Source organism: Nelumbo nucifera, chromosome 1 (assembly GCF_055504915.1).
Source record: "Nelumbo nucifera cultivar China Antique chromosome 1, China Antique-T2T, whole genome shotgun sequence".
Lineage (NCBI taxonomy): Eukaryota > Viridiplantae > Streptophyta > Magnoliopsida > Proteales > Nelumbonaceae > Nelumbo > Nelumbo nucifera.
In genome coordinates, this window is record NC_142649.1 from 107,335,685 (window position 1) to 107,479,863 (window position 144,179).

Consider the following 144,179-nt stretch of genomic DNA (forward strand, 5'->3'; position numbering starts at 1 on the left):
CATTTTTCCAAACGAAACCAACTAAAATAACAAGAATCATTCCACCAACTTACAAAAACAAGTTTCTTTAAATTCTTATTTCATTTCACTAACGTGTATGCCTCTCTTCACTTTAAAATCTAAAAATTATCCACTCCTTTCTACAATAAATCAAGAAATTATGAAAACCAAACAAAACCTTAAATTTATATCTATCATAAAGGAATCTCTACCATTTCATTTATTAGAGCAACTCAAAAGACTTCAATTTTATATTTAGAAAACTAATTGAACATAAATGGTTCAAATAAACAAGAAAAAGAGTAATTTGGGAATTGGCAAAATCTTAAATTACAAATGAGAATTTTTTTGAAGTTAATTGACAAAACTATAATGAAGAGGGGTGTTTTGTCGCTATGATTGTCAATGGGTCGGGTGTAGATAGAACCGATTCCAAACTGATTATTAGTCAAGACAAAATCACAAACCCAAAACCATCTCAATTAATAGTCGGGTCTATCAGGTCTAGAACCGATTATACTGAAAACTATATTTGTTTATTTATAATATCATAAAATATAAATTTTGATAATATAATCTTAATAAAAATTATAGAAAATGCTAAATTATTTATATATTAATAAATTAACCATTTTAATTAATATTATCCTCGTTACTATCTATCAAATTTATCATTTCAAACACAAAATATGATAAAAATTATAAGAAAATAAAAAATGATATATTTAATAAAATAATCAGTTCTAGATTTGAATCAACTTGGAAAAGGCAAGAATTAGAAATGACCCAATCCATTGATCTATTTGTCACAAAGTGAAAGTTTAGGGGGTTAATTGTTATTGACCCCATAGCATAGGAGGTCTTTGTAATTTGCTCTTAAAAATCATAATTTTGAAAATAATATTCATTGAAAAAATCCACAAATAAAAGATGGGGCATATGGTTGATATAAATTGTGTTTGAACATGTTGCCAATCCAATGAATTCTTTATTTGATGGACAGTTTCAAATGACACTAGATCCCCCATGTGGTACAAATACGTGCATTTGTTTATGGAAGTTCCTTGATCAAATTAATGAGAAAACTTTCTCTATATATGTATAATTATAATAGGATAAATTGCAGATTAGTTCCCTATACTTTGGGGCAAGTCTCACTTTAGTACCTAAACTTCAAAATGTGCCATTGTAGTACCTAAACTCCCAAAATCTACTAGTTTAGTACCTATCGTTAACAGTCTATCCATTATATGATGCATGTGACGTCAGATGCATTTTGAAACATTTCAAAATTTCAAAATCACCCTTTATAAAAGAAACTATTCATTGTCTTCTTCCTTGAGACTAAACCAGAGTAGTGGTGAACAATCTCAAATCTAACATTGGTTACAAGTTTACAACTATTATGTGAAAACTATTTCCTCCATGGATTTTAATATATATATTTTAGCTCTTTCCATTCTCAAATAAATAAATTTATTAAAAAACAAAAAAAAAACTGAATTTATTCATTAATCACAAGGGTTGATTACAAGTATGAACTTGGGTTTAGGTTAGGGTGGTTTGGTTGGGTTAGCCCGAACCCGACTTGAAAAATTAGGGTGGTTGGGTTAGGTTTGAAAAGTATGAACTTATTGGGTTAGGGTTCAAGCCTTGACTAATCCAAACCCAACTTAACTAGGAATGGCAATGGGGCGGGCTCAGGGCGTGGATCATATTCCTCATCCCTGCCCCCAATTCTGAAATTAACCCCCATCCCCGTCCCTGATCCTTGTTGGGATACAATTTGTCCTCCATCCCTGATCCCTAACGAGGATGGGTTCCCTGTGGGGACCCGAATCCCCAAAATTTTTTTAGATAATAGAATGTTTTTTGAAAAATAAATTTACTTAAAATAGATAAAAATTTAAGTTATAAATAATATTTTTAATATGTTTTGATATATATAATATAAATAACACACACACACACACACACACACACACACACACACACACACACACACACACACACACACACACACATATATATATATATAATCAAGGTTGGGCAGGGTAGGGACCTTAATCCCCTCCCTAACCCTGACCCCGATCGGGGATTCTTATTAATCCTTGTCCCCGTCCCCGCCCCATGAAAACAATCCCCATCCCCGACCCCATCGGGTCGGGGAAGTTGAGTCCCCGCCGGGGATGGGGAAAATTGCCATCCCTAAACTTAACTTCATATTTGCATGTAGAAATGTTATATAAATATGTATTTATGCATGTGCATAGTACCTACTTGTGTTTATACAGAAAAATACTAAATATAGAAATTTTATTAAAAAGATAGGCAAATCTATAATATTTTATATTCATTCATATTACCAAATTAAAATGTATGATAAATAAGAGTTATTTTTATACATAAAGAAATGTAAAAATTTTGTGAAAATTTTTGACACATTATAACTATTATCATCATCATCATTAGCAGTGCAAGTTGTGACGGGTTAGGTCAGATTGAGGTTAACCCTAACCCAACCCTAAGTTGTTAAAACCCTATCCCCTACCCAAAAAGTTTGTGTTGGGTTTAGTTCAGGTTCAAGTTGGGTTCGACTTCTCTACTTTTTGCCAAATGTACTTATTTCTTAGATTCTAAGGGTTCATGTTAATTAAATATATATTAGCATTATTATGTGTAAAACAACATAGTTAATGTTTATAAAACATCACTTTAAATTAAAAATTCATGATATGCAATATACATGCATACATGTATAGATAGATAAATATGTATACATAAATACTTGTAGCAAAATATACAAAAATACATGGATATATACATCTATGGATGCATAGTTGTATATGCGTACATACATTAGACATCAAGTGTTAATAAATTTGAGACTAAAGGTTGACTTGTTGACTATTGGGTCAGTTTAAATTTTGTGTTTCATTTTCATTATCAATAAAAACTTGAGTCTTCTTTAATATGATTAATAGAAAATATTAGAGATGTGCCAAAATTTTGGATATTTTTTATTTATTTAATTTTACACTTATTTCCTTTTAATTAGTTTTATATTATTAAAAGTAATGAATTTAGATCTAATTTATAGAATTTATTGGTGAGTAAAATAGGAATTAATACCTTAGACATAGGACTTAATGAGAGAAAAAGAGAAAAACGAATGAGGTGAAAAGTACTAATTCAAGTGCTTCCAAAATTAGATAAGGACCAAATTCAAAATCAGGGATGTATTTGAATATTAAATTTTGGGGTTCAACCATGATATGGAAAAGATATGATATCTTAAAAATTTCTGACTAGTCAACTGAAGTTGTAAACATAGTAGCCAATCAGGTGTAATTTATCAAAATTCATGGGTGGACTCTGATTAGTCAAAACTTTTTCCATACTATATCTTTTCTGCATCATAAATTTTCCTTAAATTTTGACAGTCTTATTTTGAAGATTTAAAAAACTGAGTAAAGCTGAGATCTAAGGACATTGGACATGTTTGTGGGTTTTATAGGGTTAGGGGCCACATAACCTGCAAGCTATTCCATGTTTGAGCATTAATGGGACCCAATATCAGATTAATTCTACCAAAAAGTTAGCTATTGGCACAAAAATCAGCTTGTATACAAGGTTCTAGCCTTCTAATATTACTATACTACCTACATTAAATGGGTGATAAAAGGATTAAAGGCTCTTACAACCCTTGTATTATAGGAAAAAGGCATTTTTACCCTTGAACAATCAAAATGGTCAATTTAGACCTTAGACTTCAAAGAAAAGGCCAATGGTAAGCAAATAACACACGTGTTGGTGACATTGATTATAATCCATTAGATAATAAATTAAATAATAGGAAATACTGACGTAACATTAATAAACTCGAAAAACTGAAAAATTGTGAGTCCCATTGAATAAAATAAAAATAATTTAAATTATAAATTAATAAATGTTGAAAATAATATATGGTGAATCCCATTTAAAATTTCCTCTTTTAAGATAAAGTAATAGTTAGGCCCCACTTAAATTTTTTTGGGATTTGTAGATTTCACTCCACCTTAGAACTCTGATTTGAATTTCAGATCTACAATAATTCAAATTTAAACTGTATGATGGAACTAAGATTTCAGAGGTAGACTGAACAGAAAAGACCCAATTTTTTTTTTCTTTAATAGGTGGGTCCTTCTCTCTACCAAATCTAGCTCCCCCATCTTCTCCCTCCTTTCCACCCACTACTGCCATTGCAACTCTCAATAGCGGCGGATGATTCTCCATCCTTTCCATCCTCTACATCCGCTGCAACTCTTTCTTTGCTTCTGCAACTTTTGCATCATGGGAAGAAATATTCTCCCAGTCCTCTTCATTGCGTTCCTATTTCTCCTTCCCACACTGGTTACGTTACCGTGGCAGTCAACGATGTATTACACTTCTTCTCTGTCCCAACCCGATCCCTCTTGATTCGGCTTCTTCCTCCTCTGGAGAAGACCCTCCGCCCTCATTCAAGTCCTCATAGAAGTCGAGCAAAACCCTAATTCTGCGTCCTTGACAGTCATTACACCATTTCCCTCTTCACATTCATAGTCCTCTTAACAGCCCAACGCACCTCCATCAACAATTCGTACCCCGTCATCGACCCCAATGAATACACTCTCTTCTTCGCTAATTGCGCACCACAGAGTCAGGTCACCATGGCAATTCGTACTGAGATCAACAACATTGACAACGACGTCAAAGACTACCTCCCCGCAGGCCAGACCCAGCTCCCTATGCTCTCTTTCTTCTTTCTCCCTGTCCTACTTAGCCTTCTTAGTGTTTTGGATCTTACACGAACAAGCTCTCAGTCCACCGGATTCATCTCTGGATGGCTGATTTTCTCCTTATTAAGGCCTTGAATTTGATCTGCGCTGCTGCGGACAAGACTATGCCAAGGTCATTGGTACCCCCTACGGTTGGGATGTTCTGTTCTACTTGTTCCAGTTTCTCAGGGTTGTGTTGCTTTTCACTGTCATCATCTTGATTGGCACGGGATGGTCGTTCTTGAAGCCGTTCTTACAAGAAAGGGAGAAGAAGGTTTTGATGATTGTGATCACACTTCAGGTTCCTGCAAATTTGGCTTCTGTCGTGATTGGGGAGATGGGCCCATTCATCAAGTATTGGGTAACTTGGATTAAGGTGTTCTTGTTAGTTGAGGGAGACATCCAAGACTGATGGCAAGGCTGCGAGGAATTTGGCTAAGTTTACGAGAATTGTGGTGTTTGCTCTCAGAACGATTGCTACTAACAAGTATCAGTGGGTGAGCAATGCGGATGAAAGACTGCAAGTCTTGTTTTCTACTTGGTAGTTATATGTTTTGACCGGTTGAGAGAAATGATTTCTTTGTTCTCGATGAGTATCATCCGCCGCTGTTGAGAGTTGCAAAATGGCGGTGGCAGGTGGAAAGGAGGGAGAAGACTGGGGAGGGAAATTCGGTAGAGTGAGTGAGAGAGTCATTAATTAAAGAGAAAATTTTAAGTGGAGCACACCTATAATTTTCTTCAAGCGAATCGGACAACGAATTGGTCACGGGTTCGGTTTTCAAGTCAAACTGATGGCCCGTCCAAACAAAAATATTAAAATAGTTCAAACGGTTCAATCACACGGGTCAATGATTTACTGACCAAATCAATATTTTTTTGTAAAATTCCAGTTTTGAGAAAAAATGGAATCGGTCACCTGATCAATTCTTCGTTTTGAAAATCATAACTTTCTCTTAAAAGAGAAAATTTTAAATGAAACCCACTTATATATTATTCTCAATATTTATTAATTTATAATTTAAATGATTTTTATTTTATTTAGTGGGATCCACTTGCAAACAAAGTCACTAGTACCGTGCATTAGTTAACGGGTTATAAATCAGTAATACCGTGCATTATCTGCTTACAACTGACTTTTTTTTTGAAGTCTAGGATCTAAATTGACCTTTTCGATTATTCAAAGCAAAAGTGCCAGCATAATACAAGGGTTATGAGAACCGTTAATCCAAATATAAAAGTCATTCTATCAAATTGGTTTATGGCATATCCATATTTTTAAAACTGGGATACGAGGTCTTTTAGCCAACACTCTCATAATAAATATACTCTTATGTCCACCAAGTTTTTTAATCTCTTTTCTTTTTTCTATTAAAATTATTTTTATTTAAATACATATATAAATAAATATAATATTATTGGCTAATTATAGAGTGCTTTAAATTTACTCATGAAAAGATCATTTCGGTGATTCTTTATGAAATTGTTAGCTGTGCTTTTATTGTGATTGACGTTATAATTAAAATAATAAAAGGATTCCCACCAACTGTCATCCGATATTCTTATCATTCTGATCCTGCATCCCTCACTTAATTTTATTCAGGGATACCATAAAATAAATTGTCCTCAGTCCTTCACTACAATGAATCAATATTAAGCAAAAATGTTTTCCTTAATTTCAACTGTGAATAAAGAGATTCACTAGGAAAAGCAAATTTGATTTTCTTAAAAGTCAATCTAAAACATATCTACTTACAATTTGGTATGTTTAGCTATAAAATGAAAATCTTCTTAACTTGTAATTATAATAGTCTCTAATAACTAATAAAAAATTCTTATTTCCATGATTAATTATAGTCTGTGCGCGTGTGGCCGCACACATACACAAGTGGGTGTAAGCATACACGCATGAAGTGAACGCATCTTCAATTCCTAGCTACTTTAAGCAACTGAAACCCATAACCCCACTTTCACCCAAAACAAAAAGACTGTAAATGTTTTTACCATATACGAATGGAGCAGGAATATATAAAAAGAAAAGTTTAAAAGACGTAAATCAAAACAAAATTCAAACAGAAATCAAACACTTGTCAAACTGGGCTAGAGACCTTTGATATACGGAATACTAGAAAGTATATATAGATTCATATTCTAACGACGTCAAGACAAATTTTAACCAGAGACCCTTTGTCTTTGTTATTATATATATTCTATTAAAGGGCAGAGGCTGACTCTGTATGGTACTCGACACTTGAAAGTACAAGACTACAAGTAACGCATAGGAATTGGTGGAGGGTTGATGTTGGGGAGGAGAGGGTGGGTGGGTTAAGAGTTATAGAAGTGACGTAGTGAAGTTCCCATAATAAACTTATGGAAATTAAAGGGTTTCAGTTTCACGTTCACCCAAAAAGATATATGGGTCAATATACATTTGGGTGTCACAAGAATCTAATTGTGTGATCTCGCCTTCACCTTAGAGTGAACACACGTCAGGGTCACGTAAAGCTGTAACAAATCCATAATAGAAACATCTCTACAAATCAGAATAAGAACTACTAGCTAAAAGAGTAAAACCTAATTAAAAGTTAATGCACTACTTTTTCCTTCTTTTACATTAGATTAGATAATAGGATAATGAGCAATCCTTACAGAAAACCCCATTTCTTGTCTATTTACATCATCAGAATTTACTCTCTCTTTCCCTCTGAGTTTATAGTTTCTAGTATTATTCTTTGGGTCTTTGCTTTTTCTCTTCTTACAGGAGAAAAGTGGGTTGAGGCCGGAGAATAGAGCCTATATAGATAGATGAGCCAAATAACGGTTAAAGACAAGACTACGAGTAGCTAGGTGGTACTAAGTTGGCATCTTAATAAAAGAGGCAGTAGGCCTGATTTAATCCTTACAGCACAAAAGCCTAAAGCCTGGCTTGAGTAGGTTGGGAGGACTTTGGTCCGGAGGGTGCATGAATTTGCAGTTGGGGCATGCAGGAGACGACTTGCATAGCATGACCAACATATGACATCGCTTGCACACGGCCGCTACCATTTCCTGTTCATCTGATTCCGATGACACCCACGAAGGAGGAGTAATCGGTGCCATCCTGCCGTAGCAGCTGCCGGAATTCTTGGATGGTGGAATTATACTATTGTTTGAATTGTTGTGTGGGAGGTCACCATCACCGGTCTCACTCTTTGTCGAATTGTCATCCCTCTGGCTCTGGCTCCGGCTCCTAAGGGACTCGCAAGTGAGGTTGAGCTCCAGGTCCAAGCTGATGTTGCTGCTGGGACTCGAACGCTCTGGGCTTTGCCTTGGATCCTTAGAGGTTCTTTTCTGGGTCCTGGTGTTAAAGAAGTGTATCTGTCCAGACTGCATCCATCGATAAAACACAAGAAAACATTATTAGTTCGTTTATCTTTCTACCCTGGATAGGATCAGGCGATCAGCTAGCTGCATTTCTATTACTGTAATTGAAAGGATAGATGATGATGATAAGCGTATATAGGCAATCTTTTTGACATACGCTATATACCTTGATATCGAGGCATCGTTGCCACTCCACAGGTAAGGGCCTTTCGAGTTGGAGCTCAATATCAACCACGGCCTTTGATAACTTTGATTGCTTCTCGAAATCCTCTTTGACATCTATTTCTTCCCATCTCCTCTTCTTTGACGAAATCTCCAACTCTAACATGGTGTTCTCCTTTGATTTAGAGAGGTGATATCTTTGAAGGAAAATCAGGGCACTCACTTCTTCTTCTTCTTCTTCTTCTTCTTCTTCTCTCAGCTGACTCCTCCTCTGTGTGATCAAATGCTGAATTCTAAGCGGGTTTATATAGACTGATTTCGAGCCATATTTGTAAGAAGAAAGGACTGAAAGCCAGAATCTAATAGAGCAGCTTTAAAAGGACATTTAAAAGGTCCCACCTCGTTCATTGAATTTAGCTCCGAACGATTGTTAAAGCCAATTAAGGTAGCCTATGCGCTCTCCTAGTGTATTTACAACGAGACCTCAAAATTAAGTTGGTTTTCATGGAAGAAAACAACACCAACCAACCTGGGTTCTTACGTGACTTGATGTCATGTACAAAGAATGCCTGTTACGCTTCCAGATCATCCTCGACTTCGAGGCTAACTGCTGAAGCTAAAGCCAATAAGCCGAGAGCTAGCTTGGCTTGAAGAGTTAATGGCAATAAGCTGTGGCATTCAGAGAGAGAGAGAGAGAGAGAGAGAAATTACAATCATACATAGGAGGAGAGCAAGCCAGCAAGGGATGGAAAGATCATTTAATGGTGGAGTCTGTGTACAGTTGAAGAAGGTTTGAATGCTTATCGCTCTTCAATAAATCCAACTTCCGCACTTGGGTTGCCCAAACAACTGACTTTAAAGCCTCTCAACACCCTTAAATCAGGAGCTATTAAAACAACCACAACCTATGAGGCATGAATTAAATAACCCCTCTCTCTCTTTCTCTCTCTCTCTCTCTTCAGAATGCCAATATTTCTTCCCATCACTACTCTTCCTGAATAGTTTTATTTCTTCGCCATTTAATTTTTCTCTTCCTCGTCTTCTTTGACCACCAAACCCCCCTAGCTCTCATATTAACTTCTACTCATGTTATTTTTGTGAACATTTTTATTTATTCTTGTGCTAAAACATATTACAATTACCTTTTTACCCTTTATAGAATTAAACTACCCTTCTTTTATTTTCTTCTCTATCATCATCAGTTATTAAAAAGCAAGCACCAAATTTGTCCAGTAGACTGCATTTATTGGTGTTAGGTTAATGAGATGGCCTAAACTCTAAACTCTAAAGTACTTTTGAAGCACCAATCTTTGGGGGTCAAATCATTGATATATTTGATCATCAGAATAATTAAGTTAAAGAAGTATGCTAGTTAGCACTAACAGGAAGGAACAATCAACAAAACAGCCAACTCAATTGGGATATTTGACAGATTTTCCATTCTCAAATAATTAAAGCCAGAAAAGGCAAATTAATTGATTAAGACTTAAATTTGATGTGGGTTTTGGTAAATTTTGAATGGGATTGATATATCTAGCTAGCAGGGGAGAGGGGGGATGAGTTACAATATTCAAGTGACCCTAACCATACCTCACCTACAAAATAATAAGATAAGGGGCCGCAGGTGACAGGCCTACTACCTAATAAACACGATATATATTACTTCAAAGTTCAAACCACTACCACAATTACAAAGAGAAATACACGGTTAATATTTACTTGTTTCCAAACTAAGGGTAATTGTGTAAGTTAGCCCCTGAGAAGTTAAAAGAAAAAAAAAAAAACAATTGGGAATATTGGGAGACAAGAAGGGAAGCCAAGAAAAACGGCCAAACCCATTAAAGGCTTCAGTAGAAGCTGGTCATTGGGCACAGGGTTGAACTCCACCTGCCTTCATTAACTCAACTTGAATTCTAATAAATGCAAAATTCAAGGATGAGCATTTACACAGCTCTCCTTCTACAATACCTTTCTTCATCACTCCCCACCACCGGTTTCTGTTAAATGCTCCCAACCCACCTCCCCTCCTACTTCATTAAGCCTTCCCTTTCCAATTGTGGAAACTCATTCAACCTATTCCCACTTATGAGAATAAATGTCAGAAGTTACTCTTGTTTCTTAGATATATTTATGGGAGTGCCCCTTGAAAATTTCACCCATATAGTTGTTGTTCCAATTATATATTCAATACCTTCTTCATTCAATTTCAAGGTGGCCAATATACGCATTAAAATTATTAAAATGGAATAAGACCGACTCATTGTATATATATATATATATACTACTATTCTGGCCCCATGCACTAGATGATCTCCTAATCACTGATCTATCTAACCAGTCACTCCATGTCCTCTAATCGAGTGGTTCTGATCATCCCACCAGATGTTGTTTCAACATGGGATCTTGGGTACCATCTGTTTGGGTTGGGTCCATCAGAGCAGGACCCTCTTTGTAGAACAAGTATCAGTAAGGTACTCGGCCCTGAAATTATTTACTGTGGACGGCGTTAAATTGATCTTGCCGTACCTCTAAGAAACTGGCCTACCCACAAAATACAGCTTTAATGTCTTAATGAATAATGGTATGGTAACCCTGCAAAATCATAAGTGTGTGCTTATTGGGTGAGTTGGTGCACCAATAAATGGTACTCCTTAAAATCTTATAAATTGATTGGATGATACTAATTAACTCCTAGCTAGCCGTGTTCGATCCATGGATTAGTTGATCATCCACCTGTCACATCCAACGGTTATTCTCATCTATTTTCTTTGACTTACTGGCCTAGACAGTTGTGTTCGTATATAGATAGCTCTTTTGTGTTTATAGAAGTTTCATTCTAGGCTTCTTTTGGGGTCCCCGATCCATGTTGGAATAAAAACTGAGTGAGCCAAACGATGGGTCTGTGTTTTACTCATTTTTCTGATCCGGATGGTTGTGCAATAGCTGCTGAAGCTGAATTGATGTCCTTTTCTGTAGAGATTATTGGATTCCTCTAAATCTAATCATCAAAGAAATTAATAAATACTATTTTGATTGTTGAAAGAAAATCCAATCTTATATATAGCCGGTTATTAGATTAACTCATTTGGATTGATTTTTGGCATTGAATTAATCAAGACGTACGGAACTACAAATTGAACGTTTCAGGACTAAAGTCACACATTGAGAGGAACAGCTTCAAGTATCTAAAACTAATGCATTCCTCTTATTCTTGCTCATATTTCTATATATATTTTCTTACTTTGTGAATGGCTACCAGTCTCTTGTATTTTATCATTGCATGCAAAAATGGGACCGATCCGGCCTTCCGTTGCAGAGAAGCTTCAATGAAACTTCACTATCAGGTCCACCCTTCCAAAGGCCAAAACCCAACTCTATTGGCCGAAATTGCAAAGAAGCTTCTTTAATTTTTTTGGTAGTAAAAATAAAATTTTGTTAAAAAGCAAAAAGAGAGAGAGAAGATACAAGAGAGTTTTGGCCCATCAGTCAGGCAAGGACCGAAAAAGGTCGACCCATACAAACATGTACAAGAGGACAGATAAAAAAATCGGCCAATAGAAATTGGCCATAACAAACAAAAGTATCATTTGGTTACCTTCATTGAAGGTGGCCAATACACTAGCAGATCGATCCTCTCTTCATTGACCTTACTCTACATCATAAAGATCCTTCACTAGCAGAGATTGCAGAGAAGCTTCTTGTTTGGGCCATTAGCTAGCAGATCCACTCTTCATTGAAGTAGCAGAGATTGCAAAATATGCTTAATTATCATTTGGTGACTAAGAACACTTTTGTGCATCAGGATTAGTGAGTGGTTATCCCTTATCCGGCCAATCTTGTTAATGTTAGGCTGCATTTGGCATTCCTAATTTTAACTTTTTGCAGTGAAAATGCCCTATGAACAGCAAAAAGAAGACAAGTCCTTAAAGTAAGGAATGCCAATTAATCGATGAAATAGGTTATCGATCGGGATTCGGGAGCACAAAGATATGGATGTGTACGTGAGAATTGTAGGTAGGTCAGTTTTGAAGTTGTAGAAGTACAAAAGAAAATGGATGTACGATATTAAGTAGGGTAGGGTAGGCTGAGGGGTCCACACAGGAAATGTGAAGCAGTACCTATAGGCTATAGTATAACACCGATAGGTTAGGTTAGGTGAGTTGAGCAAGGTCCACCCAGTTGCCACCTGGCCATTAGACGCATACATGCATGCATCGATCGATCTATATATATATATTTGCGTTGCTGAGTTTTCCATTGGCAGATCGATCCAAGTATGGAAGAAATAAGCCTGTTTATAGGTCGATCTTAATTAATTATTGGTTCTAATGCAAAGTTGCAAACCTCTCAGGAAATTGAGGGGGATTGCACAGGTGAAGAGAGAGAGCTTGTTGTGCCACACCATTAATTTATAAGAGTTGGGTCGACAGCTCAGTGGAAGTAATCACCAAGTGATATGAGATACTTGCGGGAAAATGCAGTGTTTGGTAATAAGTTGCAACCCGTCTGGTTCATCCATTCTTTTGCTGGAGAAGAAGCGTTGAATCTGAACATTAGGAAGCTAAAATTTATGACAAGGTAGCTATAGGGTTGCATTGATTATTAATGCATGGTAAGGATGTGCTTGGCCATAGGAGCCACTTACTAGTTATTAATTAATTGCACGAGATCTCTCTCTTCTGAAACTTTGTAATTCAACCCAAGAGGTCAGTCATCCTTGAGCTAAGAGCTAGCTAGCATGCATCCCTGCACGCACCCATTACCCATTACAGCTTTTAAGGTGATCGATCGTGCATGGATAAAAACCAAAAAGTGGGTCCGAGTAGCCAAATCAATCCCAACTCTGCTAATGGCTGAAATTTTGCACCTAAGATAGATCTTTCTTCATTCCAACAAAGAAAATGCAAACAAGTAAACAAAGAATCAATACTCAGGGAAACTAAGACGATGTAATATTTGATCAGCATTTACTCGGATCCCCAAGTTTTTTTTTTTCTGCTAATTTCAATTGTATTCAAGTAGCCAAGCACAACTCACGTGGGCAGGACTGACCAGACTGGTGTATATTTTCTCAGTGATGGTACATAGTCGTTAAAAATCACGGGAAGAGTTCTTGGACATCTGGTACCTGAAAATAAGTTACCAGGGACAGTTCGTAGGTGTGGAGACTTTAATGAAGAAATTCCTTTATTTGCTTTCTTACTCAGTGTTGTGTTAGGTGAATCTTCATATCACACCTGATAGTAGCCTTTAACTCCTGCTAGCTCATGCATCAACCTTGGACATTGCCTCAAAGGTGCAAACTGATCCCAAATGTTTGGGACTTGTTGTTGAGTTGAGTTTATTTCTCAAGGTGTGTGTATAGCATATAACTCATCCTCATCCACATACAGAAGGGAAAGGGACTGACTCTTCTCGTACTTCTGTGTAACTGATCAAAAGAAAATTGTAGACCCATTACCCATTTGAGAAGAGAAATATGGGTAACTTGACCTCAACCCTAACCCAAGCAACACATCTGGTTGGACCAGCAGAACCGAACATAGAGGGAAAGTGCATGTGGCTGAATTGAATGACTTATTGGGTTGTCGCTTTGGTCAATAAGATATTAATGAGCTTCTTAATGGCTGAACCACATCTGGGTTGATTAGTGATCGATCACAACACCCATGACCATGAGATTTTCTTAGATTCCAGTAAAAGACAAAGTAATAAATAATTGAGTTCAGCCGTTATCAAACAAACGGTCCCAGGCTCCCAGCTGGCCAGGCCCAACATTGCCATTGGGTAATGGCCCCAGCTTTGACTTAGAGGTCCAGTCTTATGGGCCAACTACTGGGCCAAGATCGTGTACGATGATGTCACCTGTAAATTATTATTTTGACTGATGTATAGTAGTAGGGAGATCACTCATCAGTAAGAGTTTTGACCTTCTTGTACTCAATATTATATTATTATATGCTTTGCTCATCTATATATTTAATTGTATGCTATTACAATGGTAAAAAAAGTGGATTTTCTTTTGATTATTTTAGAGGATCAAGAGGTTGGATGGGTATGTACGTCATTTCAACGAAGGCAATCGGAATTCAAAAAAAATAATAAAAAATAAAAATCAACTTTGAGTCTAAAGGCTGTCTTCCTTTGCACTGCAAAACTGAACTGGATACAAATTTTGCACTCCATTCAGTTTCTTTGCTTGTTACTATGAATTAACATTTTGCATTTTCTGTCTCATTTGCACCCATTGGCAGTGCAAAGTTTAATCATGATTCTGCCTCATATAAAGTGGTTACTACATCATTTTGTTTCTTCCCTGTTCCTCCCAAACAAATAACCTTCCTCCCGACTCCTTTCTCTTACATATAAAGGAGGGACCACATCATGTTATATGCTGACAATGAATCTGAAGCAAAATTAAACCAAAATTTACACTAGGCCCATTTGCATGCATTCCTTACATTTACATTGGTCATTAGTGCAAATGAATGGTACAAATTTGCACCACTTTCTCCTATCTTGATTCTCTCTCATATAAAGTCGGGACCCCATCATTTTTCTTACTGCCCTTGTTCCTCTCAGTCCCAAACAATTAACCTTCCTCCTAACTAATTTCTCTTGCACATAAAGGAGGGACCACATCATGATGTTATTTCCTACTTATAATACAACGTTGAATTTGAAGCAAAACTAAACCAAAATTTACACTCATCCCATTTCCACTCCTTTGCATTTACACTAGTTTTATTTGCACCGTAGGCGTAAACAGAGCCTAAGAGGAGCATGCATGGTTTGTTTTGCTAGCAATAACGAATTTAAGTTACTAGAAAAGTGAAAAGACAGGATAATAAAAGGGATTTTGATGTTGCAGCCGTTACATCAAACGTGCAAAATGGAATTAGTTTAGGTATCTGTCATCTTTGCAATTACTCTGCCTAATTAAATAGGGCGTTGCACATCACAGCATAAAAGGTGATATGAATCACTACTTTTTTGATTAATCAGAATTCAGAACATGCTCCATCATTTTGCGACAGATGTGTAAATAAAATACCCACGAGTTCATTATGCCGTGCAAAGTTACGTTTCACTCAAAACTAAGTGCATATTAAACTCTTGGCCGGAGGCCATGCCACCTCGTTAGCTAATCTTGAGCCAGTAAAGTTACTACCATAAGCAGTTAGAAATTAAGGGTCCGTTTGATTTACAGTTGGAATCGGAATTAAAATTTTTCAAAATTGGAATTGAAATGGTCCATTCCCATAATATGTTTGGTTCAGATAGGAATGAAAATGGGAATTAAAATCAGTAAGAATAAGATTTCATTCCCACGAGAGAGGCAGAGAATGGCCATTCCTTCAAATGGGGGAATGCCATTCTAGCAAAAATGGGAACGAGATTCCAATTCCGTCCAACCAAACAATTAAAATCGAAATAGCCCATTCCGATTTCAATTTCAGATCCCTATTCCCACAAACCAAACGGGGCCTAAATTTGCCTTCTGCCTGCATAAAAACAAAACATAAGCCTCCATATATACCTCCATCTGAGAAAAGAATGGCAGAAATATCATGAGATATATATTTATGAATATTAAAAGGAATTGAATGTTGCTCAGCTTGGGGGCGAGAAGGGTGATGGGTAGCACTGCCAAGACAAGCATTGAATTTAGTATTTACTTGCTGTAGTATACCCAATCCGGATGGATGGTATGATCATTGAAGAGATTTTTAATCCAGCTGGCAAACCAAATGCAATAGAACAAAATTTATAGCTAACTAACAACCTCCATAAAATTGTGGATTTATCCTGGTTGTAGTTTGAAAGATTAGAGATGACAATAACTGAAATAAGTTAACTTGTATTAACATTAGCGTATACGTGCAATCTAATATATACTTATATTCAACTACTCTAACTACAAATGAAAAAAAAAATAATATTTAAAATTAGTATTTTATAAATAGATGGAATAAATAATTTATCAAACCCACATATATATCAAAAAATGATTTTAATTTCAAAAAAAAATTATGCGAATAAAAATATTAATAATAAAATAATTATTTTAATACTTAAAATTTATAAATTTGCACATGATATTATCTTAAAAGTTTTATAAATTATTAAATAATATTTTCATTTTCATTAAATAACATTGTATTTATTATTTACAAAGATAAAAAGATTGTTTATAAAATATTTGAGAATATAATATAAATTGAGCATATCAAATCCACTATTCTACATTAATATAAAAATTAATATTTTAACTTAAAATTTTATAAAAATAAAATATTAATAATAGAATAATTATTTTAATAATTAAAGATTATGAATTTTCATATGATATGCATCTTCAAAAATTTAATAGTTTTGATATATTTTAAGTTAGCATTATTTATTTTTATAAATTATTAATTGGTATTTTAATTTACATTTTATAATGACATATTTATTGTTTACAAAAATGAAAATATTGTTTACCTAACATTTGAGAATTATTTTTTAGTTGCTTTTTTGTTAATGTTACAAATTTAAAATAATAAAATAGAAAAAATTAATATAATAATTGCATACATTTTGTGCCTTGGACTTTAATAAAAAATAAAATAATAATGGCTTTGTACATGTACTAATTTGTAAAAATCCATATAATATGTGTCTTGGACTCTTGATTGATGCATTATCAATAAAATTGTATATTATCTATGCATCCTGCTATATTAATTCGATAAGGAAATAAATTATATTCTAGTCTAAAAGATATGTAGTTCTCCACAAGTTTGCCCATAAACTTGTTTTTAGTAAGGAAAGCGCCAAGCTAATTTCTTCAGTAAGGTTGTGTTTGGAATCAGTGTAAAAACGTCATCAGTGTATTTCTTTTTTGAAAATAGCGATGGGTGGAAGAGTGTAAAGTTTTACATTGATAAAATCGAAGTAGTTTTTACGTAGATTATCGATGTAAAACTTTAGAGCTGATGAGGTTTTACATCTATTATTGACATAAAACTACACTCCATCGAAACACATACAAAACTGAACTGGAGTGTAGTTTTACGTTGATAATAATTACACCCTCTTTCCAAACGCATACAAAACCGAACCGATGTAAAATTTACATCATTCTTGATTTACATCACATCCAAATGCAGCCTAAGGAACAAATACAATGAGTTGGATCCAACTTGTAATGATTATGAATTAGTTATTTTCTTGGATAAATTACAAAGACCCCATGTGCTATAGATGGGGTTAGGGTTAGTGACAAACACCCCATGTATCACATATCCTCTAAACTTTTATGTTGTGACAATGGCCTCCTTCCATTAATGGTCCATCAGTTAACTTCGGAAAAGATGTTTATTTGGTTGAAATTAAAGATTTTTTTTTTTTTATTTTGTATCTGGTGGTGGTGTATTGGGCAGATTTTTGCCGATGAGATAGAAAAAACAACTTCTGACTAAGAGCAAAGTAGGAGAAAATAAGAAATTGGGCAAGGAATAGGCAAAAAGAGAAACGACTTTGCCCATTTTTGTCATTTTGAAATTTTCATTTCATGGCTCTTGAGTTATAGAGGGTATTTTGGTAATTTAATACCATTTGTCAGATGACTTTTGTTACAACGTAAAAGTTCAAAGGGGTCTTTGTCACAAATGAAAATATAAGGAGTTATTTGTCACTGACCCTAGGGTCTTTGTAATTTACCCTAATTTTCTTTTTTGACCAAGGGGTTTTACTTTAATCAAGTGATTATCGAAATAATAATTAGAGAGTGGTTATTTCCACTCTTAGAAAAAAAAAAGTGAAAGTAGTTAACTCCAATCTCAAGAAAAATACTCATTTTAGACGTGTGACTACCTAAAAAAATACACACATCAAGTGATGTAAAGTCCATACTAACTTTTCTCATTCAAATAAATGACTTACCATAAAAATTTTAAGTGACATGAGTCCCACTATGGTGCATTTCTAAATTATCACATAAATTGTACATCAAAATTTCAATCAAATCACATGGTTTACTTTTACTGTTTCATATTTCACAAAGTATATTTATCGTTAAAAACTTTGACAGCATTAAAAGAGGGCACAAGAGGTTTTGCCAAATAATAAACATGTAAGTTGGTTGTCATTTTGCTGAATTTAACTCTTGAAATGAATTCATTTTCTATTAAATATAACAATAATTCACTTGTAGTAAATCTGTTTTAGATGATTATTAACTTCATTTTTTCAAATTCTTAAGAAAACAAAAGAGAAATTGTTCACATCCATGAGGCTTCCACTTTTCCAACTCTCCATAAATGCATTTTAATAGTTTGTGTTTTAGTCGATAAAAAAAAAAAGTGATTTTTTGGGCTCTTCATTGGCTTTCATATAAATAATTAAAAAAAAAAAGAACTGTACTTGCAACTTGAGGAAAGAATGGCAGTACAAGTGATAAAAGGTGCATTAACGACCTATTGGGACATGTTCCACTTGTAGGGCCTAATCCAACATCACTCCCGACCTACAAATATTAATTATTTAATGCTGTCAAAGCGATCATACTAGAAATTTTCATATTACCCTTTAATCAAGTCATTGATTATTTAATGCTGTCAAAGCGATCATACTAGTAATTAAGTCATTGAATAACTTGCCGACCCGGGACAACGCTTTGTTCAGTTTGATTTCATTCACTGAAACTTGATAGAAATATCGAAGTGAGGTTGGTTTAATTAATGATTAATTAATTTGGAAACGTTTAATAGCTTGCCCATTGGAGGAAACGTAATGACCATTGAATTTGAGTAGACAAACGGTCTATCACCTCTTAATTACTGTCGACAGAATAGAATTTGATGGAGCTATCATCTTAATTTGAAGTCCGATCTTTGAATCTGAATTCGATATGGTAAGAGTTGGATTTGGATATTTCTCTTGATTCTAATAAATTGGATTGAACCGGAAAAGTTAATCTGTTTAATTAACGGATCAAAGTTGAATATACCCCAATTAATCTGATCACATATGTTAATTTTGATATATTATATATAAATTATATTATTATATTACATATATAAATAATATAATATATCATAAAGTTTTTTATTACAATTTAAATCAAATCAGATTCAAATCAGATGCCCAATAAAATATTCAAGTTCAGATTATAAATTTGTAAATCCGATGAATTAGTATCAGATTCAAATTAATTCAATTTCTTATCGGATCAGATATATCTTTTACAGAGTTCCCTCCAATCCGTTTGCAGCCCTATTTATGAGCATTAATATGACTTCAGTCCTTCACATGCGTATTGTAACAATTGAAGCTTACTACAATAATCCTCTTGTGACTTATGAGTGTTGTATAATGCCTAATGCCTAGCTTGAACCATCCCTGTCGGTGCTACCATGTATAGTCACATACGAAATGGAAATCAATTATTTATTTAGGTCATGTTTAGTTTAATTCTTATTCTTTTTCATTCTTACTAAGATGAAATTTTAAAATGGATAAAAATGGATAAAAATAAGCAGAGTGAGAAAATATTACTATAAATTAAACACTTTTTTCCTAAAAATGCATTTTTTTCACAGTTTTTTTGTAAAAATACTTTTGTAAAAGTGTTTTCATAAAAATGCTTTGATAAAAGTACTTTTGTAAAAATGCTTTCATAAAAGTGCTTTTTGAAAAGTACTTTCGTAAAAATGCTTTTATAAAAGTACTTTCATAAAAGTACTTTTGCAAAAGTGTTTTTATAAAAGTACCATCGTAAAAGTGATTTTAAAAAATATTTTTATAAAATTACTTTTGTAAAACTGCTTTCGTAAAAGTACTTTTATAAAAGTGCTTTCGTAAAGTTCTTTCATAAAAATACTTTTGTAAAAGTACTTCCACAGTAGTGCGCTAGTAAATATCTATGGCAGCAGTTTTGTAGGCATATTTTCCTCAAAGAATGAAAATGAGCAAGATGGGGCATGATTATTTTTCATGTTGCAGGTAGACCTGTTCATGGGTCGGGCTCGGGTCGGGCTTTCACTCTGTATTAACAGATTTTTCTAAGACCCGAGCCCGAGCCCGGTCCGACCATCGGGCCTACAACTTGGGCCCGAGCCCGAAATTTACCCATGTTGTTACTAGTACTGAAGCGGCTGAATAGAGAGAGATAGAGTGTGTGAGAGAGAAATTATAAAGAAAAAAATAAAAAATGTAAATATTAAATTATAAATATATATATTTCAATAAATATTATATTATTTATATATTTATATTTTATATAATATATAAAATACATAAATATAATGCTGAGTCGGGCCGGGCTTTTTTGACAAATCCCGAGCCCGGCCCGTAACACAGTCGGGCTTACTGTGTTAGGCCCGAGGTCAGGCCCGCAGGCCTAATTACATGACCAAGCCTGACCAGGGTGTGAGCCAGGTCGGGCCATCGGGCTACCCGGCCCATGAATAGGTCTAGCTGCAAGCTACCTCAATTTTTGTGCTATGGGCTGATTTTTCATTCTAAAAAGAATGTAGCCTATGGCAATAATTTTGTAACCAAACACTCTAATAGTATTCATTCTTGCTCATTCTTACCTAGAATGAGCAAAAATTAAAAGAATGAGGCCTAGAGCAGTGAACCAAACATGATGACCTAACTGCCTAGAAAGAAAACAAAAGATAAAATAAAATCATTCACTTATGTTCCCTTGGTTGCTATTCATCGACTGAACGATTATACCAAGGATTAAAGTATCAGCATCGGGTATTGTATCAAACAATTTGGATACGGATATCGATACAGGTACACTTGGGAAATACATGGATACGGACAAAAAATATGAAAAATGTTTGGATACGCTAAGGAAATGTATATAAATTCAATAATTATATTAATAACTTCAAGTTTAATGTCAAAATAACTATAAATAATGTATAAGTACATAGAAATTGTACATTTTAATGATATATCTGAAGAAATATATTATTATTGATATAATGGGATGCATAGATATTATACAATTTTATTGATAATGCATCAATTTTTAATTTTATTAAAGTCCAAGGCACAAAAAATATACAACTATTATATTTGAATTATTATATCAATTATTTTCATTTTGCTATTTTCAATTTGGGAAAATTCCCGATTAGTACCCTGTACTTTGAGCCTAGTGCCATTTTGGCCTCCAAACATTAAAATGCGACAATCCAGTACCCGAACTTTAAAAACGTGCCAATTTAGTACCTACCCTTAGTAGCCTATTGGTTATCCCTATCATGTGATGACATGTGTGATTTTTAACTTTTAAAATGTCAAAACTATCCTTCTAAAAACACTGTTCATTGTCTTCTACCTTGAGACTAAAACAGTGCTAAATGACCTAAATCAGATCTTGAAGAGAGAGACTACTATAGAGAGACAAGACGGGAGGAAGAGAGAGAGAGAGAGAGAGAGATGGCTTGCAGAGCTTATCGATTCCGTTCTTGATGTCTTGAGGAAGGAGGCTGAGAACTGCGACTGTCTTCAGGATTTCAAGTTTGTCACTCTCTAGGTGGAGGAACTGGTTTTGGTATGGGTACTTTGCTCATTTCAAAGATAAGGGAAGAGTACCCTGACCGGATGATGCTCGCATTTTCTTTCTTCCCCTCCCAAAGGTTTTCGAATACGGTGGTTACAATTAATGCAACCCTTTCTGTTTATTAACTTGTAGAAAACACAAATGAGTGTATGGTTGTTGATTATGAAGCTTTGTATGATATTTGCTTCAGGACTCTCAAGCTTACTACTACTACTGGCTTTTGCGATCTGAACCATTTGATCTCTTCAACCATGAGTGGTGTCACCCGTTGTCTCATGTTCCTTGGGCAGCTGAACTCTGATTCGAGGAAGCTTGTCGCGAAATTAATTCCATTCCCCCGTCTCCACTTCTTTATGATTGGATTCGCCCCCATGGTGGGATGCCAAGAACATGATGTGTGCTGATGACCCTCGCCATGACCGCTATCTTCCTACCTCAGCTATGTTCAAAGGTAAGATGAGCACTAATTGGATGAACAGTTGATCAATTTGCAAAACAAGAACTCGTCATACTTTTGTGGAGTGGAATCCAGAAACTTGTACCTATGTTTCATCTTCTTGAGGAAGAAGATAATGAACAGTGTACCTACTTTTGTGGATAATTGATGATGGTGCACAATCCGGTTACTCCTAGCTAGCACTTGCGTGGCTCCTGAAAGGTACCTGAGATGGAGAAGATGAAGAATCCCCGGGGGCTTGTCCGACGGGAACACTCCAACTTTTAAGTTAGAATTCTGTGAAAGATGTAAAGAGAGGATGAAGGCTAAGAGTGCAGATGGCACGAGTAATAGAAGTTACCTCTGTTCTTTGAGAGTAGGCTCCTTATAACAGAAGTCCGTTGCATCAGGCCCACTGGCATCTGACAGGGCAGGTATAACTGCCACTGTCAACCTACTGCAACCGTTATAGGCAGGGCTGAGGTGGCACGCATGGGGCCGTCATTGTAGGGTACGTGCCTGTCAGGTGTAAGGCACCCTCTAAAGGTGACAGGCACAACACTGTTTGACGAGGGACGTGGTTGCTGTCCCTAGATTTGTTGGGTACGGTGGTCGGGCAGGAGATCTTCCTGCGATATGCCAAACTGCTCTTTCGCAAGTTACCCTGTGCCAGGCTATCCCACAAGCGGCGAGCTGCCTGTGGCAAGCTATGCTGGGCTGTCTGGCCTGAGGTGTCTTCACCTCGGGGTACCTAGAGGCGGATCGGGGTGTACCTGTCTGGGAGTGGCCTGAGATTCATTGGAAGGAGCTCGGGTATTAGGAAAGGTCAGGGGGCCCCGAGCTCGGAGGCAGCTTGGGGTGCCTTAGCCTCGGGGAGGAGGTGCAGGCTAGGCGGCTCCCGGCGAGTAGCCTATCCCGCTGAGTTGCTGGGCTGAACTCGGTGGGACCTTCCCTCCGAGTTGCGCCTACGCTTGCTGTGCTGTCACGCTGATGAGACTGAAAAGAACCCTATTTTTGTCTCCTAATTTTCATCTTTTTACATTACTTTAGCATTTAAATGAACTCATTACTCTTGTATTTCGATTTAGGGCAATAAAAAAGGCAATTGGAAGAAAACAAGGCAAATCGGGTGATTATGCACAGTTTCAGTGACAGTCAGTAATCTGGGCCTAACTCTCAACTCCAGACTCCGAATTGAACAATTCAAGAAGCATTAGAAAGATGAAAGGAAGGCCCACAAATTTTATGTTTTGGGTTTTGACAGATTCGGCCTACATCGAGTACGAAAATGAGCCCAAAGTCGGATTAAGTTCGTAGCCAGGCCCATTTCACAACTTAAGCCCAACTCGCAGAAGTACCTTGAAGCAGCCCAACTCGAATTCAAGAGTCAAGAGTCCAAATCTCGAATGTAATCTCCAAGGAGAGAGTCTTATCAGATCTAAAGTCTTGAATGTAATCCTAGAGAGATAAGAAGATTGAGATTAGATCATTCGATAAGAGATAGGATAGGATTAGTTCAAAGAAGATCAAGACTCCCTAATGATAAGATGATCTCCTAGAAGGAGTTGGAAAGGAGCCCTCTCCTTTGGCTATATAAAGAGGGGGGCACACCAGCTCTAGCATCACTCACTCCAAGATCCAAGAGATCATCAAGAAGACCAAGAAAGCTCAAGAAAGCAGTTCGGCCATGGAGAAGCAAAGCATGGAGATTGCGCAGATCATGAACAGCTAAGCTTCTTTTTCTGGTTCAAGGGAGCATGTTCTATTGTGTCATTGTGAGGTTCTGTAGTTAATTTATTTTTCTTGCTTTTTAATTCAAGTATTCATTGATTCTTGAGCATATTTTTAGTGGATGTTAATATTAATTAGTCTAACAAACTGAATTAATGTTGATGTCCCTACTACTATCCATGATTTCGGTGATCCATAATTGTCACGAAAAGAATTGATGGAACAAGATTCAGTAATTGCAGCTATCTCAATTATTGTTATTTTGGTTTAACTGTTTTCACAAATCTTAATGCTATCACTGTTTAATATGGACGCTATCGTACCTAGTTGAGTGGTGATGAGTGTTGATCGAATGTTGGGTTTGGTCAACTGAATTAGGAAAACACAAGGTTTATTATGGTTATCCTAATAAATCTAAGGTTAAATGCTTGAATGGCAAGAATGCTGAAATTTACCTAGGATCGATGGCCAATCAGTTCAACCCGAACCCTTGAACCAGAATTCGATAAGACTGATTTTCTCTTGTTTGTTTAAGTGCTTTATTATTCTTTTAATTTTAGTTTTCCCCACTCAATTATAGTATCCATTCGGCTAAGAGATTACTGATTTGCTCCCTGCGGGATTCGACCTAGCACCACTTTTACTGCAAATATCTTATTATGGGACTACTACTAATTTTGAGGGCTTCGACAACCCGTCACACGCTGAGTCATCGCTTGAGCAAGGTCACGCCCACGTGTACCTGTGCTACGAGGTCGGGCCAAATCATCCTCCATCAATTGCCCCCACTCCCTGTGCTGGTGGTGTTGACCCAACGCAGGGAGTTCATGTTACATCGGGTGGATTTGGCTTCAGTACCCATGCCGCTTCGTCACGCGTTTCACTCAGCTGAACCGGTCTTGTTCCCAGCTCAGTCAAAGGGAACTTGGGACGTGTTCAGTTTACGCGTAGACGTCACGCGATTTGGACTTCGGAGACGCCAAAAAACGCGCTAAACTGATTTCACCTCGAGGAACCCGTAGCCAGTTTTTTTGAGAGCCGTTGGATCGTCTCCATCTTGACCATTAACGCCCGAGGGCAGCGATTATAAATAGTGGGGGACCCTTGGTCATTTCTTCGCCACAAAGTCCCCAGCGTCAATGTTGAGCTCACGTCTGAGGTCCCCAATTCGCGTTACTTGTGATGAGTCTCCGAGCTTCTTTTTCTTTTTCGAATATTCTTTCCTTTTTGCCTTGTAATGTTGTCTAGCGTAGATAGCCTCATCGACGAGCCCGAGGTGGGTACCTCGGCTCAGGGTGGCTCTTCTGCCGCCCAGCCGTCCGATGTACGGGCGGCTTCGGGTCATCTGGCCTCCACCTCCCATCGAGGTCGGGCGCCAGATCAATTCGGCCCTTCCATCATAACTTTGGAGAGACTCCAAGACCTCATACAAAGGTTCAAACTTCCCGGGGAGTACTCTTACAGTCTTCCTACCGGCAGCTTTCCATGGGAGCACGGTCCCGACGAGATCATGGTCTTCAGGGAGCAACTGGTTACCGGGCTCCGACTTCCTCTTCATTCCCTGATTGTTGAGGTGTTGGTGCACTTTAACATCACTTTGGACCAACTTCACCCGAATTCCATACGGAATGTGGTTGGGACCATTTCTCTTTGCTTCGACCGTTCTCTCCCTATTGACCTAGATATCCTCAGCACCATCCTGGCCATAAAGAAGATTGCTTCGGGCACTCTCCCCGGGCACAGATGGGCTTATTACCTGTCTCCCCGCCCGGGTTTTAAACTCATGTACAAGCTCCCGAGTAAAGTCCCGGCCTCGAAGCGGGACTACTTTGTAGTTCGGAGAAGCACGGGGTGGCCCTTCCCTACTGACTGGAGGGTTTCCGTTCAAGACCCCGGTGTCATGCTCGATTGGAAGACCAAGAAGTCACTCCAGTCGTGGACTCATCTCGGGTTAAATTACAAGGACTTCACAGCCGAGGAGAAGCTCATCCAGGCCGGCTTGAGCCCAGGTAGGTTTTTCTTCACTTCGGCTCTTTTGTCCATATATTTACTTTGGGATTACTAACGTCGAGCTTCACTGCAGGTCCCATGGAGGCGGAGAAGATTGGCGGTCAGAGGCTCTTCCGCCAAATGAGGAGAAAGAAGCGTGTAGCCAAGAAGGCATGTGTTGAGTCTCCGCAGGCCTCCGCCGAGGCTCAGCCTCCACAGGCTTCAGCTCTGGAGCCCGAGCTCCCCTGTACTCAACCCGTCATCGACCTGAAGGGGGACACGGTGCCTCAGGGTCCTGAGATAGCGGCAGAGCCCACCACTGAGCCTGCCGAGACTATTGTTGGGGGTGATACAGGAACCACCCCTGAGGCACGCCCTGTAGAGGCTACAGCCGGGGCTTGCCCTGCTGATATCGCCGCCGAGGCTTCCGAGGAGTCCGCCCATGCGGCGGAGGTGACCGTGTCTAGCTCGGAGAGCCAGGGGGTGAAAGTATTCTGAACCCCCAGTGCAGTCTTCAGAAGAGCAAGGAGGCCGCGTACGCGGAGGAGGTCACAGAATGGGCTGATCTCACTCCTGGTCAGCTCGGTGCCCGGGCTGCTTCTCATACCATGGTGGTGAGTTCCCTGTGAAAGACTCCCCCCCCCCTTTTTTTTGACTATTCTCCGTCTTGTAGGTGAACTCAGCCGTGCGTGCTCTGACCTTTCAATCTGACCAGCATCTGAAACGGGCTTTGGAAGCTGAGAAGTCATCACACGCAACCCATACCAAGCTGAGGGCAGCTCGCGGTCAGATCCACCGCCTGCAGAACGATGCCTCATCTCAGAAGAGCTTTATTGAAGTGTTGTTGGCGGAGAAGAGCGAGCTGGCCCGAGACAAGGACAGACTGAGGGCCGAAGTGAACGGGTTTAAGGTCGGCCAAGAAGCCTTGAGGCTTGAGGTTGACAGTCTCAAGGCGGACCGGGACAGTTTCAAGGCAGACCGGGACGGTCTCAAGGCAGATCGGGACTCCCTGAAGCTCGAGGTGCAGGGCCTCAAGAAAGCAAAAGGGAAGCTGGAGCGCGAGGTGGAGTACCTCCAAGCCGACCTCAAAGAGAAGATCGAGATCTTCGAGGATTACCTCAAGGAGACTAAGGTTCAAGCAGTTATTGACTATGTCCAGTCTTCAGGATTTGATGATGTGATGACCGAGGCCTACCGTAAGGGCTTCAAGCTTAGCCGGTGGTTGATTAAACACCTTTACCCTGGTTTGGACACAAGCGCCATCACCACTTCCCGGATCACCAATGACATAGTGCGTCAGTCGGCGGATGATCCAGACTCTGAGTATGAAGGCGCCGACGATGAAGCAGAGGCTGCTGGCCCGGTTACTGCCCCTAAGGAGGTCCCTGGCAAAGACAACGAGCCTCCAAAATAGCTCAGTCCTTGTATTTGCAAGCTTAATCTTCTCTTTTTCTTTTTCTTGTAACAAAACCTTTTGTAATGAAATTTTCATAATAAAAAATTCACTTCGCTAAACGCTTGTGCAATTTTCTTTACTTTCTGAAGTGATCATTTTATCCCGAACTGTTAGGCTATCAGGCTAATTACCCGAAGTGAGGGTTTCTCAACTGTCGTGACCCCGAACCGTATTCCAATACTTAGTAGGGGTAGCCTTATGTACACCGAGGTGAGTAACATAGTAGGGTATGTGCCCGACCTGTCTGCGTCCGGTTTGAGTTGGCATCGGTTGTCCTTAGCGGGTTCAACCTATTGCATGCCGGGGTGGGCTATGCACCACAAGGTTCATCCCCGAGCTGCCTGCGCCTTAAGCATTGCAAATACTTAGCCTATGCCGATGAGGTGGTTAGGTCTTATGTGGTGCTGGGGTCTTTCATTAGCTCGACGTTTTAGCCCTTAGGCTGGAGGAGCGGCTTATAGTCCGTTCTCCTAGAGTTCACCTGTGCCGAAGAGGCGATAGGGTCTTATAGTGCCGAGACCATGTTAGCCCGGCATCTTGGCCCTTAGGCTTTGGGAGTGGCTCGTAGCCTACTCAGTTGTTACATGTAATACTGTCTTAAGTTGACAATATTTCATGCCCGAGGTACCTGTCTTCCTTCGAGGGTTTTGAGCTCGTATGTTCCTTCCCTGAGCACTCGTTTCACTCGGTAAGGTCCTTCCCAGTTGGACCCGAGATTTCCAGCGCCGGGCTCAGGTACCATAACTTTACGCAGGACCAGGTCACCGACGCAGAGGTTTCGCTTCTTGACCCTGGCGTTATAGTACCGAGCTACTCTCTGCTGGTAAGCTGCAGTCCTGATGTACGTGAGGTCCCTTACTTCGTCGAGGAGATCGAGGTTGGTACGTAGCTCGTCCTCATTCGTCTTATCATTGTATGCTTCCATTCGCAGCGTAGGTACTTTGATTTCTGTCGGGATAACTGCTTCGGTGCCATAGGTGAGGTTGAAGGGAGTCTCTCCTGTGGCGGTTTTCTCCGTGGTTCGGTAAGCCCATAGAACACTGGGTAGCTCATCTGCCCACAATCCTTTAGCTCGGTCCAAACGTGCCTTCAGTCTGCGGAGGATGGTTCTGTTTGTGACTTCTGCTTGACTGTTTGCTTGAGGGTGTGCGACTGAAGTGAAATTCTGTCGGATTCCCATGTCTTGGCACCAGTTCTGGAATTTGATGTCCTCGAACTGTTTGTCGTTGTTAGAAATCAACACCCGAGGTAACCCGAAGCGACACACAATGTTCTTCCAAAAGAAGTTTTGGACATTGCGGGTTGTGATTGTTACAAGAGGTTCAGCTTCTACCCACTTGATGAAGTAATCCACTGCTACTACTAACAGGCCTGCCGCTGGCGGGAACGGTCCAAGTATGTTGATGCCCCATTGTGCGAAAGGCTACGGACTGGTGAGATACTTGAGGTCGGCAGTAGATTGGTGGTGGATATTGGCATGCTTCTGGCATTTGTCACATTTTCTGACGAGCTTGACGGTATCTGCCTTCATTGTTGGCCAATAATACCCTATCGTAGTGATTTTTGGGCGAGGGCCCTACCCCCCAAGTGTTCGCCGCACAGACCCTCATGAGTGTCGCGGAGTACGAGCTCGGCTTCGGTAGGTCGCAGGCATCGTAGGTAGGGGAGCGTGTAGGATCTCTGGTACAGCCGTTCATCTATTATGACGTATTTGGCTGCCTGGCGCTCTACCCTTCTAGCCGCATTGCGATCTGCAGGGAGGGTCCCATGTAGCAAGAAGCTCAAGAGCGGGTCAATCTAGCTCGACTCTGCTTGAACGACAGGAGCGACCTCCTCTGCCCCCCCAAGAATGCTAGGCCGAGGCATGTCCTCTATGTACACGATTCTCATGGTGATACCGCTGGTGCTGTTTAACCTGGACATGTGATGATATAATACCCGGTTCTCATGGTAATGCAAATTAAAATATTAATAAATAATTTATAAAATAATTATTATAATTTATCAAGTCTACATAAATAATTCTAAGTATTAAAATAATTACTCTATTAATAATATTTTTATTTGTATAAATTTATTGAAATTAAAAATCATTTATATATATGTGGATGTGATAAATTATTTATTTTATTGGTTTATAAAATAATAATTTTGAATGTTATTCTTGTTAGTTTGTACTTGGAGTTATTGAATATACTATTTGTTCAGATTAAATGTAAAAATTTATTTTAATAAAAGATAATTTATTTCATTTATTATCATGATAATTTATACGTCCTAGGTTTAAAGGATAGAATTACGTTAAAACCCTTTTTCTAGTAAAACACTTTTCTGTGTGATACGCACCTGATATAGTGGCGTATTGGACCGATACGCACGAGGTGGCATGTCTCGTATTTTCCCATATGATAAGCCTTGTATCAAGCATATTGTGTCGATATTTTAATCATTGGATCAAACTAATAAGAATTGGCTCAACTATTTAAGTGGACATGACACCAGTAATGAATATAATAACCTCCTGCACCTTAGCACCGAGTGGCCACACCACCTTGTACTTTCACGCTTGCCTGTCCTAGGTTTTTACCATCACACCAGACAATGGTCCTTAAATATGATGGGCGGGTAAGGTGTCAACCAGCTAGTTGGTAAGGCCTCCTGCTGGTCACAGCAGAGACTTATGATCAAATCCTGCTGGGTTGGGGGATGGGCTACCCTATTGTGTAGCCCTTCATAATATATCAAAATAAATAAATAAATATGATGAAAACAAGGCCATATATTATTAGAGTCTGACTTCCATCAAGGCAAAACCTATTCAACCTACCTTTATAGTCATTGGGAATATCTTCCTACTTATATGTTTTATTTCATAGGTAAATATTCTCAATCCAAGGTTATAAGAGACTGTTGGAACGGTGTAAACACGGACTTGCCCTGACCAAAATCGAACTCATATTATCAATACCCACTGCACTTTCTATGTAGTTCAGTGTACAAAAGTACATGATTAGCGTTCTATGTTCCTATGTTCGTCATCCTGTCAACCCATAACATCTACAACCACCTGCAAAACATGAGAGAACGAAAGATATGAGAGAAAACCAAAGCATTAGGATTTGGGTTAGGATTTGCAGAAGCTTAATTACTTTACATAAGCTTGAAGAAAGCTCTTAGCAGAGAGAGAATCAGAAGGAAAAAGGAGGGGTAGAGCTCGACGATTTGATTCACTATTCGAGAGAGGGAGAGAGAAAGCATTACCGAAGACAAAGCTTCTCCAAGAAACCAACAAACACACATACACGAAATGCTTGCACATAAAATCGTCAATCTATTCGCACCAATAGATTTCATTTTCTGCACGATCAGCATACCCATTTGGTAATAATATATATATACCCATTTGCGATTGGCATTCCTACGATTCATCTCCTTTTTGCGATTAAAATGTCCCTCTAAACACTGATTTTTTAGCTGTAGAAAGGAGATAAATCCTTACAATTAAATAAACCTGATTGCTGGACTAGCTGGTGAACTTTATCGCTCTTGCCCTGTTGTTTTATTCAATGTCCATCATCTGACTTTAGCAAACATGGTTAATGAAAAGAGTTTCTGGGCCCAATTTCATTTCCTGGGTGTCTACTAAAAAAATCAATGGTCTCTGGTCTCTCGTTAAGTGTGTAATCAAGTATAACAAATTAACAAGTATCATAGTATAGTGATTGCTATGTCAGAGCTTATGTGACTGCGCTCTCTCTTCTCTGAATTTCATCTCTTTCCGATCCTATGACAATCCCTCTTACACACTCATTGGTGCCATCTATCTTTTTGCCAATTCAGTATTTCATATATACATGAATCATATTGAAATTAACTTCCACAAATTGAAAATTGGGTTCTCACATTCAACTTGAAGGAGGCTAAAGGTGTAGTTGAGGTGGCTCAAAAAGGTGAGTCCTATGCCTCAAAAAATTAAGACAAAAATTAATTAAAATTTATAAATGATAAAAATGACATATGTTATAGGGAAAATATTCATAAAATATAAGTTTATAAACAATAAATTCTAGCCTTTAAACATTAAACAAAATAATATGTATATGTAGCGAATCAATTAACAATTATAAACATCTTACATATCAAGTTTCAAAATCCAAAACTCCGAAATTATTCAAATGACCAATCATAATGTTTAGGATTATCAAAAATTTTTCATCATCAAAATTGTTTTCACAAATGGGATCCTATGGTGAATTATCCATATAGTTGATATTAGATTTATAATCACCCAGCAATTAATTTAGAAGAAATGAAACAACTTAATTGGTTAGATCTATGCAAAAAAAAAACAATAAATAGAAAATAAATACATTACGAGGAGAAATGATAAAAAATAACAAATTTGGGATGCTAGATTTAGAATAATAAGAAAAAATTCTCACTTGACCAAGAGAAACTAAATTTTGATTAGGCCTATTGGATTTTCATTCTTTTTATTTTTCATTTGGCATATAATTACTAAAGTGCTCTTATTATATATTTTTATATTTTTATAAAAAATACACAAAATATATTTTTATAAAAAATACACAAAATATATTTTTATTTTAAATCACTAAATATTTGTTGATTCTTGAGACTTGCACCCTTTTATACTTCAAGGCTCAAGCTATACCTCACACCTTATTAAGGCTTGAGGCACACATATCTCTCTAACAAGGTCTTAAGGCGCCGTTTGATTGCACTTTTTAGGTCTGAATCTGAAAATGCTACTTTTCATACCTCACCCCTTGTTTGGTTGTACCTCTTAAATTGGATCTGAAACTAATTTTCAGATCTGAAAATCACAGACATTGGGCTGGCTCTTAATGCGTTCAGACGTGTTTCAGAGCTGGCCCAATGTCCAAAATATCCTTACAATTTTTTGTAATTGACCCGAATTACCCTTGATACCCCAAACCTAGAAAACCAAAACATTCAACTTCTCTCTCTCTCTCTCTCTCCCTCCCTCTCTCTCGGTCTCTCTCTCTGCCTTGTCTTCCTGCCACTGTTGCAACGGCAACTCTCTCTCCCCCTGTATTCTCTCTCTCTCTCTCTCTCTCTCTCTCTCTCTCTCTCTCTCTCTCTCTCTCTCTCTCGCTCGCTCGCTCGCTCTCGCTCTTTGCCCCGTATTCCTGCCACCGTCGTTGCAACTTGCAGTGTCGACTCTCTCCCCCTATCTTCTCTCTCTCTCTCTCTTTGCCCCCTGTATTCCCGCCACCACCGTTGCAAGTTGCAGTGGCAGCTCTCTCCCCTCCCGTCTTCTCTCTTTCTCCCTCCCTCTCTCTCTCTCTCTCTCTCCTGTATTCCCACCACTACCACCGCCATTGTCTTCTCTCTCTCCCCCCAGCAGCGGCTCTCTCTCTCTCCCCCTATCTTCTCTCTCTCGCTCTCGCTCTCTCCCCCTGTCTTCTCTCTCTCTCCCTCTCTCCCTTTCTCTCTCTCTCCCTCCCCTGTCTTCCCACCACCGCCACCGCCACTACAACAAGCAGCAGTGGTGGTTTGGTACTTCGGTGAATAACAATAATGGTTTTATTAATTATTAATTATAAAATATTTTTATTAATTATTTTAATATTTTTTATTAAATTTACTTGTGTTATTTGTTAATTATTAATTATTTTTATTAATTAATAATTTTTAATTATTTCATTTATTAATTAGTAATTATTAATTTTTTATTTTTTATTTATATTGTTTCAATATTATTTTGAGGTTGAAAATTATTTTTATGAGATAATGTAAATTGAATTCAACATTTTCAAATTGTATATTTTAGGGGTAAAATAGTAAAATCAATAAATTTCATACGGTAAAAGGTTGATCCAACACAAACAAACTCATGGATTTAGATCTTATAAAAAATAAAAAAGCAACTATACCTCTTTTCAGATTTCAGACACATTTAATATCTTTTTAACTTTTCAGATCTGAATTTTTAGATTTATCAAACGCCACCTAAGCCTCACATCAATATTGTGAAGTTTAAACCTTAAAGCAAAATCTATGTGCCTTATCTCAAAGTGTATGCGTCTTTTAAAACAACGGTGTTTTAGGGGTGTTAGAGTAAATAGTTACTACACCTTACCACTAGTTATACCAATTGAATGTTTGAGATCAACTCAAGAGATCTTGTTTGTTGTTGTATTTATCTTTTTTTTTTCTTTTATTCTCTCATTGTATTTATCATCATACATGGCTAATCATCACATAATACAGATCAATACGAGTTGCATTCAATCAACCTCTTTTGGATACAATAATGAGAAAGCCTAGTCACACCCATTTGAGTAAGCTTAACACTGCTCTTTCTATAGGGTCAAACATATTGTTGGGAAATGGGGTATCTGAAAATTGGAGGAGAAACTCTGAGGTGTGTCTGAAGACACTATCTTTAGAACGTTATTTGCTCCCACTCAGGTGGCGTTTGATTGCACTTTTCAGATGTCTAAATCTGAAAATGTTGCTTTTCAGATGCCAACTTTGTTTGGTGTTGCATCTGAAATAGGGTCTGAAAACTTTGTTTAGATCTGAAATTTTTAGACAAAGGCCAGTCACTTGGCACATCCAGATGCGTTTCAAACGAGGCCAAAAGTCAAAACTACCCCTCCCCATTCGACCTCTCTTTCTCGTTTTCATACATCTCTCTCTTCGCCCCGTCTTCCGCCACCACTACTGCAACTTGCAACGACGGTTCTCTCTCTCTCTCTCTCTCTCTCTCCGCCCTGTCTTCCCGCCATAGCTGCTGCAAGTTGCACCAATGGCTCTCTCTTTCCCTTGTCTTTCCGGTTCTCTCTCTCTCTCTCCACCTTGTCTTCTCGCCACCGCCGCTGCAACTTGCAGCGACGGCTCTCTCTCTCTCTCCCCTGTCTTCCTGGTTCTCCCTCTCCCTCTCGCTCTCACTCTCACTCACTCTCTCTCTCTTGTCTTCCCACCACCACCACCGCCGCTAAAACATGCAACAACGGTGGTTCGATGAGTAATAACAATATTTTTATTAATTATTAATTATTTTAATAATTTTTATTAAAAATTAATTATTTTTTACTAAATTTACTTTTTTTATTTATTATTTATTAATTATTTTTATTAACTAGTAATTTTTAATTATTTCATTAGTTTTTAAAAATTATTTTAATTTTTATTTGTGTAAATTATTAATTATTTTAATATTTTTATACATTAATTTTTTTTAATTTTAGTTGTTTCATTTATTAATAAGTAATTATTAATTTTTTATTTTTTATTTGTATTATTTCAATATTATTTTGAGGTTGAAAATTATTTTTTATAAGATAATGTAAATTGAACTCAACATTTCCAAATAGTATATTCTAGGGTTAAAATAGTAAAATCAATAAATTTCAGATGGTAAAGGGTTAATCCAACACAAACAAACTTATGGATTCAAATCTCTAAAAAGTAGAAAAGCATTTATGCCTCTTTTAAGATTTCAAACGCTTTTAATATCATTTTAACTTTTCAGATTTCAATTCTCAAATTTATCAAACACCACCTCAGTTTCATCGAGTTTGTTGTTGGGTTACAAGTAAATCCGTTCCCAGGATACAACAGAGCCTTGGGCGAGAATCTGCAACTAGCAAAGTTAAAGAATCTTCGAAGAAACCTTCTGTGAGAGTAACAAACCGGATTGAGAGAGTGAGAGAGAGAAAGTGATTTTCGAATTGTGTGTGAAATGCTTGATTCACGCTCCTTAAATAGTTTTTGAAGAGTTATGAAGAAGAGAAAGGTGTTGATTCAAAGAAATGAACCTTGAACAATCACAATTGTGATTGTTTAAAAGGTAGTTAACAGACTTTTAACTTTGAATTGTGCCTCTTGATCACACCCGATCGAATCGTGGCCGTTGATCACATCAACGGTCAACATCACACCAAAAAGCCAAATCCACTCTTCACAAGTAAAGTGCACCTCTAAAGTGCCTCATCGCACTGCACACACACGCACACACACGTGTGGACACATTGCGTGGTAGAAAGCCTCCATACTCTCATCTTCTATTTCTAAAGAGTGTAAATCAGCTCCTATTAAAAAACCCAAAACAAAACTTATAATTTTCTAATGTGGGACAAGTTAAAAAACTGTTTTTAGTAAGAAAAGAAGTTATTTTTCAAAACATGTATGCAGATGTATTTTGTGATGTAATTAATCAATCAAACTCCATTGGATTTAATCTCTAATGACATTAAAGTTGGCCAAATGGTGGAAATGGAGATCGTCAAGCCTGCAACTGCAATCTGAAGAACGTGGCCCATGAGTAATGTTGGTATAATTGAGTACCGATCGGGTTTAGACTTTCAAATCAAATTTGTTCAGGCTGTGGCCTTCTTGGTTCAAACCAAAACCATGTTGACGAACTCCATTAATATATAGGTCTGTCATTACTCATTATGTATTTGAGGTGAGCCAAGCTTCTATTAGATGGCTTTTTGAGGCGAACCTACGTTCATCCCTACTTGGATCGCCATTTAATTAGGTCGAAGACTGATAAACTATAAAAACCAGCGAATCAAGAAGCCTGTATGTTTCAATATCTAAACATCACCAGCCACAACATTGAGGTCCATTTGGTTTGTAGTCAAAATCAGAATCAAAATGGTCCATTTTTATAGTCTATTTAGTTCAGACAGAAATGGGAATGAGAATTAGAATCAGCAGTTATGGGATGTCATTCTCAAGGGAAGGGCAGGGAATGGTCATTCCCTCAAATGGGGAAATGCCTTTTCAGCAGGAATGAGAATAGGATTTTGATTTTGTCCAACCAAACGGTTGGAATCGGAATAGCCCATTCCAATTCCGATTCCAATTCCAGACCCCTACTCCTGTGATGGAGACAAGGTTTTTAAAATCAAACCGGACAATGAACTGGTTAGGTAACCGTTCAAACCGAGCGGATGACCCGTTCTAACTAAAAAATACAAAAAATTAAAAGAACAGACAAAACCACTGAACGATTCAAACGGTTCAACCACCCGGGTCAGCGGTTTGTTGACCAAACCAATGTTTTTGGCCAAATTAATGGTTTTGGGGTAAAACGGAACCGATCACCTAACCAGTTCCTGGTTTTTCTAGTCCGACTGTCCGGTCTGGTCCGGTTTTGAAAACCATGGATGGAGACGTAGGATCAATTGCATTTTGGTGCCCCTTTAATTTTCTAGTGTTATGTGTTTATAGGATCAAGACCATACGTTGGAGAGTTCCACTTTGTCAACTGTTTACACCAAAATCAATATGGCCTGGTTATTTTTGGCCACCTGATTCAGGCATTATTTATTGACTCCAACCATATTGTGCTTACTAATATTTATTGTATGTTAATTCAGGGCTCATTTGGCACGTCTTTTTGGAAAAATCTTCTAGTAGCTCTGACAGTCAAAAGACATATTGAGCTTTTGCATAAAGATTTGAGCAGCCCCAAGCTAGTTTGGCAGTATCACATCTTTCCGTGCATCTTTCCATGTCTTTCTACGTAAAAATAAAATGCGAAAGACGAGAAAAACTTCATTTGGAGCTTTCCGAAATCAGCCTAAAATGGGTTTTTCACGTCTTTTCAGTGCTTCGTCTTTTGATGGCTAGATCTTCCGCGAACCAAACGGGAATAGACCAAAAATCGGTCTGCCCAGTTTGTAAACAACCGAAATACTGCACGGAAAGATGAGCCAAACGGGCCCCTAATCAATCACATTAAAGAGATCATATTATTTACTTATTTTTTATTAGTGTATGTTTTAAAAGATTAGTGTATATGTGTTTTGTACATAGTAATTTTTAATGATGATGATGATGATGGAAAATAATATATTTCTAAAATGTTTTATAATTTTTTTATATTTACATCATGGTTTTCAAAACCGGACCGGACCGAACGATCGGACCAAAAAAACTGGGAACCGGTTAGGTGACCAGTTTAGCGGTTAACCGTTCGAACAATTTTGACCATTTTTTATTTTTTTATTTTTTTGTCAGAACGGATTCGAACGATCGGACCGTTCGACCCAGTAACCAGACCCCTGACCGGTTCAATCTCCAAATCGTTTTCAAAATCCATGATTTATATGTCTATAAAAATTCTTCTTATTTATCATACTTATTTTCACTATAAAAAATGCACCATAAATTTTGCCTTATTATTTTGTGCCTTGAAGAGTTGCAACTACTATTACATTAGAGGATGGTTTCTCCCTGGATGTCTTCATCATGAAACCCATAAGATGATTGGTCCTGAACTCCTGATCCTCAAAACAAATGAATAACTAGCAAGTTATGTGAACCCCAGACTAGTAATGGATATTGTGTCCCAAATCGATCTTGCCATTGAGAAACATGAACCAAGGCCATAGTTGTTTTGTTGGATGATCACAAGTATGGTCTTGCTTTAGTTCACTTTATAATATATCCCTCTTTTTCCCATGCAACACGTGATAAATAGGGCGCACCAATGGTGGAGCCTTTGTATTAAGGATTCTCAGACCCACAAACTCATTGGCATTACTCATTCTTCAATCATATATCCTTTCGGTTATTTGGAAGGAGAGATGTGAACGTGTTTTTGAAGGTAAGGATTCTTCTGCTAGCTACTGTGTAAATCCGAGAAATTAAAAATTGGTTACTAGATTTGAGAAATACAAGTAGTGCTCCATCTGTCCAAGACCATGATTTTTCTATTCTACATCTCTTAAACATACATGTGAAACCGTGCATCGAAGAAAAATTTAGGTGGGTTTCATGGAAATTTCCAAATCAATATCACATTAAGTTAACTGTGAATAGTGTGTGCTTCTCATGGCAATCCAAAAATATTGGTGGTGGAGGTCTTATAAGAGACTCAAGTGACTCATTACTTTTTGCTTTCTTTAATTCTTGTGGTATTAATACTTCTATCCAGGCGGAATTTCTAACTTTATATGATGGTTTGAAATTGTGTTTGGAGAAGGGAATTTTGGAAGTGGAGATTGAAAGTGATAATAAAGTCTTGGTGGAGAATCGTGATGGGCAAGAATGATCAACCATGGTCAACTATTTACATCTTAAGGAAAGTTAATCTATATTGACTCTAACATGTGAATTATATTTTGTCAGTCATAGAGAAGGCAATAGATGTGAAGACTATCTTGCCAATATGGGGATTAATGAAAGCAGGTTTGGCATGTTTGAAGGTTGTCCTGGTCCTCTGAGAATGTTCTCTAGGTTGCTTATGGAGGATTACACGAGCTACATCCTCCCTTGTATCTAATTTCTTTTCTTTTGGTAATGGTTAATAAAATTTTAAGTGGCTACCTGTGTATACCTGAAGTAAAGTTTGGGCTACAAAATGTAAAGGCGATTAGTTAAAAGATGCTAGAGGTTGGAATTTTAACCCTGTGACTAACATGTCACAAATGGGAGTCTGGATGTAGTAGGCACGTTAGATAAGTACAATGAGTGAGCACGTAAGAGCTGTGTAACACATGTCCCAATTGTGCCTTTCATCCAAAAGTTTTTGTTCCATTAGACAGAAATTATCCATTATTTTATTATCTTTATCAAAATAATTAAAAATAAAAAACAATAAAAAAAGAAAACCTAAGTGAATCCCAACTCCCAATATGTTTAGGTTTTCTTTTTTCATTGTTTTTATTTTTAATTATTTTGACAAAAATAATAAAATAATGGATAGTTTCTGTCTAATGGAGCAAAAATGTTTGGATGAAAGACACATTAACCGGGGCATGTGTCACACAGCTATTACATGCTCACTCATTGTGCTTACTTAATGTGCCTACTACATCCGGGTGTGGGTGCAAAGGAGCTGACTCTTCAGACATACATTTCTTCAATTCATATGTTTCTTCATTCACGTTAGGTTTATTGCCTTCAGGAGACAACTCTTCAAGCATCTTGGACTAACACCAACAATAAGGGTGCATTTGGTTTGCGCATAGGACTAGAATCGGAATTGGAATCAAAATACCAGAAACCAGAATCGGAATCACTTATTCCTGACGCCTATTTGGTTTAATCAAGAACCGGAATCGGATTCCAATTGTTGTTGTTTGGTTCATTAGGAGTTGGAATCAAAATCAACTGAAATTTTTCAATTTTGTATTATTAATCTATTAATATTTTATGAATATATAATTATTATTTTATTAGTATTTAATAATTAATATCTTTGTGTTTATCATTAATTTATGAATAGTTTATTAATATATTATTATTTTTATTAGTTAATTAATGTATGTTATTTTTGTTTATTATTTTAAAATTAATTTTTTATTATTATTGAGTAATTAATATGTTAATATTGTATTATTACTTTAGTTATATTATATTAACAATTTATTTCTACTTTATTATTATTATTATTATCTTTGTTTGTTATTATTAATGTATTAATATTTTATTATTTTCTAATTATTAATTTAATAATATTTTATTATTTTATGAATACTAGGATTTGGGGGCTTTTGTCACGAGTTCTTTACTTCTTAATAGACTTTGGAATTGGAATCCCAATCCTGCTAAACAAATAGTCAGAATCGGAATTTTAAGCACCTATTCCTGAAATAATTTGTGATAAAGACCCCGTAAACTTTAGCCGTTAGACAACAACCCTCTGTTAACGTTTCTTCGATTATCTTCAAAAAAGATTCTCATTCAGCTATTTAAAATTTTTTAAATCCCCAAACTACACTTTTCTTATTTATTTGATCGGTGATAAGGCATCTCCGACCAAATCACCATGCATACGGGTGACCATAGTGACGATTGATTCATGCTAGAGGACTTCTCTCTCTGTAAATGCAAGCTTCAGGCTGGATCGCCACTTTTTCGTTTTTGTTTTACTACCTGTAATCCTAGAATAGGCATTTGGAATTCGACTTGTTTGCTTGGCTTTGCAGATGAATTACAGCTGGTCGTAAAACATTCAGCACTTGAAAATTTTAATCAATGGTTGAATTGATGGAAGTTTATCCAAAAATTCAACACTTCAGGCTTCATACCTTGTAATAATTTCAAATTGATTAAAGTAATCCTTCAGATTTCTTTTGTTTGCTACCTCTCTCATTTATTTTGCGGTTCCTTGAGATAGGCTACTTTCAAGGTAATTTTTCCTGGGGAAGGGAATATCAAGATTACAGACCCCTTTGGTGCATTTTTTCATAAATTGTCTTCGGACTGTTCAGATCTTATGTTAAAAGCTCAATAGGTCTTTTAACTATCAAAACTATAAGAAGATCTTCTCAAAAAGACACACTAAACGAGACCTAGATTAAACTAGATTTTAAAAGAAAAGAAAATAAAAAAAGATGAGATGGGCATTTCGGTACCTTAACACATTCCATCATCCTTAACAACTAGGGGGCATTTGTCACTAACCCCATAATACAAGTGAAGTGGGTCTTTGTAATTTATTGTATTCTATGTGAACTCCAACCAATCACTAGTCTGATATTTCCCAATAAAACTTACAAGAAAGGAGAGAAAAGGAGATCTCTTGGTTTGTGAACTCTAAATTTGCTCTACAAATGCGTACAAATCCTACAAATCCTTCACACCAAACCTTCAATGCTGCCTGAAACGTGCTAAATAAAGACTGAGTGACTGATCAATCTGTCGGTTTTTGTAAGTCGGACGGTGGGGCCCGGCTAACAAACCTATGCCAGAACCAATGCTGTTCCCAGACCTTGTGCATGGACTCAAGCGGCACTCCTTTGGTCTCAGGAAGGAAGAGAGCAACAAAAATTGTCATCACAGTGATCCATCCGGCGTAGAATAAAAATGTGCCATACTTGAAGTGGCATAGCATAGTCAGGAATGTCTGAGCTAGAATGGAGGTCGTCACGAAGTTGACGGCAACACTTATACTCTGACCGGCGGGACGTATTCTCATTGGAAATATTTCGCTGGGTATGAGCCAGCTAAGAGGACCCCATGACCACCTAAATGCAGCCGCGTAGATACACATGAGCACCAGTACCAAAATGGAGTAGCCTTTGGACATGGATTCATTTGCAGAAACCCCCAACGTGGCTCCTATTACGCAAGCAATGGTCACCTTCACCAAGAACACACCATATAAAATATAAAATGCCTACTCTGAAAAGAGAGGAAAGTAGTACTGGGTTTCATATAACATACTTTTGCTATATTTGTATATAGTCCATTTCTTGTTGGGTCCCTTCTCTTGGTCAGATTTGGTTTGCCATGGATATGGGCTGAGGTGAATTGATTCTGAGTCCAGAACCAAACTAGAGAGGATATTTCATTATTTCTGTAGTCCGGTTGCTTCATCACTAGCCAACCAAAACTGGACTGGGCTTTTTTAAGGGTAGATACCATATTTGATGACTTGCATCTTGCAAGGTCCATAATCGAAAGTTGGGCTTATGTAAATTTAGATCTAAGAGCTGGACCTGCAGCTTGGCTTGGCTTGGGCTGGGCTCAGCTATATCGGGCAAATACGAATTTGAGATTTGGTCCTCACAGAGCGCTTCTTACACCGACGTCACAGCCACATCCCACCGTGCATTGCCATCATCTCCAATGAATAATAATTTATAAGTATGAAAGATGTTCCCAATGTATGACTAAAACATACTGTAAGGTTCGTGTAAGAAGCAGATCCGGACTCATAGATTCCCAACCCTTTATGTTAAATTGCAAATTAGATTTGCTTCTCACAGTGTGCCCCTCACACCAAGCCACCAGCCTCTTGGAAACATCTTCCCATGATAAAATCAAGTACCGGAAATGTTCTTGGTGCGAGTCACGCTATGTAGCAATTCCAAATTTGTTAAATTGTTAACTGCAGGATGCTGGACCAATCGCAATACACCACATTGGCCTGATACGTGGGTTCCAGATGCTGGGAGCAGATGTGGCGTATCGTGTTTGGCCAAGTAATACAAAGAGAGGGATGGATAATTCATCATCGGTGTCAATAGGATTCCCAGCTTCCCCTATTAGTGAGAAACTGTAATTGGAGTCTAGACTGGCTGAGAGACGAAATCGTGCAGAGTGAGCAAGGCAACCTATCATAAGTAAACATGTAAGTGTTCCACACACATAAGTTATAAGGTATGGGTCCCACATGGCCCAGCCTGCTGTGCATGATTTTGTCACGGCCGAGGCCCCCCTGTAATTGATCCAACATATCTTATTTAACAAAGCAAGTACCCCCACTGACCTGGCAGACGACCATCTGGATCCCGCCCTCCATGAACAAAACTTTTCTACCATACCGATCAACTATGAAGGTGGATACAAGGATTGAGGTGAGATTGACGGAGCCTAGAATGATGGCTGATAAGAGAGCAGAGTCGCTGCCAAAACCAACCGATTGAAAGAGGACAGGCGCATAAAACGCAATAATATTAATTCCCGTCAGCTGTTGAAAGAAAGGTATGGCCACCGCCATGACGAGGTGGGGCCGGTACTGCCTCTCAAAGATGGACTTGAATGGATCTTCGTTTACAGCACTTGTGGCTTCGCTTGCCTTCACAAGATCGTTTAGTTCGGCTTCAATGTCCGACTCCACTCCTCGGATTCGAAGCAGTGATCTCCTGGCTTCTTCGAGTTTGCCACGCTGCACAAGGCTACTTGGGGTGTCGGATATGAGGAGGGCACATAGCCCCATGATTATGGCAGGTGCAGCTGCAAGGCCAAGGGAGAGGCGCCAGCCCCAGTAGAGCTTGGCGGAGAAGAAGTTGAAGACATAGGCTGACAGGACGCCAATGCCTATGAACAACTGGAAGCCTGTGTTGAATGCTCCACGCCATTTTGATGGTGCCGTTTCAGATAGGTGGAGTAACCTTCATTTGGACATTAGCCATATAAAAGTCAACAACATGAACAGATTTCATGAGGCCTTTGGCCCAGCAAAGGACAACATCATCCCCACAAGAATGAAAATTGGGTCTCATCTAATTGATAGTTTATATGTTTTTTAAATTTTACATTGATAGTTCATGTGCTTTTTTATGTGTCTTAATCAAATAATTGAAAATTTTATTGTTTATTTCACTTATTTATTACTTTTAAATCCAACCATGTGTTTTTTACATGTCTTAATCAAATAATTAAAAATTTTATTGTTTATTTCACTTATTTATTATTTTTAAATCCAATCTGTCCCTATCTTTGCATGCACTTGAATGTAGGAGGGTTTTGCATTTCTATATATCGAAAGGGTTTGAGATTTTCAAAAACCATCCTGCTACGGGTTTTGGGGCACGTACAGATTAAGACTTAAGAGGTTTAGAAAAGTGAGTAGGATTTAGAATTCATAAAACCCACCTCATTGCCATTTCTATGGACCGATTTCATGTGGGCTTTATCCCAGTAAATGACAAGACCATCCCCACATGAATCAATTGGGTCTAATCTAAAGCCCATTGAGAAAGTCAGCTGGCCAATTGGGTCTAAGACTATAACATATACATGCCGAGGGGAAGACACCAGGTTTGAATTGAAGCATGATAGGACAGACGGGCCCATTGATATCCAAACAAGACAATTCAAGATCCCACTTACCTGGTTAGTAAAGCCAACACCAAAACCGAGCAAGATGCGACCCAAGATCAGCATTTCGATATTGAAGGCAGCACCGTTGATGGCTGCACCTACTAAGAAGGTAAAACCTCCTAATACCATGATGGATTTGCGACCAATGGCTCTGGTGAGGCGGCCAGCAAAGAGAGATGCGACCAGACCAGCTATGTACAATGAAGATGTAAATGCTGTAAGAACCTGGCTATCATAAATGCAGTATGTATTATTCTTGGCATTTTCCATCCTCCTTAGTATTGAAGGAAAGAACTTTTCTAGAAACGGTACCATCGTCGTCACACCCCCTGGAATCAAAGCAAATGCAAACAGAGGTTAGCGGAGAGGAATGAGGAAATGTAATATTGATGATGCAAGTCGGGCAAGGTTAGATCAGGTTTAGGTCAACCCTAAATCCAATCCGAGTTGTTGAGTTAAACCACCCAATTCTATCTCTAACCCTGATTCAACTTGATTTTTTCAGGTCGGTCCTGTTTCTTTACTTCACTTTGCTATAATTTGGGGTGCAACTTGGGCAGGCCTAACCCATGCAATTTTGTATCAGCTGGGTTTTGGATTTTTGTCCTCAGGCTGAGTCTGGACCCAAAAGTTCGGGCTTTCTTATTTTATTGGGCTGGGCTCGGGTCTCACCCTTAGGTAGCCCGAATCTGACCCGACTTTATCCCAATCTGAGTCCAGCCCAGATATATTTTGCATGCATATATTCTTTTTGTAAAGCACGCACATACATTTACATCATCTGGGCTGATTAACGAACCTGAGCACAACCCAAGTGCATCGAATTTTAGTATAGTTTGGGATTCGGTTGGATAGTTCAGGATTCACCTTTTACTTGGTCCAGGCTCAGGCCTTATGTCAAATTCTTAAGGTTGGGCTTGGGGTGAGCATAAACCTGGCTCAGTCTGTACCAGCTTGCACCCCTAGCTAAAATGTAGGGCTATTAATGGGTTGGGTCTGTGTTAGGGACAGGGTGTCATAGTCCGGAACCGATTATTAATTGAGACAAAATCAAAGACCCAGAACCGTCGTCCTAATTAATAATCAGAATAATCGGGTCTGATCCAATTAACCCAATTATACTGATATATTATTATTTATTTAAATAATAAATTAAAACATAATTTTTCATAATGTAATCTTAACAAAATGACAATAAAATAGTAAAGGACAAATATCTTAAACTACTCTTATGGTTTAGCTAATTGACTAAGTATACCCCTATAGTTTGACTATAGTCTAACACTACCCCTACTGTAACAAAAATTTACCATTGCCGTTAAATATTGATGGAAGGGCTGAAATCTCAATTTTACCCTTCCATTAAATCTCTCATCTATCTCTTTCATTCTTTCTCTCTCTTCACCTCTGCACAACGAACTCTCTCTCTCTTCACCTCTCTCTCTCTCTCTCTCTCTCTCTCTCTCTCTACCAACAGACTTTGTTCTCTAACCCCTTCAAATCCCGCCCAAGAGGATCGAAGGTTGCAGAAACAAAAATGTAGAGGTCTAAGGAAGGGAGGCTCTTGAAGAAGAGCCAACACTACCCAGATATGCTTGGAGGGAGATGGTGGTGGAAAAGGCTTCTTAAAGAGCCTCTTTGGCATTGAATTAGAGCTCGATGCCAGAGATTTCTTAGAGAGCAAATAATGAGCAGGACCTAAGCCATAAAAAGGGAAAAAAAAGAGATTTTTTTTCTACTTCTACCTTTGCTTTTTTCCACTGTCGTTGTTGTTGGTGGCAATGCTTGATGCTTTCTACCCTTTGCAAATTAGAGCTTTGCTTGCTACTTTTGCCTCTACTTTATCATTGCCCCCATTAACAGAATTCTCAAAAGGCTTAAGGGTTTTCTTGCAATCGCTCCTCTTCTCTGTTGGCATAAAGATCAAGTCTTGGGGTGGGTTTCAAAGTGTAGAGCCCCATTTCCCCAACCTAAACCCTAATCTAACGCATCTCTCCCCAAATCAAACTAGTTCAATCAAGGACCTCTCTCTCTCTCTGCTACTCTCAACTGTTTCTCTTAAAGAGAGAGAGAGAGAGAGAGAGAGAGGAAGAGGGAGATGGTGAGAAAAGAGTAAAATGAACGATCAAGAAGAGATCCGGGGTTAAGATCATGGAGAAGAGAAGTGATCTCATCTAGGGTTCACGATTTCTTCTCTGCCACTATCAATCTCTCTGGTGGTTCCATCTATAATGGTTTCTATGAGAGTTGTTGTTGTTCTTCTATCCAACACAAACAGACAAAGGGAAGAGGTTAGAGGAGGGTGTCTTGTTTTAGAAAGAGAAGGAGAAATGGAAGAAAGAGAATGAAAGAGGGAAGACAGGGAGAGAGAGGTTAGAGGAGGAAGGGGGGTGCCGGAAATGCTGGTCAAGAGGAAGGGGACAAGGGTAACATTGGGTTTTAAAAAAATTAAATGTCATGTAGTGTCACATGTGTACGGGTTTTGATAAAATATTGACAGATATTAACGGTAAGGGTAAAGCTAGTCAATTGTCAGAAATAGTAGGGGTAGCGTTAGAAAATAGTCAAACAATAAGGGTATACTTAGTTAATTAGCTAAACCATACGGGTAGGGGTGGATTCGAACCAAGCCGAGCCGAATAGTATGAGGCTCAAGCTCGGCTCGAGCTCGAGCTCGATTTGAGAAAAAATGTTCTATAAAAATAAAAAATTATATATAAAAATATTTTTATTTGATATTTAAAAAATTAAGAATTATAATATTTTTATTATATATATTATTTTCTCTCTCTCTCTCTCTCTCTCTCTCTCTCTCTCTCTCTCTCTCTCTCTCTCTATATATATATATATATATATATATATATATATATATATATATATTCGAGCTCGGCTCGTGAGCCTCATGAGCCAAGCTCTATTAGGCTCAAACTCAGCTCATTTATTAATCGAGTCTATAAATTGGGCTCGAACTCGGTTGAAACCGAGCCGAGCTGAGCTTTTCACGAGCCGAGCTCGGCTCGTGGCCACCCCTACATAAGGGTAGTTTTAAGAAATTTGGCCAATAGTAAATTATGTATATATTAATAAATGAAGTGTTTTAACTAAAATTATCTTTTAATATATATCGAAATTATCCTTTTAAACATGAAATATAATAAAAATTATAAAAGACTAAGCAACCTCTATATACTATTAAAAAAATAATCAATTCGAATCTCAATCAAATTGGAACTAAAACCAAGCCAATTATTAATGAAATAAAATCTCAGAACCAATATATTCGATTCTGTTCGATTGGACAATTACCCACCCATTTACATCCCTTTTAAAATGATCTTATTTATTAAGTTTTTTTTCGTGGTGGAATATTGTACTCAAAAATGGGTGAATTAAGGTTTTATTATTAGATGTAGAAGGATGATTAGGGATGCAAACGGATTGGACAGGATTAGAATCAAGGTATAAGATCCGATTGGATCTGATAGGACTTGATCTGAACTCGAATCCTATTGGATCTTCGGATCTGATTTGATCCAACTTGTTTTTTAAAAATTAATAAATATTAAAAGAAAATTAAAATATACTAATTTAAATAAAGAAAAAATAAAAAATACAAGTATTTTTTAATTATTTTTATCATATATACATATTTTTTATAAAAAATAAATAATATAACAAATTTATAAAAATACAATATAAATAATTTATTTATAAATAAATAAATAATATATATTTTATATATATATATATATTTATATTTATAAATATATAATACACCGGATCAAATATAAATATATAACACACCGGATCAAATCTTCTCAGATCAGATAGGAGTAATCTAAATCTGATCCAATTTCTAATCGGATATAGGATCCATCCAAAGATCCGACCAGGGATGATCTGAACTCGACCAAATAAAGATCGGACCTTGGATCGAATGATCACCATTTGCACCCGTAAGGATGATATTATGGTACTTTACGGATGTTATACTTGTATCGGACTAAAAATTTTTGCCTAAAAAATTGATGATGCTCAGTAATGTAATAACCTGTTTGCTTCCTTAAAATCTTATTTGGTATTAGAAATTGACCACACTGTAACTAAAAGACCCACAAAATGATAATAGGTATCAATTCTATTTTTCTAGGTAGATTTTTCAATAATCTAATAGATAAGAAAGAAGTTCTGACTTTTGGAATTTTGTATCTAAAGATCAAGACCGTTTAGTTCACGTGATCACGTCATGGTCTTCCGAGCTATTAAAAGCAGCTAAAACGCCTATTTTCAATACGAAAAGACCAACAATTTTCATTTAAAGCTTTTTGGTCTTTTTGTGCACTCGTCTTCACGTAATCACGTTTTTTTGGTGTTTTTTTGGTAGAAGCGTTTTTAGGTGTATGCCAATGGTCTTTTTGTGCACTTGTTTAGTTCCGACGCCAGAAGACGTACTGGAAACCTCGACCTTAGATTCTTTACTAAAAACATCATCAGCTTTCAACCGTTTGATTGGATCATGACCAATGGTTTGAAAATTAACGAGGCCCATTTTAGTGTCCGGGTCAGCGGTTCAACCGTTCCATTCCATAATTTGGAAACACTCAGCCAAAGTCCAAAACCTTTCCAAAAGTAAGGAAGACTTGTTAAAAAAATAAGGCGAAAGGTTTACGATCAATTTGTACATAATTCCTGTAGTTCACTGCTGGACAAAAGACTGATAGTCCTTCTCCACCTAATTTCCAGAGAAATTAAACTATTTCACGAAGAAACTTTTCAATTTTCTTTTCTAACATTGCAAAGTAGGCTACGATTCAAAATGTTGATTTGAAAATTAAGTAAATCTATCTCCTTACAATGTTGAATGATGAATGATGAATCCCCCTCAAAATTCGTCTTTTGAAGTACAGAAAGGAGGATGATAGATCATAGATCCACCGTGTGGGTGCTCTTCTGCCCAACTAGAATTCTGAAACAGAGAGAGACAAAGGAAAGAAAACGCACCTGAAATTCCAATACCGTACCCAAAGATCAAGCCACCTGAAGCAGCAACGATACAACTTATCACCACTGATGCAGTCAGCCGAGCATTAACACCGTAGACATTACTGTCAACGGTGAAACCTCCTCCGGCCATCTTCTCTATCTCGCTCTCTCTCACTGTCTCACCACCGTACGTCCAAACGCCGCCCCAGAACGACGATAAAATTAAGAGTCTGATGAAAGTAAGACTGGTTAACTCCTTTTGTATATATTTGTTCTAATTAAAGAATAGTTTAATTATTAAAAAAATAGAAAGTAAGCAATCACATCTTAAGCTGATAAAATTTAGGGTGAAACTTGGGTAGGCCAAATCCATGATTTTGCAAGTTAGGCATGAGTTTTGGGGCTTTTGGCTAGGCCTAGGCCAAAAAGCTCGAGCCTGACTTCAATTCAGGTTAGGCATGGGTTCAGGCTTCAAGTAGTCCGAATTTGGCTTGACTTAGTTCAAGCCTAACCCAACATATTATTATGATATACACATCTACATATTTGTATATTGTGTTAAATTTTACATATTTCTAATACACACGTGTGTGTGTGCACACGCGCACAAACACACACACAAGGCCCCAGGCGTATATGGATTTTCAAATTCATTCTTCCAAAGATATTGGGATATTATTAGCCCTAGCCTAACTCAAGTAAAAGAGTTTTTTTATTATGGGATTTTAAGGAAAGAGTTAAACAAAACATTTATAGCCCTTATTCCCAAATGTAAAAACCCAGAGGCTACAGCTAAATTCAGACCCATAAATATGTACAAGATAAGAGCTAAGATACCGGTAAATAGATTGAAGCCCACTCTACCAAAAATTATAAGGCTTTTGTCCCTAGTAGAATGATATTTGACAATGTACTCATCTCTCATGAAATGTTCCAAGCATAAAGAGAATTTCATGACCATCAAGCTAGATATGAGCAAAGATTATGATAGAATACAATGGAGTTTTGTTTAATCTGTTATGGAAAAGATGGGCTTTGGTTCTATTTTTATTGGTTGGGTTTGGCAATGCATTTCATATGTGTCCTATCAGGTCCTAGTTAATGGCAGTCCAAGTAAATGCTTCTTTCCCTCCAAAGGCTTAAGACAGGTTGACCCCCTACCACCCTACTTATTCTTATTATACTCGAAAGTTCTCTCCCTTGCTTTCCAAAATTTGCATTCCTCATGTTCTATTTCTAGAATTAAGATTAACTTCCATTGCTTGGCTATTACTCACTTGTTCTTTGTAGATGACTCATACATTTTCTTAAAAGCAAGCCTTGGAGAAGGAGTGATTCTAGAGGTGTTGAAGCAATATGAGCAGGCCTTAGACCAAAAGGCGAACATTCCAAATCTGAAGTCCTATTTAGCTCAAAGTTGTACCTAAATTCTAGAAAATAATGTCCAGAGTCATGGGAATTAAATCAGTGAACAAAATTTTGTGTGGTAGAATGAACTTCAATTATGGTAGCTAAAAATATGCTTTCTGTCATCTACTGGGAAGGAAGTCATGAGAAAATCAGTTCTCAATTTTGTTCTAATCTATGCTGTCATACTTCTGATTCCAAAAAGCATTTTTAAGTAGATGGCCGCAACCCAAAGGAAATTCTTAAGGGGAGTTTCAAATTCCCAAAGAAAAATCTGTTGGATTAGCTTGCAGAAGGTTTGCAAAAGTAAATTTAATGGGGGATTGGGATTAAAGGATCCCTAAGCCTTTAATCTAGTCCTTCTGGATAAGTTGGCTCAAAGATTCTATTCTAACAGACAAAGATTCTGAATGTAAGTGATAGAGAGAAAGTACCTTCGGTGAGAGAATTTTTGGACTATTAAACCTCCCTCAAATTGCTTTGGGGTTTCAAAAGCCTACTAGCAGGGAGAGACATTGTTAAGGAAGAAGTTTGCTAGAGAACTGCAAAAGGGGAGAACATTGATCTATGGGATGATCCCTGACTGCTAGGGTTTCTATCCTCCAAACCTTTGGGTCCTAGATTCAATTTGGATCTAGTAAAGTGGGTGGGTGACTTAATTAACTAGCAATCCCATTAAAGGAATATCACAAAAATCTTTGATCTATTTGACCTAGGAACTACTTCTCACATTTGTGCATTGAACCTTCCCGCTTCTATATGTGAAGATAAATTAATCTAGACCCCATATTCAAAAGATCGATTTTCTATAATGTCTGCATATCATGTGGCTCTGAATACAATATCTCCTCTTGAAGGAAAAACCATCTCACATTCCTTAACTGTTGTCCAATGGAAAAGAACTTAGAATTTAAAAATCCCCCCAAAATTAAAACATTTTATTTGGAAATGTTACTTAAATAGAATTATTAAACAAGTTTTATCCAAAAGAGGTATGAGGATCGATAATGCTAGCCCATTGTGTAAGGAATCTAATTAAAGTATTATGCATGTCATCTTCTTCTATGATCATGCTAGGGCTCCTTGGTTTGGGTGCAAACTGAACCTCATATTGATTGATAGAATGTTAACAAAATAGAATAACAAAAAAAACTAAATGATACATGTAGAGCCCATTCCCATGAACACCTCTTCTTCATCTTCTTGCTTTTGATTTCAAACCAAGTAGAATGTTCCCAAAGTTAGGATGATCAGTTATTAGTCCAGTCTCTTGTTTGTATACGTAAACTACACTTTTCTCCTTATGGATTCTCGAACATTAACTGATGATTTGTAGTATTTTGCAAAAGTTTCTTGTATTTTTCAAAAGAGCTTCTCACATACCCTAGTACTAGACTAGAGAGGCTAGAGTTAATTCTCCTTCTTTCACTATGCTCTCCCATTTGTCCCAATAATGGTTTAGTGAGTAAGAGTAGAACGGATGGGGGTTCTTTTCTTTTAGAATATAGCTAAACGGAGAGACCCTATCAACCTATTTAATAGGTAGTTCCCCCCATTAAAGAACTCCTATTATAATAGCTTAGAAAAATCAACCACCTCCCCTACTAGTTAAACCACTCTCCACTTATCCTCATCTACCTAAATCTAATTTTAAATTTAAAAATAGGATAAAGATAAGTCAATGAAAGATTTTAGGGCCTTATGGTTTTCACTTAACCAAATGAGAGTTTTTATAGGGAATCCCCATGACCACAACGATTGCCCATGAATTTATGGGCCCAACACTCTAACAATTTCCTACTTGGCCCGTGTGTGGTCAACAATGGAAGGACGCAACTTGATAGAGCTCATGGTGATTTTCAAACACACTTAGGTAATTACTTATGTAAACTCAGATTATGGTAGTCTCTCCTAAAAGTGGAGATTCCATCCATGCATCATGACGATTACACTTGTAACCCTCAATGTAGTGGATATATGTATACCGATCCTAGTTTTGTGCTTGTGTCTGTCTATAATAATGTGCATGCATTAGACAGTTGTGGATTGCAAGAATGGGAGAATCAATTATTGACACATGTCATCATGTTGAGTTTGTAAAAGAACTAGCAATTCCCATGTTTTTAACATGGCTCATAAACACATTAGGGGACAACCCCTTAGTCATCCAATCCACAATCATAAGTTCAGTTCTTATATGCTCAATGATGATTTTCCATTCTTGCACTTTGTCCCTCACTACTAAGTATTTTAAGTCAATATATTTACTTTGACTAATATTCTTGTTGTTCTCTGAAAATAACACACCTGCAGAATTATCACAGAACAACTTTATTAGTTTATCCACATAGTCGAGCACTAATAGGGATGCTCATGGTTCGGTTAATTATCCGAACCGTGAGTACATTTTTTGAATCGAATCGAACTGTTCATTTTTTAATTATCTGAACCAAAACCGAACCGATGCAACATGTTAACCAGTCAGCTAGTTAACCGATGGACCGGTTAACCGCAGTTCAGTTTTTCGGTTTTTTTAATACACTTGAAATAAAAAAAAAACGGAAAGCATTGAAGAATTTCCTAAATTTTTCATTAAGCATTTCTATTAACAGAAATTGTCAAGGACTAAAATTTGATCTTACTTGGTTTTTCAAAAATGTCTGTGCTATATTTTTATTTCCTTTCAGGAATATTTCATTAAAATCTTGTATGGGGTAGAGTGGAGAGGTAAGTGATGTTTTGGAGTATAGAAGCCTAGAAGGGGGTGATAAGATGAGAGATGTTTCATTTAACGAAAAGTTCAAGGGAGGGACTGATACCACAATGAGATTAGGCACATGGGTGTTTAGATGAGTATGGGTTATGGAGATGGGAGTTTTTGTTTCTGATTGAGTGTGGGTTATGGAGATGGGAGTTTTTGTAGGAAAAAAAGCAATTAAAACACTACACGCAAAGAGAATAGTTCAAGCATATAATTACAACCACTTCCAACAGAGCTTTTAAACACAAATTTCATATAAGCCATTAACTCAAATGAAAAGACTGTCAAAGTTGACATCCTAAATAGAAAAAAGAAACCAAGAATAAGGTAATACCTTACATGGATATTGCTCCTTGCCACAACCATGTGCTAACAAGCTTTGTCCCAACATATACACTATAAAATAAAAGAAACAAATGATGTAGCTAGACCCCAAATTTCTACTGCAAATCTGCAATCAAGTAAGCAAAAAAAAGCAATATGTGAAAACTAATCTATAGCTTCAGAAATCAAGACTCCAGAAAGATGAAAATGAAAACTTACCTCTAACACAAATCAACATTTGATCATTTGCCTATTAGAATGCAAGATATCTGGAGAGTGGAGACCCCTGCTGAATTCTTAATTGAAGAGGATCCTTGTCTACATGGTCTGGAAGCCAGGATGCCATGCTAGTAGTGCCATAGGAGCCATAACAATTACACCAAAAACTCAAAAAGCATATCATACAAATGGACTAGATAAACCACGACGTCCCAGACCACAGTGGATTGCAAAAATGGCATGAGTACCTGTGCTATGGGTATTAATCCCCACCTAGTTGGGATAAATGCCATCAAACATGCGATGGCATCAAAAAAAACTAGAAATGGGTGAATTCCAAAAAGGCAATTATCACAAGCATTGTAACTGTAATGACAAGGAGCTAGACCAGTCGATAGTATATATGCTCCTCTACAGCATATTTGTCCTGAGCATATGCTATTATCATATAAGTTCTGACACCTACAACTATACCAATCCATGAAAGCAAGTAAACAAAAATAGCAATGTTTCCAACTAGCTAGCTAGCTACTCATATAGTCATATTCATCATTCAGCTCTCAAGAGAAAGAGAAATAAAAAAAAACAAATAAAAAATGAAGTCTGAATATTATCTAAAAGAGTAAAGAATGAATTCATATTCATCATTGATAGTCACAACCACAAGTCTACAAGGACCACAACTATAAAAAAGCAAGTTCATAGTTTCACACTGCACACTTCACAACCACAAACACAAATTCCATAATTAGTCAACCACTTAATCATCAATGTTGACAAGAGGTTGCTCCTCGATCAAGGATACAATTTTTGCAATAAAAAGACAAATGCACATTTGAATTACTATAACAAAAATAAACATGAACAATAAAAACAAAATTGAAAAACATAAACTTTACCTAATTCCATATTTTCAAGCTCATCTAAGCTCTCATCTATATAAAGATAACCAGGTGACATTCACAACCAATTTTGTCCACAAATGATAGCTTCTACCATTCTCGGAGTTAGAGAACTATGAAATGAATCAAGTACAAATTGATAACTCTACATTTTGATGCCTTAAGGGCATTATTTAAGGGGTATTTTTTGCCTTAAAATAGTCAAAATGTATCATTTTCTTAGTTAAATTCAACATTGTGACCTCTTAGGGTCTTTGTGCAAATCTTGTGGAAAACTGGGGAGGTTTCATGGCTGAAATGTAGTTTTTGGGAAACTGGTGTGAAGCCTACCTAAGAGAGGGGGTGTTTTTGGGAAAAACTGAGCATAGGATGGTGCCTCCTATCTGCTAAACCTAGAATGGCACCCCTCCTACTGTATTAGCATGCTCCCCTCTCCTTAGCAAACCCTAAGGCGCCTCTTAATTCATTCTTTTCATCCTTAACAAACCCTAGCCGCCCCTAACTGCTAAATCCCCACCTTCCATCCCTTCTAATCTCCATCATTCATTCTAGGGCACTCTCCTTTTAGCATTTTAACCCTAGGGAGCCACCTAAATTCTAATCTTCACCATTCAACATTTAGCCAATAATCTCAGCCCTACATAACATTGGGCTACCTCTCCTTCTCTTCTCAACCTTAAAATCACCTTTGAGCAATCCTAACCCTCCTTTCTAAACCCTAGGGCACCCATATTTCTGCAAAAACCCCTTCTTTCTCTCTAATTCCAGTTATATCCACCATTCTCTATAAAAAGGACCCCAAGGGCCCTGGAGAAGGGGTTGGTCAATTCACCCAATTCACAAGGCTAAGGTTTCTTGAGGAGTTCAAGGGTTGTAGAAGGGAAGGACACCCAGTTCTTGTAAGGAGGAGTTCCTACAAGTTGTTCAACCAATCTCTAACTACTACCACTGGATCTGATAAACCACCTTTTATTTTCTTTATTTTATTTTCTGTTATTTTTATTCCAGCACTCTTTTATATTTAATTTATGTTCATTTTTGTGCTTTGCAAATCTAAATTCGTCCAGTTCAAGGCTAAGGTGTCTCCAAGGGTTCGAGGGCTGAAGAAGGAAATGACGCCCAAATCTTGTCAAGAGGGGTTCCTACAAGCTGTCCAACCAATCTACAGCTACCGCCACTAGTTCCGAATTTTGGATCACTTTTATTTATTTCTTTTGTTGCTTTCAGTGCTCTTTGAATTTCTGAATTTTAATTATTGTTTTGTTTAATTCCGAACCTTTAATTTCAGTATTAATAAATTTTATTTTCTTATTTTCTACAATTCCCAATTCCATTTTCTTTTTATTTGTTCAGAACAAAGAGAAATAATAATTTTTCCCTTGCTTCTCTGTGGGTTCGACCCCTTCCTCACCACATACTACATTGTTTAATGTTATGTGAGGATTGGAAAAATTTATAAATTAATAAGCTGGTGTTCTGAAGTGGTTAACGACACACTTCCGGAGACACCAAGTTTTTGGCACCGTTACCGAGGAAGCAACGGAGAATATTTTATTTGCTTTATCTGAATCTGTTTCATTATTTGTTTATTTTCTCTTTATTACTTGATCTGTTATCTCATTTTAATTCTTACTTCTCTTTGATTTTGCAAGACGAAATAGCGAAAGGTGGGGAACCAAAGCATTGTGGGACTACGGGAGAGAAGAGAATAGAAGATTAATTGGATTGCCTTTCAGGTGTAGTCGTCCCATTGTATTTTTTATTTTTTTATTTTTATTTTTGACCTCTTTTTTGGGTAGAATAGTGTTTTTTGAAATTTTAATTAATTTTTTTCTAGACCCAATTTATTTTTTTTAGTATTATTTTTCTTCCATTTTGTTTCTAGATCTATTTTTCTTTCTTTATTTTAATTTCTTGTTCAATTTTCTATCCTATTAGGTTTGTCTTTTTCTTTTATTTCAGATAAAAAAGCAGAAAAATTGTTTTATTTTATTTTTTTATTGCCACATAATTTTCTTTTGTTTATTTTATTTTTGGTTTAATTTTTAGAATAACAATTTTCTTGTTAGAATTTATTTTGGTAGTTGTTAATCTTTTTAGCATAATTATTTCTTTTATTTTCTGTTTGTTATAATTATTTGTTGCCTTATTTAATTTCGTCTTTTATAGGGGTCCGACTATGATATGGAAAACCATATCATATTTAAAACTTGTATTGCTACCACATATACAGCAGCTACCGGGTTTATTTAAGTAACCAGTAATTGGCCATTTATATGTTAATTAAAACTTAAAAGAGTTTTAACTTATTCATTAACCGATTCTTATCTTCTTCCTAGTTCCCTCTTCTAGTCGAACTTCTCCTCTTGAAATCATAAATCCATAATGCCTTCAATCAGCATCCAAGAGGTTATTCATCTCCCTCACTCTCTATCATAGGTATATTCTTCTTCTTCTTCTTCTTCTTCTGGTCGAACTTCTCCCTCACAAGAGGGCTATTCATCTCCCTCACTCTTCTGGTCGAACTTCTTCAATCAAACATCCGACAGTTGTTCCCTCTCCCTTCTCAGTCAATTGAAATGGTCCATATGTCTGTTAAATTACAAATTACTAAATTGTGGAAATGTGAAGATGGCTGTGAATATAGGAAAGAATCCCCAGAATACATAAATGAAGAACAGCCCTGTCTGCAAGCCTTCTTGGTTGTTATTGACTGAACAACTTTGAAAGAGTAGCATCTAGAGCAAAATAGGACTAGGAAGATACCTTTAGTATATACTTCATTGATCTTGCAGCCTTTTGGGAGATGAAGCATTAGAATGCCACCAAAGGAGTCCTATTATTATCGCAATGGATACAACTTGGGTGACCCGTAAACAGCTTAAATATTCATGGCGCCTCTCTTTTAGACCTCTCCTGAAAAGAATTGAATACTGCTCCCACTAGGATGCTCCCCAATCTCTCGAATGTGACCTTCCTTGTATCTCTGGCTCACTATCAACCATCATAGGTTTCAGAAGCTTCTGCTTCTCTATGTTTGAAATCCTTGTTTCATAAGCACCTACAAGATACTGCAGAGAAGGCAGAGAAGGCAGAATGCAGATATATTTGAAGGAATTCCATGAAAAAGTAAAAGAATCAAATAAGCAGACATAAGATTAGCCTTATGATCAATTTATAACCTCTTGGACGTCCACAGGGGATGGCCTTCCATCTTGTTTTTCAGGAAATTGGCTTCCAAGTAAGATTTTATCCTCCAGAACAGATGGGATTGATTTGTCATTTATGTTCCCATTTGCAAGATCAATTAAGAACTCCGTTGGGTTCATAGCTATCAGAGGAGAGCAACCAATTGAAGATAAATATAGCATAGCTTCAGAGGCTTTTCCAAAGTACAATGAATTCCTCTGCTCAAGAGAATTAACTTGTCAAACTTATTGAATAGTCTGCTTGATGGTTGATGAATTGTACTCACTACTGTTTTTCCAGCTTACAAAACCCCACACTGATATTCAAGGAAGGGTGTTCTCTAAATTAAAGAAAATAAGAAATGTCGTGGTTTATTACCTTTGCAATATTGTGTATCATTTGAACTATTCTGCTAAGAGTTGTAGTTGAGTCTAGACCAGAGGTTGGTTCATCTAGGAAAAGAAGTGATGGGTTGAGCAGGATTTCATTGCCGATGCTCTGACCATGGTGCTCGGATTATCATCTCCAAGGATGAAATGATTGGCTTTCAATTACTACAATAACAAATGAACTCTAGGTAAGTAAGCACTCTACTTTAAGGATTAGCTCTCATTACGTTTTATATCAAAAGACCGAATGGTGTACCTAGCCTTTGAGAAAATGGGGGTCTACCCACTCAGCTACTCCAACACCTTCACGGCTCTGATGAGACAATCTCCACTTTCACCGAAGAGATGTTGAGGACTAATTTTTGAACTTCGATCTCCTGCATTGGATTCAAGAGCTTCTTCTTTGAAGCCATTGCTCTCCGTAGATGAGGTTATAGAGGCAACCGAGTAGGTTTATCATTTACGGAGGGAAGTAGGGAGAGGGTGACGTTTAACGGCGAACGTTAACGTCTTTCTTATCTTTAAATGATTTTCTACTATCAAATGTTATTTTTGAAACCGGTTACCTACGATAACCCGCGTTCACCGAAATAGAAACTCGATTGTTAATTGTTCCATCTCATTCGATATATCATAGATCTTTCCATTTTTTAGTTATTTAATTGAATAATTAATCATTAAATAGGAAATTGTTTAAATTTTCGAATTTGAGTTTAGTTTTTGAATTTAAATTAATTTCGAAATTAAAAAAAAATTAAAAAATAAATAAATATATAATTTAAATAAAAAATAAAAAATAATTAATTAATATTTTAAAAGTTTTGCATTTGCATCCCAACATTTAGGGTTTCATATTCTAGAGCATACTTCATATAGGTTTATTTAATTGTTAAAATTATTTTGTTAGTTGTAAATGTGTTAGGTTTTCTTTTTATTTTAATTGCTTCTCTTAATTAGTTTGCTTTATGATTTTACGTTTAATTGTTGAATTGCATATTAGAAATAATTGTTCATGCATTGTAATTAGTTGCATTCATTTTGTTTGATTGTTTTAGTTTCGTTAATCCATTTAAGGGCACCCAATTTAAATAAGATAAGGTGGGGATTTCATCACCCTTCCTTGGCCCAAAAATCACCACCCTTCACGTACGGTTTACCCTAAACCCTAATTTAAAATTTGGATAGCAAGATCCTTTAGGGAAGTCTCACACTTGGTTCAAAGGTGTGCTGAATTTTAGGGAAACTTGTGATTACATTCCATAACCGGCAGTTGGTGTCTAAGGAAAGAGGTTAAACGGTTACGCCTAAGCGGGTTTTGTGGTTACTTAATTAGGTCCTTACGAGAGCAAGGGGAGCCTCCCACATCCCCACCTCTTACCTGGCTAAGCAAAGGAAGTGGTGTAACTCCAAGTGAACATAAGATGATTCACATTGGTTGAACCACTAGTTTAGAAAACCCTAGGTCAGTCCATAGGTCGTGTGTGTGAATTGCTTGCATTTTTTTTTAATTTTAAAAATTTGAATTTAAGTTTCAAAAATTTTAATTTCAAATTTAAAAAAAAAGAGAAAAATTAAAAAAAATTAAAAAAAAATAAAATGAATTCAATGGCCGGAGTTTGTGGAATGAGAAACTACTTCCAATCTAAGCCATAAATAGATTGGTACAATGTGTCTCGACAACTAGACAAGATCAATGGGATGGCCCAAAGACTTGACCAAGTCCTTGCATGTCGTCAACAATTTAGCCCATTCCCAATCTTGTCATCCTGTCCAACATGTTCCATCTATGCAAGCCCGGCCCATCATGTTAGTCAGTGCCCAGCGGCGAGCCCAGTCAACTAGTCATTCCAGAGCAAGTACATGTAGCTAACGGATTTTTCAACCCAATGCTAACTCATCCTTTAGTCCATATAACCCTGGGTGGGAAAATCAGCCCAATTTCGCTTATTGGGCCCGAGCCCAAGAACCCACCTTGCCAGATGTGCACTCTCAATGATCTGAAGCCCAGACTCACTGTGAGTACAATAATTACCCTGGGACTCAACCGGCTCAGCCATATCAAATCTCCCGTCAACCTTACCAAACTGATTCACTCGATGATAGGTTTCGGCATCTCCAATAGTTGATCTTAGCTCAGCAACAGTCAATCCTAAGATTAGAGAGCCAAGTAATTCAGCTCATGGAAGCTAACATGTAGTGGGAAAATGATTCAATGCTTAGTCTGCCGGTTGTAAACCCCATAAACGAATCCCTAGGTCTTCCCCAATACCAAGATCTTACAAACTCTAATGTCCCATACTTAGAAAATGCTGAAGAAATCTCATCTCTTCAAAGGGAGGGAAAGTGTAAAGACCTGTATGAGTCTGGAAGTCCTTCTACCTACCTAGAACAAGATTGTTGTACGATAGATGTAAATAGAAACCCTAGAGAGACCAAACTGGTCATAGCGGATGACCCGATGAAGGAAGCTAATGTTTTAACAAATTCTCCACACCCATTACGGTCTTGGCCTACTGTTGAACCTCTCCCTGAGCTAAAGAGTGAACCACCCGTGCCTTCCCTTGAATCTCCTCCGCAACTAGAATTAAAACCCTTGTTGGACTCCCTTCAGTATGTGTTTCTAGGACCTGACCAAACACTACCAGTAGTTATAGCATCCGATTTAACCCCTATACAAGAAGAGAAACTGATTGACGTCTTAAGAGAGTATAGGGATGCCATTGGTTGGTCAGTGGATGACCTGAAAGGGATTAGTCCACCCATTTGTATGCACCATATTTATACGAATGAGGGTTCCAAACCAAGTAGGGAGATGCAAAGACGGTTGAACCTAAATATGAGAGAAGTGATCAAGCAAGAAGTAGTCAAGTGGTTAGATGCGGGTATTATCTACCCAATTTTAGATAGTAGTTGGGTAAGTCCTACACAAGTGGTGCCTAAGAAGGGTGGACTCACCATGGGCACCAGGGATCAAGGTGAAGTGATCCCCACCCAGCTTACCACGAGATGGTGAGTATGCATCGAGTTTAGGAAACTCAACGCAGTCACGAAAAAAGACCACTTTCCTCTACCCTTTATTGACCAGATTCTAGAAAAACATGCAAGACAAAAATATTTCTGCTTCTTAGATGGGTATTCTGGGTATAACCAAGTAGTCGTTTACCTTGAAGACCAAGAAAAAACTACTTTCACCTGTCCATATGGCACGTTTGCTTTCCGAAGAATGTCGTTTGGATTATGTAATGTGCCAGCAACCTTCTAGAGGTGTATGATGGCAATTTTCTTGGAAATGGTAGGTGACTTTCTAGAAATATTTATGGATAATTTCTCTGTCTTCAGGGATTCCTTCGAAACTTGTCTTGAACACTTACGAAAAGTTCTTCAATGATGCATCGAGACAAACTTGGTACTCAGTTTGGAGAAGAGTCACTTCATGGTCCAAGAGGGTATTGTCTTAGGCCACATAGTTTCCAAACGAGGGATCGAGGTAGATAAGGCAAAAATTGACCTAATCTCTAAACTCCCACCTCCTACCTCTGTCAAGCAAATCCGCTCATTCCTCAGACACGTTGGTTTCTATCGTAGGTTCATTAAGGACTTTTCCAAGATCTCTAGGCCTCTGTGCAATCTTTTGGCGAAGGATATCCCATTTAATTTTGACAAGGCTTGTCTTAAGGCTTTCAATTGTCTAAAAGAGGCACTGACCAAAGCCCCAATCCATCAACCTCCCGACTGGTCGTTGCCCTTGGAAATAATGTATGATGCCTCTGACTACGCCATCGGAGCAGTTTTGGGACAAATGGTGAATAAATGTCCTGTGGTAGTATATTATGCTAACCGCACCCTATCCGAGTCTCAATTGAAATACACCACTACCGAGAAAGAATTGTTAACTATAGTGTTTGCCATGGAAAAGATTCATCTGAACCTATTGGGCACCAAAGTTGATGTCTACTCTGATTACTTAACCTTAAAACATTTGTTGTCTAAGAAAGAAGCCAAACCTAGGCTCATCAGATGGATCATTCTTTTGCAAGAATTTGACCTTGAGATTCGGGATAACAGCATTGAATTTTTGTTTTACTACCTGTAGTCCTAGAATAGGCTTTCGGAATTCGACTTGTTTGCTTGACTTTGCAGATGAATTACAGCTAATCGTAAAACATTATGGCAGCACTTGAAAATTTTTATCAATGGTTGAATTGATGGAAGTTTATCCAAAAACTCAACACTTCAGGCTTCATAGCTTGTAATAATTTCAAATTGATAAAAGCAATCCTTCAGATTTCTTTTGTTTGCTACCTCTCTCGTTTATTTTGCGGTTCCTTGAGATAGGCTACTTTCAAGGTAACTTTTCCTGGGGAAGGGAATATCAAGATTAGGGGCCCGTTTGGTGCATTTTTCCGCAAATTATCTTCGGGCTGTCCAGATCTTATGTTAAAAACTCAATGGATCTTTTAACTGTAAGAGCTATAAGAAAATCTTCTCAAAAAGACACGTCAAACGAGACTTAAATTAAACTAGATTTTAAGAGAACAGGGCAATGAAAAGAAAATAAAAAAAAAGATCAGATGGGCATTTCGGTACCTTAACACATTCCATCATCCGACTTAACAACTAGGGGGCATTTGTCACTAACCCCATAATACAAGTGAAGTGGGTCTTTGTAATTTACCCAATAATGTATTCTATGTGAACTCCAACCAATCACTAGTCTTATATTTCCCAAAAAAAACTTAGAAGAAAGGAGAGGAGATCTCTTGGTTTGTGAACTCTAAATTTGCTCTACAAATGCGTACAAATCCTACAAATCCTTCATACTAAACCTTCAATGCTGCCTGAAACGTGTTAAATAAAGACTGAGTGACTGATCAATCTGTCGGTTTTTGTAAGTCGGACGGTGGGGCCCGGCTAACAAACCTATGCCAGAACCAATGCTGTTCCCAGACCTTGTGCATGGACTCAAGCGGCACTCCTTTGGTCTCAGGAAGGAAGAGAGCAACAAAAATTGTCATCACAGTGATCCATCCGGCGTAGAATAAAAATGTGCCATACTTGAAGTGGCATAGCATAGTCAGGAATGTCTGAGATAGAATGAAGGTCGTCACGAAGTTGACGGCAACACTTATACTCTGACCGGCGGGACGTATTCTCATTGGAAATATTTCGCTGGGTATGAGCCAGCTAAGAGGACCCCATGACCACCCAAATGCAGCCGCGTAGATACACATGAGCACCAGTACCAAAATGGAGTAGCCTTTGGACGTGGATTCATTTGCAGAAACCCCCAACGTGGCTCCTATTACGCAAGCAATGGCCACCTTCACCAAGAACACACCATATAAAATATAAAATGCCTACTCTGAAAAGAGATAAAGTACTACTGTTTCATATAATATACTTTTGCTATAATTTATATATAGTCCATTTCTTGTTGGGTCCCTTCTCTTGGTCAGATTTGGGTTGCCATGGATATGGGCTGAGGTGAATTGATTCTGAGTCCAGAACCGAACTAGAGTGGATATTTCGTTATTTCTGTAGTCCGGTTGCTTCATCACCAGCCAACCAAAACTGGACTGGGCTTTTTTTAAGGGTAGATACCATATTTGATGACTTCCATCTTGCAAGGTCCATTATCGAAAGATGGGCTTATGTAAATTTAGCTCTAAGAGCTGGACATGCAGCTTGGCTTGGGCTGGGCTCAGCTATGTCGGGCAAATACGAATTTGAGATTTGGTCCTCACAGAGCGTTTCTCACACCGACATCACAGTCATATCTCACTGTGCATTGTCATCATCTCCAATGAATAATTTATAAGTATGGAAGATGTTCCTGATGTATGACTAAAACATGCTCAGTATGCCCCTCACACCAAGTCACCAGCCTCTTGGAAACATCTCCCAGAATGATAAAATCAAGTACCGTAAATGTTCTCGTGCGAGTCACGCTCTGTAGCAATTCCAAATTTGTTAAATTGTTAACTGTAGGATGCTGGACCAATCGCAATACACCACATTGGCCTGATATGTGGGTTCCAGATGCTGGGAGCTGATGTGGTGTATTGTGTTTGGCCAAGTAATACAAAAAGAGGGATAGATGATTCATCCTCGGTGTCAATAGGATTGCCAGCTTCCCCTATTAGTGAGAAACTGTAATTGGAGTCTAGACTGGCTGAGAAACAAAATCGTGCACAGTGAGCTAGGCAACCTATCATAAGTAAGCATGTAAGTGTTCCACACACAGAAGGTATAAGGTATAGGTCCCACATGGCCCAGCCTGCTGTGCATGATTTTGTCACGGCCGAGGACCCCATCGGCTCCCCTGTAATTGATCCAACATATCTTATTTAACAAAGTACCCCCACTGACCTGGCAGACGACCATCTGGATCCCGCCCTCCATGAACAAAATTTTTCTACCATACCGATCAACTATGAAGGTGGATACAAGGATTGAGGTGAGATTGACGGAGCCTAGAATGATGGCTGATAAGAGAGCAGAGTCGCTGCCAAAGCCAACCGATTGAAAGAGGACAGGCGCATAAAACGCAATAATATTAATTCCCGTCAGCTGTTGAAAGAAAGGTATGGCCACCGCCATGACGAGGTGGGGCCGGTACTGCCTCTCAAAGATGGTCTTGAATGGTTCTTCGTTTACAGCCCTTGTGGCTTCGCTTGCTTTCACAAGATCGTTTAGCTCGGCTTCAATGTCCGACTCCACTCCTCGGATTCGAAGTAGTGATCTCCTGGCTTCTTCGAGCTTGCCACGCTGCACAAGGCTACTTGGGGTGTCGGATATGAGGAGGGCACATAGCACCATGATTATGGCAGGTGCAGCTGCAAGGCCAAGGGAGAGGCGCCAGCCCCAGTAGAGCTTGGCGGAGAAGAAGTTGAGGACATTGGCTGCCAGGACGCCAATGCCTATGAACAACTGGAAGCCTGTGTTGAATGCGCCACGCCATTTTGATGGTGCCGTTTCAGATAGGTAAACTGGAGTGGCCTTCATTTCGACAATAGCAATATAAAAATCAACAACATGAACAGATTTCATGTGGCCTTTGGCCCAGCAAATGACAACATCATCCCCACATGAATGAAAATTGGGTCTCATCTAATTGATAGATTATATGTTTTTTAAATTTTACATTGATAGTTCATGTGCTTTTTTTTACGTGTTTTAATCAAATAATTGAAAATTTTATTATTTATTTCACTTATTTATTACTTTTAAGTCCAACCTGTCCCTATCCTTGAATGCACTTGGGATTTTGCATTTCCATGTGTGAGAAGGGTTTTTGAGATTTTCAGAAACCATCCTGCTACAGGTTTGGGGGCACGTACAGGTTAAGACTTAAGAGGTTTAGAAAAGTGAGTAGGATTTAGAATTCATAAAACCCACCCATTACCATTCCTATGGACCGATTTCGTGTGGGCTTTTGCCCAGTAAATGACAAGACCATCCCCACATGAATCAATTGGGTCTAATCTAAAGCCCATTGAGAAAGTCAGCTGGCCAATTGGATCTAAAACTATAACATATCCATGCCAAGAGGAAGACAGCAGGTTTGAATTGAAGCATGTTAGGACAGACGGGCCCATTGATATCCAAACAAGACAATTCAAGATCCCACTTACCTGGTTAGTAAAGCCAACACCAAAACCGAGCAAGATGCGGCCCAAAATCAGCATTTCGACATTGAAGGCAGCACCATTGATGGCTGCACCTACTAAGAAGGTAAAACCTCCTAATACCATGATGGATTTGTGACCAATGGCTCTGGTGAGGCGGCCAGCAAAGAGAGATGCGACCAGACCAGCTATGTACAATGAAGATGTAAATGCTGTGAGAACCTGGCTATCATAAATGCAGTATGTATTATTCTTGGCATTTTCGATCCTCCTTAGTATTGAAGGAAAGAACTTTTTTAGAAACGGTACCATCGTCGTCACACCCCCTGGAATCAATGCAAATGCAAACAGAGGTTAGTGGAGAGGAATGAAGAAATGTGATATTGATGATGCAAGTCGGGCAAGGTTAGATCAGGTTTAGGTCAACCCTAAATCCAATCCGAGTTGTTGAGTTAAACCACCCAATTCTATCTCTAACCCTGATTCAACTTGATTTTTTCAGGTCGGTCCTGTTTCTTTACTTCACTTTGCTATAATTAGGGGTGCAACTTGGGCAGGCTTAACCCCTGCAATTTTGCATCAGCTGGTTTTGGATTTTTGTCCTCAGGCTGAGTCTGGACCCAAAAGTTTGGGCTTTCTTATTTTATTGGGCTGGGCTCGGGTCTAACCCTTAGGTAACCCGAATCTGACCCGACTTTATCCAAATCTGAGTCCAGCCCACATCTTAGATGCATATAAGCATATATAGACATATTTTGCATGCATATATTCTTTTTGTAAAGCATGCATATATGCATGCAAGCATGCATATGCACATACATTTACATCAGTTTTAATCTGGGCTGATTGATGAACCTGAGCACAACCAAGTGCATCAAATTTTAGTGTAGTAGTTTGGGCTTCTGTTGGATAGTTCAGGATTCACCTTTTACTTAGTCCAGGCTCAGGCCTTGTGTCAAATTCTTAAGGTTGGGCTTGGGGTGAGCATAAACCTAGCCCAGTCTGTACCAGCTTACACCCCTAGCTAAAATGTAGGGCTATTAATGGGTTGGGTCTGTGTTAGGGACAGGGTGTCATAGTTCGGAACCGATTATTAAGTGAGACAAAATCAAAGACCCAGAACCATCCTAATTAATAATCAGAATAATCGGGTCTGATCCAATTAACCCAATTATACTGATATATATTATTATTTATTTAAATAATAAATTAAAACATAATTTTTCATAATGTAATCTTAACAAAATGACAGTAAAATAGTAAAGGACAAATATCTTAAACTACCTTATGATTTAGTTAATTGACTAAATATACCCCTATTGTTTGACTATAATTTAACATTACCCCTACTGTTACAAAAAATCACCATTGCCGTTCAATATTGATGGAAGGGCTGAAATCTCAATTTTACCCTTCCGTTAAATCTCCTCTATCTCTTTCATTCTCTCTCTTCACTTCCGCACAACAAAGTCACCTTCGCCACTGCTGCGTCCCTTCTTCCCCTTTGTTCTCTCTCTCTCTCTCTCTGTCTCTCTCTCTACCAACACACTTTGTTCTCTAACCCCTTCAAATCCCACCCAAGAGGATCGAAGGTTGCAGAAACAAAAATGGAGAGGTCTAAGGAAGGAAGACTCTTGAAGAAGAGCCAACACTACCCGGATATGCTTGGAGGGAGATGGTGGTGGAAAAGGCTTCTTAAAGAGCCTCTTTGGCGTAGAATTAGAGCTCGATGCAAGAGATTTCTTAGAGAGCAAATAATGAGCAGGACCTAAGCCGTAAAAAGGGGAAAAAAAAGAGATTTTTTTCCTACTTCTACCTTTGCTTTTTGCCACTGTCGTTGTTGTTGGTGGCAATGATTGCTGCTTTCTACTTTCTGCAAATTAGAGCTCTGCTTGCTACTTTTGCCTCTACTTTATCATTGCCCCCATTAACAGAATTCTCAGAAGGCTTAAGGGTTTTCTTGCAATCGCTCCTCTTCTCTGTTGGCATAAAGATCAAGTCTTGGGGTGGGTTTCGAAGTGTAGAGCCCCATTTCCTCTACCTAAACCCAAATATAACACATCTCTCCCCAAATCAAACCAGTTCAATCAAGGACCTCTCTCTCTCTCTCCTACTCTCAACTTTTTCTCTTAGAGAGAGAGAGAGGAAGAAGGAGATGGTGAGAAAAGAGTAGAATGAACGATGAAGAAGAGATCCGGGGTTAAGATCATGGAGAAGAGAAGTGATCTCATCAAGGGTTTACAAAGATGAAGAAAATGAAAGAGGGCTAAGAGAATATCTTAGCGGGAGAAGATTTTTCCAACTCGGACATGATCTTCACGATTTCTTCTCTGCCATTGTCAATCTCTCTAATGGTTCCATCTATAATGGTTTCTATGAGAGCTGTTGTTGTTCTTCTATCTAACACAAACAAACAGAGGGAAGAGAGGTTAGAGGAGGGTGTCTTGTTTTAGAAAGAGAAGAAGGAGAAAAGGAAGAAAGAGAATGAAAGAGGGAAGACAAGGAGAGAGAGGTCAGAGGAGGAAGGGGGGTGCTGGAAATGCGGGTTGAGAGGAAGGGGACAAGGGTAATATTGGGTTTTAAAAAAATTAAATGTCATGTAGTGTCATGAGCCGAGTTCTATTAGGCTCAAGCTCGGCTCATTTATTAATCGAGTCTGTAAATTGGGCTCGAGCTCGATTGAAACCGAGCCGAACTGAGCTTTTCACGAACCGAGCTCGGCTCGTGGCCACCCCTACATAAGGGTAGTTTTAAGAAATTTGGGCAATAGTAAATTATGTATATATTAATAAATGAAGTGTTTTAACTAAAATTATCTTATAATATATATCTGAAATTATCCTTTGAAACATGAAATATAATAAAAATTATAAAAAACTAAGCAACCTCTATATACTATTAAAAAAATAATCAATTCGAATCTCAATCAAATTGGAACTAAAACCAAGCCATTTATTAATGAAATAAAATCTCAGAACCAATATATTCGATTCTGTTCGATTGGACAGTTGCCCACCCATTGGCATCCCTTTTAAAATGATCGTATTTATTGTACTCAAAGTTTTTTTTCGTGGTGGAATATTGTACTCAAGAATGGGTGAATTAAGGTTTTATTATTACATGCAGAAGGATGATTAGGGATGCAAACAGATTGGACCGGATTAGAATCAAGGTATAAGATCCGATTGGATCTGATAGGACTTGATCTAAATTCGAATCTTATTAGATCTTCGGATCTGATTTGATCCGACTTGTTTTTTTAAAATTAATGAAATATTAAAAGAAAAAATAAAATATACTAATTTAAATAAAGAAAAAACAAAAAATACAAATATATTTTAATTATTTTATCATATATACATGTTTTTATAAAAAATAAATAATATAACAAATTTATAAAAATATAATATAAATAATATATTTATAAATATATAAATAATATATATTATATATTTATATTTATAAATATATAACACACCGGATCAAATCTTCTCAGATCAAATAAGAGTGATCTAAATCTGATCCAATTTCTAATCGGATATCCAAAGATCCCACCAGGGATGATCTGAATTCGATCAAATAAGATCGGACCTTGGATCGAATCATCACCATTTGCACCCCTAAGGATGATATTATGGTACTTAACGGATGTTATACTTGTATCGGACTAAAAATTTTTGCCTAAAAAATTGACGATACTCAGTAATTTAATAACCTGTTTGCTTCCTTAAAATATTATTTGGTATTAGAAATTGACCACACTGTAACTAAAAGACCCACAAAATGACAGATTGATATTACTGTTTAATATTAGGAGTTTGTTAATACTTTCACAAAAATCGAAAGAAATCTGATAAATAAGAACCCCCATGAATTTTGATGAAAACATGTTTGACTCTTCTAAAATATCATTTTCATTATTAGCATTAAAATTTAGAAATGGACCACACTATAATTAAAGACCCCATAATGGAATGATACTGAAAGAACTTTCACTAATACGAACCTCGAGAATTTTGACTTTTGATTAATACATGTTCATTCGTTACCGCCTCTATGATACCGATTACTGAATGATAATAGGTATCAATTCTATTTTAGGGGTTGTTTGGCAAGTTTTTCTAAGTAGATTTTTCAATAATCTAATAGATAAGAAAGACGTTCTGAGTTTTGGAATTTTGTTTCTAAAGATCAAGACCATTTAATTCACGTCATGGTCTTCCGAGTTATTAAAAACAGCTAAAAAACCTATTTTTAACACGAAAAGACCAAAAATTTTCATTTAAAGCTTTTTGGTCTTTTTGTGCACTCGTCTTCACGTAATCACGTTTTTTTGGTGTTTTTTTGTTTTTTTTGGTAGAGGCGTTTTTTGGTGTATAAAATATATATATATATATTAGTCTTTTCAACCTTTCCGACGCCAGAAGACGTACTGGAAAGATGCGCCAAACATCACCTAACTTTCTAACTACCAAAAGGTCTAGTGGTCCTAACAGTTCTACCATTTGCTATTCTTTTATAGTGGCATATGATAATATGAGCTGTACATCACCAGCTAGGCAGCTAATATAAAAAAAAGGAGAAAGAGAAACCTCGACCTTAGATTTTTTACTAAAAGAGTCCAAGTTTTGAATTATTGGAAGATCAACCCGTGTGATAGCTCTGGTTATATTATTATTAGGAATATCATCGGCTTTCAACCGTTTGATTGGATCATGACCAATGGTTTGAAAATCAACGAGGCCCATTTTAGTGTCCGGGTCAGCGGTTCAACCGTTCCATTCCATAATTTGGAAACACTCAGCCAAAGTCCAAAACCTTTCCAAAAGGAAGACTTTGTTAAAAAAAGTAATGTAAGTGAACTATTCTCTATTTATTATGGAGGCTCTTTTTTTATTATTATTATTATGGAGGATTAACTACAACAACAAAAACAAAAATCAGTAACGAAGCTACTGATTGAGGAAGCGCTTATGAAGGATTAATTTTCTGGGTAACGATTGAGGAAGCGCTTCGGAAGCAATGGCGTTGGCTAACCAGTTGGCTCCTCTCGGGCAGTTGGGATATAACAAATCTGGACCTCTATGGATTGAGAACTTTTATTTGCTAGCGAAAGGTTTACGATCAATTTGACTAATAAATCAACAGTCTGGAGAATTTTTATTTTAAGATCTGGTTCACGGCTCCAAATGGTCCAACTGTCCAACCAGGACGGTCTCAAAGAACTTTCAGGTATTTGTGCATAATTCCTGTAGTTCACTGCTGGACAAAAGACTGATAGTCCTTCTCCACCTAATTCCCAGAGAAATTAAACTATTTCACGAAGAAACTTTTCAATTTTCTTTTCTAACATTGCAAAGTAGGCTACGATTCAAAATGTTGTTTTGAAAATTAAGTAAATCTATCTCCTTACAATGATGAATGATGAATCTCCCTCAAAATTCGTCTTTTGAAGTACAGAAAGGAGGATGATAGATCATAGATCCACCGTGTGGGTGCTCTTCTGCCTAACTAGAACTCTGAAACAGAGAGAGACGAAGGAAAGAAAACGCACCTGAAATCCCAATATCGTACCCAAAGATCAAGCCACCTGAAGCAGCAACGATGCAAGTTATCACCACTGATGCAGTCAGACGAGCATTAACACCGTAGCCATTACTGTCAACGGTGAAACCTCCTCCGGTCATCTTCTCTATCTCGCTCTCTCTCACTGTCTCACCACCGTACGTCCAAAAGCCGCCCGAGAACGACGATAAAATTAAGAGTCCGATGAAAAGACTCCTAATCGCATCTCAGTCAGTCTCAACTCGTACTATATAGTGTTAGTGTGCAAACTGCAAAGTGGATGATCTGGTTGTCTGATTTATCTGAATTGACTATCTCTGGTATGATCATTCATTTTTTTTTTCTGATTTTATGAACTGCAAAACACATGCCATCTGCCCTCATTTTTCTGATTTTAAGCGATTTCCACACATTGACATGATTTAAAAAACAAAACTAATTCCCACCCCACCAACATCATCTTTTTGTTGTTTTATTAATGTTGATTTATGTGGTGTTGCTCCCCCAGTCTTTAACTTAACCTAACTGAGATGAGAAAGTTGGACCTCGTGATCAACTACCAGTCCTAGCTTGTAGCAGTAGCAATTATTTCCTACGCTTCCTACATCAACTCATTAATGCGTCCAACCGTCAAACTCAGTTAAGGGTCCAAACCTAGAGATTTCGAAGTCCATCACAGTCTGGGCCTATCCACCAATCAAACTTTTGATTTTACAAGTACGGATAATTAAAGGAGTAAATTGCACGATTTTCAGCCGGTCTGGCCTGGTACGATGGTTTACGGGCCCAACATGGTACGACTGTATGGTTGTGCCAGGCCTAGAGTTTCATGTCTGCAGGCCGGGCTAATATAGTATTGCTCACGGCTCGTGTGACTGCACGGCTTATATATATATAAATTATAATTATATAATAATAACATATTAATAAAATAAATAGTTATTTTTTAATTTTATTATATTATTTTATTTAATTATATATATAAATAATTGTATACATTAATTTTTTAAATAAATAACTATAATCCGGTCCACGGACCAATTCAGCCTGTGGCACAGCACGACACGGCCCGTTTTACATCTCTTCGCATTTCTTTAACTAATTTCTTACAAGTTATGCCTTTTTATAAAAGGTGATTCAAATCAATCAATCGGAATATCTAGCTATTTGAGATCATGATGAGCTTTGAGTTTTAATTCTAACTGGATTTCAATTCAAAAGCTTATATATTTGAGATGCTCAGGTGCTTTTACATAAGATTCGAAGTCATTCATTAGATTTTTTTTGGCAATCTATTGGATAAATTTAGTTATATGTATAGACCTATGAAGTATACTTTGGCATTTCATCTGTTGGCTCACAAAACAAACATTCTTGGTGATGTTTGTTTCTTGTGGCATGAGGAGCAAGACTGGTTAACTACTTTTGTATATATTTGTTCTAATTAAAGAATAGTTTAATTATTAAAAAAAATAGAAAGTAAGCAATCACATCTTAAGCTGATAAAATTTAGGGTGAAACTTGGGTAGGCCAAATCCATGATTTTGCAAGTTAGGCATGAGTTTTGGGGCTTTTGGCTAGGCCTAGGCCAAAAAGCTCGAGCCTGACTTCAATTCAGGTTAGGCATGGGTTCAGGCTTCAAGTAGTCCGAATTTGGCTTGACTTAGTTCAAGCCTAACCCAACATATTATTATGATATACACATCTACATATTTGTATATTGTGTTAAATTTTACATATTTCTAATACACACGTGTGTGTGTGCACACGCGCACAAACACACACACAAGGCCCCAGGCGTATATGGATTTTCAAATTCATTCTTCCAAAGATATTGGGATATTATTAGCCCTAGCCTAACTCAAGTAAAAGAGTTTTTTTATTATGGGATTTTAAGGAAAGAGTTAAACAAAACATTTATAGCCCTTATTCCCAAATGTAAAAACCCAGAGGCTACAGCTAAATTCAGACCCATAAATATGTACAAGATAAGAGCTAAGATACCGGTAAATAGATTGAAGCCCACTCTACCAAAAATTATAAGGCTTTTGTCCCTAGTAGAATGATATTTGACAATGTACTCATCTCTCATGAAATGTTCCAAGCATAAAGAGAATTTCATGACCATCAAGCTAGATATGAGCAAAGATTATGATAGAATACAATGGAGTTTTGTTTAATCTGTTATGGAAAAGATGGGCTTTGGTTCTATTTTTATTGGTTGGGTTTGGCAATGCATTTCATATGTGTCCTATCAGGTCCTAGTTAATGGCAGTCCAAGTAAATGCTTCTTTCCCTCCAAAGGCTTAAGACAGGTTGACCCCCTACCACCCTACTTATTCTTATTATACTCGAAAGTTCTCTCCCTTGCTTTCCAAAATTTGCATTCCTCATGTTCTATTTCTAGAATTAAGATTAACTTCCATTGCTTGGCTATTACTCACTTGTTCTTTGTAGATGACTCATACATTTTCTTAAAAGCAAGCCTTGGAGAAGGAGTGATTCTAGAGGTGTTGAAGCAATATGAGCAGGCCTTAGACCAAAAGGCGAACATTCCAAATCTGAAGTCCTATTTAGCTCAAAGTTGTACCTAAATTCTAGAAAATAATGTCCAGAGTCATGGGAATTAAATCAGTGAACAAAATTTTGTGTGGTAGAATGAACTTCAATTATGGTAGCTAAAAATATGCTTTCTGTCATCTACTGGGAAGGAAGTCATGAGAAAATCAGTTCTCAATTTTGTTCTAATCTATGCTGTCATACTTCTGATTCCAAAAAGCATTTTTAAGTAGATGGCCGCAACCCAAAGGAAATTCTTAAGGGGAGTTTCAAATTCCCAAAGAAAAATCTGTTGGATTAGCTTGCAGAAGGTTTGCAAAAGTAAATTTAATGGGGGATTGGGATTAAAGGATCCCTAAGCCTTTAATCTAGTCCTTCTGGATAAGTTGGCTCAAAGATTCTATTCTAACAGACAAAGATTCTGAATGTAAGTGATAGAGAGAAAGTACCTTCGGTGAGAGAATTTTTGGACTATTAAACCTCCCTCAAATTGCTTTGGGGTTTCAAAAGCCTACTAGCAGGGAGAGACATTGTTAAGGAAGAAGTTTGCTAGAGAACTGCAAAAGGGGAGAACATTGATCTATGGGATGATCCCTGACTGCTAGGGTTTCTATCCTCCAAACCTTTGGGTCCTAGATTCAATTTGGATCTAGTAAAGTGGGTGGGTGACTTAATTAACTAGCAATCCCATTAAAGGAATATCACAAAAATCTTTGATCTATTTGACCTAGGAACTACTTCTCACATTTGTGCATTGAACCTTCCCGCTTCTATATGTGAAGATAAATTAATCTAGACCCCATATTCAAAAGATCGATTTTCTATAATGTCTGCATATCATGTGGCTCTGAATACAATATCTCCTCTTGAAGGAAAAACCATCTCACATTCCTTAACTGTTGTCCAATGGAAAAGAACTTAGAATTTAAAAATCCCCCCAAAATTAAAACATTTTATTTGGAAATGTTACTTAAATAGAATTATTAAACAAGTTTTATCCAAAAGAGGTATGAGGATCGATAATGCTAGCCCATTGTGTAAGGAATCTAATTAAAGTATTATGCATGTCATCTTCTTCTATGATCATGCTAGGGCTCCTTGGTTTGGGTGCAAACTGAACCTCATATTGATTGATAGAATGTTAACAAAATAGAATAACAAAAAAAACTAAATGATACATGTAGAGCCCATTCCCATGAACACCTCTTCTTCATCTTCTTGCTTTTGATTTCAAACCAAGTAGAATGTTCCCAAAGTTAGGATGATCAGTTATTAGTCCAGTCTCTTGTTTGTATACGTAAACTACACTTTTCTCCTTATGGATTCTCGAACATTAACTGATGATTTGTAGTATTTTGCAAAAGTTTCTTGTATTTTTCAAAAGAGCTTCTCACATACCCTAGTACTAGACTAGAGAGGCTAGAGTTAATTCTCCTTCTTTCACTATGCTCTCCCATTTGTCCCAATAATGGTTTAGTGAGTAAGAGTAGAACGGATGGGGGTTCTTTTCTTTTAGAATATAGCTAAACGGAGAGACCTTATCAACCTATTTAATAGGTAGTTCCCCCCATTAAAGAACTCCTATTATAATAGCTTAGAAAAATCAACCACCTCCCCTACTAGTTAAACCACTCTCCACTTATCCTCATCTACCTAAATCTAATTTTAAATTTAAAAATAGGATAAAGATAAGTCAATGAAAGATTTTAAGGCCTTATGGTTTTCACTTAACCAAATGAGAGTTTTTATAGGGAATCCCCATGACCACAACGATTGCCCATGAATTTATGGGCCCAACACTCTAACAATTTCCTACTTGGCCCGTGTGTGGTCAACAATGGAAGGACGCAACTTGATAGAGCTCATGGTGATTTTCAAACACACTTAGGTAATTACTTATGTAAACTCAGATTATGGTAGTCTCTCCTAAAAGTGGAGATTCCATCCATGCATCATGACGATTACACTTGTAACCCTCAATGTAGTGGATATATGTATACCGATCCTAGTTTTGTGCTTGTGTCTGTCTATAATAATGTGCATGCATTAGACAGTTGTGGATTGCAAGAATGGGAGAATCAATTATTGACACATGTCATCATGTTGAGTTTGTAAAAGAACTAGCAATTCCCATGTTTTTAACATGGCTCATAAACACATTAGGGGACAACCCCTTAGTCATCCAATCCACAATCATAAGTTCAGTTCTTATATGCTCAATGATGATTTTCCATTCTTGCACTTTGTCCCTCACTACTAAGTATTTTAAGTCAATATATTTACTTTGACTAATATTCTTGTTGTTCTCTGAAAATAACACACCTGCAGAATTATCACAGAACAACTTTATCAGTTTATCCACATAGTCGAGCACTAATAGGGATGCTCATGGTTCGGTTAATTATCCGAACCGTGAGTACATTTTTTGAATCGAATCGAACTGTTCATTTTTTAATTATCTGAACCAAAACCGAACCGATGCAACATGTTAACCAGTCAGCTAGTTAACCGATGGACCGGTTAACCGCAGTTCAGTTTTTCGGTTTTTTTAATACACTTGAAATAAAAAAAAAACGGAAAGCATTGAAGAATTTCCTAAATTTTTCATTAAGCATTTCTATTAACAGAAATTGTCAAGGACTAAAATTTGATCTTACTTGGTTTTTCAAAAATGTCTGTGCTATATTTTTATTTCCTTTCAGGAATATTTCATTAAAATCTTGTATGGGGTAGAGTGGAGAGGTAAGTGATGTTTTGGAGTATAGAAGCCTAGAAGGGAGTGATAAAATGAGAGATGTTTCATTTAACGAAAAGTTCAAGGGAGGGACTGATACCACAATGAGATTAGGCACATGGGTGTTTAGATGAGTGTGGGTTATGGAGAAGGGAGTTTTTGTAGGGAAAAAAGCAATTAAAACACTACACGCAAAGAGAATAGTTCAAGCAAATAATTACAACCACTTCCAATAGAGCTTTTAAACACAAATTTCATATAAGCCATTAACTCAAATGAAAAGACCGTCAAAGTTGACATCCTAAATAGAAAAAAGAAACCAAGAATAAGGTAATACCTTACATGGATATTGCTCCTTGCGGCAACCATGTGCTAACAAGCTTTGTCCCAACATATACACTATAAAATAAAAGAAACAAATGATGTAGCTAGACCCCAAATTACTACTGCAAATCTGCAATCAAGTAAGCAAAAAAAAGCAATATATGAAAACTAATCTATAGCTTCAGAAATCAAGACTCCAGAAAGATGAAAATGAAAACTTACCTCTAACACAAATCAACATTTGATCATTTGCCTATTAGAATGCAAGATATCTGGAGAGTGGAGACCCCTGCTGAATTCTTAATTGAAGAGGATCCTTGTCTGCATGGATTGGAAGCCAGGAAGCCATGCTAGTAGTGCCATAGAAGCCATAACAATTACACCAAAAACTCAAAAAGCATATCATACAAATGGACTAGATAAACCACGATGTCCCAAATCACAGTGGATTGCAAAAATGGCATGAGTACCTGTGCTATGGGTATTAATCCCCACCTAGTTGGGATAAATGCCATCAAACATGCGATGATATAAAAAAAAACTAGAAATGGGTGAATTCCAAAAAGGCAATTATCACAAGCATTGTAACTGTATTGACAAGGAGCTAGACCAGTCGATAGTATATATGCTCCTCTACAGCATATTTGTCTTGAGCATATGCTTTTACCATATAAGTTCTGACACCTACAACTATACCAATCCAAGAAAGCAAGTAAACAAAAATAGCAATGTTTCCAACTAGCTAGCTAGCTACTCATATAGTCATATTCATCATTCAGCTCTCAAGAGAAAAGAGAAATAAAAAAAAAACAAATAAAGAATGAAGTCAAAATATTATCTAAAAGAATAAAGAATGAACTCATATTCCTCATTGGTAGTCACAACCACAAGTCTACAAGGACCACAACTATAAAAAAGCAAGTTCATAGTTTCACACTTCACACTTCACAACCACAAACACAAATTCCATAACAAGTCAACCTCTTAATCATCAATGTTGACAAGAGGTTGCTCCTCGATCAAGGATACAATTTTTGCAATAAAAAGACAAATGCATATTAGAATTACTATAACAAAAATAAACATGAACAATAAAAACAAAATTGAAAAACACAAACTTTACCTAATTCCATATTTTCAAGCTCATCTAAACTCTCCTCTATATAAAGATAACCAGGTGACATTCACAACCAATTTTGTCCACAAATGATAGCTTCTACCATTCTCGGAGTTAGAGAACTATGAAATGAATCAAGCACAAATTGATAACTCTACATTTTGATGCCTTAAGGGCATCATTTAAGGGGTATTTTTTGCCTTAAAATAGTCAAAATGTACCATTTTCTTAGTTAAATTTAACATTGTGACCTCTGAGGGTCTTTGTGCAAATCTTGTGAAAAACTGGGGAGGTTTCATGGCTGAAATGCAGTTTTTGGGAAACTGGTGTGAAGCCTACCTAAGAGAGGGGGTGTTTTTGGGAAAAACTGAGCATAGGATGGCGCCTCCTATCTGCTAAACCTAGAATGGCACCCCTCCTACTGTATTAGCATGCTGCCATCTCCTTAGCAAACCCTAAGGCACCTCTTAATTCATTCTTTTCATCCTTAACAAACCCTAGCCGCCCCTAACTGCTAAATCCTCACCTTCCATCCCTTCTAATCTCCATCGTTCATTCTAGGGCACTCTCCTTTTAGCATTTTAACCCTAGGGAGCCACCTAAATTCTAATCTTCACCATTCAACCTTTAGCTAATAAATCTCAGCCCTACATAACATTGGGCTACCTCTCCTTCTCTTCTCAACCTTAAATCACATTAGAGCAATCGTAACCCTCCTTTCTAAACCCTAGGACACCCATATTTCTGCAAAAACCCCTTATTTCTCTCTAATTCCAGTTATATCCACCCTTATCTATAAAAAGGACCCCAAGGGCCCTGGAGAAGGGGTTAGTCAATTCACTCAGTTCACAAGGCTAAGGTTTCTTGAGGAGTTCAAGGGTTATAGAAGGGAAGGACGCCCAATTCTTCTAAGGAGGGGTTCCTGCAAGCTGTTCAACCAATCTCCAACTCCCGCCATTGGATCTGATCAACCACCTTTTATTTTCTTTATTTTCTTTTATGTATTTTTATTCCAGCACTCTTTTAGATTTAATTTCTATTCATTTTTTGTGCTTTGCAAATCTGAATTCGTCCGGTTCAAGGCTAAGGTGTCTCGTAGGGTTCGAGGGCTGAAGAAGGAAAGGACGCCCAAATCTTGTCAAGAGGGGTTCCTACAAGCTGTCAAGCCAATCTACAGCTACCGCCCCTAGATCCAAATTTTGGATCACTTTTATTTATTTCTTTTGTTGCTTTCAGTGCTCTTTTAATTTCTGAATTTTAATTATTGTCTTGTTTAATTCCGAACCTTTAATTTTAGTATTAATAAATTTTATTTTCTTATTTTCTTCAATTCCCAATTCCATTTTCTTTTTATTTTTCCGGAACAAAGAGAAATAATAATTTTTCCCTTGCTTCTCTGTGGGTTCAACACCTTCCTCACCACGTACTACATTGTTTAAGGTTATGTGAGAATTGGAAAAACTTATAAATTATTAAACTGATGTTCTGAAGTGGTTAATGACACACTTTTGGAGACACCAAGTTTTTGGTGCCGTTGCCGAGGAAGCAACAGAGAAAATTTTTTATTTGCTTTATCCAGATCTGTTTCATTATTTTTTTTTTATTTTCGCTTTATTACTTAATATGTTATCTCATTTTAATTCTTACTTCTCTTTGATTTTGCAAGACGAAATAGCAAAAGGTGAGGTACCAAAGCATTGTGGGACTACGGAAGAGAAAAGAAGAGAAGATTAATTGGATTGCCTTTCAGGTGTAGTCGTCCCATTGTATTTTTTATTTTTATTTATTTTTATTTTTTAGCTCTTTTTTTGGGTAGTATAGTGATTTTCAAATTTTTAATTAATTTTTTTCTAGATCTGATTTATTTTTTTTAGTATTATTTTTTTTCCGTTTTGTTTCTAGGTCTATTTTTCTTTCTTTATTTTAATTTCTTGTTCAAATTTCTATCCTATTAGGTTTGTGTTTTTCCTTTATTTCAGATAAAAAAACAGAAAAAAAAAATTGTTTTATTTTATTTTTTTATTGCCGCATAATTTTCTTTTGTTTATTTTATTTTTGGTTTAATTTTTAGAATATCAATTTTCTTGTTTGAATTTATTTTGGTAGTTGTTAATCTTTTTAGCATAATTATTTCTTCTATTTCTGTTTGTTATAGTCATTTGTTGCCTTATTTAATTTCCTTTTTTTAGGGGTCTGACTATGATATGGAAAACCATATCATATCTAAAACTTGTACTGTTGCCACGTATACAACAGTTACCGGGTTTATTTAAGTAACCAGTAATTGGCTTTTTATATGTTAATTAAAATTTAAAAGAGTTTTAACTTATTTGTTAACTGATTCTTATCTTCTTCCCAGTTCCCTCTTCTAGTCAAACTTCTCCTTTTGAAATCATAAATCCATAATGCCTTCAATCAGCATCAAAGAGGTTACTCATCTCCCTCACTCTGTATCACAGGTATATTCTTCTTCTTCTTCTTCTGGTCGAACTTCTTCTCCCTCACAAGAGGTTATTTGTCTCCCTCACTCTTCTGGTCGAACTTCTTCAATCAAACATCCGACAATTGTTCCCTCTCCCTTCTCAGTCAATTGAAATGGTCCATATGTCTGTTAAATTACAAATTACTGAATTGTGGAAATGTGAAGATGGATGTGAATATAGGAAAGAATCCCCAAAATACAAAAATGAAGAACAACAGCCCTGTCTGCAAGCCTTCTTGGTTGTTATTGACTGAACAACTTTGAAAGAGTAGCATCTAGAGAAAAATAGGACTAGGAAGATACTTTTAATATATACTTACATTGATCTTGCAACCTTTTGGGAGATGAAGCATTAGAATGCCACCAAAGGAGTCCTATTATTATCGCAATGGATACAACTTGGGTGACTCGTAAACAGCTTAAATATTCATGGCGCGTCTCTTTTAGACCTCTCCTGAAAAGAATTGAATACTGCTCCCACCAGGATGCTCCCCAATCTCTCGAATGTGACCTTCCTTGTATCTCTGGCTCACTATCAACCATCATAGGTTTCAGAAGCTTCTGTTTCTCTATGTTTGAAATCCTAGTTTCATAAGCACCTACAAGATACTGCAGAGAAGGCAAAATGCAGATATATTTGAAGGAATTCCATGAAAAAGTAAAAGAATCAAATAAGCAAACATAAGATTAGCCTTATGATCAATTTATAACCTCTTGGATGTTGGCACAACTCTTGTGGTTGTTGACACAACTCTTGATAGGTCATTTACTGATGGTTCTTTTGTTCCTGTTGGTCAGTTTGTTTGTTTCCCATCTTTACTTCCTTGTTTTCTTACCAAAACACACACAAAAGATTTATTAATTACATTTGTTTATAATTTCAATCTATTTTACCTAAAATTTAGACCACAAAGCTCAACAAAAAGATGAACTACACTAAAAAAATACCTTTAACCCTAACCAACCTGCCTGAACCCAACCCTAAATGTGTTTGGTTGAGCTTGGGTTTGTAAACTCAAATTTTACAGGTTATCTGGATCTTAACTACATTTGTATCCCATCTGATTATTAAATACATGATTTTGAAAACTAGACCTGACTAGATAGTCAGACTGGTTGACCCGACAATCGCTCATGGCTCAAGGTTCGATTTTGGACCCCAAAATTATCTGACTAGGCTTCAGACGGGATGGTCAGATCATTTGACCTGGGAACCAATGGCCAAAATGGTTTCATTTGTGGTCGGTTTTTTAAATCATGATTAAATAGATGAAAATTTTAGTTGTTTAATACCTAAATTTCAAAATAATAATCAAATGAGATGTCGAACATCATGTACTTTGGGTTAGGCTTCAGGAGACCGGATCTGCTCCTCACAGAGGACACCTCACATGCGCCTCACATGCACATCCTACCATGCATTGGGAACAACTCCTGTACTTTTAAGTTATTATTCACGGGAGATGTTCCCAACGCACGGTGGATATGCATGTGAGGCGCTAAGTGTGAGGGGCAGATCTCGTCTCAGGTTTCAGAGGAGTTCAGATTTGAACCTCACAGAATCGCCCTCACATTGTCCTTTACGTCTGTCAATGATACCCGAAAAATATATTTTTAATATATAATTTTATATAATTATATAATTATAATTTATATTTAAAAATTTTATATATTATATTTATATGAGTTTATATATAATAAATTCAGTATGTTATATTTTCATTACTTTATTGTATATAAAAGTTGAAAAGTAATTAATTTTTTGTATTTAAAAAAATAAAGCAGAGTCGGATTAAATCCGAATCCATTCTGAGTTTCTTAGGATTTGAAATCGAACCCGAGTCTTCAAATCCAATCAGGATCGAATGCATGCTTTCAATAATTGGATCAAACTCAGATTTTGTTGAATCCGATCCGATTACAGCCCTACTGTTCTCATAGCCTTTTGCAACGTGCATTGGGAACATCTCGGTACTTGTATGTAAGGGTGTCAATGGACTGGTTTTGGATTGGATCCCATCCAATCCAAAATCAATATGGATGGACCAACAAGACATATTGGATTGGACCAATTCGGTCCAAAATATTAATTAGATTGGATTAGACCTGGTCCATGCATAATAAATTTATATTGGACTGGGTTGGATTAAGCCAATATCTAGTCCATTTATATAAGATAAGAATATAGGCATCAATGGACCGGGTTTGGGTTGAAACTGATCTAAATCAAAACGAATTTGAACATATTGGACCGTCTAGACATTGAACTGGACCAGTCCAAAATGGTCCAAAATATTTATTGGATTGGATTGAACCTGGTCCATTTATGATGGACTCACATTGGACAGGATTGGATTGGACCAAATCCAGTCCAATTGACACCTCTACTTGTATGTTTTTTTTTTCATGGGGAGATATTCCTAATGCACGTCTGCAAGAGATTGTGAAGACAATGTGAGGATGGTCTTGTGAGGACCAAATCTGATGAAGGATGATTTGACCCGACCTATGAAACGGCGACATGTGGACACTGACTCAGCGTAAGCGACAGCTCAGCATTGTGGTCCAGTACAACTAAGTAATGGGTCCATAAGGTAGCTCGCTACACCGTAGCACACCAAAGGAGGAGCTCGCCACAACGCGAGCTCTGGGTTCCCCGAGCTACAACAAAAGGGATATTCCGAGGCAACTTTAACTTGTGAGCTAAGAAAACCGGCTCGCCCGAGCTCCCAAACAGACAAGTCATCCCGAGGACTAATTCTACTAAGGACACTCCTAAAGTATTCCGAGCTCGCTGCAAAGTAGCTCGCGAATGGGCCGCACGAGCATTCCTCAGGAAGCTTCTATCTGACAGGCCATACCAGTCAAACTGTCCACATCCCTTACTGACGGCGTAGTCCCTGTCCTTTCGACAGTCTGCACCAATGTCCCTCAGCAGGTGGAGGCATTTCTGTCACTTTGGAGATGTGTCACTCACCCGGGCAAGGAGTACGTCCCAACGGTCACCTACGCAGCCCTGGAAGGTAACAACTGTGGCAGGGGCCCTGTGGCGGTTATGCCCGATCTCATAAGAGCGCCACTATAAAAGCCCTCAGGGCAAAAAGGAAACTCTCTTTTTTTGAGACCTCTAATCTCTCGAATATAGTGATAAAGCGCGACCTGCACTCTTAGCCTCCGTTCTCCTTTTGCTTCTTGTATGCAATACTAACTTAAGCATCGGAGTATTCCCACCGGGTAAAATCCCCAGGAATCCTTCCTTTCATCTTCTCAGGTGTCGTCCGTTGCCAACCAAGAGCCAGTCAGCAGCCAGCTAGGAGTGCCCGGATCGTGCCGCATCAATTGGCGCCGTCTGTGGGAAACGCTTCAAAAAGCCTTTCTCTCTAAACTCTTTCAGTTCCTTCTTCTTCCTTGAAACAATCCAATGCTCATGGCTTCCTCTAGCAACGTCAGACGAAGCACAGAAATGGAAAACTCCAGGGAACAACCCCAGCTTTCTACTGTTTGTATCGGACAGTTCACCGTCCCCCTCCCAGCGGACGGAATCCCCAGCTTGAATGTGCCTCTCACAATGGCACCTGTCATCACCCCACTCTTCGCTACAGTCGGAACGACGTTCACCGAACCTTCGGTCGTGCCCCCAGCGGCCAGCCCGAACCAGCTGGAGCATCTGATGCAGTGCATGAGGGCCATGCATGCTCAAATGCAACTGTTCCAACAACTTCAGCTCTATCAACAGCACGTACTGCACCAGGTCTCCCAGTACCAGTATCAGCAGCAGTTCCCCCAGTTGCCCCAACCTCAACTTCAGCAGCCTTAGCTCCCGCCTCAGTGCCCAGCCTCGCAGCAAGCCAAATCTCGCCGCCAGAGCGAGCACTCCCCCCACTACAGACGGGAGAGACCGGCTACCCCAATCTCGCCGTGGGCGGACAGGTCGGGAGGGCCCCGGCTCGGCAGGTCTACGTCACCTCGACAGTCGAAGTTTTGAGCCTCGATCCTCAAAAACCGGTTCGAGATCCTAGCAACAGACTCCAAGCAGGACCCCTCTGTCCATAGCCACCACTAGCAGACCGGGCTACTCCCTTCGCAAACCATTTCGGACAGCGTAGAGGTGAGCAGCACGAACACCGAGCTCATCAAGAAGCAGAGGCGCCGCCGCCGAGCTCGCAGATCTGTCACCCGCGATTTGCCCGAGCTCATGGGCAAAGAAGAGGTAAGCTCGGCTAAAGCCAAAGCTCCCTTCCTCTCGGTTCCATACCCCCTATCTTCCGAACTCCTGGCAGTCCCGATGCCCAAGGATTTCAAGCCCCCCCTCTTGACAAATATGACGGGACATTCGACCCGAATGATCATGTAGATGCCTTTCAGTCACAGATGCACCCGGCGCGAGCCAGTGAGTCATGCATGTGCGTGGCCTTCTCCACTACTTTCAGGGGAGCAGCCCGCACGTGGTACCGGAACTTGGCACCCGGGTCGATAAGTAGTTGGGCGCAGTTCACACAAGCCTTCACGTCCCACTTTGTCACCAGCACACGGTGCCCACAAACTGAAGAAAGCATCTTCAGCGTAGCACAAAGAGAGGGAGAGTCCATCCGGAGCTATATCAAGCAGTATAACAACGCTTGTATGCAGATACCGCGCCTGGACCCCATCGTACGCCTTGCAGTAGCCAAAATGGGCATGAAGCACAAAGAGTTCAAGTGGCACATGGTCGTCAACCAACCCGCGACCATAACTGAGTTTCTGAAACTTGCGGATAAGTTCATAGCCACCGAAGAGGAGATCAACCAGAAGGGCGAGGGCGCACCCGAAAAAAGAAAGAGAGAAGGAGAACCTTCCAGTCAAGAGGACACCCGAGCTCCTGCATCGGATCGAGCTGATTACACCCCACTGAACGCGAAGCGGGCCAAAATCCTGATGGTGATCAAGGACGCCCCATACATGAAGTGGCCACCCCGTCTGAGGGGGAATCCAATGAAAGAAATAAGAACCTGTATTGCAGTTTCCACAAAGATCATGGTCACAGTACCGAGAGCTGTAAAACCTCCGCGATGAGATAGAGGAGCTCATCCATCGCGGATATCTGAGAAAATCTGTACAAAATAATAATAATAATAATAGTAATAGAACAGGTCGGCAAGGGGAGCACGGTAAAGATGCTCCCAAGTCCAGCAGCAGGCCGGCCGAACAACCACAGAGGCAGCCTCCAGAGGAGAGACCAGTTCGAGGGACCATCCACATGATAGTGGGAGGTTCGATCGTTGTGGGTTGCACTTCAGCTACAGCTCGGACGTTGGTTCGTGAGGTCACCCGGGAGGAGCAGAATCCCCCAAAGCGACCGAGAACGGAAGAGCCAATTTTCTTAACAGAAAACGATGCGCGAGGGGTCCATTAGCCCCATGACGACGCGCTCGTAATAAAGCTAAGAATCAACGACTTCGAGGTCAGGCGCATACTTGTCGACTCAGGCAGCTCGGCTGACATACTCTTCAAAGTTGCGTTTGACTAGCTCCAGTTGCGGAGAAGTGACCTGAAGCCTGCAGACACTCCTTTGGTAGGCTTCAGCAGAGAAGAAGTCCGGCCCCTTGGAAAAATAACAGTACCTGTAGAGATCGGCACATGGCCTTGTGTGGTCAGATTCGAACACAACTTCCTGGTGGTAGCGACCCCCTCTCCCTAGAATGCCATAGTAGATCGACTAATCACCCATGTCCTACGGGTGGTGGTCTCCACTTACCACTTGGCTATGAAGTTCCCAACAGACTTCGGTGTGGGAGTAGCGCGGGGCGACCAGCTCGAGTCCCGCAAGTGCTATGTTGCCGCCCTAAAGGGGAAAACCAAGGTGGCCGATGACCTTGAACTGGAACGACCCATGGAGCAAGGTGAAGGGCGAGCCGCGCCCACAGAAGAAACAGTCGCGGTCCCGACCTCGACAGCAAACACAGCTCGGACGCTTCAGATCGGCGCTTCCGTGCAGAAGCCCTTACAATTCGAACTGGTAAGTTTTTTTCTTCAAAATTTAGACATTTTTGCATGGTCCACGGCAGAGATGCCCTGTATAGACCCCAAACTCATAACTCATAAGCTGAACACTGACCCTGTAGTTAGGCCCGTTAGACAGAAGAAACGCAACCTAGCCCCGGAATGGTGGAAAGCGGTCGACGAAGAAGTCGAGAAGCTCCTCACAGCGGACTTCATAAGAGAAGTCCACTACCCGAGCTGGGTAGCCAACCCTGTCCTGGTAAAGAAGGCCAACGGCAAGTGGCGCATGTGCGTCGACTACACCAACCTGAACTGGGCTTGCCCGAAAGACTGCTTCTCGCTCCCCAGAATCGACCGTTTGGTGGGCGCGACCTCAGGGCATGAGTTGCTAAGTTTCTTGGACGCCTATTCGGGCTATAACCAGATCAAGATGGACCCGGCAGACGAAGAAAAGACTGCCTTCATCACGGAGTTCGGCCTATACTGTTACAAGGTTATGCCCTTCGGGTTGAAAAATGCAGGGGCAACCTTTCAAAGGCTTGTAAACAAGTTGTTTGCGTCGTTGATCGGCAGAAAAGTAGAATGCTATGTAGACGACATGGTCATCAAAACTCAGTTCTTGCATGAATTAATACAAGATTTGCATTCTGTTTTTGAAATTCTGCACAAGTTTATTATGAGACTAAACCCAAACAAGTGTGTGTTTGGTGTGACCTCAGGCAAGTTCCTAGGATACATCATTAACCGGCGCAGCATCGAGGCCAACCCGGATAAAGTTAAGGCCATTTTAGATATGAGACCACCTTAGAACTGTACCTCTTGGCGAGTGACGAAGTGGTCAGATCAGTACTAATAAAGAAAGTAGATCGGGTCCAATGACCCATCTATTATGTTAGTAAAGTAATGCAAGGAGCAGAAACGAGATACCTAGAGATGGAAAAGCTAGCATACACCTTGATAATCGCAGCTCGGAAGCTCCGCCCGTACTTCCCAGCTCATACTATTGTCGTCCTCACCAACAAACCTCTGAGGTAAGTATTGCTTAAGCCCGAGGTCTCCGGTCAGTTGACGAAGTGGGCCGTTGAGCTCAGCGAGTACGACCTCCAGTACAAGCCGCGAACTGCCATTAAGGCCCAAGCCTTAGCAAATTTCATAGTCGAATGCACATTCAGCTCCGAAGTCTCCAGGCCGGTTGAGCACAAAGCTCCCAGCTCGGGTGAGCCCGATGCTCCCAGGTCGGTCGAGTCCGAACCCCGTGAGGTAGCAGCCAGTGTGACATTTCTCCTAGCTCGGCCAACCGCAAGCTGGGATGAGGAGCCATGGATCCTTCACGTAGATGGCTCCTCAAACCAACAGGGCAGCGGTGTCGGAATAGTTCTGCACGGCCCAAGCGGTACAAAACTGGAATACGCGCTACACTTCCAGTTCACGGTGTCTAACAATGAAGCAGAGTATGAGGCGCTAATAGCTGGACTAGCCATAGCCAGAGAAGTAGAAGCAAAGCACATTGTTATCTGCAACGACTCCCAGCTCGTGGTTAACCAGGTCACGGTGATGAGTATGAAGCTGCTGAGCCAACCATGATTGCCTACTTGATCAAGGTTAGAGAGGCCCTGCTCGACTTCCGGTCACACTTCATCAGACAGATCCCTAGGTCGGAGAACGCTGAGGCCGATGCCCTGTCCAAGTTAGCCAGCACTAGCGACATCACCATGAGAACCGTGTACATAGAGGACCTGTCTCGGCCTAGCATTCTTAGGGGGGCAGAGGAGGTCACTCCCGTCGTTCAAACAGAGCTGAACTGGATTGACCCGCTCGCGAGCTTCCTGCTACACGGGACCCTCCCTACAGATCGCAATGCAGCCAGAAGGGTGCAGCGCCAGGCGGCCAAATACGTCATGATAGACAAGTGGCTATACTGGAGATCCTACACTCTCCCCTATCTCCGTTGCTTGCGGCCCACCGAAGCCAAACTCGTACTCCGCAACACTCATGAGGGTCTGTGCGGCGAACACTTGGGGGGTAGGGCCCTTGCCCAGAAAGCGCTTCAACAAGGGTATTATTGGCCAACAATGAAGGTAGATGCCATTGAACTCGTTAGAAAATGTGACAAATGCCAGAGACATGCCAATATTTACCACCAACCCGCTGCCGACCTCAAATATCTCACCAGTTTGTGGCCTTTTGCACAATGGGGCATCGATCTACTCGGGCCATTCTCGCCAGCAATGGGTGGAAGGAAGTTCTTAGTGGTAGCAGTGGACTATTTTACCAAGTGGGTAGAAGTCGAACCCCTCGTAACGATAACAGCCCGAAATGTCCAAAACCTCTTTTGGAAGAACATCGTATGCCGCTTTGGATTACCTCGGGTATTGATTTCCGACAACGGCAAATAGTTTGAAGACATCAAATTCCAAGACTGGTGCCAAGACATTGGGATCCAACAGAATTTCACTTCAGTTGTGCACCCTCAAGCAAACGGTCAGGCAGAAGTCACGAACAGAGCCATCCTCTGCGGACTAAAGGCATGGCTGGACCGAGCTAAAGGATTGTGGGCAGATGAACTACCCAGTGTCCTATGGGCCTATCGGACCACGGAGAAGACCGCCATGGGAGAAACACCATTCAATCTCACCTACGGCACCGAAGCAGTGATCCCCGCAGAGATCGAAGTACCTACGTTGCGCCTAGAAGCATACAGTGATCAAACAAACGAAGATGAGCTACGTACCAACCTCGACCTATTCGACGAAGTAAGGAACCTCGCGTACATTTGGACCGCAGCCTACCAGCAGAGAGTAGCTTGGTACTATTACGCCAGGGTCAAGAGGCGAAACCTCTGCGTTGGCGACCTGGCCCTTCGTAAAGTTATGGTACCTGAGCCCGGCGCTGGCAAGCTCGGGTCCAACTGGGAAGGTCCTTACCGAGTGAAACGAGTGCTCAGGGAAGGAACATACGAGCTCGAGACCCTCGAAGGGAAACAAGTACCTCGAGCATGGAATAATGTCAACCTAAGGCAATATTATCTGTAAGAATCGAGTAGGCCGAGCTAACATGACCTCGGCACAAGAAGACCCCAATTGCCACTTCGGCCTGGGAGAAATCTGAGAGTAGGCCACGAGCCACTCCCAAAGCCTAAGGGCCAGAATACCGAACTAATATGACCTCGGCAGAATAGGACCCGGCAGCCTCTATGGCATGGGCAAACTCCGCGAGTGGACCACGAGCCACTCCTTCAGCCCAAGGGCCAAAACACCGAGCTAACAAAGACCTCGGCGTGAAGAAAGACAGCCACTTCAGTGGCGAAGGCAAGGTATGAAATACCAAAGGCATAAGCAGCTCGGGTTCAAACCCTGAGAAGCATAGCTCGTCTCGATATGATTGGACGAACTGAGGAATAACCAACCAATGCTTAGTTCGGACATATGTAGTAATCACTTTGCGGTATACCACGGGCCTTAAACGTGACAAATCAGGATAACGCCTACCGAAGAGCCCTACTTCGGGTATGTAACTTTAATAGCTCAAATAATGAGATCGCTTTAGTAAAAATAAAGGGAGTTCATCATACTCAGAAGAAGGAAGGAACTTTCATTGTCAAAAACAAAAAAAAAGGAAAGCGGAAAAGGAAAATAACAAGTGCAGTAACCAAGCTAAACAGCTCGGGAAAGGTTTGATCATCACCGGGCACAACCGCCCAACCGAAAACTTGTGAAAGACCGGGTTTACGACACCCGAAAGCCACAGAAGCCCAGAGAAACGCCACCTCAAGGATCCGCCTCTTCATCCTCTAGAGAGTCAAGCTCCTCTTCATCCGCTTGGTCTTCTGTCTCAGGGGACAGACCTTTCATAGTAATGCCGTCGAGGTTGAGCCCAGAGAACTTCTTCCGAACCAGCCACAAGCAGAGCTTAAACCCTGAGCGGTACGAACCCGAACCATAATCCGCCTGAAGGTCATGAAATTCCTAGGAGTCTTTGAAATCTCAGACCGCTTTCTCTCGCTCAGCCTCCACCATCTGATCAAAGTTTCGGGTCCGATTCAGAAGAGTGGACTCCAAGTCCCGCACCTGCTGCCTGAGGAGCTCCCTCTCCCCCGCCATCCTCGATGATTCCTCCCTGTAACGTGCACTCTCTTCGGTAAGTCGAGCGATTTGATCCTCCTGGTCGTGGACGAGCAGCTCCTGAGACTCGCTCCCCTTGCGGGTGTGATGGAGCTCGCCCCGGATCCGGTCGAGCTCGACCTGGAGCTTCTGGTTGGTAGCCTGCTGGTCGATGGCGTCGACGCGATGGATGCACGTTTGGAGAGCCATGGCATGGATGGCGGAATTTACCTGTCGACGAAAAAGAAGATCAGAAAACAGCGGAAAAGGGCAAAACAAGAGAGAAAAAGGGAAAAAAGGCCACTCACCACCATGCAACGGGTAGAGGCGAACGCGGAGAGATCCCCAGGCTCCATGTTTCCCCACTGAGCAATCTCGTCATTATTATTTGCCTTCCAACTCCTCTAGCGAGCTACCAGATAATCATTTACCCCTTCCTAGTTTCCCATTGGGAACCGGGGGTATGGACGGGGCTGAAGGGGGTTAAAGGGTACCTCCCTCGGCTGAGGGAGCTCGTTTCCCCTAGGGTTAACCCCACTAGTCTCCTCAGGAGGGGCATCGGAACCTCGGGCAGAGGAGAGGGTAGGACCGGCTCGGTAGACCCGAACTCAGTGCTTCCCGAAGGAGGGGTCCGGTCGGGGCGCGTCCTCTTCACCTGGCATCTCTGGCTGCCTGAGAGAAGGCGGCGCGAATTGGCACTAGACATGATGGCTGCCAAAAAACCACAAGATATAAGTCCAACAAGAAACAAAATACATGTACACACAATAGTCACAAGGCACTACGCGACCTAAAAGGCCGACCTACCCGGGCTCAAGCCTGCCTGCACGAGCTTCTCCTCGGCCAAGTAGTCCGAGCAAAGGAAGCCTATCGATGCCCAGGACAACATCGTTTTCCGAATTTCAGGGTCCAGCTCGGCCCCGGGGTTCGGGATGGCGCCCCTCCAAGCAGTGGGAAAGGGCCACCCCTCAGGGTTACGGACCACAAAGTAGTCTCGCTTCCAGGCGGAAATCTTATTCGGCAGCTCGTACAAGAGCTTATAGCCGCAACGGGGAGAGAGGTAATAAAAGCGCCTCTCCGGAGGAACCCCAGGAGCAGCGTTCTTTATACAAAGGATAGAAACAAAAATATCAAGGTCCAAAGGAAGGCAATACTCGTGACACAGGGATATAGTCCCAACCATGTTTCAAACAGCGTTGGGATGAAGCTGGTCAATAGTGATGTTGAAGTGATTTAGCACCTCCACTATCAAGGGGTGCAGGGGGAGACGCAAGCCAGCCTCGAGCTGTTCTTGAAAGATTACTATATCGTTGGGACCATGCTCTCAGGGGAAGTTGCCAGTAGGGAGGCTGTAAACCAGGTCCCCAGGGAGGCGAAAGTAGCGGATCAGAGACCTGAGTCTCTCCGCTGTCATTAAGGAAGGGCGAAAGGTATCAGGCTCCCTCCCCATAGAAGTAGACACCATGTCGCCAGAGGCCTCCCGAGCCTCCGTGATCTGCTCCCAGGCTCCTCCCAATCTCAAAGGAGCATCATCATCCCGGATATCGCCCCTGTGATAGGTATGGCGTGGGTACCCAGACATGGCTGACGGCGATTGGGACTCACCAGAGTAGACGGAACGGAGCAGACTGAGGAACTCGAGTAGACTAGGCGAAGTACGCGACCTCAGAACCCAAAGACAGCAAGATGGCGTGAAAGAGGATAGGGCCCGAGGGGGCTCCCTATTTATAGTCCCCGTCTTTTCAAACTGACGGCCCGGATCAAAGCAGATCCAACGGTCCGTGGGCGCCCTGACTACATGCCTTCTGAAAACCGAAGGCGATTGGTGGCACATCTTCCACGATTAAGGTAGTCGCAGCCGCACGACATTCGGAATCAAAGGCCACCTCAGCACGTTTTCGGAACCCAAAAAGTCAGAGAAGTCAGAAGATCTCTTGATTCCTGCAAATGCATTTAATGGGGATAGTCAATCAAGTTTGAATTTTAGTCAAATCAGTCCATCGCGCTTCATAAACTCCCGGCGCTAAGGCAATACTTTTAGCCTGAGGAGTGGGGGGCAATTGATGAAGGATGATTTGACTCGACCTATGAAATGGCGACACATGGACACTAACTCAGCGTAAGCAACAACTCAGCATTGTGGTCCAGTACAACTAAGTAATGGGTCCATAAGGCAGCTCGCTACACCGTAGCGCGCCAAAGGAGGAGCTCGCAACAACGCGAGCTCCGGGTTCCCCGATCTACCACAAAAGGGATATTCCGAGGCAACTTTAACTTGTGAGCTAAGAAAACCGGCTCGCCCAAGCTCCCAAACAGACAAGTCATCCCGAGGACTAATTCTACTAAGGACACTCCTGAAGTATTCCGAGCTCGCAGCAAAGTAGCTCGCGAATGGGCTGCACGAGCATTCCTCAGGAAGCTTCTATCTAACAAGCCGTACCAGTCAGACTGCACCACATCCCTTACTGACGGCGTAGTCCTTGTCCTTTCAACAGTTTGCACCCACGTCCCTCAGCAGGCGGAGGCGTGTCACTCACCCGGGCAAGGAGTACGTCCCTACGGCCACCTGCGCAGCCCTGGCAGGTAACGGCTGTGGCAGGGGCCCTGTGGCGGTTATGCCCGATCTCATAAGAGCGCCACTATAAAAGCCCTCAGGGAAGAAAGGAAACTCTCTTTTTCTGAGATCTCTAATCTCTCGAATATAGTGATAAAGCGCGACCTGCACTCTTAGCTTTCGTTCTCCTTTTGCTTCCTGTACGCAATACTAACTTAAGCATCAAAGTATTCCCACTAGGTAAAATCCCCGGGAATCCTTCATTTCATCTTCTCAGGTGTCGTCCGTTGCCAACCAAGAGCCAGTCAGCAGCCAGCTAGGAGTGCCCGGATCGTGCTGCATCAAAATCCAATTTCCTCTCCATATACCATTTTGGACATTTGTATTTCATTATTTGTACACTCACTAGAACATACGAGTGAATCCACATTAATGTCAAAGGGTTCAACTATAATACCGGAAAGGCATGATGCTAGAAAAACTTACAAGCAGTCAATCAGAATCATAAAACCAGTAACCAATCAGAATTCATTTTCATCCAAATTCACAAGGGGTTGTGATTGGTCAAAGCCTTTCCGGTATCATACCTTTTTGGCATCATAAATTTTCCCAATATTAAAAGTGGTCATTTGACTATTGGTTTCTCTTTGGAAATTCGAACTTTTTTTGGGAAATTATATATAACAACCTTGTACTTAAGAGGTGGTAACACTTAATCCCCCTGAATTTTGTTTTGTGACAAAGACACCCCTGGACATACTTTGCCCTTTGATCCATTAATGGGATTGGTAGCAACAAATATCAAAATGATGAAAATAACCATTTTAAAGCACAAATTGTATATGAGTTGGGATTTTTGAAAAACTAAGGTCGCGTTTGATAAATATGGAAATTCAGATCTAAAAAGTTAAAAAGATATTAAGTGTCTGAAATCTGAAAAGAGGCATAGATGCTTTTCTAATTTTTAGACGCTTTGAACCCATAAGTTTGTTTGTGTTGGATCAACCCTTTACCATTTGAAATTTATTGATTTACTATTTTACCCCTAGAACATACTATTTGTAAATGTCGAGTTCAATTTGCATTATCTCATAAAAATAATTTTCAACATCAAAATAACATTGAAATAATACAACTAAAAAATAATAAATTAATAAATAAAATGATTAAAATTAAAAAAAAATTAATGACTATAAAAATATTAAAATAATTAACAATTGATAATTTACACAAATAAAAATAAAATAATTTTTAAAAATTAATGAAATAATTAAAAATTACTATTTAATAAAAACTAATAATTAGTAATGTTTAATAAAAAATAATTATTAAATAATAATAATAATTAATAAAAAATTAAAAATAATTAATGTTTAATAAAGATATCAAAATAATTTATAATTAATAATAATATTATTATTTCTACTCATCGAACTGCCGCTGCAACGGTGGTGGTGGCAAGAAGATAGGAGAGAGAGAGAGAGAGAGCGAGAGAGAAACAAGGAACCGCCACCGATGGTGGTGGGAAGATGGGGGAGAGAGAGAGAGAGAGAGAGAGAGAGAGAAAGCGAGAGCTAGAGAGATAGAAGGAACCACCGCCGCTTCAATTTGCAGCGACGGTGACGGGAAGAAAGGGGGGAGAGAAAGAGCAAGAGCGAGAGAGAAGGAACCGCTACCGCTACAAGTTGCAGCGGCGGTGGCAGGAATATAGGAGAGAGAAAGAGAGACAGAGAGTGCAGCGGCGGCGGTGGTGGTGGTGGAGATTCGTAGGTCGTAGTGGGGTTCGATTTGAGTTACATGAGGGACAAAAACATGTAATATCAAAATTTCTTTAAGGGCATTTATGTCTTTTATACACCTCTCAATTACGTCTGAACACACAAGTGCCAGGCTACTAACTTAAAATTTCATATCTAAAAAAAGATTTCAGATCGGTTTTCAGATGCAACACCAAACGAGTCTGATGTTTGAAAAACAAGTTTTTCATACACCAAACCTTTGAAAAGTGTTATCACACGAGGCCTAAGTCAAAGGACAGATGGTATCATAAAAATATGTAAGGCTCAATTTGTAAAGAATACAAATACAAATATGTACAGTACAAATACATACAAAGCAATACAAAATATAAGATTTTGCACTGTACATATTTGTATTATACGTCTTCCAAACTGAGCCTAAGGGTCATTATCATCATTATTCAAGCCTTATTTCAATTATATGGAATCCAATTTGTCATTCCATTCTATTTAATGCCATATCTATTGTTAAATTGTTGGTGTTTAAATAATTCCTTACTACTTCAGCTTCAGCCCATCCCATGTCCTTTTTGGTCTTGGTCTGAACAAGGAAAATCATTTCTCCTCTTGAGCTATCCTGCTGACTAGAGGCCGTTTTAGTTATTCAATCAAACAACCTGAGCTATCCTGTAAGGGAAATCATCTACTCTTTTTAATTATCAATCAAAACAACCCTTTCATCAGTGACTTCCAATCTTTATAGGGATGAGATGGGTTATACTTGATGTGGGTAGTGGGTTTATATAACTTGACATACATCACGCCACGTTCTAGGGATTTTCATATTGAACATAGACCCCATCATTCCAGTTGTGGAATGGTGCATCAAATCTGGGCATTGGCAAGTAGGGGTGTCAATTGGACTGGATTTGGTCCAATCCGATCCTGTCCATGTAAATTCATTACAAACGGATCAGGTCCAGTCCAATCCAATGATTATTTTGGACCAGTCTAATTCAATGTCTGCACCATCCAATCTGTTCAAATTTATTTTAATTTAGATTAATTATAATTCAAACCTGGTCCATTGACATCTATATTCCTATCTTCTATCAATGGATCAGATATTGACTCAATCCAACCCAATTCAATATAAATTCATTACAGATGGACCAGGTCCAATCCAATCCAATAAATACTTTGGACCATTAAGTTTGGATTGGTCCAATTCAATACGTCTTGTTGGTCCATCCAATCCGCCCAAATTGATTTTGGTTTGGAGGGATCCAATCCAAAACTGGTCCATTGACACCTCTACTGGCAAGTCTACAAATCGATCTGATTCTGATTGTGGAATGCTTTAACTGGTTATAATTTTTTCAGATCTCCAAACGAAGCCAACGACGAGGGAAAACGCGGTATTAATAATGAACAGAAGAGAAAAAAAAACTCTGCTTCATCCTTCATGAAGTATCTCTGCGTGCCCTGAAGCCTCACAGAAGTGGGGAGCATGTATAGCAAATTAACAATTCCAAATTCGATGGGAAAAGAGGCTTGGTGTGAAAAGTGAAAACTTCTAGGGCCCTAAATATTTCTACATATATATATAAAAAAAAAAGGAAACAAAGGAAATAGAAATCTTCCGCTTCAAATAAATATATAAAGGGAAAATTACCAAGTAGAATTGTTCTATCAAAAAAAAAATCAAACTAAAAACTGAAACAACAAAGAAATACAAAAAGCTCTAATAATACAAATTAAAAAAAAAAAAAACAATCAGCCAATCACATCTTCAGCCGCTAATATCTTAAGCATCTTGGAACAGTACATCAATGATAACCTCAGATACTGTAGATACTAGGGACTATTAACAGCCTAATGTTAAATTGGCCAACTAGGAAACTACTTCTCCAGAAGCATCAAATCCGCCAAAATCTCATGTAGTTCGGGATTAACTAATCTCAAAATTATCCTATCTGCAACTCTCGCATAAGGTATTGATGAATGGAAATTTGTCATCATATTGTACTCTAGCATGAACAGCCTCCTCCTTGCTGCTCTGATTGGGATGAATTGACAGTGGGCTTTAAGTTCACATCAACCATATCTTCATGTTTTGTCGAGGAGAGGGTCTCCATCCCTGGCAAGGCAGCTGCAATTTTACGGAATAGTGGCTGCAACAATTATTTTCACGTGAGGAAAAAAAAAAAAAAAAAAAAGAAAGCATGAGTGAGGAAGACAGGATCTCTAGGAGCATTCATCCATGTATGTGCTGTACATATCATAAAACAAATATACGGAGAAATGGAATCCAAGGTTGTTTGTCCTATAACTAGTAAACATTTACATCCAAAGGTTGACTATCAAATCAAATGATTTTAGCAAACTATTTTATAAATTGTTCTAAACAGAATGGAATGGCAAAACAAGATTGATGTAGACGACCCCATTTAATTGGGACAAGGCTTAGATGATGATGATGATGGTTTTGTAAACTGTTCTATGGAATTATATCATATTATTCTGAAAGTTGTTAAAAATAGGGAATAAATCATAGCTAGGTAAATCAGGTCAATTTTGGCCTGGATATCTCTTAAGGGAACATAGCAAAAACATACTGCATCAGTCATATGTATGACAAAGCCACACAGGTATAAAAATTGGCTCATTTGTCATTATTTGCATCTTAATTCAGAAGGGGGAAAAATACTTGCAGTAGCCAAGAAAAAAAAAGAAGGGTCTCTGCACCTTGATATTGAATCCTGCTTTTGCACTGGTTTCTATGAACATAACTCCAAAGTCACGGGACTTGGCATCTCCCTCCTCTATTGAAACTTGCCTGTTTTGTTTCCATAAAGAAATTGTCACTTGTCAGAACCATTTTGAAATGGAAATCATTCTATATGCACATGGGGTACTGCAAGTTAAGAAACCAATTTCTTTTTTTCCTTTTGAAAAATTAGCTCTTTAAGTCCAGAGTGACATTCAAATGAGACAATCTCTTTAACTGGACTTCCACAATATTGTTCTGTTCAAAACCACCAGGTGACTGATATTATCAATATTAGTCTTTCCAGGCCCACCGATTCCTTAGATTATATTGTTTTCCATCAGTTCACACAAAAATAATGAAGACTTAAAATTATGGTTGGATTGTTGATATAAGAATACTTTTGAGTTTCTTGTGTAGTTGACATTCTGTCTTAGATAAATTATTAAAATTTCATAATGATCACATCCTGGTTTATATGCATTATGGAAAATATTGTCTCAGATTTGTGCATTTTCTTGGCAAGGCTGAATCTCCATTATAGCATCAAGATACTGAAGTGTCTATAGATTTATAGGAAAAAATCTACCCCTTCTACAAAAATTTTCTTGATGGTTCCCATGCCCTTACAAGATAGAAAGCAAAATAACAGGTCTAAAGTCATGTATCTTAGAAAAACACAGGAATGAGATACAATTATAAGATTTACATGACCAAACTCAGCCAACAAGAACGAAGAATATACAGATCATAACCATGCATGTACATTAAAAGGTTAATCTAAAACCTACCGTTTATCAACAAGATCAGTTTTGTTCCCAACAAGAACAATGATGACATCACTTCCTCGTTCTGTGCGTACTTCCTCAATCCACTTGGAAGTATTCAAAAATGATTGTCGATCTGCATTATGTTAGATAAACACAAACTTCAGAATAAAGTTCTAAATATTACAATTTTTACTGATTTGACAAAATATGGATGAAACTTTGTGATAAAGCAAACTTACAAGGAAATAATTATATAGTATATTTATAGAACACAATGACTTTGTACTATGGATGCATAAATGCTCCATTAAGTATTGGAATAATCTCAGCACCTACATGCATCATTAGGATAACCTACATAGAAACTAACTGAGCTATTTGGGGCCAGGGCTGTATTCTTTTTGAAGAGAAAAATGTATTTTTTCTTCAATTTTAATGAATCTGGTCATGACTCATGAATCATAATCCATCTGATCCTAGGTAGTTCCTGCCAAAAGGGGGAAAATTATGACCACATGAATTATTTTATTTACTATTTTTATCAGAAAGAGAAAGAGGAAACTATAATTTTTTTAATTAACTTCTATAGGTTAAATCCCTTACACCTTCCCTGGGTTTTCTGAAAAGGCCTTAAACCTCCCCTCAACTTTGAGCTGCCCTTAAACCTCCCCCGACTTTTGGCGATAAAGGGACTTATACACCCTTCTGTTACTCTACTGTTAGAAATCTAACAGCAGCTGCTGATGTCATGGATCTAAACATATTATAATGCCAATTTTTCCCTTATGTAAAATCATCCAATGTTCGATAACTGAAATACCCTTAAACATTTAATAAAAAATAACCTCAAATCTTCAACCAAAAAAATAAAATACCCTTAAACCTCCCGTATTAACAGTTTAAGAGTAAACAAAATGAAAGCTAGAATTAGGAGTAAAAAATGTCTCTGTAAAGCTAGAATTAGGAAAAATCTACTAATGTCTCTGTCCGGTTAAAAGTAACAGAAGGGGTCTGTAAGTCCTTTTATCCCAAAAGTTGGGAGAGGTTTAAGGACAGGTCAACATTGAGCTGAGGTTTAAGGCCTTTCCAGAAGAAAACCCAGGGAAGGTGTAAGGGATTTACCCATCTTCTATATATCCATTATTAATATTCTTAATTCAATAATTTATGTCTTTTCTACAGAGAATACCCAAGGGAACCTCTGGCACAATTTAAAAACTTTGTTTGACAAGTTGACAGGTGAACAATTAGCTATAGGTGAAGTGCATGATCCATGATGATTATGTTAAAATCCCTATTTTGCATCAGACTTCGCCTTTCCCTATTTTCCTTAAGTTTGTTTGGGACATTTGAAATTGATAACAAATTCAAGAAAAATAAGTTACACATTTTTTTTCTGAAAAAAGAAACAGCTACGATCGTTTCCAGTAGAACTACTACTCACTAGCTTTTTTTGGTGGGAAATTTACTACTCACTAGCTACATCATATACAACTACTGCAACAGAAGAGTCTCTAATGTAGCTTGGAATGAGACTCCTAAATCTCTCCTGTCCAGCAGTATCCCTGAAAATTTAAGATACCAAATTTTAGAAAACTGGAGTAGTATCAATATGTGAAAGGCAAGGATGTATATCAGATGAAAGAATTAGACAGCAAAGAAAAGCCCATCTTATGTGCAACCAGAAAATTCATATGCAGATGTGTATCACTAGTTTTAAGGAGAGAATTTGATGAAGATTCAGAATTACTGGATCAAAGTATCAATATTGAGAAAACTGACGTTTGACCTCATGTATGGATCAAGAAATATCATCTAATTAATTATTATAAGAAAAACTATATTGAATCAAATATACATAAGAAAAAGGAAAGCCCTTAAAAATATACATAAATAGATAAATACTTCAGCAACTTCTTTTAGTTCTCTTATTTTCTTGATTATATGTGCTACAAAATTCAGATAATAATAAATACTGATTAGCATATTATGTCTCTTAGAATTTCTTTATTGATGCAGGACTAGCCTTGTGTCTGTCAGATCAGACATCACGAATACTGTCTTTCAATTGCCACATTCAAAAAATAATTTCTTCTCTTTGCTGATTACTTTAAAATACGTTTAGTTTATCCTTTATTTTTTAAATGAGATAATTATGTTCAGTAAGTCCCAAAGCCTATTTCTGAATATTTACTTTATCTAACAATGATCACTTTTTCCTATACTTTTGTGTGCTTTTGAAGTTATCCTTCCAAACTGTTGGGGTTTATTTCTTTCTACAACTGAGGACCCTCACACCCCATGAAAACTAACAAGGATGCTTAGACTGCTTCATTACTTCACCTCAACATATAGTCAGGAATAACAAATTTTCCTTTTAGACTTCCAACTAATGACTTACCTTTGAGGACAATGGTTGTTACAAATTATCTATAATCCAAAGTCAGTGTTGCATGACTCTCCTGAATGGATGATGTTTCATGCCAGACACACATTCGAGTCCAACATTCCATGGATTCTTGAGGTAACTTATACATAACATTTCTTTTCTTATCTCCTAGCTTATTCAACATAAATGAACAGCTAATCTACAGGATGAGTCCATTTTTTATATCAAATGTCACTTAGTAACAATGTAACATTTTTGTAGGTATCTAATGTTAGAAATCAAAATATATTAATTATTTTAATAATATACCTTTCCATAGACATGTCCAAGAACCCTGTTTTCTCATCTTTCCGAATCAGACTCTTAGATTCTGATCCCATGTGTGTGTCCATACGACACTGCCCTATCATATATCTATTAACCACTTTGATGTTTTGTCCACTCCCTACCATTGAACCTACACTACAAAATCATTTCTTTGGCAACTTAAGAAAAAATGTTTGTATTTGAAAAAAAATATAGATCTAATCCAAACTCTACTGGATATTTCTATAGGACAGAACTGTTCCAGTTGCCTATATTTATTCATGAGCTGTAAAACAAAGAAAGAACAAGGTAAGACTAAAGAACCTAGATGCAAACACAAGCAGGTACAGAATAACACTGAAATGTCCAATTATCTGGACCGTTTTCCGGTACCTTGATTCAATAATTCATAACAAGGGAGAGATTGAGGAGGATGTCACCCATAGAATTAGAGCATGATGGGCAAAATGGAGGGGTGCATCTAGAGTTTTATGTGATAGGAATACCACTTAGATTAAAAGGAAAATCCTATAAAACAGCAAAGTGTTGGGGAGCTAGGAAACATATCCAAAAAATGAGTGTGGCAGAAATGTGTATGCTAAGATGGATGGGTGGAAAAAACTAGAAAGGATAGGATTAGAAATGAAGTCATTCATAGGAACTTAGGAGGATAGGTGATAAAATGAGAGAAAGTAGACTAAGATGGTTTGGTCATGTGCATAGAAGACCATCAACAACTCCCGCAAGACGAAGTGGAAGAAATGATTTTAAGGGGATAGAAGGGCACGGGGTAGACCGAAAAGGCCATAGGAAGAGAAGTGGAAGAAATGATTTTAAAGTTCCAATAATTTAACAATGGATATAGCATTAAACAGAACAGATTGATGAAACAGGATTCATGTACTCAACCCCATATAGTAAGGCTTGGATGATGATGATGAAACTAATTAATGATTAAATGCAAAGTTAAGCTTATGGACAAATATTTTAGGAACAAGAGGTTTTAAAATAAGTAAGATTAAAACAAAATATATGATACTCAAGTTTAATAATAAGAGTGCAAATCAAGGTGAACTTATGACCTTCAGTACCTAGGTAATTCATAACAAGGGAGAGATTGAGGAGGAATTGGAGGGTGTCACTCATAGAATTAGAGTAGGATGGACAAAATGAAGGGGTGCATCCTGAGTTTTATGTGATAGGTAAATACCACTTAGATTAAAAGGAAAATTCTATAAAACAGTTGTAAGGCCAATTATGTTGTATGGAGCAGTTGGGCAGTCAAGAAACAATGTCCAAAAATGAGTCTGACAAAACTGTGTATGCTGAGATGGATTAGTAGAAAACTAGAAAGGATAGGATAAAAAATGAAGTTATTCAAGGAGCCTAGGTGTAGCTCCAACAGGTGATAAAATGAGGAAAAGTAGACTATGGTTTGGTCATGTTAATAGAAGACCATCAACAGCACAAGTAAGGAGTAGTTTGTTGCAAGTTGAAGGGACTAGAAGGGCTAGAGGCAGACCAAAAAGGACATGGGTAGGAGTAGTAAAAAATGATTTAAGTGCCAATATAACAATAGATATGGCATTAAATAGAACTGATTGAGTGATCGGTGAAACAGGATTCATATAGCCAATGCCATATAGTTGGGACCAGGCTTGGATGATGATGATGATGATGACAAAAATATGAAGCAACTTTTGATCAAGCCTTAATGGAAGAAAGCAAGTAATGGAATCTCCTCTATAAGGGTCAATACACACTTGAAAAGTTTTTGGATTAGCCGTGGAGAAACAATAATGCTCATTTTTCAACTGATTTTTTGCATTCCTGCATTTAGCTAGACATATCTTCATGTTCCTCCTGTTCTTCACATGCAATTCACTTCATGCTACCTTTATAAAGAAAACAACCATTTTGCTTTCATGTATCATAGATACACTAATGCAACTTAGAAAAATTGGCTGTGACAAAATTATTAAGCACACAAGTCGTTGGGATAGGCTAACCAGAAAATGAAGAAGGCATACCAAAGTTGCAAACGAACTGTTCTGTCTTCAAGGTACATTGTCTTGGACAGAAAATCAATGCCAATTGTGGCCTGAAAGTCACATAGAAAAATAGTGTAAATTATAAATCATCCAGGAGGGATTATCTGCTTTGTAAATTGTTGAATTTTACAGGGGAAGTACTGATCCAAGTACTGAAAGCATTTGAAAAAATATCAGGTAGTACACTTGATAGTGTTGAATTTTCAAATTGTGCATGTTATTTCAGAACATGAATAAAACTAAGCACATTTTCTGAGTCGGGCATTTGAACAATCAGAAACCACATTTTCTGATCCTAGGTTATATTACTAAGTTGATAGTTTGATATATAAAGTTTTTATATTAAGGCTCTTTTTGTTTCAATGTAAAACGGACAGAATCTTTTTAGGCTGAAATATTTGATCCACGTTTTTGCCCATTTAATGGTGAAACTTTGCTTTCTTTGCCATTTACAATAAAACAAATTAGAAGGGTGGAAAAAAGTTTTCCATGTAAAAGGGGCAGAAATAAGAACTGAAATATTTCAGTCTGAAAAATATCACGTCCATTATATGAAGAAACAAACAAATAGATACCAACTCTATTAGATCTGCAGGAAAGTAAATCACATACTTGGAGAACTCATATCCAAGCAAAACTTTACCACATTATCCGTCATGTTAAAAAAAATAAATAAAAGATCAACCGGTTTCAAGAAAATTACGTTTCAAACGGTTTTAATGGATGAACCTCTAATCTCTTTTCAAGTGCTTTATTTTTCTTTTCTGGTCAGAGAGCTTTTCTTTTACAGGTGATTTGCCATATCTCATATTAAGCCAGAAGGCGTAGTTTTCCAATCTATCCACATGCAATGTTTTAATCTATATACATGCAAGGACAGCATGCGCACAATCAAATCCACAGTATTTAAATGATTAAACGAAAAAGCAAAATTGAAATCTTAAAACGAAAACACCCCATTTCCTAAAAAATACCAAAAATTCAGTTTTCAACAATCAAAAAGCAGTTAAAGACGATAAATCCAAACAAATTTAATGAAGAAAGAACAAATTGATAGACCAGGATAGTCTATACAATCGGGAATACGACAGATCAGCAAATTCATAGAATATTAACAGATAAAACTCGTAATTCGTAAATACCTGATATGTAGTGTCAAACTTGTCGTACATGAAACGGGTGATAATGCTGGTTTTCCCAACGGATTGGTCGCCCAGGAAAACGAGCTTGTATTTGGCGAGAGGAGAGACAACCGCCATAGGTTCTCCTTTCTGATCTTTCTCTCCCTCTCTAGCTCACAGAGACGAACAGATCTGAATCTGAATCAGCTAAAACAGAGAAGAGAAAACAGAGACGCATTTTCTGATTTGGTTTAATAGGAAGAGAGGATAGAGGGAGAGAAACAAACAGGTAACCGCCAACCAACGACAAACAAGACCCCTCCTAGCCTTCAAATACGTTTCATTTACCGATTTTCAATTATGCCCCTCTTCTTTGGAGAAATGGCACAAACTCTTGACGCAAAAACAGCCTGGGTCCCACACTGGGTGATGCAAGACTGATCTTAGCAATGGGAAAGAATCCAACGGTCGAAACTTCACGATTTAGCTTTTATGGTCCCGCAGGCAACGGTTTCATTGGTTGATACTTTTTTTGTTTTGAAATGCATTCAGTCGATATTTACACGTACCCTTACTCAACGATTAATAGTATTAACTTTAATGTCAAAACAACTATAAACCTAGAGGTATTGGCTTCTCGAATTTTTTTTTTACTAAAATATCTCTCCTCTTGAATGTAGTTCATCTCTATTGAAAAGGTAGAAAATGTAATTAAAATAATAGCATTAAGTACATTCAATTACCTCTCATTAAATCTCACATTTAAGTCATTAAATAAATAACATTCTCTTTGAATCCAACATTTATACTTTTGTTTATCATCATTAAATTTCATTAATAAATCCATACACAATAATTATTAATAGAATATAATTTTAAATTTATAAAATAAAATATAGAAATGAAATCATATTTTTCATCTAGGTGGTGGGTAAGTAGTTCAACCATTTGGATCAAATGGATAATTTCATGATGTTATAAATAAATAATACAAATTTAAAAATATAAAAATACTTTTATTTATCATTATTAAATTCCACTAATAAATCCATACACAATAATTAATAAAATGAAATTTTATATTTTTAAAATAAACCTAGAAATGAAATCATATTTTCCATCTAGGTCATGGGTAAGTACTTCAACCATTTGGGTCAAATGGATAATTTCATGATGTCATAAATAAACAATACAAATTTAGAAATATAAAAAATACAAAAATTATAGAAAAAAAATTGAAAAGAAATTGGACACATTTCTATTATTATATATTTGTCATATTAAAAAATAAGCATGACAAAATAGAAATAATTTTATTACTGATGGACATCAAATATACAACTTAAAACCGATAGGAAATTAAACCATCTTCCTATCTAGGGGGTGGGTTATTGGTTCAACCTTTCAAGTCAAATAAATTAACCCATGATGTATAATTAAAAATAATTTTTTTAAAATAGAATAGTACAAAAAGTATGAAACAATCTTGGGCACATTTATAATATTATATACTAATAATATATACAAAAATATGTATGATAAACAATAATTATTTTGTCAATGATATTCATGATGTCATAAATAAATAATACAAATTTAGAAATATAAAAAAATACTTTTGTTTATCATCATTAAATTCCATTGATAAATCCATACACAATAATTATTAATAGAATTATATTTTATATTTTTAAAATAAACCTAGAAATGAAACCAGTAAGGTCATTGGTTGTTGATTATTATCACCATCATCATTTGATACTACCACGTGCAAAAATAAATCCGAAAACAAAAATTACTTTTATTGATGATGAAAATGTAATACATGATTTAAAATCAACTAAAAAAGAAAAAATGGTTTTTCCATCCAAGTGGTGTGTTAGTGGTTCAACTATCCATGTCAAATGGATCAACACATGATATTATTAAATAATAAAATACATAAAATTCTAGAAAATGTATAAATTTGTAGATAATTTTGGGTACATTCAATAATATTATATATTGATCATATAAAAAAGTGTGATTAATTAGAACTATTTTCATTAATGATAGAAATGGGATAAAAATTAGGATAAAAATAAAGAGCGTTAATGTCTAATACATTACTCCACTAACTATGTCAAATGGTAAGGATTAAATTTGATTCGACCTGAAGATCTTATCGGATCTCATAAATATTGATTCGAATCTAAATCTAATCAAGATGTTAGATATTCAAATATGATACGATCCAATTTAATTTAAAAAAATCATAAATTATTAAAAGGAAAAGAAAATATAATAGTTGAAAAAAAGAAAAACAAAAAATATAAGTATTTTTTCAACTATTTTCATCATATAAGAAGTTTACAAAAATGCAAACAAATATATATATATATATATATATATATATATATATATATAATTGATTTGACCACAATATTAAAAACCAATATTCAAACAATATATTAGAATTGTATTTCCTTTTGGTAAATGAGTAATTTTTTATCTCATAAATTAAATAATAAAAATAAAAGTATAAAATTTTTTATAAATTTTATAGAAAATTTTGAACATGTGTTAATTTTATATATTCTTCATATTAAATAAAAATATGTTTGAAAATAAGAATTATTGTTAGTAAAGATATAAATGGTTAAAATAGAAAGAAAAAATGAATTAATGTCTTAATCATAATCAAATTTTTTGGTTAAATAAGTTAATGATTCAACCAGTAAGGTCATTTGTTTGTTGACTATTATCATCATCATCATTTGATATTGCCACGTGCAACGTGCGTGCACTTTTACTAGTAATATATAAATACATAGGAATTGTTTATTTAAATGATATATATATATACATATAAAGAAATATATTATAATTAATATAGCAAGACATGTAGATATTATACAACTTTATTAATAATGCATCAATCAAGAGTCCAAGGCAAATATTATATAGATTTTTACAAATTAATATATGCAAAAAGCCAATATTATTTTATTATCTATTAAAGTGTAAGGCATAAAGCATATGCAACTATTATATTTGAATTATTATATCATTTTTTTCTATTTTTATTTTTATTTTTATTTTTAACATTAACAAAAATTTCAACTAAAAAATTAATTCTTAAATGTTTGATAAATAATATTTATATTTTTATAAACAATAAATATGTTATTTTAAAATGTAAATTAAAATATCAATTAATAATTTATAAAAATATATAATCTTAACTTAAAATATATCAAATCTATTAAAATTTTGAAAATGCATATCATATGAAAATTCATAAATTTTAATTACTAAAATAATGAATCCATTATTAATATTTCATTTTTATAAAACTTTGAAGTTAAAATTTATTTTTTATATAAAATGTAGATTAATGGATTTGATAGATTCAATCTATATTATATTTTCAAATACTTTGTAAACAATACTTTTACTTTTGTAAATAATAAATACATTGTTATTTAATGTAAATTAAACTATTAATTAATAATTTATAAAAATTTAAGATATATACCATATGCAAATTTATAAAACTTAAGTATTAAAATAGTTATTCTATTATGAATATTTTATTTGTATAAATTTTTAAAATTAAAATTAAATTTTGATATATATATATGTGTGGATTTTATAAATTATTTATTCTATTTATTTATAAAATACTAATTTTGAATATTCTTTTTAATTTATAGTTGAAGTTTTTGAAAATAAATGTGTGTTATTTTTTGTTTGGATGTAAATATTAAGTTTAATAAAAGTTATTTTATTACACTTACTAATACGAAATAACAAATGGCTATGTAGTTAATGCGTGCTTGGGCATTGGGCTTGTATCGATGCAGCCCGATACCGCGTATCAATATTTTAATCTTTGCCCTTACAATATGATTTTCATAAATCATAATCTATACGCATACACCGGTAGAGATGTGGAATACACTTAGTGTTCTACGCTTTCTTCGAATCGGACTTGCTCCTCACAACACATCTAGTCATGCTTTGGGTACATCTCCTTGTATATGACAAAACTCATGTACATACGTAGGTGTTGTGAGGGAATTCACATCTGCGCGCACGAAGCATGCCCCACAAGCGCCCTACAGCACACCTCAATCATGTATTGGGAAGTAGGGTTTAGCAAATTGGTAGTTTTTACCTGGAATTCAATAGAATCGAACTCGAATTGCTCTTGAATCAATTCTATCCAATTTATTACAAGTAGGATCTGGTTTTAAATTCATAGAACCAATTCTCATCCAGTCAGTCCTAGAGTTTATGGGTTTACCCTATCCACACTGACCCCGATGAACCGACCTTGATGGAACCTATCTTGGAATTGAGCTTGCTTTGAAATAAACTCCAAAATACTTTTTGTGATATAATGATTTGAACCCAAACACTCATAGTTACAAGGGGCATGGTCTCACTTGAAAATTGAATTACTTAAATTATTTGATCATTTGTTTTCATTTTTAATATCTTAATGTGTATAACAAATAATGTAAAAGGTAATCTTTACATAATTTAAAATCAAATTATAAGTTTTGAACCATATAATGATAATCTACATATTAAGTTACTTAATTTAACCAATAAAGATAACATAAGTTTTAAACTATATATTATATTTACTTAAAATCAAGATTTTAAAAAAATGCTTCATTTTTTTTTTGAAGTGAGGGAGTGAAGAAAGAACAAGTTCCATGGGTAGACCCTAGAACTGAACTCAAAACCACTAAGGCCAAAACCAACCCTAGAATCGACCTTCATAGGGTAGGTTTCAATTCCAAAAACTAGAACCGACCTTTACAGGGTAGGTTCTAGGTTCTACTATGGAACTTAACTGAACTGGCCCATGCTCACCCCTATTTGGGAACATCTCCTATTGATAGAATTCAAATCAGTGTCCCACAAAGCGCACCCCACAACACATCCCAAGTGTGTATTGGGAACATCTTGCAATGATAAGTATGGGAGATGTTCCCATTGCATGCTAAGATGTGCATGTGGGGCACATTGTGTGGGGCACCAATGTGATACGGGAGATGTTCCCAATGCACACTGAGATGTGGATGTGAGGCACCCATGGGGGAATTGGGATCCACTCCTCACACCAACCTTACAGCCACATCTCACTATGTATTGGGGAACATCTCATCCCCTTGCATGAATAATAAATACAGGGATATGAGATGTTCCCAATGTGTGGTCAGGACACATTGTTAGGCTGGTGTGAGGAGCAGATCTCGACTCCCTGTGGGGACTGATGAGCACTTTTTTTTTTTTTTGCTCCAAGGGGTTACACGAGGGGGTAGCCCATCCCCCAAACCCAGGTGTAGGCAAGATTCGATGCCAAGTCTCCATTACAACCAGCAAATGATTTTACCAACCACGGTTGGCACCTTACAACTGATGAGCACTTTGTAAGGAACAAATGGCAGTCGTGCATTAGGAATATCTCCCCATGAATGATAAAATATGTGTATGTGAGATATTCCCAATTTTGTGCTTAATATGTTGTGAGGTAGGTGTGAAAAAGTGCTCTATAAGGAGCAAAGATGGATCAGAAGTGGGTAGGAAGTATAGTGATGTTGTACGATCAAAGGTGTGTCGAATTGAGCACGTAGTAGTAGATAATCCTATCAACTAGATGAAACCGAGGTGGAAAGACAAAGTCGTGCACTGAGGAAATCTGCAAGCAAAAAAGAGTCAGAGACCCGAGGATGAGGCCCTCGGGAAAGCATTCCAAAGCTTAAATTAGTAATACTGTGATTAAGTTGGTTGGGCCAAGTTGTAGAGAGTGACCTGGTCCGAGCCAAGGGGAACAGTAAGAGAGCAAGAGAGCTAAAGAGTTTAGAGGGTTGAAGATCCTTTACCATGAGGGGGAGATGCCTTTAAATAGATGAGTATTCATGCAGTAAATAGGCAGGCTCCTTGTGGGGTTAATGGGATGAAGTCGCCCGCTGATGTCTTTAGGAAGCTCCACCTTCCCTAATGAGGGCACTTCTCCTTGTCCGTGTGAGACTTTACTTCTTTGTAAGAACTTCGATGACATAGTTGTCTATTTATAGATGAACAGCATGCTAATGTGGTCCGAAGGCATTAGACACAAAGACATCCATGTGGCAACTTTGGCAACTAAAACACTGCCCGAGCAGAGGTAACTCATAAGTCATAAGTGAAGAGAAAGGATTTGCACCTAACACGAACCTCACAACACATATAAAGCCTTACATGAAATATTGCAAGTACATGTATTTTGTCATTTATAGGGATTTCAAAATGTATAGACTATCTTGAAAACTGAATTTTTGAAACTCATATATTTTCACATAATTTGAGCATTTCAAAATGTCCAACAGAAGTATTTATTTACAGTTCAGACTTCAGGGACAATCTTGTACAAAATGAGATAGCTAAGTGAAACACCCCATAATATATAGAGCGTACAGGGAATTTATCCTTTTCTTTTTTATACATATTTTTATTTGAACAAGTCAAATGGTTGAACCAACAATTGGATGATTTGACTGTTTTTGACCGAAACAATTTTTTATACTTTTGAACCTAACACCATGGAATTAAACTTGTTAATCCCCAAATAGAGTTGATTCTAGACGGGAATGCATCAATCCATTGAGAGCCCTGAAATCGTGACATAATCTTAGTAAAATAATATTAATAGCTATGGTTATTTATTTATTTAATTATTTTAGTGGGTCAAATATTCGGTAGGACCAAAACAGTTTTGTGTATGATTTGAGTTTAATAACATACCCTATGAGCTCATATATAATAGTTTCAAATTAGTTTTGATATAATATAACTTTATATGATAAATCAAAACTATTTTCCATTTTTTTGCCCTTTTTAAATATAATATAATGCCAATTTTTCCTTTGTATTAAATCATCGAATGCTTGTTGACTAAAATATATCTTTAAACCTTTAACAAAAAAAAAAAAAAAAAAAACTTAAACCTATTTGAGCAAAGAAATCTACAACTTGATTCGAGTAATTAATATGGGCATAACAGACTTTATCTCCAAAAACCAGGGGGATTTAAGTGCAGATCAAAGTTCAGAAAAGGTTTAAGGCCTTTTTAGGTGATTTTTGGCATCATGATGATTCTTCACACCTGATTTTTTGAAATCAGTGATTTTCCAAAAATCGTTTTTTTTATTCGGTATCATTTCCTCCATGTCAGCTGAATTTTTAAAAATCATTTTTGAGATTGTTTGGTATTTATTTTCAAGAGTGATCATTTTTCATTGAAGCACTAGAACACCTTCTCGCCCTTGCCACATAAGATACCACCTCACCTAATAAAAATTGGAATCGCCTGAAAATTGGGGAGTCACCAAATGTTGTGATATCTTGCCCAAACTGATTTTAGGGATTGATTTTTTGCTGATTTCTCAGAGCATAATCAGCCAACCAAACAAGAAAAAACAATCACTGATTCATGTGGATCCAACATGGTACTGATTTTTGGGAAATCCGCGTAGATGTCAAACAATCACCTTAGAAAACTAAGGGGAGGTTATTTACCTTTTTCAATTTGAATAAGTTGGATGATTGAACCAAACAGGTGGGCTGCTTAACCCATGATTGTTTCCTGTTCGAGTCTAACAAGATTGTAAACCCCATCATCATCTAAGCATTACCCCATGTGTTTGGGGTCTGCTAGATGAACCTGGAACTATAGGGATCGGATCCTTCTTGTTATTTTCTTTTTCTTTTTTTTCTGATTAGTTACATGGCCCTCTCTACCTCTACATGCCTTATTTTTGGTAGAGATGTTGACGTCCATCAAAAGTTTGAAACTTCAATATCCGTCATCCTATATCCAATCCAATTATTCTCCATTTGGATGATCTGTTTACGTAATCGGATTCTAATTTTGCAAAGGGTAAAATACAAAAACCTTTCATCAAGTTTATGACAGTTATAAAAACCTCCCATATAGTTTCATTTTAACAAATATCTCCTTTGAACTTTTGAAAAACTCAACAAAAACCTCTTTTCTATCACCGACTCAGATATAAAGTGTTAGATTGATGCATTACTGAATTTTTTTTTTCTGAATACCCATTCTACCATTTTGTAAATTATTTTACATGCAAATTTACTGAATTAATCACGTTTTGATGAAATTCCCAAATCCACCTTCACCTATGTACATCAGACAGGGGAGAGGAAAACAAAAAAGAAAGTGAAAATTTCTGTCAGGTTTACTCAAGCCAATAGGTATGCCTGCTACAAAGCAGACAACGAAAGAGGCGAGGGAACGATGTTCTCTGGTTATCTCACAGGAGTGTTTGGAGGAGCAGGCATTGGTAGGAATGACAATGGAGCAGGGATCATAGTCTTTGTCCCTGACCCCAATTTAGATATAAATCCCTATCCTTGACCCCAATCCCAATCGGGGATAAAAATTGTCCTCCATCCCCGATCCTCAACGAAGGCAAGTTCCCCATAGGGACCCGAATCCCCAAATTTTTTGTAATTAATAGAAATTTTTAAAAGATAAATTTACTTAAAATAAAAGAAGATTTTAAAATATAAATAATATTTTAAACATATTTTGATATATATATATATATATAATATTTAATATAAATATAATCAGGGTCAGGACGGGACTTCATTCCCCATCCCTAGGGGTGAGTATATTTAGTTAAAACCAAAAATTTGGATTTCATTTTTTAGAATTAGAAATTCAGTTAACAGAATTTACAGAACTTTCTATTATTCTATATAATAAAGGAGTGAACATATAAGTATCCTTGCGTCAAACCATTCCGCACGTTCGAAAAAGCTAGTCTGAGGTGGAGTGCATTATAGTTTTTACATGTTTTTTCCGTGTACAACAGACTATGTGAGTGTGGTGGGACCAATAGAGTGAACATGTCAGTATCCTTGGCGTTAATTGTACTATGGGACTAGTGACACTTAGATCCCTAAATTTCATTTGTGACAAAGAGCTATCCTCTCTCTTGTATTTTCAGTTTTCAATATTCCACATATGTTAGTTTTTAACTTTTAGATCACTTTACCATTTCCTTCATTGTATCTCCAAAAACTCAACTTTTAAATTTTTACTATTTTCTTTACTTTTTTTTCTTTTCATTTGTTTAAGAGAGAGACTAATGAGAGTTGAAAGATGTCAGCATTTGCCATCATTAGCTCTAACTATAAAGAAGAGAGCAAAATGGTCTCATAAAAAAGTAAAAATGGTCTCAGAACACTTCATAAACTCTTTCGTCAAATGCAAAGCAGTGTTAGAAAGCATTAGAGGAACCAAAAGAAACATCTTATAGAATGAACAGCACCTTATAGACCACATCAAGCATCTTTTAACTTTTTTTGATAACATATCTCTGGTTTATGCAAGTAGATGTAATACATTATTAGAGCATCTTCTAACCAGGAAAGCTAGATTAAGGAACTCTTTTATCTTTTTTATCATGGTTTTCAAAATTGGACCGAAAACCAAGAACCGTTTAGGTGATCAATTTCGTTTTATTCTAGAACCGTTATTTTGCCAAAAACCATTGATTTGGTTAGCAAACCGTTGACTTGGACGATCGAACCATTTGAACTGTCCAATAGTTTTTGCATTTTTTATTGTTTTTTAAATTTTTATTTTTTTGTTAGAACAAGCCATCCATTTGGTTCGAACGGTCAGACTGTTCGACCTAGGAACCAGACCCCTAACCGGTTCAATTCGGTTTTAAAAACCTTGCTTTTGATAGACTCCTCCCTCGTCTTAGTTTAAATCCTTCGTGATGTTTTTAGTGATTCCTCCTTTTGAAAAAAAATAAAAATAACAATACTAACTGTAGAGTAGATTGTTGAAATCTAAAAGTACATAGTAACTCTTTGTGACTAATAAGTTCAGAGGCCTTAGTATCATTACTCACAAAGTATAGGATAGTTCTCAGAATTTGATTATATAGCCTATTGCATATGCCTTTGCTACAAGTTTTGGGCTCAAGCTTGATTTTAGCTAGAAATACTAATTCAATTTCAATTCAACTCAAAATCTCATATGTTTGAGTTTACCTAAAACTTTGAGAGTTAGTTAAGCCTATTCAAGATCGAACTCAATAGTTGTTCTCCTTGTTCACAAAAGCACATTAAAATTTCATATTCTCATCAAATTAAGAAGAATAATTTGCTTATTCAACATTTACAATCATAAAATATACCAAAAAAAAAACATGTTTGACTACTTGATTAGGCTCGCCAAGCTTCATACTACTTGAGCTCAACTTGATTAGAGATCGAACCTCAAGCTTGGTTCAAAGCTTATTTTGGTTTTTCCTCAACCGAACTGGAATTGCTTGTAAGGTTCAGTCTGGAAGGATGGTATGTTGAGATCCACTAAAAAGGCCATTTGGTATATTGAATCTAAAAGTTTATCATTTTGAGTAAGAACGTTTTAATTGTTTAGTGGGACTGTGAACCAATGATAAAGTTCTATGCCGGTTTTTAAATGCATGGGTCTGCATTTGAGTTCAGATCTACACTCCACAACGTCTCACAATATATCTCCGCCATATACGGGGAACATCTCCTGATGATGTGACAGGATGATCTGTTACTCACAAATGAGTGCCTCACAAGCACATCCACCGTGAATCGGAAACATCTCTACCATAAATTTATTACTGATGTGACATCTCATCTTTAAAATCTCATCATTAATGTGATATGAAACCTCATGGTTGATTCCACGACCCGCTAAACAGTTAAAGCATTCAATTAATCCGAATAAATGGCTCACCACATCGTTGAAAACCATTTTAATAACGAGAAAACAAAGTAATAAGTATTTAAATTCAGCAACTTCAGCCGTTATCTAACGGCCCCAAGTCAACGGTCGTAATTGATGGCCGAGAACCACAAATTTCACGATTGGTGAGCACATTTCATTCCTGCCATTGCCAAGACCCAAGAGGGGCTCTTGAGTAATTCCAGAGCCCATCTTAGCACCTACTCCCGCGTCGTAGTCTTTAATTTAACCAGAAAATGCTCACAATCTGAAGGCGGAGAGAGGCACATACTGATCAATACAGATTAGAGTAAGATTGGTTCCAGTTCATCTCCTCAGAAGCCTGCTCTAATGGAATCCACAGTTTCTGGAACAACTCTCTTCACCTTATCCAAATCCATTTCTTCTTCCCATAACCTCGTCGTCTGTAGCCTCCACCACCACTTATCACGAACTCTAAGTCCAAGCATTCAGAAACGTTTTTCATCCGGTAGAATCAGATGCATCTATGATGGCAATTTTCAGAGGTCAAGTCAGTTCGTTCCAATCTATTCGCCTGGAACTTCTCTTCGGAATTTGCATCTAGCGGCTCCGATATCGTCTCGTATGGCCTGTATATCGAGCTCTACTGCTTCGTTTGCTTCCGGTGGAAGCGGAGATGATACCAATGAAGGTAACGGAGGTGGGGGTGGCGACAGCGGTGATGGATCAAACAACGGAGAAACCAAGTCAAAATCTATTGGGGGAGACTCCGAAGAGGTTTCGACCTTGTCTTCCGATGTAATAATCCTTCACGTTGGAGTAAGTCATGCTCATCTATCTTAAGTTTTTTAACCTTGTTATTATTTTTGAAGAATAAATGCACTGTATATATAGCATTTATTATATGCTTATCTATGTATATCTAATTTTGCAATTGCAGGGAATGACTTGTGGAGGATGTGCAGCAAGCGTGAAAAGAATATTAGAAAGCCAAGTAAGTCCTACTTTTTTTCATCTTTTTTTATTCAAATGAAGACGTTGTGAACTGTTTCTTTTTTGCTTGTTACAATTTATTTTGCTTCTTTAGCATGGTAGCTTTTAATTCTCTAATTGTGCTTGGAGCTAGAAAATATACAGCGCAGAGTTGAGTTCTCTTTTTTTGGAAAACAAATTTCTGGAAAACCTCACTGATGATAAGCATAACTAGAAGGCACTCTTTAGACAGAGTATCAAATTCCGAATTAGCACACCTGAGACTATATGGCTATAAAGTTTTCAAAACTATTACCTGAAATACAAAAAGAAAAAAAAAATCCTAAGGTTTGAAATGGTGAAAGTGCTAATCATCTTTTTCTCGCCTGCCTCTTTGTTGTAAAGGTTTGGAATCATTTCTTTCTCTCTTTGGGTAATCTGGAAATCTTCCAAATGAAGTGATTGAATTATTTTCCTCCCCAGTGATTGCAATACACCAAAAAAAAAAAAAAGTAAAATACTTGGATGCTGTACAAGGGCAGCCGTGATATGGAGCATCTAGGGTGAAAAAAAAAGCTCAAGAATCTTTGGTAACAAGGAGCCAATGGAAGACTTGACTATCCTTATTTATTAAGGTAACACTGGTCCACTGGGTATTAACAAGGGAAGGACTTGAAGGAGTGCCAGTGGGTGTGGTTTACAGTGGTTGGCTTTGCTCAAAGAAACCAACATATAGATCATGCATGGGTTGCCCCTGAATTGGGGTTCCACAAATTAATATTTGATGGCTGCTTCTATGGTAATCCTGGAAAAACAGGAATAGGGGTGTGATATGGAATAAAATTGGAATCATATTGCTAGGCTTCTTAGGTCTTGTGAGAAGGAAATTTGTTAAGAGCTGATGCTTGCTCTTTTGCAAGGTCTAAGATTGGCCCTTTCTTCAAACTTGTTCAATTTAATTGTTGAATGGGACTGCCAAGTAGTCATTTCATGGTTCACTTCCACAGCTTCTGGTGCTTGGAGGCTTGGACCCTTAAGACATATTGTTAGAGAAGCAAAGGACTTGATAAATAATATGAACTGCTGGTTCAAATGTTCAATTGGACCCCAAGATCTACCAATAACTTTGCTGACTCATTTGCAAGAGCAAGTAGAAAAGACAGGCTTGGTTTGGGAGCCCCAGGCCTTGGAAGAGAAATGCACATAAGGTAATTGTAAGCACTCAAGTAGTTAAACTTTGATCAGCTATGAGTTGTGATATATGTCTTGGTTCTCCATATTTTTAATGAAATTCTGCTTACTGTTATTGATAAAAGACTCATATATAATATAGCTTAACTTGTGGCATTTTATTGATTGTTAACTATAAAAGACTTGATTTAAAAGAGGGAGAAGTTGAGAACAGAGTTGAGGTGGATGGAGACATTGGTTGTTATTGATTGGCTGCATGATGGTTTAGATGGTCCCTGAAAGCTGGAGAATTTACTTGGTGAGGCAAGAGCCTTGGGATCCATAATGAACATCTTGTTTAATTGGATCCCAAGGTCAACCAATGCGTTGGCAGATAGCCTTTCCATGGAAGGGTTAATAGATTTTTGTTATTCTGTGGCAGGTACCTTTCCATGCAACAAATGTACTGCAGAGATGCTTCTACACTGTAACTTTGTTTTCTTATCATTTAGTTGTTGGCCTTTTAAGCTCATTGCTCTTATTTCCTTTTATGGGTTGTGGTACTTGTTACCTCCTAATTTTATTCCATCATTAAATTTCATAATTGAATCCTCCTATCCAAGAGATTGAAGGAAGATAGTAGACATACAACTAATATTTTAACTTAAAAGATGACTGTTAAGAAAATATTTAGCCTAAAGATGAAACTAGGGCCACCCAAATCCCACACAAGGAATTAGAGGCGCCACCTACAAAAATTCAGAACCTGTGTAAGAAAAATCAATTAACAAGAGAAGTGATTTCCCCTCACACCCCATATAGCAAGATGATCAGCAGCAAAACTTCTGGTTCTTGGAACAGATTGAGGGCTTCAGTCCGGAAGCCAAGGATCTCATCTGTCAGATGTAGTGACTAGGCCTCCATGGACCTGAATCTACTAATGACTATCTAGAATCCTTCAATATGGATTCCTTTCAAACTCTAGAGAGACAATTTAATATAATCTAAGACCTTGGAGGGAAAGAATTAGCTCATCTATACATATGCATAACTATACATCCTCTCATGTGCATCTTCAATTTTGAAATATAATAAATCACTGCTGTCTTTTCTCTATAAAGGAAAGAACTTATGCTAGATGGCCAACATTTTATCCTCATGCAGAATAGTTGTTGCATATATGGAATCATCCATCCAAAAACACCTTGCAAATTGTTAGTTGTGGATTTATGAGGCCTAGATGTGTAGGATTAGTCCTCCTGGTGTTTGTTTGTTTGTTGCTGCTTTTGTTGATACTTGGCTTCTGACATTCAATCAGATAAATTGGAAGCTTTCATACTTTCGGTGGCAGCCAAACTATGAATATCTATGAAAGTGATTATGCTATAGCTGATGGTATAAGATTTTTAAGTGATTTAGGCTTTAAAGTTTTATCTACCCATTACTTTCATGCTAAATGTTTAGTTTATTTTTCTACATAAATTCTGCTTCACTTCAACTATAACATAGTGATGTTATGTATGACCAGCCACAGGTATCTTCTGCCAGTGTCAATCTTGCATCAGAGACAGCAATTGTGTGGCCTGTTGCTGAAGTCAAAGTTACAGAGAACTGGCAACAACAGTTAGGAGAGACCCTTGCAAAGCATTTGACCAATTGTGGATTTAAATCTGATCTTCATGGTAAGCAATTATGATAATTATCCTTCATTATTCATTTTTTAATATTTCTCTTGGTTAGCACAATAACTTTTCATTTGATCATTGGCAGATTACAGAAAGCATAACTAATTATAAAATCAGAAAAGAAGTACAAATGGGAAACAAGCTACACAGAATGTTAGCTCATGTCGATAAACAAATCCCAAAAGTACACAAGTCTAAGCAGCTTGACCCCCTAAGGCAGGCCCCCCCAATACAAGTCCTTACTCTCAGCCCTTCCCTAGCTAGAGATTTGCCGATCCTTGGGTCCTATTAAATGAAGTGTTCATATTGGATGTCAAAGACCTAGCCCATAAAACCGCAAATAAGTGTTGCATATTCCCTAGTTTTGGAGTTTCTCTCCTCCAAGATGCTACATAAAATTATGGATTTTGGGAGAAAGAAAATTGTTGAGCCAGATACCTTTTCTGCCACACCATGCAAAGAATAATGGCCAGGATGCACCTATCTTTGTCCTGGTCTGAAACTTGTGGAAGATTGAAGCTTTTACTTCTGCACATGCAAAAAGGCTTTGATTCCTCTCTACTAACTCATATTGTGATTGAACAGTTAGGAGAAAAAAATGAGGTGGTTCTTATTTTATTTTAACTTTTTAGGTTAGTAACAGGTAAAAATTATATTGATTATAATTGAAAGAAGAAATATCAACAATTCTGGGCAGCCAAGGATGTATGTTAGCATCTGCTACCTAACCATTTCCTTCTTTATGAATACAAAAGGTCTTCTTACAAGTGTTTCTAAAACATTTGAGCCTATCCACCCCTTGTTTAACCATTATATCAGCTAAAGAATTTGCTGATCTTCTAATCCTTGAATAGGTGATGTCCTTTTCTAGCTGCTTTATTTACCTTGTCGCATTTCTAGACTGCCACAAGTGCTCACTAGAGTTTCTCAGCCATCTCACTACCACTCTAAAATCCCCCTCCACACAATTGAATTACTGATATGAAGTGATATGCTAAACCTCAGTCCCCATAGTATTGCAGACACTTCTTGTAGAGTTTCCAATGCCTATGGGGCCTGAATACATATGGCTATTATTGAACCTTGACTGCTTCTAAATACTCCACCAATGCCAGATAAGTCCATATTTACCCATACTGCACCCATCAAAATTCAATTTATTTTGCTTATGGATAGGACTCCACTGCACTAAAGGAGAGGATTCTTTTAGATGAGTATGCTACATACTGCCAGCTCCCATGGATATTATTTGTGGAAAAGTGGGCAAAGGCTTCTAGAGTTTTGATCCAATGCACCACTTTGATTGAGATGTTTCACATGAAGTGTCCTTTGACCATTTTATATCATTGCATATTCTAAGATTCCTCCCTTCCAATATCACCCACACACTACTTCCGTTGTTTATTACCACCTTAACTTTCCTCTTTTCCTAGGCAATGCAAAGGATGGTCTAAAAAGACTTTCTACATCAAGTGGTGGGTCCTACCTACAACCAAAGAGAAAAACCTTCCCCAAATACATAAAACCTGAGGAGGTTCTTGTCCTCATTTTGATTATGATGGTCAGATGTCCCAGTTGTGGAAAGAATCAGTTTATTTTCTATGACATGCTATCTGCCTATTTTCAGCAGATTTGGTTTGTTTTAAGACACACAACCATGCTTTCTCTTTGAAGTGAAAATTTTAGCTTATTAGATCAATGCCTGCTCGGCTTTTGTTTGATCACCATTAAGGATTTGGATAAGAATAGATCAAATGTTTGCTCATCTTGACCTAGTGGTGAATTAATTGCCTTAACATATCTAAATGGAAGAGTAAAGTGTACATAAATTCAGGGTTTCCTGTGATTTATATGAATCTTGGTGGTAATTGGCAGGTCAAGGAGCTATAGGAGATATTTCCTCGTAAAGATGCGAGGGATTGTTGCAAGAAGCATCTCAGGGCTGATGGTGTGTTACTAATTCATTGGTTTCTTCATTTCACTGTGATTCTCTGTTTATATCAGAAACAATTTTTGAACCTTTTTTTTTTCTTATTTAGGCGTGGAAGCATTGGTTCAAAAGTTAAGTCTAATTGGATCTTTTATCCATCAATAGGTGGGTTTCAGTAGCTGCATTTGGTAGACTTGGTTGGAAGGAGACATTTCTTTTAGCTGGGAGTTCATTTCATTTTGGATAAAACACTGCCACACAATCTCAAGAAATTACTATCTTGTTAGATGTTAGTTTCACTTCTGAAATTGCATTCTTTGTAAGTGTCAATGTATTGAATTTGATATATAATGCTAGTAAATGCTAATTGCCTATCCATTTGGTCTTGTTCTGTCTTGTTCAATTTTGGAGGGAGAATATCTAATTTCTTCTCCCTTGGTGCCTTTTGGGCTCCAAACTTGTACCAAGTCTTCTTGTCTCTTACTAGGAGTATGAAACTACAGAAGGAAGCAAGTTTCATCTAGTTGTCAATGTGATCATGCCATACTCATGAAGTTTCTTATTCCTATAACTCATTTATTTATTATTAGATTAGAAATATTTTGTTCTTCTGCGCATGTTTGACCATTGCATTATTTACACATGAATTGACAAATACAAACCTTTTGTCAGAAATCAAATAGCAATATAGCACGCAAGTGCAATATGATATTTCTCAAATGTGAGTTCACCAATCATAAAATGTGAGTTCACCAATCATAAGACTTGAACTATGTTTGGTTCAATATGCAAAAATGAGTATGAATTCATCAGATTTTAGTTCTTCCAAGAGAGGAATTTCAAAATGGCATTCCCACAAGGATTTCAAATTTGCACAAGTTGGTGGACATTGTCCTTTGTTATCCAGCTTTTTCAGATTCCCCTCTCATCTGACAAATTAAAACAGTGGAAACAGAATAAAAGGGAATCAATTCCATTTCCATCTGCAAATCCTACCAGTCCAAACAGGGAAGACTGGCAACAGTTGGGGAAGCCCAGCAACTTACAAAGTTACAACCATGTAGCTAACTATTTGACTGAATTTGACTACGCAAAATAAAACAGTAGGATTTTGTCTTTCGAACTTTGCTAAATTTTAGCATGGAAGATCTTGAAGCACCTCCCTTCCATTTCTTCCATATCTACCAATGTGGTAGACTTTTTTTTTTCTTTAATGCAAACCAATGTGGTAGACTTTTGGGGCCAAGTAATAGGGATTCTATGAATAAATTATAAATTTAATTTCTGTAAATTGCATTGCACCATCAAAAGATTCAAAACAGCTCCTATTCTCAGATATTTATGTTGGTATTTCAGAAAATCCAATACAATACACCATGTATTGACTAGTATATTGAACCTTGGGTTCCATAGGTATTCGCATAGGATCACTTCATATCATCCCAATCATGGCACTCAAGGATTACTAGTCTAAAGGAGAGTTATCATGGCTGCCTCATCAGTCAACATGCATCAAAATTCAGATTTTCTTTTTCTACCTACAAGAACAATGGATCGACATTAAGCCCGAAGTTAGGCCCTTGATACATGAGTTTAGGAGCTATGTCATGCTGTCTGAATCAAGGTGGACGTGCAATAGATAAATCCAGCCAACTTGGACGAGCCAAGGTGGAAGGATGAAGAGGTGCACCGAGTAGAACCTGCAACTAGTGTGGGGTCAGAGGTCTTGAGGAAGAGGTCCCCAGGGAAGGCACTCTAAGGCTCAAGTCAATAAGGCATAAGCAAGATTCAAAGTATCGATATGTATCGGCCCGTATCGGGAGCTTCTCGATACGTGCCCTACAGAGGGTGTATCGGGGTTTTGATCGGTTCAGGGGGTGGGCAGACCTTAAACCGGCCCCTCTGAACTGGATTTGAAAATAAAAATTATCGATACTACTCGATACGCCTCTACCAGCATATCGATATTTTGAACCTTGGGCATAAGTAGAGGGCGGCCGGGTTGAGCTGTTAAGGGCAAGCTGGTCTGGTCTGAGGAATGTAGAGGAAGTAGGAGAGCAAGAGGGCTGAAGAGTGGGAGAGATTAGAGAGATGCTATACCTCGAGGGGAGATGCCATGCAAACTTTAAATACAATATTCAGCCACTAAGCCAAATTTCATCTTGTGATAAGTAATGAAATGAAATTACTTTTATCCATTCAAACATCTAAATGTTATCCCAACAAATAAATTATATTTATGTTTAACATCAACTAAAGATGAAAAAAATTATTCAAAATTATTATTTTATAAAATAATAGAATAAATGATTTCTCATATCCACATTTATATCAAAAATTTGTTTTTAATGTCAATAAGTTTATGTAAATAAAAATATTAATAATAGAATAATTATTTTACTACTTAAAATTTGTAAATTTGAACATGATGTGTATCTAAAAATTTTTATAAATTATTATTTAATATTTTAATTTACATTAAATAGTAACATATTTATAATTTACAAAAAATAAAAATAATATTTATAAAATACTTGAGAATATAGTATAAATTGAATTTGTCAAATTCGATAATTTACTTTCACATCAAAAAGATTTTTTTTTATTTCATAAAATTTATATAAATAAAAATATTAATAGAATAATTAGTTTAGTAATTACAAACTATGAATTTTTATATGATATGTATTGTATAAATTTTAATATATTTGATATATTTTAAGATTATATATTTTTATAAATTATTAAACGAAATTTTAATTAATTTTGTAATAACATGTTTATTGTTTATAAAAATAAAAATATTGTTTGCCATACATTTGAAAATTAATTTTACTTGACTTTTTTGTTAATGTTAAAAACTAAAAATAGTAAAATAGGAAATAATTGATATAATATTTCACATATAATAGTTGCATATGTTTTGTGCCTTCAACTTCAATAGAAAATAATATGATAATAGCTTTTGTGCATGTATTAATTTGCAAAAATAAATATAATATGTTTTAGCACTCTTGATTGATACATTATTAACAAAATTGTATGATTTCTAGGTATCCCGCTATAGTAATTGTAATATATCTCTTCACATATACCACTAAAATATACATTTGCTTTATATCTATGCATCAATTATGGTTATTTTGACCTTAAATATAATATTATTAATATATTTGTGGAATTTATATGCATTTCCTAGTGTATCCATATTTTTTTTTGTTCATATCCATGCCTTTACAAGGCGTATCCATATCTGCATACATATCCAAGTGATCTAATACGATACTTGATACTGATACTTTAATCCTTATTGTTAGAGACATTATTCACTTTTATTCTACATCAAAAAAATAGTGGAAATTTTGCACATAATTACTAGTCATTGTTGCTCGGCATAATAAAGGAACAACGACATATTATGCCACCTTAACCTATAACCATTAACCATGAACATCTCTCGGAATCGAGGGTTTCAGAATCTTTGACCATACAAATTTCACATGGACAAGATTCACAAGATAACCAACCCTAATGTGGATTGTATCAAGAAAATGACTAATCTTCCAGAATAGCCTTTTCTTGCATCTTACCTGAGTACAAAAAACAAGACATGAGACAAAAAATAAATAAATAAATAAATGCAACATGGAAAACTAGAGAACAATTCCAATTAATAACGTGAGGAGAGTCTGGATTACGTGCACTTGATGGCTGTTTGTTAGGGACAGTTTAACCAATAACAATGCCCCACGTCAACCATGCACGCAAAATGAGATTGGAGTACTGTTTGTAGGACACTTACACTTGATGGCTGTTGTGGGGCGTTATTCTTGGTTAAACAGTCCCTAACAAATAGCCATCAAGTGTAGCTAATCCGGGCTTAAGTGAAGCTTCAATGGTCGGTTCGTGGAAAGATCAGGTCCAGGAGTCCTTAATGTTCCATAGTTATAAGATATAACCTGCATATCGTGCTTATTGTGATTGATGATTGCATTCTCTATTAACATTCAGTTTTATGTCAGTTGCCACCTCAAAGTTCAGTGATCCATGGCCTTTTCAGATCCGTCCATTCCATTAAACTTTGATGTCAAAAAAATAAAATAAGAAATGCCTCTGCTGGCTGCAAAATTGAACCTTAAACCATGTAATTCATGCCCACATGCGTCCCAGAACACTCAGACTTGCTATCTCTCTCATGCAGCTCTCTTAAAAATGCATAGAAGTAATTAATTTACAACTAGCTTCTTGATGAACCAATGCCCTGTTCGCTTTTTGATAAGTCACTTACCCGGGTGTAAAAGTGTACCCAATGACCATCTTAACCATAAAAATTAATTCCATTATTAAAAGGGGTATTTTTGTCCCATCCAAGTATTGGCAACTTTCACTTAGATGGGAAAGTTAATTTACCCATTTAGGAGATGGGTATCACTTACCCCGATAAGCGATACCCTGGAAAATAAACTTTCACTGGTCCCCACATAAATCTGAAAAATGAACATGTGTTTCTTGGTCAATGGGAATTTCCCATTGACCAATTTTCCCCACTCTAAAACTCCAAAAAACGAACGCCCCCCAAGAGTCTTTTCTTGCCTGGATATCCCATGGCCAAGGAGATAAACAATTCATATTCTTTTGCTTTGAATATGAAGGAAAGCTTAGCCTTCCTCTCAAGGCTGCTCCATTTAAAAAATTGGTAGATCTATGGAAATAACTGGTTTAACCTCTTCGTAAGTGCTAGCTTCTGGGACAGCCTTGCCAGTGCACTTATAATCAGCCAAAAGGGGAATCCTCAGTGAATATACACTGTTGTATGGGGCAACGAGAACACAAGAACCAGAAGCTTCATCTTCTGACCTTATACCCTCATCCTCATCACTTTCCAAAGACTGTTGCAGACAGATAAATTTCTCCAGGCTCTCAATAAGCAGCTGCTCAAATGTCTGGTGATTTTCTTTGCATACATCTTTGTAGCCATACCTGTTGATAACAAAGGTATTAAAAGGCATATATATTTTTTTATGAGCAAAATCAAAGACAGTTCTATTAATGTATTGGGAGAAAAACGTCCAGCATCCCAAAACTACTGGAATGTGGAAAACAGAAAACAGCCTCAGGCTGGCATAATTTTCTTTTTCTCTTTTTTTTTTTTTTTTTTTTTTTCAGAAAGTCATACAAGTTAAAGAGAAATTCCTGGCTTCCCGGGCCTGGTGCCCCCATACTAAACCAGATCTGTTTATCCCTGACTTTGCTGTTGGGAGATTTGGGGGCCCAATTTAGTGAGCAGTTCATGTTGGTTACCATAAAGGCATCGATTAATTGACATGTTCATCCAGGGACATGGTTGTAGTTCTGTACAATTAACATTTCTTTTAAAATCAATTCTATACAAATAATTAATATCTCAGAGATTAAATGGGTTTGTTTTATACTTGACCCTCTTTAGAACTGTTAAATGTTAGAAGACAGTGAGGAGAATTATAATAAAAGAGTCTAAAAAAAGTACAAGCACATCCTAGAAAAGATCCCCAAGTCTATGGGGCATAAAGTGTGAAAATGCCTATTAGCACCCCCATTAACTAATGAGTCTACCAAAAGGTTTGCTGATCTTTGAACTAGTCAAAATTAGGTGTTACACACTGATGACCAAAGATCTTGCCTTCTAGATAAAGCGATATAACTACCTTTGGTCCTGAAATGTTTCATTACATCCACCCAAATTACTAATGAATCTCTTCCACCTCCTTAGTTGTTGTACCCTATAAGGCATCACTAAGCTATCTGCTTGAATAGTATCTTTGTCTTCTGATGTAGGGGTATCTGGCCGACCTGCAGATCTTGACATGTGGCGTCAGCTGGATCCATCCCAGCCATCCCACGGATCCTCACACGTGGCGTCGGCCAGACGCACCCTGACATCCATTACCAACCATTGCTAACCGCCGCCACCTGCTTCCAACTACTCCTCTTATAAGCCAACTCCGACTATAAAAAGGGGCTCCCACATTGAGGTAAACATGCTTTAGAACTCAAGCTCTAAGTCTCCTCTCTTGCTTGGTCCGACCCCTTGCATCCCTTTGCTAACTTGATTGTCGGAGTCTTCGCCCCTGGGATAACTCCTGGGGCCTCTGACATCTTCTTTCTTTCCTTCTTGCAGCAGGTTGGACCTGTTGGCCTCGAATGCTAGAAATTACGTTGTTTCCCTCGACTCCACATTCAACAGCAACATCTTCTACTAGTCCTAAATCTACCTTTCTGATTGAACAAGGAAGGAAATGCAAATGAGGATGATGATAACCTGCTTCTAGAAAGATTCATAGCAGGGGACACCATCTAAAAAAACAGTACAAAAGAAAAAAATTAAAGACCACAAGAACCAATCACCAAGTTTGTATCCACAGAGTTCATGTAGCTGTTTTTCTTTATTCAGGTCACTAACTCAACCAAAGGAGATATTCACTAGGTTCCTAGATTATAAAGTAGTAAATATTTTGGAGTGTCATCCTTTTTCTACTGTTGGCATATTTGGAGAGAAAGGAACAGAGAGATCTTTGAAGGCAAGGTCTGAGATAAAAACAGATTAATTGTTGATATTGATCACTGATTGTGGACTGGGCACTAGCACATTCAGAGTTCAAAGATAATAAGAGGAATGAATTAGGGGATAGTCTATGGGAAGCTTTGGAATTTTATAACAGTCCACATTCTTGAGGTTTGTTTCTTTGCTGCATCCTATACTTGATGATTTGAGTATGATGTATAGCTGTCCAATGAAAACTCTTCATATGTATGTAATCGTTTTCTTTTTATCTTTTAATGAAATTTCCCTTTACTACAAGAAATGGAGCCTTTAAAAAACGGAGGGATCAAGAAATAACTCTTTGAGCCATCTCTATTTTTAATGATCAATATGGAAATTAGAAAAATTCTTATACCAATCTGACTGGAGTACTCAGAATAAAGCAACTTTGCCCATGACTCCCACAATCTTACTACATGATGGGCCTTATTTTCTCCTCAAAAGAACAGACATTTTTATAGATTTTATACAATGATAATGTACAATTCAAATCACCAGAATAGTTAAAGAAAAACAGCCCAAGAATGCATCCTTCAAGGGCCATCATAATAATGATTAGCAAAATTATCATCCTGTGAACAGAGACCTCTGTGTATTGAGTGCACAATTGAGGTAATCAGGGTCATAAGCAACACAAAGTATGAGTTGGTCAAACCACACCACTGTATCCAGGCGATTTTTTCATTCTCTCACTTTGCATTTTCCTCCTGACTGCAAACACATCATCCCACCTCCCTGCATCTGCATATATATTAGATAGGAGAATTCTACCAGCTCCATGATCTGGTTCAAGCCTAGACAACCTCTCTGCAGCCTTTTCTCCTATTTCAACATTTCCATGGGTTCTAGATGCTGCCAACAATGTACCCCATATTACAACATCTGCTTCCATGGGCATGCTTGCTATAAGTTGCTCAGCTTCCTCCAGATGCCCAGCTCTGCCCAAGAGATCAACCATACAACCATAGTGCTTGATATTTGGATCTAAGTTATAAACCGTCTTCATACTTCTGAAATACCGAACCCCAGAATCTACTAACCCTGCATGGCAGCAAGCACTCAAAACTCCTATAAATGTGATTGAATTTGGTTTTATATGTGTTCTTTGAAGATCCAAAAATAATTTAATGGACATATCTGCATAACCATGCATGGCCAGCCCACAGATAAAAGCATTCCATGGTGAGATTGAAGAAGATCTGCCCTGGATTTGACTAAAGACTTTTAAAGCTTTGTTAATACTCCCACACTTTGCATACATATCAATTAGTGCTGCTCCTAAGTTGTCATTTAGGGGAATGGAATTATTATTTATATAATCATGAACCCATCTTCCTTGTTCCAATGTTCCTGAAGTTGCAATAACAGAGAGGATGCTCACCATTGTGATTTCATTTGGTTGAATTCCACTAGTTATCATCTCATGGAAGAGCTCTAGTGCCAAATTAGACTGCTTGCTTTGGGCATAACCTGCGATCATGGAGCTCCATGAAACAACATCTCTTTCAGGCATCTCACTAAATAGCTGCCTTGCCAAATCAACCATGTTATTTCTTACAAACCCTGATATAAGAGCATTCCAAGATGAGATATTCTCCTTATTCCCCAATTTGAATTGCAAACAAGCTAAGTCAATCATGTGACAAGCAGAATAAAAATGGATGATTGTTGCTTGCATGAAAACATGGCAGTCCAAGCCAGTTTTTATAATTGCACCATGGAACTGTAGACCCTCATTAGTTGCTATTGCTCGCCCACAAGCAGAAAGTATATCTACAATCATAACTTCATTTGGGCCAAATCCTGCGCGTAGCATTTCAATATAGGTCACTAAAGCTTCATTTAACCTATCTACCCGTATGTATCCATCAATCATTGTACCCCAAGAAACCAAATCTTTTTCAGGTATTCTCTCGAACAAATCCTTTGCCGAATCAACAAAGCCTGCCTTCGAATATCCATTTAACATTGCATTCCACGAAACAATATTCCGTTCAGGCATATCATCAAAGATAATTCTTGCATCAGCTAAGCTTGAGCAAATGGAATACATGTGAATCAAATTGGTTGAAACCAGGGTGTGTGTTTCAAGACCTAGTTTAATTGCCATTGCATGCAGCATGCATATATCCCGAAGTCCACCCAAATGCGAGTAAGACGATATTACACTTGCTAATGTTACTTCATTTGGGGTCACACCCATAGCTCGCATTTCATTAAAAACGTCTAAAGCTTCAACTAAGCGATCATTCTGAGCAAAACCCATGATCATTGTAGTAAAGGAGACACAATCTCTACTGGGCATTATCCGAAACAATTGATATGCATCCTCTAGTCGGCCAAGCTTGACATACCCAGCAATCATTATGTTCCAAGATGCGGAATCCAACAGAGAACAAGAAGCAAACATTGAACGAGCAGCTTCGATGCGCCCACATTTTACATAAAAATTAATCAAACTATTCCGGATAAAAAGATTTGAATGAAGACCGGATTTCAATGCAAATGAATGGATTTGTTCGCCTTGGCAGATGGCCAAGAGGGATGTGCAGGATTTTAGAGCTGAAACCAATGCAAATTCGCAGGTCGTGTGTTTTTTCGCCTTTCTGCCTTCAAATAACGATTGCATATGATATTCAGGCGGCTGGGAAGACAAAGAATGATTTTTTCTTAAATCTGTCCAAGCCCATCTTCGATTAGAACGGCGAACAACAACGTGATGAACTCGTCTCATATTCTTCTTACATGGACGCAACGCATATAAAATGCTTACCCCTTTATATGCATTTAAATATCCATGGCTTGGATTTGAGTCGAGGATGAAGAGGATGGAGAGTGCTAAACGTCCATGGCTGCCATTTTTGATTCAGCCCACAGAGCAGGAGGAAAGGGGACAGATGGTCAGTGCAAAAGAGGCGCGAATCCATTGCGTTTTCATTTCTCTTTTCAACCATTAAATCCCTGAGCAACGGGAGTGAGAACCACGGACACGGAGGTTTTCAATCAGAATACAGAAGAGGACAAACGACGGTAGGCCGTAATCACGATCAACTCTGATAGTCTGATACCCTTCCGCTCCGGCATCATAGAAATTGACATCTTTACAATATCGTCTTCTCGCACGTGCATTTGCTTTGCACGTGCCATCACCACTGTACTAGTAATATAGATTATATAGATGGCTCAAAGCTACCCGAAGTCCTGAAGAAGGATAAATTGCAGTGCGTATTCAACTTTCCAGTTTCCACCTCAAAACCTAACCCTAATCTCGCGCTCTTGTTCGTCAGCTCAGAATTCAGAGAGATGTCTCATTTTGGGAGATCTGGTCCTCCGGATATTAAAGACACCTATTCTCTTCTTGTTCTCAATATTACTTTCAGTAAATATCACATATTTCTCTTGATTGTTTACTCTTCTGTCTCCATTTCAAAAACTCTGTTTTTAAATACTTACCTTTTATTTTGCTTCACCAGGAACCACTGCAGATGATCTTTTCCCTCTTTTCGACAAGTATGGAAAGGTCGTTGACATCTTCATCCCAAGAGATCGAAGGTTTCTTGAAACTTCTCTGTTCTTTATATCTATTTTCTTGCATTGAATCCTTCATTAAAGTGCCAAAACATTCCTCTTGTTTATGCTAAAATAGTAAAATGTGTTCTCTGTATATAACAGAACCGGAGAATCACGTGGGTTTGCGTTTGTCCGGTATAAGTACGCAGATGAAGCACAGAAGGCAGTGGAGAAACTCGATGGTGAATTTTGCCTTTTCTGTTACCATCTTATATAACTACTATTAGACGAACTTTATCTTCATTGATTGGTCGGCTGGTTCATCGATTGGTGGTGAATTTATTCCCCATTTCTTTGTCTCCACTTGTGCATTTAGGAAGGAACGTCGATGGCAGAGAAATCATGGTTCAGTTTGCGAAATACGGGCCAAATGCCGAACCCATGTAAGTTTTCCCATTCTTAGTTATACGTTTTTAGTGTTTACTTAGCTACATGCTTTTCTTGGAAAGTTCCCACCTTTTCTCGCTTTTTTTTTGGCCTGAAGGATGGGGTGGTGGTGTATTACCTGTAATTAACAAATTTCCACCCCGACTTCTTGCATATTAATTTGGATATTGGATGATTTGCACATTTGGTTTGTTCTTTTCTCAGTCACAAGGGAAGGATAGTTGAAGTATCTCCGAGGACAAGAGGCAGGTCAAGAAGCCGCAGCCCCCGCCCAAGGTATGATTCATTGTTCTAATAGAATCCAGATCCCTGAGTTTCTTAGAAATGAAATTGGGAATTTTTGTACAAACATACAACTATTGAGGCACAATTTGTATCAACTTGATCAACTCATTAAAGCTTTATTCTTAGGGATTGGAGACATGATTCCTGTTTAGCTATTTCTCTCTATGGACAATTTGCCTATTCCTATTACTATAATGTTCTATCAGGATGAATGCTTTAGGTGTAATTTCGTATTTGGGGATTTTAGGGTTAAAATTATAAAGTTGACATACCACGGTGGGTTATACTTCATGAAGAAACTAATCAAAAGACTCATGAATTGTCAATTGTGGCTGTTGATATAAATTACGAAACCCTTCCTTCAGTGGAGCTTAAAATTTAATTAATTTCTTTCTCTGTAATTCTTTACCCGCAACCATCTATGCTTGGTAAAATATTGCCAAAGAAACATTTTATCACTCAAACTCGATTGATTGGCCTTGTGTAGTGTTGTTCAGAAATTCTGTGCTTCTTCTGCAACATTCTGTTACTGATGATAACTTTTTTAGGTATCGAGATGATCACCGGGACAGAGATTACAGGAGGAAAAGCCGTAGCAGAAGCAGAGGCAGATACGATCGTGAAAGGTATCGTGGGAGGGAAAGAGAGCATCACCGTCGAAGCAGGAGCCGCAGTGCCAGTCCAGATTCTCGCAGAGGACGAGATAGAAATCGGAATGAAGATGAGCGAAAGAGAACCCGCAGCCGATCATTTGAAAGGTGTTGTATTCTGTCATGCTTTGCTCTGAGCAGTGTCTTGTTTGCCATGCTCATTGTTGTTGATGGTAGTATTTCTGAGGGCAACTGGCTGTATGTTGCAGTGCTTCACCTAATCGGCGTAGTCCTAGCCCTCAAAGGAGTCCAAGTCCACGCAAGACACCGCCTTCCAGAGGTGAAAGCCCTGTAAGACGTAGCCGTGATGAGCGATCTCCATCTCCCAGGAGTGTTTCTCCCCGAGGTCGACATACTGATTCTCGAAGCCCATCCCCTAGGAATTCAGATGCTGATGTAAGCCCTTTCACTTGACATTCTGATTTTGATGACAACTAGAAGCTGAAAACTATTTTTAATATATCTTAATGTGTTTTGTAGGAAAGATAGAGGGGCATGACATGGGGTGACAAGTGCTGGTCATATGCATCTTGTGTAGTCGTATTACTACAGTAAACAGGTCTTTGTGGATTTCAAGTTGTCTGATTAGAGTACTAAATGCTAGTGTTGGTAGCCTCAACTTCCCTGGAAGGTTAACTATGTCTTTTTTTTATTTTTGAACTTAATTTATCCTTCTCTTTAGTTAGGTGGTAGACTGATCTCTGGACTCTTGTAGTTTGTGGGAGATCTGGAAATTTTCCAATATCCATTATAGATTCTATATTGCTGCTTCAAAGTATCCTCTATTGTTTTTCATTCATCTCAAGTATGTGTGTTTTTAATTGTATTCATTTTTCAGTTGATGGAAATTCTGACTTGTGATGAATCATATACTGGGATTTTATAGTTATGATCGTGAAAAGAGTCAGTGTGGCTGACTGGCGGATGGTGATGTAGTAGCTGTTGATGATCTTTTATACTTCCTAGATGGATGATGTTCGTTTTGACGCTGGTCAAACAACATTAATCTTGTGGTTGCCTTCACCTAAAATGTTTAATTTGCTGTGATGATTTCTTGATGGGTAAGGTTGATAATTCAAAATTGGTTTCTCTTTTAAATAATCTTAAATCCACAAGAAATTTATCTTTTAACTACATCATGCTCCCTTGTCTTAAATGGTTGTTCAATTTTGGGTCCTGAGGAAAATAGATGTAGCTGTCACCTGTCATGGCCTAAAGATGGTTGGAAAGACGCATGTGGTTATTTGTAGTTTGATGCTGCCACTGGGGGCTGGATCTGATGTTCACTTACACTGTTGTTGGTACTTAAGTTGTGACCTAGTATGCTGAGCTGGACAGGGTAACAAATGCATGGTTGCTTATTCTGTTGAGGGTGTTCCACTCTGTTAAGCTTTTCAATTATGCTGCATCATGTACCAAGTTATGGTAGTACATGGAATCATGGCTGTACCTAAGAAGTGATTGGTAACATTCCTTTGATCATGTATTGGGATGTGACAGCTCATAGAGTTGTGGTTGTACCTGTGAGGTGGTGGCTGATATCGATTTAGGCTGGCTTTTGCTGTCATCAAATTTGATGGAAATGATCTTGGTGCTGTGACTGATGATTGGTTTAGTTGCTGAGTTGCAGTCTCTGCTCTAATAGATTTGTTTCCCTTGGTATGCCTGTATTTGTTGCATGCAAATCAGTTGGAGCCGTATGGATGAAGCAAATCTGATAGTATTGATGGTTCTGAAGTAATGGAAGAACAAGAACATGAGTTGGGTAAGAGTGGAAAACAGGGGCTGTGTGTAGGCAAATCTCATAGTTGAGGTAAGGTTTCATAATTCATTGAATTAAAGAGCTTTCTTAGTGCCGTGTGGAGGTGGTTTCTATTTTTTCTTTTTCGTTTTGCTTGTGTTTTGAAATATAATTTGCTGTAGGCCAGTGTTTTAGGAGGCATGTCTCTCTGATTGGGCAAAAGATTCATTTTGTGGGGTGCCATGAACTAAGGGTGTACTTATCTGGGTTGTTATGTTTTGGTGAATTATCCTTGAATTTGATGTAGTTGAACACATAATTTGTAATATCTTAGATTGTATCTGTGATGGTAACATTCAGCCTAGGTAAGACTTGAAGGTACAAGTACAAGGTGACAACGAACCCATATCAATACCGTCTATCAATACCATGAGCCTAGCCCATTAAACTAACAGGGCTTTACACTTCCAGAAATTAAATTTGCATATTCTTGCATGTTAGCTTATATATGTTTTTTCAATGGAGGTATCAGACTATCAGGTATCCCTCTTTGTGCCAATTGCCTCGGGCCATAGTTAGGGCGCACACTTCAGCTGTGCATCTAGCTTTTAAATCACTCTATCCTTTGTAGTGGGCTAGTGGCAGAGTGATCGAGTACTCTGGTGTATTATTAGATGTATAGGTAATGCCTTGGACTTGATCTTTTTTCTGTTGACACTTGTAGGTTGAGTAGTCTTCAGGTCGGACACGTTGGAGTTCATTGCCAACCCAACCAGCCCAATCATATTTTCCCTTTGTCAGCCCAAAGCTCCGTCATCCGTGACCCTCCAAAATCCACTAAAGCGTGCCCTCGATTATTATCATAGGTCCTAGATAGGTTAATTAGGGGTTTTTCCTTTCTAAATGGGTCGTTTAATAAGCACTTCTTGAATAAACGCTTATAAGAAAGCACTTTTTAGCATAGTAAATGTTCGGTAAAGTTGCTTTTAAAAACATTGTTATCTGAAGCTGAAAAGAAAACACTTAAGCGCTGAAGCATGAAGCCTAAAATAGGGGCTTTGTGCTTATCCAAGCTCAGCCTAAGCTGTCTTTGATTTCAAGAAGTATGAATGGTTAATGTCATTGAAACTTGCTATTTTTTTGACCCGTATTACAACCCTTTTCTATGCATTTTTGTACATCAATACCTCATTATTTCTGGCATTACACATGACTACATGCAACATCCCATGACATCGGTTTACACGTATATATTATTTTTATGTAGTATAAATCCTTAAACTGACTTCACAGGCCACAGCCACATCCTACTGTATTGAAACATCTCTCACGAACAATAACAAACAAACAAGTATGGTAGATCTTCCCCATCTACAGCTGGACCATGCTGTGTGGTCGGTGTGAGGAGTAGATCGGGCTCTGCTTCTGTTAGAGGGCTTTCAGCTTTTATTGATCGTCATTGATTGATCCACGTTTAAGATGCTAATTTTAGTTCACTGGAAAGTTGATTTATTGGTTGAATTAAAACATATTTGGACTTTTGGGTTTTTCACCAAATATAGCTTTTAGGCTTTCTATATAAGCCAAGGTTCAAAATATCGATACTTGTATTAGCTTTTAGGCTTTCTAGAGATCGACTTCAATTCTCACAAGACTGTTTACATTGTTAGCACAGCTTTTTACCGCTGTGCATTGGGAATATGAATGCTTTTTTTCATGGGGAGATACTCTCAATGCAAGGCTGAAAGAGACTTTGAAAGATGTGAGCATGCTCTTGTGAGGACCAAATATAATTTCCAATTTTTAATAGTAAGTTCAAGAATTCCTGTAATTATTTCATATGGGATTCAAATAAAATACCAAGTATATGTTCGGCATCGATGCTTAGAAAATGGTGTTGATGTGTGGGTTGGAAGTAGGGATGGCAATTTTTCTCGTAAAACTGGGGCCCCGCCCCTCCCAGTCCCATCCCAAACGGGATAGGTTTTCCCCGACTCTAAATGGGGACAGGGCAGGGGGATGGGTTTTGTATATAATTTTTTGAACCTTTCCCAAACCTGAAGGTAAAATTAATAAAATATCTCTAGGTTTAATATTGATATTTAAAATATCTCTTAAGTTTTCCTTAAATTCTTAAAATCCTAGAATCCAATAATTCCATTTTTTAAGTACCCTCAAAGTATTATAATTTAATTCCTAAAATACTCTCAAATTCTCATATTATATATGAAAATTGTCCACAAAATAAATAATTTTTAAGAAATTGCCTTAGAGCAGGGAAAATTCAGGGATTACTCATCCCCGATGAGAAATGGATGCCCCACTCCGCCACCGGGGATAGGGTGGGGATGGGGCAAAGTATCTTGACTTTGGGGTGGGGACAGGGAGGGGGTGCCCCGCTCCATTGCCATTTCTAGTTGGAAGCATCGTTTTGTCTTTTTTTTTGTTTGGAAATGTTGTTGCCAGGTAGGACGTTTCCTAGAGAAACAACGTTTTTTGTTTGGTACCAAAGCTACAGAAAAGTATCTTGAATCCTGTTTGGTAGAAATTGTGTTTTTTTCATCCATGCCAATGTCATATCAAAGAAAATATTAATTTGACATTTCTTAAACAGATTTTGTTACCAAATTCAATTGATTTTGGAGTGCACCGAGAACAGGTAGGAATATTTTCTATACTTGGATGTTAAACAACACAATATTTAGAACTTTTTTGGTCATGTTTTCAAGCAATTATGCTTCATGTTTGATTATAGAATTTATTCAATTCATTCAATACTGTTCGGGTCATGGTTTAGCTGGTCCTGAGAGACACGTGGCTGCCCAGTCATCGCCTAGTGCACCTAGCCACGTTGGCATAGCTCGGTCGCGGCGGCATAGCCCGGCCACGTAGTGATAGCTCTACCAAGCTACACTACTATTGTGGCCCCCCATCTTATCCCCTCAGTCATGTCAGCTACACATCATGCGGATAGACACAACTACAGATAAGAGGAGAGAGGAAGACAACTCCACCGGGGAATAGGACTCTAGCTCGAGGACCTCGGCGGTAAACCTTATCTCGATAACCCCGAAAGCCCAATCCGACCAAGACACGGATCTTCGGCTATAAAGAGTCACTCCCCGCTCAAGGTAAGGGATTCCAACTTTGGACACCCATATTGTTACTCTGCTCGGACCAACACCCTTATTGCTCGGCCCGACCATCCATCACCTCCTACTGACTTGAGCGTCGGAGTACTTACACGGGGATAACCCCTCGGGCCTCTAACATCTTTCTTGATCACAGGTCTTGGAGCACGGTCTCGTCCTTGTAGCTTGGTACTTTCCTATTGGCAAGGACTATCTAGTTACTCTCCTCAGTTCGTGCACCACATCGGATTGAGCAGCATCAGATTGGCGCCGTCTGTGGGAAACGCACAAAAAGCCTTTCCTGAAATATTTTCTCCCCTTCCACGCAATCAAGAAAGCAATCAAGATGCCTAAGAACCAGTTTAAACGATCAATATGCCGATCTCCATCTTGAGAATCTTAGCATTGTAGCCCTCCACACGAAGAGACCCCTTAGCCTCCAGCCGCGGTTGATCCTGCGTAGTTCTGGGCAATGTAGGAGAAGGTCGATAAGATCTTTGAGATAATGCAGACGCTAGGATCTGCGGCACCGCCCAGCTAGGCCGTTCCCCCCCACGCCCCGACGCGTACGAAGGACGATCCTCGCCCCAAGGACCCCAAAATGCCTCAACCAAATAAAAGGGGAGTGCGGTCCGACCATGAATAGCAAGACACAACAAGGAAGTTTGCCTCAATAGCCTGCTCTCGCGATCTTGACAACCATAGCAGAACGCATCAAACTACGCGGATCCTTGCCAAAGAAAGGCTCAGCAAGTAGACACCACCTTGTGTGGTCTCCGTCGCTGAGTCCAGCTCGGTGAAAGAACGCTCTATGCCGCCCAAGAAGGAGAGAGACCGCGTACCACAGCCCCGAACAATAAGGACGCCAAGATCAAGAGCTTCGACAACGCCTGGAGGAGTTGGAGCGTAGCCAAATTCAAAGAAGCACAACACTGCCTGTAGATTAGCCCACGCAACCAGTTGTACCGACCACTAGGGAACCACCGTTCATCCAAGAGGTCGTAGACGAGGTGCCTCCCACGAGATGGCAGACGTCTTAGCTCGACAAATACAACGGGAATATTGACCCTTCTGACCACATCGAAGCACTAAAAGCTCAATTGATGTTGCATGGATCCTCTAAGGGCCTAATGTGCAAAGCCCTGGTAACCACCCTCACAGGACCAGCCCTGACTTGGAATTCCTCTCTACCCCCATGTTATGGGCCCGAGCGTAGGATCGCGTCACGGGTCGCTCCACCGCAGGAACCTTAGATCTTTCCTTGCCCTTGGCCTTGCGTACAGGCCCTATTTTGACTATCTAGTGGGTGATTTGTCCAAGAGACCACCCGAACTCTCCTAATGGGTGATTTGTCCAAGAGATCACCCGAACTCTCCTCACTCTCTTTCTTGACTGCAAAAAACTGAATCCTTTATTTCAATTCGTAGCTCCTTAAATAGGATATTACAGAAGGAAATTCCTAATTAAACTCAAACTCCAACTTGAAATCAAACTCCTAATTACCTACTCCTAATGGTAACTCTTACTTAAGATAAGATAAAGATAAGGGATAAGATAAGGATAAGGTAAGCTTGCGGCGAGTTGGCTTGATGTGTCCAGATAAGGGTGGGTCCACCCTTATGAGCTATCATGTGGGCCCCACTCTGTTGCTGCTACCGGGTGCGTGCACGTGGCTCATGGTGCCGCTGCTGTGCGGTGCCTAGTGTGTGCATGGTGCGTGCTGTCGTGCAGTGCGTGCAGTGCACACTACTGCTTGGCAGTGCGTGCGGTGCGCGCTGCTGCCTGGCGGTGCGTGCTGCTGTGCGGCGCTGCCAGGCAGTGCCTGCTGCTGTGCGTGCTGCTGCCTATGACTGTGCCGCAGTGCACTGCCGAATGGTGTGACCATAACACCCCACGTTCCATAGCGTCTTGGGAGCAACTAGAGACCCAGTTCCATGCATAGTTTACGGCAAGCCAGAAGCATTGTAGGTCAAGAACCTGAACCAGTCCGTAGCCATCACCGCTATTCAGCATGGGCTCCACCCCTCACCATTCAACTTCTCCATCTCCAAGAACCCTCCGTAGACCCTAGTTGCGCTGATGAGCCATGTGCAGAAATACATTAATGCAGAAGAAGTGCAAGCACAACTGCAGGATGAGGAAGAAAGGCCTGACAGAAAGAGCAGAGACACAGAGGAGCGGAAGTCAAAAACATTAGATTGGGATCACAAGAGGCAAGACTGCCGACCCGACCACAAACCATCGACATTGCCGCCGACCTATTGGAACTTCACGCCGTTGAACACACCATGGTCTTAAGTTTCGATGCCGATTCGTGATTGTAATTACGTCTGGTGGCCCGAGAAGATGAAAACACAAGGCAACAAGAGGAACCGCAACAAGTACTGCGAATTCCACAGAGACCATGGCCACGACACAGAGAACTGCTTTGACCTGTGCAACCATATCGAGGACCTGATCAAGCACGAGTATCTCAATGGGTTTGTTGACAAAAGCAAGAAGCCAGTGCAGGAGGAACAACACACGGAGAATGCTCAGCCACCACCCTAAGCTCCTCCCGTCGGTGTGATCCATGTGATATCAGGAGGGATCACCGCAGGAGGAGAGAGCAGCTCGGGGTGCAAGAAGTATGCGCGGATGCAAGAAATCGACAACCGAGGACACAAGAAGAAGTGCAACTAGTCAATCACCTTCACTGATGACAACATCCGAGGGGTTCAGACCCCACACGATGACGCCTTGGTAATCACAGCCAAGGTAGCCAACTTCGAGATGCGGCGGATTCTGGTTGACACAGGCAGCTCGGCATCGACAAAGAGCGCTTCACCCCTGTCAACAAAGAAGTGTAACGACTCACCGACAGAGTAGCTGCCCTCAGCAGATTCATGTCCAAATCCGCGGACCGGTGTCTGCCCTTCTTCAAAGCCCTCAAGCGACTGAAGGACTTCCAGTGGATCGAGGAATGCGAACAGTCCTTTCAAGAGCCGAAGCAGTACCTGAGCTTGCCGCCTCTCCTCACCAAACCAAACCTAGGGGATGAGCTATTGCTCTACCTCTCAGCCAGGGATGAGGTCGTTAGCTCAGTGCTGGTTAAGGAGGAAGATCGGGTACAAAGGTCGATCTACTATACCAGCAAGGTCCTCAGCAGTGCGAAAACCCGGTACTCTAACTTAGAAAAAATGGCCCCAACCCTTGTCACCTCGGCCAGAAAAGCTCATGCTATATTTCTAGGCCCACAATATTCGAGTACTCACTGACCAGCCCCTCAAGCATGTACTCCAAAGGCCGAAAGCATCTGGTCGCATAATCAAATGGAGCGTAGAGTTGAGTGAGTTCGACATCGAGTACGCACCCCGTTCCACGATCAAGGCTCAGTCCCTGGCAAACTTCATTGCCGAATGTACATTCACCACCGAGGATCCTGTCCCGCTGCCACAAGTATTTACTCTGCATGTGGATGGCTCATCAAATCAGCAAGACAGCGGGGCTGGCCTCATTCTCCTCGGCCCAGATGACACGGTGTTAGAGCACACTCTTAGGTTCGAGTTTAAAGCATCCAACAACGAGGCTAAGTATGAGGCCCTGATCACCGGACTTCACCTCGCTCTAGACCTAGGAGCTCAGAAAATTGAAGCCTTCAACGACTCCCAACTGGAAGTCAACCAGATCCTCTACTAGTTCAAGACGCGGACACCTACGATGGCGAGCTATCTACAGAAGGTGTAAGAGCTCATCCACTGGTTTGAGCATTTCAACATCCAGGAGATTCCTCAAGCTGAAAACGCACGAGTTGATGCGCTATCAAACCTAGCTAGGTCATCGAAAATTGACCTCGACGCAACAGTGCGGTTAGACACGCTGGCTCAGTCGAGCATCGCACTGACAACCCTCCTCATCCTCCCGGTACAGCACGGTTCATCTTGGATGGACGCCATCACACAATACCTTCGGGAAGGCACACTTCTAGAAGATCAGATAGAAGCAAAGAGACTCCAGCATAGATCAGCCCAGTACTGCCTTATTCAAGGTCAGCTCTACTGCCGCTCGCACACTCTCCCCTACTTGAAGTGTCTCTCCCCAGCTGAGGCAGATTACGTTCTCAAGGAGATCCATGAAGGTATCTGCAGAGACCACCCCGGCACGTGTGCCATGGCACATAAGGCACTCCGACAAGGTTACTTTTGGCCATCGATGAAGCAAGATGCAGCCCAGCTCGTTCGGAAATGCGACAGTTGTCAGCGACATTCCAATCTCCATCATCAGTCCACAATCCCCTTGAGACCGATCGCTAGCCCATGGCCATTCAGTGGGGCATGGCTGAGCTGGTCCTGATAGACATGTGGCCACCTAGTCATCGCTCGGTGCGCCTAGCCACGTCGACATAGCTCGGTCGCGGCGGCATAGCCCGTCTATGTCGGGATAGCTTAGCCGAGCTATGCTACTATTGTGGCCCCCCATCTTATCCCCTCAGTCACTTTAGCTACACGTCGTGCGGATAGACACAACTACAGATAAGAGGAGAAAGGAAGACAACTCCGCCAGGGAATAGGACTCTAGCCCGAGGACCTCAGCAGTAAACCTCATCCCGACAACCCCGGAATCCCAATCCGACCAGGACATGGATCTTTGGCTAAAAAGAGGCACTCCCTGCTCAAGGTAAGGGATTCCAACTTTGGACACCCATACTGTTACTCTGTTCAGACCAACACCTTTATTGCTCGGTTCGACCATCCATCACCTCCTACTGACTTGAGCGTCGGAGTACCTACCCGGGGATAACACCTCGGGCCTTTGACATCTTTCTTGATCACAGGTCTTGGAGCGTGGCCTCGTCCTTGTAGCTCCGCACCGCCCTGTTGGCAAGGACTATCCGGTTGCTCTCCTCAGTTCGTGCACCACCTTGGATTGAGCAACATCAAATATATTTTTACCTTATTATTAGCACATTTCAAATTCCATTGTTTTGGAAAAAACCACAGCTATAGGTGTAAACAGATCGAATTTAAATCGGATCAGGCAATATTCGAATTCGAATCCGATTAAAACATTCGATATCCGAATTCGATTATCGAAAATCAATATTGGAATTCAAATCCGATTAAATATTCGAATATTCAATTCGATTTGAATTCGACTAATTAATTAATTTAGGTAATTAATAAATATATAAAAAAAATTATTTATATAAAGTATATAAATATATAAATTATTTATATAATTTAATTATTATATAATATATATAAATTATATTTAAAAAATTTATATATTATATAAGAATTAAATAATCGGTCGAACTCAAATATTTATCAAATCGAATTAGATCATATTCGAATTCGAATAACTATTCGGTATAAATAGGATATCCGAATTCGATTGATTAAATATTTGAATTATCCGAATTCGATTCAATTATGTCATATCTCTAATTCAAAATTGGATTTTTGAACACCGTTGACACCCCTAAGCACAACGCAGTATGCTACAAAATGTGAGTTTCAGAACCCACACTTTCAACCTATCATGCTGGAAAAATAGGATTACCAGTGTCATTTGCTATAAATATCTGAGAAGGGCCAGGTGTTGGCAGTTGAATCTTAAAATTTTTAATAAATCAGAAAGACCAGATGAATGGGTTGCCTAATACTTCCACCAATTCAAGTTAAGTATGAAACTATAGTTATGGCAATTTTGCGAGAATTTTGGGTATCCAAACCGTCAAACTTTTTTATCAAAACCTTATCTAAAATCCTAAACATGTCCCAAACCCGTTTTGATTTTGACTTTTTATAGGAAAATCTTGTTAGGGCTGGAATACAAGATCCAAAGTATCGTTATGATATACTCCGTATTTTTGGGAATCTATCTTTTTAAATAATATATATAGAGAGAGGGAGATTAAAAGGAGTATGGTTGGAAGTATGGATACATCTTGGGATGTATCGGTACTTTAAACCTTGGGTTGGATGGGGTGGATACCATCAAACAATCCCTATGTTCATAGCAAAAAATTGTTTTTAACATGTTCCATATATGATAGATCTTAGTCTCACAGTGAGAAGTGCGGTCACACCATCACTGATCACGTATTCGTAGCATGTTGGGGTAGTTTTTGTTGTGACTTGTGAATACATCATAGTTATAGTAAAAGATGATAGAGGGGAAATATATGTAGCAATCTGGATCTCCTACTCACATAACACTACAATTGTGTATTAGGAACATCTCCCATAAATAGCAATATGTGAAATTGGATTTGATCCTCATGAACGTACTCACACCTCTAGAATCCCTTGCAGTCTTTTATTGAGAATATCTTTTCATGAAAAAAAAAATACAAGTAAGTAGATATCCTCAATTTACGACTGTAAAAGGCTATGAAAAAAGTGTAATTACTAAATCTAATCTTGTACATGAAAATAAGGAAACATTTTCAATGTGAGGCTGTAGGTTCAAATCTGTGCACCATGGTAAGTGCCCTACAAATGCCCCACACAATGGAAGTCCGCCACCTGTCGTTCTGCACGAATTCCCCCTCACGTTGCATAGCATTAGCTCCAAAACTTGCCCAAAACCCCAATCTCCATATTTCCGCCCTCAGTTCGGAGCCTGTGTGAGAACCCCCTAGAATCACCTGCAGTTCTTTGCCAAAACCAATCCAAAAACAGTAGGGCGCTAACGTCGGTGTTAGCCCCACACTTCCCTGCTGGCTTGTCCATTACAATCTCCGACACAACATAACTAAGAGGAGTTCAAATCATTCCCCCACAAGATTTCCCCCCACAACGTCTCACAACACATCCCCGCCGTGTATTGAGAACATCTCTTGATGATGACATCATCATTTTTGGGATTATGATCGAGAGATGTTCCCAATACACGACGGGA

The 144,179-nt window shown here is 38.2% G+C and overlaps 7 protein-coding genes, 1 long non-coding RNA gene and 2 pseudogenes across 14 annotated transcripts; 4 read left to right on the forward strand and 6 right to left on the reverse strand.

Annotated features, from left to right (window-relative positions):
• The window catches only part of LOC104606023 (protein CANDIDATE G PROTEIN-COUPLED RECEPTOR 7 pseudogene), a 16,416-nt pseudogene extending 10,805 nt beyond the window's left edge, over positions 1-5,611 (forward strand).
• A 1,760-nt stretch (positions 5,612-7,371) lies between these two features.
• On the reverse strand, positions 7,372-9,148 carry LOC104605984 (uncharacterized). The gene is made up of 2 exons (XM_010270963.3): positions 8,323-9,148; positions 7,372-8,159 (listed from the first exon to the last, which is right to left on the reverse strand). Exons 1-2 carry the CDS (start codon positions 8,482-8,484, stop codon positions 7,686-7,688), a joined length of 636 nt encoding a protein of 211 aa, XP_010269265.1. The 5' UTR covers positions 8,485-9,148; the 3' UTR covers positions 7,372-7,685.
• A 31,795-nt stretch (positions 9,149-40,943) lies between these two features.
• LOC104605983 (sugar transport protein 5-like) lies at positions 40,944-49,301 on the reverse strand. Its single transcript, XM_010270962.3, has 4 exons — positions 49,068-49,301; positions 44,063-44,395; positions 42,730-43,346; positions 40,944-41,598 (listed from the first exon to the last, which is right to left on the reverse strand). The coding sequence occupies exons 1-4, from the start codon at positions 49,198-49,200 to the stop codon at positions 41,149-41,151; spliced, it is 1,533 nt and encodes a 510-aa protein (XP_010269264.1). The 5' UTR covers positions 49,201-49,301; the 3' UTR covers positions 40,944-41,148.
• Positions 49,302-57,262: 7,961 nt separating this feature from the next.
• Positions 57,263-58,653, reverse strand: LOC109115309 (ABC transporter G family member 22-like; annotated as a pseudogene).
• A 4,070-nt stretch (positions 58,654-62,723) lies between these two features.
• On the reverse strand, positions 62,724-72,015 carry LOC104605982 (sugar transport protein 5-like). 2 transcript variants are annotated; one of them, XM_088891630.1, is made up of 4 exons: positions 71,423-72,015; positions 65,875-66,194; positions 64,610-65,239; positions 62,724-63,561 (listed from the first exon to the last, which is right to left on the reverse strand). In XM_088891630.1, the coding sequence occupies exons 1-4, from the start codon at positions 71,553-71,555 to the stop codon at positions 63,112-63,114; spliced, it is 1,533 nt and encodes a 510-aa protein (XP_088747756.1). In that variant the 5' UTR covers positions 71,556-72,015; the 3' UTR covers positions 62,724-63,111. The 2 variants fall into 2 exon arrangements, with proteins under 2 accessions (XP_088747756.1, XP_088747760.1); XM_088891634.1 differs by lacking the exon at positions 71,423-72,015 and adding an exon at positions 67,685-67,825.
• A 24,634-nt stretch (positions 72,016-96,649) lies between these two features.
• On the reverse strand, positions 96,650-104,734 carry LOC104605980 (ras-related protein RABH1e-like). Of its 3 annotated transcripts, none has more exons than XM_010270958.3 (6): positions 104,450-104,734; positions 103,287-103,357; positions 100,038-100,126; positions 98,583-98,694; positions 97,770-97,860; positions 96,650-97,195 (listed from the first exon to the last, which is right to left on the reverse strand). In XM_010270958.3, the coding sequence occupies exons 1-6, from the start codon at positions 104,564-104,566 to the stop codon at positions 97,052-97,054; spliced, it is 624 nt and encodes a 207-aa protein (XP_010269260.1). In that variant the 5' UTR covers positions 104,567-104,734; the 3' UTR covers positions 96,650-97,051. The 3 variants fall into 3 exon arrangements, with proteins under 3 accessions (XP_010269260.1, XP_010269261.1, XP_010269259.1); XM_010270959.3 differs by having other exon boundaries at positions 96,650-97,173; positions 103,266-103,357; XM_010270957.3 differs by having other exon boundaries at positions 103,266-103,357.
• A 10,636-nt stretch (positions 104,735-115,370) lies between these two features.
• Positions 115,371-121,548, forward strand: LOC104605979 (copper-transporting ATPase PAA1, chloroplastic-like). 3 transcript variants are annotated; one of them, XR_016078640.1, is made up of 6 exons: positions 115,371-116,012; positions 116,134-116,187; positions 118,654-118,730; positions 118,864-119,017; positions 120,896-120,968; positions 121,060-121,548. XR_016078640.1 is itself a non-coding variant. In XM_010270955.3 (5 exons), the coding sequence occupies exons 1-4, from the start codon at positions 115,563-115,565 to the stop codon at positions 120,925-120,927; spliced, it is 690 nt and encodes a 229-aa protein (XP_010269257.1). In that variant the 5' UTR covers positions 115,374-115,562; the 3' UTR covers positions 120,928-120,968; positions 121,060-121,548. The 3 variants fall into 3 exon arrangements, 2 of the variants coding, with proteins under 2 accessions (XP_010269257.1, XP_010269258.1); XM_010270955.3 differs by lacking the exon at positions 118,654-118,730 and having other exon boundaries at positions 115,374-116,012; XM_010270956.3 differs by lacking the exon at positions 118,654-118,730 and having other exon boundaries at positions 115,374-116,012; positions 121,116-121,548.
• A 6,411-nt stretch (positions 121,549-127,959) lies between these two features.
• Positions 127,960-130,579, reverse strand: MEF18 (mitochondrial editing factor 18). Its single transcript, XM_010270954.3, has one exon. The coding sequence runs from the start codon at positions 130,262-130,264 to the stop codon at positions 128,180-128,182; it is 2,085 nt and encodes a 694-aa protein (XP_010269256.1). The 5' UTR covers positions 130,265-130,579; the 3' UTR covers positions 127,960-128,179.
• Positions 130,580-130,725: 146 nt separating this feature from the next.
• LOC104605977 (uncharacterized) lies at positions 130,726-133,197 on the forward strand. 2 transcript variants are annotated; one of them, XM_010270953.3, is made up of 8 exons: positions 130,726-130,909; positions 131,004-131,082; positions 131,203-131,282; positions 131,417-131,483; positions 131,692-131,763; positions 132,321-132,530; positions 132,632-132,818; positions 132,903-133,197. In XM_010270953.3, exons 1-8 carry the CDS (start codon positions 130,834-130,836, stop codon positions 132,909-132,911), a joined length of 780 nt encoding a protein of 259 aa, XP_010269255.1. In that variant the 5' UTR covers positions 130,726-130,833; the 3' UTR covers positions 132,912-133,197. The 2 variants fall into 2 exon arrangements, with proteins under 2 accessions (XP_010269255.1, XP_088747805.1); XM_088891679.1 differs by having other exon boundaries at positions 132,908-133,197.
• Positions 133,198-134,096: 899 nt separating this feature from the next.
• On the forward strand, positions 134,097-134,489 carry LOC148803677 (uncharacterized). The gene is made up of 2 exons (XR_016078648.1): positions 134,097-134,235; positions 134,346-134,489. It is a non-coding gene; the product is annotated as an uncharacterized LOC148803677 (long non-coding RNA).
• The last annotated feature ends 9,690 nt before the right edge of the window (positions 134,490-144,179 follow it).

What these genes read in the sequence shown, in the direction of transcription:
- LOC104605984 (XM_010270963.3), bottom strand. Translation starts at nt 8,484, where the DNA reads ATGTTAGAGTTGGAGATTTCGTCAAAGAAGAGGAGATGGGAAGAAATA. An exon ending in AACGATGCCTCGATATCAAG is followed by an intron (nt 8,160 to 8,322) that starts GTATATAGCGTA and finishes CGATGGATGCAG; the next exon opens with TCTGGACAGATACACTTCTT.
- LOC104605983 (XM_010270962.3), bottom strand. Translation starts at nt 49,200, where the DNA reads ATGGCCGGAGGAGGTTTCACCGTTGACAGTAATGTCTACGGTGTTAAT. An exon ending in GTACGGTATTGGAATTTCAG is followed by an intron (nt 44,396 to 49,067) that starts GTGCGTTTTCTT and finishes CTTTGATTCCAG; the next exon opens with GGGGTGTGACGACGATGGTA. An exon ending in TAACCAGGTAAGTGGGATCT is followed by an intron (nt 43,347 to 44,062) that starts TGAATTGTCTTG and finishes GAAGGTTACTCC; the next exon opens with ACCTATCTGAAACGGCACCA.
- LOC104605982 (XM_088891630.1), bottom strand. Translation starts at nt 71,555, where the DNA reads ATGACCGGAGGAGGTTTCACCGTTGACAGTAATGGCTACGGTGTTAAT. An exon ending in GTACGATATTGGGATTTCAG is followed by an intron (nt 66,195 to 71,422) that starts GTGCGTTTTCTT and finishes CATTGATTCCAG; the next exon opens with GGGGTGTGACGACGATGGTA. An exon ending in TCCAGATGGTCGTCTGCCAG is followed by an intron (nt 63,562 to 64,609) that starts GTCAGTGGGGGT and finishes TTCTTGGTGAAG; the next exon opens with GTGGCCATTGCTTGCGTAAT.
- LOC104605980 (XM_010270957.3), bottom strand. Translation starts at nt 104,566, where the DNA reads ATGGCGGTTGTCTCTCCTCTCGCCAAATACAAGCTCGTTTTCCTGGGC. An exon ending in AGTTTGACACTACATATCAG is followed by an intron (nt 103,358 to 104,449) that starts GTATTTACGAAT and finishes TGTGACTTTCAG; the next exon opens with GCCACAATTGGCATTGATTT. An exon ending in TATGCCTTCTTCATTTTCTG is followed by an intron (nt 100,127 to 103,265) that starts GTTAGCCTATCC and finishes TTAAATTTTCAG; the next exon opens with GGATACTGCTGGACAGGAGA.
- LOC104605979 (XM_010270955.3), top strand. Translation starts at nt 115,563, where the DNA reads ATGGAATCCACAGTTTCTGGAACAACTCTCTTCACCTTATCCAAATCC. An exon ending in AAAGAATATTAGAAAGCCAA is followed by an intron (nt 116,188 to 118,863) that starts GTAAGTCCTACT and finishes ATGTATGACCAG; the next exon opens with CCACAGGTATCTTCTGCCAG. An exon ending in ATTTAAATCTGATCTTCATG is followed by an intron (nt 119,018 to 120,895) that starts GTAAGCAATTAT and finishes GGTAATTGGCAG; the next exon opens with GTCAAGGAGCTATAGGAGAT.
- MEF18 (XM_010270954.3), bottom strand. Translation starts at nt 130,264, where the DNA reads ATGAGACGAGTTCATCACGTTGTTGTTCGCCGTTCTAATCGAAGATGG.
- LOC104605977 (XM_088891679.1), top strand. Translation starts at nt 130,834, where the DNA reads ATGTCTCATTTTGGGAGATCTGGTCCTCCGGATATTAAAGACACCTAT. An exon ending in GGGCCAAATGCCGAACCCAT is followed by an intron (nt 131,484 to 131,691) that starts GTAAGTTTTCCC and finishes TTCTTTTCTCAG; the next exon opens with TCACAAGGGAAGGATAGTTG. An exon ending in CGCAGCCGATCATTTGAAAG is followed by an intron (nt 132,531 to 132,631) that starts GTGTTGTATTCT and finishes TGTATGTTGCAG; the next exon opens with TGCTTCACCTAATCGGCGTA.